The sequence below is a fragment of the Mastigoproctus giganteus genome, chromosome 3, assembly GCF_048544385.1.
Source record: "Mastigoproctus giganteus isolate SK-2022 chromosome 3, ASM4854438v1, whole genome shotgun sequence".
NCBI lineage: Eukaryota > Metazoa > Arthropoda > Arachnida > Uropygi > Thelyphonidae > Mastigoproctus > Mastigoproctus giganteus.
Genome location: NC_143577.1, coordinates 212,985,949 through 213,130,127, shown reverse-complemented (window position 1 = coordinate 213,130,127; position 144,179 = coordinate 212,985,949). Strand labels below are relative to the sequence as shown.

At 37.3% G+C, this 144,179-nt stretch overlaps 1 protein-coding gene across 4 annotated transcripts; it reads left to right on the top strand.

Annotated features, from left to right (window-relative positions):
- Window positions 1–59,177: 59,177 nt before the first annotated feature.
- On the top strand, window positions 59,178–142,417 carry LOC150088667 (embryonic polarity protein dorsal-like). 4 transcript variants are annotated; one of them, XM_090370852.1, is made up of 10 exons: window positions 59,178–59,293; window positions 59,423–59,622; window positions 62,408–62,562; window positions 85,106–85,197; window positions 97,013–97,156; window positions 103,747–103,845; window positions 113,304–113,537; window positions 117,568–117,660; window positions 125,224–125,277; window positions 141,912–142,416. In XM_090370852.1, exons 2-10 carry the CDS (start codon window positions 59,467–59,469, stop codon window positions 142,319–142,321), a joined length of 1,437 nt encoding a protein of 478 aa, XP_090226978.1. In that variant the 5' UTR covers window positions 59,178–59,293; window positions 59,423–59,466; the 3' UTR covers window positions 142,322–142,416. The 4 variants fall into 4 exon arrangements, with proteins under 4 accessions (XP_090226978.1, XP_090226981.1, XP_090226980.1 ...); XM_090370853.1 differs by having other exon boundaries at window positions 59,282–59,314; window positions 141,912–142,417; XM_090370855.1 differs by lacking the exon at window positions 113,304–113,537 and having other exon boundaries at window positions 141,912–142,417.
- The last annotated feature ends 1,762 nt before the right edge of the window (window positions 142,418–144,179 follow it).

The following is a 144,179-nucleotide window of genomic DNA, read 5'->3' as shown; positions in this document are numbered from 1 at the left end:
TGCATTGCTCAGAAAACTTCATATCTGACTGCACAATTACTCATAGGTCTTTTTCATTTTCTACCACCTTAAGTGTAGTACCACAGAGTTGGTACTTTTCTCTGGGGTTACTTCTACCCATATGCAGTACTTTACATTTGTCAAAGTTAAACTTCAGTTGCCACTTCTTAGCCCATCTGCCCAAATTATCTAGATACTGTTGCAGTAGCACACTGCCATTACTGTCATTAACAACCCTGCCAACATTTGTATCATCTGCAAACTTCATTGATAAAAATACAAAACAGAGGGCCCAACACCGAACCCTGTGGGACTCCACTAATAACATTAGTCCACGAAGAGCAGCACCCATTAATTACCACCCTCTGTCTTCTCCCACTCAACTACCCTTTTATCCATTGTAGCAACTTACCCTTAATACCATTCTGCTCCAATTTGTACAATAGTCTTCCATGCGCAACAGTGTCAAAAGCTTTCCTGAAATCCAAATATATGATATCAAAATTATTTTTTGCATCCAGTTCCTTTGTAACCACATCATAATATCTATCAAATTTGTCAGACAAGACTTTCCCTTAACAAACCCGTGCTGTGTCTGAATTATTGCTGCAGTCTTGTCTAGATGATCCTGCAATGCATCTTTAACTAGTGACTCCATTATTTTACCCGGAACAGAAGTTAAACTAACTGGTCTGTAATTACTCGTGTCACCCTTCGATCCCCCTTTGTGAACTGGGGATACATTTGCACATCTCCAATCCGTAGAGACCTCCCCTGAGTCCAAGGATGCTCTCATAATTATGGCTAAGGCTTTGCTTAGTTGCTTTGCTGCCTCCTTTAATATAACTGGATAGATTCCATCCATCCCAGGTGCCTTTCTTATGTTTAACTTCAACAATTTCTCCTCCACTTTGCTCTCAGTTATTACAAAATCATTAAGCACCCTACTAAAATCTGATAACCTTCTGCCATCTTCAAACCTTAATAACTCCTCATGTGTGAATGTAGATGCAAAATACTCATTCAGTTTGTTTGCTATCTGAGCAGGATCAACAGTCAAACCTTCAATATCAAGTGGACCAAAAAATCAGATTCATCCCCTTCCTTTTAGAGTTTATATAAGTAAAGAAATCCTTGCTGTTTTTCTTAGCATCTTTTGCCAAGGATTTCTCGTAATCTGCCTTCACCTGCCTAACCTCCTTTGTGACCTGTTAACAGACTAGCTTATATCTGCCATAGGCTTCTGAGTCGCTTGATAATTTATATGCATGCCATGCATTTTTCTTCTCTGTTATGAGTCTCATTAGTTCATTTGATAACCATTTAGGCCTAAAACTTGAACAATTACTCCCAGGTCTTTTTCATTTTCTACCACTTAAGGTGGTAGAAAATGAAAAAGACCTGGGAGTAATTGTGCAGTCAGATATGAAGTTTTCTGAGCAACGCAGACAGTGAGTAGGAGGGTCGCAGCGGCGTGCTGCGACCTATATATCCTATTCCTGCGACCTATATATCCTATAATTCCTATATATCATTGACAAAACCCCATGACCTGCCCTGGCAGGTCATGGGGTTTTGTCAATGATATATAGGAATTTTGCTAGCAGGGAAAAGGAGGTGATTGTCCCTTTGTATAAGGCAATGGTCAGGCCACGCCTTGAGTACTGCATACAGGTCTCGAGGCCTCATTTTAGGAAGGATGTAGATTTACTTGAGTGTGTACAGAGAAGGGCAACAAGATTGGTGAGGGGAATGAAGGGATCCTCTTACCAAGAGAGGCTTAAGTTCTGCAAATTGCAGTGGCTGGATACTAGGCACCTGCGCGGTGATCTGATTGAGGTGTATAAGGCCTTGAATGGGTTGAGCACGCTAAATTCTGATGGGATCCTTCCACTTGTTCAGATTACGAACCTAAGGGGGCATAAATTCAAATTAAGAAAGGACAGACGTAGAATAGATGTGCGGAAATATGCCTTTAGTCAGCGGGTGGTTAATTGCTGGAACAAACTTCCATCTGTCGTTGTGGAAGCTGATAGGTTGAATAAATTTAAGGAGGAACTGGACAGGCATTTGGAGGGAATGGTGTGATTTTTTTTTTGGGCTGATGCTGCATAAGCCCATGCACTTGCTTTCTTGCATCACATGCCACTACTACTACTACTAATAATAATATTTCTTAATAGGTATGAAACTTTTAGTAGCATCCACGATTAATTCCTTGAATGCTTCCCACTTAGAATTTACTGTTGGTAACATCGTCAGTTGATCCCACTGTACAGAATTTAAAAACTGTCTGAGACCACTCTACTCACCTTTACGGAAGCAAAAACCCTTACATGGGGAGATGTAGATGCCACATTATGTCAAGGAGCTAGGAATATTCTTGACCTATCCAAAAATCATACATGCCCTTCTCACCTTTTCTTACTACTGAATACATAACAAATAGTAAAACTGATTTCAAAAAGGTCTCATTTGCCATCTCAATATTGTCCATTTCCACTTAGTCTGCCAAGTGCCACTTATTTTTTCTCACAGAATCCCAATTATGACTTGATTGAACCACTGCTCATCTCAGTTGTGCTAATTATTTGCTGTCCAATTCCAATGATATTTAGTTCATCAGCAACATCATCTGGGTTATCTAGATTTTCCACACCATTACACAAAGGTCTGATATGTTGGGTTTTTTTTTCTTCTTCTTCTTCTCTGTATTCACACACATGAAAAACTCCTTGTCCCCAATCTTTTCTCCCTTAGACAGTAATTTCTCATAATCTGCCTTTTCCCAAACTCACCTTTTCTGTGATACAAGTACAGATAAACTTGAGCTGTCATAAGCTTCAGTACTTTTCATTGCTCTCTAACTGATTCATTCCATCTTTTTCTGCTCAATTAGATTGACCAGCTCTGTATTCATCCATCACAGCATCATCCTCTTGCTATATTTGCCAAATCATATATTCTGTGACTATTTATCTAAAGGTTTTTCATATTCTAATATATTAACCCTCTCTCTACTATCTGCAAAGTTAATAAAAGCCATGTAGAATCTTAAACTGACAGTCCCCTTTCCCGAAATTAAATCCAATGCTCTTACCTTTAACAACTGCAACCTCTTTCTCTACTTCAAACAAAGAACTGCATAATCATTTCCTGGACTGTAAACCTATGATGTTATCTGGTTTGTAGGTAACAATCAAGTGTGGAATATTCATTATACCCTTTATTTTCTAAAATGCTGATATAAATTATAATCATCTAGTTTATTTAAAATTTTGTTCTCTATGGTATTTCCTTTCCACTTGCTCCAATGAATAAGGGACAGATTGAAATCACTCCTAATAAGACATTCACACATGCTCGTTCATTCCATCTGCCTGGAGAAGCTCCTGTTATACTCTTCACAATCTTCTGATTGGTAGCATACCCCCACTTTCATGGGCACCGGCAGCATGGTGCAAGGTGATGCAAGTGCACCACTTTTGGATGTCAAAGTAATAAACAATTTTTAATATTCTCATTAATTTATTGAAACATTCAAGCAATACAAATTCTACAAAAAAAAAAATATATATATATATTAATTCAAATAATTTATTAAAACAAGAACAAAATTAAAATAACTCTTGCAAAACAGAATTAGACCCAATTAATTTTCATCATTATCTTTAAATAAAAAACCTCGTAAATTTGCAATTGTCATCCGAATAACATAAGTATATGGCAATATTTCTTACAGATTGCATCAGATAAGATTGGCACACGTAGGTGATGATGTAATATTGCATCAGCTGTTACTTTCAGCTATATAAGCATGCTCTGTAAGAATTGCAGTCATTCTTTGCTTGTGTCAGGATGGTGAGTTACGTGCAGTTGATGCCATGAAGGAAGAGTGCTATTGTTGCTTTACTTGAGGAAGGATGTTCTTCCCGTCATATTGCTTATAGAGTTTCTTGTAATCAGTCAACATTGAGTAGATTTCTTTCCAAACTCAAGAATACTTGTCCTGCTGATAGGAAAAAAGGAACCGGATGCAAACGAGTCTCTACGCCAAAACAGGACTGCCTTTTGAAGCATTTATGACAAAAAAAAAAAAAAAAAAAACCCATAAGGCTTCTTCAGCTGAGCTGAAAAGAGAATGGGAAGAACATACAGGAGTGGTAGCAAGCGCAGTAACAGTCAGAAGACGCCTCTTCGAAAATGGACTTGTAGCCCGTTGTCCTCACACAAAATATGAAAAAAAAAAAAAAAAAAAAAGCCCGATTAATTTGGTGTATGGAGCATGTCAAATGGACCTCTGAGCAGTGGAAGTCAGTTATTTTCTCGGATGAGAAGAAATTCAACCTACCAGGGAGATTGGGTGCGAGGGTACACGTGAACAGGCGAAGTTTTTATGGCTCCAGCCAATAGAGAAGAGAAGTTTTTGCTTTTTTATTGACTTAAATTGGCATAAAAATTTATTTTCTAGAGTTGCTTTATATTCCTAGTAGAAATACTTTAGTTTAATTCAGGGCCGCTGCGATGCTATGTGCTGCCAGTAAGCGAAATCAAATTTGCCGCCCAAAAATATTTCAATTGAAAAATTAAGTTAGACATACATAATTATTATTAATTTATTGAAAAAGAAAAGAATTACAACAAATCTCACATATAATATAATGAAATAACAATTTCATTTTGAAATTCTGGAAATAATCTTTAAATTATAATCACAGTAATCGTACTCTATTACAATAATAAAATAAAAGGAAAATTATAATGTTTTACAAATTTGTTTCCTTGCTTTAAGAGACACGAATTTATTCATTATTTCATTTATGTTTATTGTTCCAAATGATCATTTTCTATTGAAATTATTGCCAAATTAGAGAGGCGTTGTTGAGACACTGTCGTCGTAAATAATTTTTGATTAATTTTAATTTTGAAAAACTGCGTTCAACTGAGGCAACTGAAACGGGTAAAGTTAGAAAAATTAGCATTAGTAGTGGCATATGATGCAAAAAAGCAAGCTTATACAGCATCATCCAAAAAAAAAAAAAAAAAAAAAAGGTGGGAAAAAACCCACTTCCCATTCACCTCTCCATCCACTTCAAAGGTTTGTCCAGTTCAGCCTTGAATTTATTTAAGCTATCAACTTCCACAACGACAGATGAAAGTTTGTTCCAGCATTCAACCACTCGCTGGCTACATGAAAATTTCTGCACATCTAATCTACAACTGTCTTTCCTCAATTTGAATCTGAGCAAGAGGAAGAATCCCATCAGCATTCAACTTGCTCAAACCATTTAAAGCCTTATACACCTGAATCAGATCACCTCGCAGGAGTTAGTTTCCAGATACAGTACTGCAATTTTCAGAACTTAAGCCTTTCTTGGTAAGAGCACCCATTTGTTCCCCTCATTTGTATAAATTCTTAATGCTACATTTTGAAAAGTATCTTTAAAATCTTTTTAAAATATATATTGCAACACTTCAAATGGAGTAATATTGTCTTTAATATAAATTTGAAGTAATCTTAAGTTCTTCAAATAATGCTAAACCATCAGTAACAGACTCATTACGATCAGTGTCACTTAATTTAATATATAAATCTTTTCAATGATTTAATTAATCATCTGACCATTTTTAATTCAGAAATATTATAAAATATTTTAAATATTTCTGCATGTTCTTTCATATTTCTAAACCTTTCAGATAACGAGAAAATTGTTGTCCATAATTTGAAAGAAAAAATTAATTTTGAAATTTTGTTGCGGATCCTGAATGGCTTCCTCTCTACTTTCATAATCGAAATGAAGTCTTTTCAATCTTTTCCTTACAGTGCTTGCTTCTGGAAACGAAGCGTCAATGCCAATGGTAGCAGCCATATTATTAGCCGAATCAAGAATTTTTTGAAATGTTACCTCTGTTCTATTTTCTTGAAAATATTCCGTGATTTCCCATTGGTAGGGGTGAAAGGCAACGATGTTCCATGTTTCCCACGCTATTTGATTCATACGGAGAAGCACTGATGAAAGAGTTCTGTAAAAAATACTATCGTTTTTATCCCTTTTGCTCGCTTTTAAGAAGCATTTATTCCTCAAAGTGCCCTATACTTTTTCCGCGGCCTGTATAATTAAAGTAGCGTCACTCCATCGGAATTAGTTGCGGTTCACTTTCGTTTTTGCACGCCCCAGGGGATGCGGTCGTTGAAACTTTATACCTCCGTTGAGTGTCCAATCAATTAGTGACGTCAGGTCCTTCTCCCGATGGCAGGCGGGCGGGTGGGCAGCGAACACGTAATAGCCCCAAGAATGACGAGGGAAGAACGCGACTTTTTTTGGAGAAAGGTGATTAAGCAGAACAAGAGACATGATATCTTACGCAATCGAATCCGATAAACATTGACTGTCATTTCAAAATTCCATACGTAAAAGTGTATCGATTTATGTTCGATGACCGCAGTTGTAAAACAAAAGAAACTGCCCTACACAAATATGAGATTTCCCTTCTATATATAACATATCATTTTTGGTGTCAAATCCCAAAAGTTGACAGTCCCCAAGGGTAATTCTTTGCCCCACATAATTAACCCGTGAAATCAGAACAGGTCATAGGAAACTTAGGAAGGGGGATAGAAAATGCTGACTCTTTGGGTAGATTTTGGAGCATTCAGTGTGGTGAGAAGAGATTTGGAAGTCACTGATTAGATTCAAGAGTTTACGGTGTTTGAAGAGATTTTCTAGAGCCCAGTGTAGTCAGCAGAGCGCCAGATAAAGAAAACCGAGGAAGAGCGCAGATCTTGTCTATTGAGCAGATATCCCCAAAACCATACTTATGGAGCAAAGAGTTGAAGCTAGAAGTGTTGAAGAAGAACGACGATTTGTGGGTAAGTTGACTAGCCTTTTTTAGAACAAACCAAACCCGATTACGCAAAGTTAATCCTACCTCCCCCCTCCTTTAATTTATCCATACCCACTGACCTCTCTTCTCATAGACACATTCTGACAATTGTTTATCTACTTTTAGTAATTAGAATTTAACAGATAATGAGACTTGATGACCTAGTTGTCAAAAATACTAATTATAATTGTCAAGTTGACATATAATCTTATTCTAACAGTAGAACAGTTGTATGGTATGACCTACTCCAGCCATTGTAAATACTCGAGAGAATAATGGTGGAAGTGCCCACACGAAGAACACTGTAAAATTGTAATACTAGTAGCAGCAGCAAGATTATACCTGCTATTCAGTTAGTTTCCAAACAATCAATTGCCAATTATGCTAAAACTTTGACCGGTTCTTTTGTAACTATTTGTATGACTTATATGTGTAATTAACCTTGTTTTGTTAATCATTTTGCCTAGTGACATTTCTCTGCTACACATAACTCACTGAGTAGATCGTTGATTTTGAACCATAGTTAAGCGGCGCTCAAAGATCCAATTACAAAGAAAGGTTTTTGAGTGAAATCACAACGCAATCTTCGATGCTGCTGGTTTGCTCTCAGTGTCAGTCTGAGTGAGTCTTGAGGGCACAAGATTTGTCCTAATCCAAACTACAGGACTATCATATAAAAGTAGGAGGAGAGAAGATAAAGACAATATGATTTGCAGATGACTAGATATTGATTGCTAATAGTAGTAGTGGCATGTGATACAAGTGTATGAGCTTATGCAGCATCAGCCAAAAAAAAATCACACCATTCCCTCCAAATGCCTGTCCAGTTCCTCCTTAAATTTATTCTACCTATCAACTTCCACAATGACAGATGGAAGTTTGTTTCAGAAATTAATCACCCGCTGGCTAAAGGCAAATTTCTGCATAATAATAAAGAATTACAGAGCTCCTTGGACATCTTGAACAGCACAATAAAGAAGTACAATATTAAGATTAACAGCTATAAAACCAAGGTAATGTTAATTTCAAAGTGGCCAGAAAGAATAATCAATATACCATTAGAGGAAATAATATTGGAACAGGTCGACAGATACTTGGGAAGCATAATGACAGAAATTGGGAAAAGCCTGGAAGAAATAAAATCAAGAATTGCAATGGGCAAAGAGGCATTTAGTAAGAGAAAAGAACCATTGAGAATAAATTTCAAGGAGGAATTAAGAGAGAAAATGGTGAAAACGTTAATATGGACTGTTGTACTATATGGCTCCGAGACGTGGACACTGGGAAAGAGGAGATGACGGCTAGAAACTTTCAAGATGTGGGTGTGGAAGAGAATCGGAAGGGTGAAATGTGTGGACAGACAGAGAATGAGATTTTGAGGAAAGTAGAAGAGAGAAAGTTAGTAACAAATTAAGAAGGAGACAAAATAACTTTATATACAGGTATTGAGAGAGAAAGCATGTAGAAGAAAGGGATTGAAGGGTAGATGTGTGGAAAGAGAGAAAGAGAATTAGAATGATGGATTGGATAATAACAGGAAATTATGCAGGAATTAAAAGGATAGCCCAATCACGGCGTCAATGGAGCTCTGAACCTGCCTGAGGGCAAAGAACTTGAAGAAAAATATTTTGTATCTGCAAAATATAATTTTACCCTAGGGGTTCACATCTGGTGAGAATGGGTTTGGCACACCCAGGGTCCTGAGCTGGATATCATCGTTCTTCCCTTTCTTGGTTATTCCCTTCTACTTATGACTCTCTCTCTCTCTCTCTCAGGGTAACTCAAAAATTTTGTCTTTGGCTGGGGTAGCACATAAGCCTCGGTCTTATTTGCACCATACGGCTAACAACAATTATAATAAATATGAAACATCCAGATAAGCAAATTAATGTGTCTGCAATTTCATGTACTGTATTTATTTCAAATGAATTATTTGCCTGCTTTGGTGAATACTGGTAAGCAGTGGCAGATCCAGAAAAAATATTGACAAGAGGAACACCATTTTGTGCACAAAGCATAAAATAATGCACAGAACCAAACAAATATGATACTCAAACAGAATGTCACTGGCAGACACAGGCATACAGCTAAAGTCTGAATTACATTGAAATAAACATTATGCAGGACAAAACTGCGTGACGTCTCGAACTAGAAGGGCGATCACATCAGCATCAGAGTTTCCAGACTGTAGTCAGTTGAAAATAGCCGAGTGACAATGCAGACATAGATAAAATCCTATATTAACAATGAAAAAACAATTTTTTTGTAGCTAAAGAGAATTTAAACGGTTGGTCTATATTCTCCGAAAAACGACAGGAGGTCACGTTCCCTACCCTGAATTCACCATTGCTGGTAAACGATGGAAGTCGCGCTGGTCATCTAATTGGTTTTAACCAATCAGGTTACCCATGCGAGTTCTGGGTACGTGGGATAGGCTTTAAGAGAACACTAAGTTGAATAATGGTAATCCTTTGGTTCTTAATTCGTGCTTAGGAGCAGCACTAATTGACTCAATTGCTTGAAGGCCAGAGGTGTGAACAATGCGTTCCAAGTAAAGTCTCTCATAATCCGTGGTTATATGGAAGTTTTTTTTTTTTTTTTTTTGGTAGTTGTAGGCGCATCGGCTTCTGTGGCCATAATGCACCTCCCAAGGTTTTTGCAGTACTTTGATCCAAGCCCGAGGCGGGATTCGAACCCGCGACCTTTGGGTTGCTAGGCAGGCACTTTACCCACGCGGCTAGCACGGTCGGCTTATATGGAAGTATTCTTCATTTTACTGAAACTATTTTAAATGCAATTACCAAAGGGAATTTTAAAAAATCGCTATTTAGAAAAAAAATTTCTATAAAGAAGTTCGTTAAACAGAGGTCCAACTTGTACATGTCAAAAATATTTTTGGCGCCCCCCTGAACTGCAGCTCGTAAGCAACGCTTACCTTGCCTATCCACTTCCGGCGGCCCTGTTTCAATTTGAACTTAGATAGAGATTTTGTAGGTTATTACTTAGTATCCGTATGGGTATCAAATCCACGTGTTGGACAAGTTTTGCAGCTCCCGCGAATGCCAGTTTTTAATTATATTTAGCCGCTTTATTGTCTTAATTGTTAGATTGAATTATTTTATATAAGTAGCTTATAGACGTAGTCAAGCTCCATGGTTTATTTTGAATTTAGATAGCGCAATTTGGAAAGTAAATAATACCTCAATTTACCGTTCGTATCTTGTCGCCATTGTTATAAGATACAACGTGTGCACCGAACTAGCTAGCATAAGGTTTATCGGAAAACTAGATAGCGAGTATAGTAGTACCAATTAATCAGTAAAATTTATTAATCTTATTAAATTTAATTGTACTTTTTTAATTAAATAAATATAGCGACCTAGTTTTTACAAACGTAGCATCATAAATTAATACATATAAGTTGACAGGGGATAAGAAAGTCATACATCGTAACTCGGAGATAATATTCCATACCGAAATACATATCTATAGTGTTATAACTACATTGTGATATTAGTTTAGGGATATATTTTGTATTGGAATTTTATGGAACTTGAATAGAAATCATGATTCAGACCAGAGCAGCAAAGCAAAAGGCTCAAACTAATGGAAGTGCTGTGGCTCAGGGAAGAACTGAGGGGAGCGGTTGTCCTCTGAATCACAGTCTACTGAAATATACTGCTTACTTGATGTTTGTGGATCAATCAGGAATGGGACATGATATTGCCAAGGGGAATGTCTGTGTGTGTGCGCGATATAAGGAGTGTGAGGAACTCAGCATTGTTATGGACTTATATGCAAGCTTGAAAGACAGGGTGGATGTCCTCGAAGGATTTAAATTGAGGAGCCCATTAAGCTCTCAGCACCCCAAATCAATGCCAGAGCTTGAACATCACACAACGCAGCGGCAACCCGCAAGGCAGAATGCGCTGGTCCCAAAGGAACTAGTTGTTGTAGGTGACTATGTTGTCAGGGAAACAGGAAACATTGTGCAAAAAGTCTAGATGGAACAGGACCAGGATATGTCTGCCAGCGGCAAAGGTTGATGAACTTGTGGGGCAGATATCACCCTTTAAGGGCACAAAGGGTGATATTGTTGTATACGTTGGCACTAGTGATATTAAGAGTAGGAGACTGGCTAAATTACTTAAAAAGTACAAATCAATGCAGAAAAAAAACAGAGAGTTAGGGTTGAATTTGAAAGTGTCTGCAATTCTGGCCAGACACGATAGGAGGCAGTATATAATGAGAGCCTTGTCAATCAATTCGGCTCTGGAGAGATTTTGCAAGGCTCAAGGGGTAGAATTTTTCTCGGCCTGGTCTGTGCTCGTTAACAGGAGAGACTGCTTCTACAGGGATCGGATACGCTTAAATAAAAAGGGTGCAAGAATATTTGCTGATGCTATCGAGGCAGAGTTTGGTGGATCCGAAAACTGCTAGCATGAGGGGGATACACGAATTAATAGATTAACAGTAGCTGCTGACAGTTGTGAAAGTGATTGTTGCACTGCTTCTATTGAAATGCAATAGAACAGCAGCCTAGAAAGAAAGGCAATGGGGATTTCCAGGACTGCTGGGAATCATAGTGAAACAAGCAAATAAATGGAGTGGGTTAGGGTAACTAAGAGTGGAAAGAGGTGCATGTATACTTGCATGTACTCCAATGCTAGAAGTATAGTGAATAAATTCGATGAGCTTGAAGTGCTAGTCAAGACACCAAAGACAGATATTACTGGGACAGCAGAGACGTGCTGTCACACAGACAAAAGCAGTGCAGAACTGGAATTTGGGGAGTACAATGTGTACAGAAAGGATAGACAGGAAGGGAGGGGGGTTATGTTGTTAGTTAAGAAACACATAAAATCTGAGGAAGTGCATCCTATTGGTGTTGGTGGACAATGCAATGTTGAGTCTGTATGGTGTGACATAAGCACTGGGATAGGAAAAATGAGAGTAGCTATGTGTTATAGGCCTAATTAATCTGATGAGTGTACTGAGCAATTGTGCAGAGAAATAAATTGGGCCATTAAATCAGAGTGTCTTATAATTGGGGATTTTAATTTCCCGCATATTGACTGGAATTTGTGGATTGGTCACTCGCACTAGCAAGGCTTTTGTGGATTCATTCGATGATTGTTTTTTACATCAACATGTTCAAGAGGCAACCAGAGGGAGTAATACTATTGATCTGATTATCAGTAGTGATTTTTCATGCATTAAGAATCTGCAGATAAAGGAACCACGAGATGGCAGTGATCACAGTTTGCTGAAGTAGGATTTACTCAAACAAGTAACTACTATCAAGGGTAAAGGGAAGGATTTTTGCTTTCGTAAAGGTGACTACGGTGCCCTGAGACAGTATTTAAATTCTATACGGTGGGACCAACTGATGATGTTACCAACAGCAAATTCAAAATGGGAATCATTCAAAGAAATAATCTTGGAAGCTACTAGGCTTTTCATACCAACAAAGAAATATTGTTCAAGATTTAGGCCTAAATGGATGTCAAATGAACTAATTAGACATGTGATAGAGAATTAAAATGAATGGGATACATGTAAAATAGCAGGTGATACAGAAGCCTATGATAGATATAAGCTGGTCTGTAACCAAGTCACAAAGGAGGTTACGCAGGCGAAAGCAGATTACGAGAAATCTTTGACAAAGGATGCAAAATAAAACAGTAAAGAGTTCTTTACTTATGTAAATTCTACAGGGAAGGGGATTAATCAGATTGGTCCACTTGATATCGATGATTCAACTGTTGATGATTCTGCTGAAGTAGCTAACAAACTAAATGAATATTTTGCATCTACATTCACACATGAGGAGTTATTCAAGGAAGGGAATGCGAAAGGAGTATTAAACTCTGGCAGTAAGTTAGATAATCTTGTAATAACTGAGAGTAAAGTGGAAGAGAAATTGTTGAAGATAAACATAAGAAAGGTACCTGGGATGGATGGCATCTATCCAGTTATATTAATGGAAGTGAGCAAACCCTTAGCCATAATTATGAGAGATTCCTTGGACTCAGGGAAGGTACCCATGGACTGGAGATGTGCAAATGTGATCCCAATCCACAACGGAGGATCAAAGGAAGACACAGATAATTACAGACCTGTTAGTTTAACTTCTGTTTCAGGGAAATTAATGGAAGCACTGGTTAAAGAAGCATTGCGGGATCATCTAGACAAGATTTCAGTTATCTCGTACACCGCATGGGTTTGTTAAGGGGAAGCCTTGTCTGACCAATTTGTATGGATACTATGATGTAGTCGCAAAGGAACTGGATGCAAAGAATAATTTTGATATCATATATTTCGATATGTTGTTTAATAGCACAAGTGCTACTAAGGCCATGTTGTATTTATATTTTTTCGATGTTAGAAAGGCCTTTGATACTGTTGACATGGAAGACTGCTGCGCAAATACGAGCACTATGGCATTGGATGCAAACTGCTGCTATGGATAAAGGGATGGTTGAGTGGGAGAAAACAGAGAGAGGTAATCAATGGATGCTTCTGTTTGTGGACTAATGTTATCGGTGGTCCGTCAGGGTTCAGTGTTGGGTCCATTGTTGTTTTCTGTATTTATAAATGAAATTGATGATGATATATCAGGCTTAACATCCAAGTTTGCAGACGATACGAAGGTTGGCAGGGTTTTTAATGACAGTGCGCCGCTGCAACAGGATCTAGAAAAGTTGAGCAGATGAGCTGAGAGCTGGCAAATGAAGATTAACATTGACAATAGTGAAATTATAGTAACCTTATAATACCGTGATAAATCTGACTAAAAAATGAATAGCAAATGCTTAGAAAACGGTACTCATCTTGTATAAAACTGCAATAAAATTTGTTTGGTAGATGGTGGTTAAATTTAGGTTGGAAGAAGCATTAAAAAGAACTAAGGCGGGGAATGGGGTGAAAATATTTTAAACAGATTTTAAAATGAGCGCAAGGAAGTAGAAATGCAGATCTCCAATCCTTGGTTGTCATAAAGAGGTTAAACAACGTAAATGAAAAAAAGAGAGAAGACCGGTGGTGCCAATAGTCGTTACGAGGGACTTTCGTGAGTAAACCGTCATCAGTTGGCAAATGGAAGAGAAGTGAGCGCGTGTTGTATTTAAAGTTTATCTAAACTCCCATGATGCTCTTTTTGACACGTGGGAACTTTAGCCGCGTGTGGTTCCAAACCGGTGAAAGGTTGAAGGGAAGTGTAGCGTTAATAATGTTGAGATCAGAATGGTGTCGGTACCATTCGATGGTGAGGGCTTCACGTTTCATTTACGTTTTTTAACCGCTTTATGACAACCAAGGATTGGAGATCTGCATTTCTACTTCCTTGCGCTCATTTTAAAATCTGTTTATAATATTTTCACCCCATTCCCCGCCTTAGTTCTTTTTAATGCTTCTTCCAACCTAAATTTAACCACCATCTACCAAAATAATTTTATTGCAGATTTATACAAGGTGAGTACCGTTTTCTAAGCATTTGCTATTCATTTTTTAGTCAGATTAACATTGACAACCGTAAAGTACTACATATGGGAAGCAGTAACCCCAGAGTAACGTATCAACTCTGTGGGACTACACTGACAGTGGTAGAGAATGAAAAGGACCTGGGGATAATTGTGAAGGCAGATATGAAGTTTTCTGAACAGTGCAGACGGTCTCCAAGGCTCATGGTGTCTTGTCAATGATATATACAGGAATTTTTTTAGCAGGGATAAGGAGGTGATTATCCCCTTGCATAAGGCAATGGTCGGGCTACAACTTGAGTACTGTATACAGGTCTGGAGGCCTTATTTTAAGAAGGATGTAGAGCTGTTGGAACGAGTACAGAGAAGGGCAACAAGATTAGTGAATGGAACAATGGGTTGCTCTTACGAAGGAAATCTTACGTTTTGCTAATTACAGTGTCTGGAGACTAGGCACCTGCGAGGTGATCTGATTGAGGTGTATAAATCCTTGAATGGTTTGAGCATGCTCAATGCTAATGGGATTCATCCTCATGCTCAGAATAATCGCCTGAGAGGGCATAAATTCAAATTTAGGAAAGACAGTTGTAGGATAGACGTGCGGGAGTTTGCCTTTAGCCAGCGGGTGGTTGATTGCTGGAACAAACTTCCATCTGTTGTTTTAGAAGTTGATAGCTTAAATAGATTCAAAGCAGAACTTGACAAATATTTGGAGCGAGTGGATTGGTGAAATAGGGTTTTTTTTTTTTTTTTTTTTGGCTGATGCTATATAAGCTTGCTTTTTTGCATCATGTGCCTTTGCTAATGCTAATAATGCTAATGCTACATGGCTCTGATGGGAGACAAACGATTCGCTCTAGACGTGGTGAAGAATACCGTCCAGACTGTATGGTGTCTACAGTGAAATTCCCTACCAGCCAAATGATATGGGGGTGCATTACGTATCGCGGAGTAGGTCACCTGCAATTTATAAAAGGTTCTGTAAATGCCAGTGGATACCTGGCTATATTAGAAAGCAAATTGCTGCCAACCATTAGAGACGATTTCAACCTGCTAAGTGATTGCATCTTTCAGGATGACTCTGCTCCTTGTCATCGGGTGATAAGTGTAAGTAGGCACTTCTGTAGTTACTTTAGCTTCATTTCTGCGTTAGAGGTTCGACAGTAATGTGTTTACATTTGTTACAGGTGAAAAAATGTTTGGAAGAATCGTCTATTAAAACTCTTAGTTGGCCAAGAAACAGCCCGGGTCTGAATCCTATAGAGAACTGTTGGCATCGTGTTGAATTTGCAGTTGCCAGAAAGAAACCAAAGACTCTTCGTGAACTTCAGGAAGCCATAATTTGTGTGTGGAACTATCAGTTGATTATCTTCAGAAATTGGTCTTGTCAGTGCCTCGACGGTGTGCTGTTGTCATCAGAGCCAGAGGCGGTTCAACTAAATATTAGTTTGCATCTGGTGAACTTTTCGTTTTATTTACCATTTAAAATGATAAACCTGAAGCAAATTGAGGGCTTCTGATAACATTTCAGCCATAATTGTCGTGTTTACCAAAACTGTTTTATGAATGTTGCAAATGCTCATTTTGGAATATTTTGCGAGCACCTGTCAAATATAACTTAGCTTTGCCTTAACTATTAATGAATATATTTTGTTTATATTTCTATTTGTGATGCTAATTATTAATCTGATATACAATCGCGAAAAAGAGTAGGAAATGGTGAAATTCCTAGGTGATGCACTTTCTTTGAACACCAGTGCATATACCTTTCTTTTTTTGTACGTTGGATGTTAGTTGTTCTTGTTTGAGTAATAGTAACATTAAATAAGATTTACGGTGTTTTTTTTTTTGTTTGCTTGCGGATATTTCAATATCTTATTAGTTAATTCCTATTGTTAATTGGTATTTAGTTGGTAAAAAAAAAAAAAAAAAAAAAAAAAGAGAGACACCTAGTGTTGGGTTAAAAGAATTTACAACCTAGTAACATTAACGGAACGTTAGAAATTAATTGTTGGTTCTATTGACTTAATAGATAATACATACTTACGTACATTTTGCGAAAAATGTCCGTAAGTATCTATTATCTAGTAAGCAACTTGTTGTGTGATATACCTCATGTGGGTGGGAGGGAATCGTATCAACTATTGAGTTAGAAAAGTGGAGCGTATAGTTAAAAAGTTATTCTTGGATTACTGCGACCTTATGTATAACCTTGCAGTTATTGACATTAAACCTGAGTTGCGACTTTTGAGCCAATATAAATTTTGCATTCCTGTCATCATTATTACCCTAGGCTCACATCTGGTGAGTATGTGCTTGGCACACACAGGATCCTGGGGTAGTTATCGTCATTCTTCTTTTTCTCGGTTATTCCCTTCTACTTTGTCTCTCTCTCTCTCTCTCTCTCTCAAGGTAATTCAGAATTTTTTTTTTTCTTTTGGCTGGTGCAGCATAAGCCTCAGGCTTCCTTGCACCATATGCTAAGAATAATAAAATAATAATATAGTTTGATATAGTTGCATTCATAAAATCGTCATTGCCAATGACGAAATTTCGCACCTTTTTCTTTTTCACTCTGCCCAAATGCTCCCACAGTCTGCACAGTACCTTTTCTGACTGATCACGAAACGTTGGTTCGGCTGTACACATAAATCAGACAAACTTGACTTTAGCATTAGCATTAGTAGAGGCATACGATGCAAGAAAGCAAGCTTATGCAGCATCAGCCAAAAAAAAAAAAAAAAAACCGCTCCCATTTCATCCCTCCGTTCGTTCCAAATAGCTGTCCAGCTCAGCCTTAAATTTATTTAGGCTATCAACTTCCACAACAAAAGATGTAAGTCTCTTCCACCAATCAACTACCCGCTGGCTGAAGGCAAACTTCCACACATCTCTCCAACTGTCTTTCTTCAATTTGAATTTATGCCCTCTCAGGTGATTATTCTGAGCAAGAGGATGAATCCCATCAGAAGTGAGCATGCTCAAACCATTCAAGTCTTTATACACCTCAATCAGACCACCTCGCAGATGCCTAGTCTCCAGACATTGTAATCTGCAAAACTTAAGCATTTCTTCATAAGAGCAACCCTTCCTTCCATTCACTAAACTTGTTGCCCTTTTCTGTACTCGTTCCAGTCCTTCTTAAAATTAGGCCTCCAGACCTGTATACAGTACTTAAGGTGTGGCCTGACCATTGCCTTATACAAGGGGATAATCACCGCCTTGTCCCTGCTAGAAAAATTCCTGTATATTATTGACAAGACACCATGAGCTACTCTTGCAGACTATATACACTCCTCAGAAAACTTCATATCTGCCTGCACAATTACCCCCAGGTCCTTTTCATTCTCTACCACTGTCAGTGTAGTACCACACAGTTGATATGTTACTCTGGGGTTACTGCTTCCCATATGTAGTACTTTACATTTGTCAATGTTAAACTTCATTTGCCACCTCTCAGCCGATCCGCTCAACTTTTCTAGATCCTGTTGCAGCAGCGTACCGTCATTAGTGTCCATAACAACCCTGCCAACCTTTGTATCGTCTGCAAATTTGGACATTAAGCCTGATATACCATTATCTACATCATCTATAAATACAAAAACAACAATAGACCCAACACTGAACCCTGAGGAACTCCACTAATAACATTAGTCCAAAAAGAGCAGTGTCCATTGATTACCACTCTTTGTTCTCTCCCACTCAAACCATCCCTTTATCCATAGCAGCAATCTGCCTCTAATGCCACACTGCTCCAATTTGTGCAGCAGTCTTTCATGTGCAACAGTATTAAAAGCTTTTCTAAGATCCAGATATATGATATCAAAGTTATTCCCCACATCCAGGTCCTTTGTGACCACATCATTCTGTCGAATCAAATTGGTCAGACAAGACTTCCCCTTAACAAAACCATGCTGTGTCCGAGCTATAACTGAAGTCTTGTATAGATGATCCAGCGGTACTTCTTTAACCAGTGCCTCCATTAATTTCCCTGGAACAGATGTTAAACTAACAGGTCTACAGTAGAATTACTTGTGTAGCCCTTTCATCCTCCTTTGTGAATTGGGGTCATATTTGCACATTTCCAGTCCATGGGCATATCCCCTGCGTCCAAGGAAGCTCCAAGGTAATACAGTAGAACGTCAATTAACCGAAGTAATTGGGATCAAGGATGGTTCAGTTAATCAAATAGTTCGGATAATCAAACATACATAAGAATGCCCAGTTTAAACGAAACAAAGTGTAATTAGGCCTACTGTATTTTGAAATATGAAGTATTATGAAAAACAATTAATTTAGGAATTTGAAGAAACAATGTATATTATATATTACATTCATTTTGAACTTACCGAATTGCTTTACATGGTTTCAACTAATTTTTTTTTTTTTTTTTTTTTTTTTTTTTACATAAACAGAAATAAACACAAGTAATTGCATACAAATAAGAATATAATGAATCTTGGGAATTTTTATTTTTTAAAATATGTAATCTTTAATTTTTCTTTGAATCATGTGAGATTGTCTTCTGTCGTTTTTTTTTTTTTTTTTTGTGGCGAGGTATCTCATCCTCTTTAATATCTCCGTAGAACTGCATTCAAACAGTTGCTCACACCATGCCATTGCAGTTTCTAGCCAGTGAAGGCCTCAACGTCAGCGCTCCCTCTTCTTCTTCGTCATCAGAATCACTTTGGTTAAAGTCAGCACGTTCTTCATCCTGGACTAATGCAACAATTTCTAACCAGGATCATCGGCATTGTTGTTTAAACATGTCTCTGCATCATCTTGCCCACACTCGGAAAACCCGGGAATCCCTTGAAATAAAGTTAAAATCTCACCTACGTCTTCATTCATTCTTGCACGTGTGATCGTCTCTTCGGCAGCTCCAAAGTTTATGCCATGCCTTTTCCAGATTTCTCTCCGACAACATGTTCCAGGCATCTGCTAACATGGAGCAGCAATCCTTGAGTTTCTTTGAAAACTCAACCACTCTCTCTCTCTCTCTTCATCTCCCTCTGGTAGCAACAAACCACGCAAGACTTGTTTTTTGTACATCTTTTTTAGTTTTTCTACAACACCTTAATCCATTGGCTGCAGCAGGGCTGTAACATTTGGCGTTAAAAACATGACAATGAAGTTCTCGTCAATTGAATTCGTTTTTTCAAGAGGAAGGTGGGATGGTGCATCATCGATAATAACAAAACTTTACCAGCTTTACCCTAATTTTCTCGATGGCTGTTCACACTCAGAATAAAATCTTGGCTAAACCAATCCAAAAAAAAAAAAAAAAAAAAAAATGTTGGAATTCATTCAAGTATTTTTCTGTCCTTTATATCGTACTAGTAGGCACTTTACACCTTTAAAACATCTTCATCTTGGATTTCCCAATCACCAACAATGGTAAAACATGCTGTCCACTTGCATTTTCACACGCCATAACTGTAAGCACGGGAGTATGGTGGGCGGACAACGGTACAACAGACAATGACGCAACAAGGTCACCGGACACTATCCTGGGTCCACACAATGGTTATAGCCAACATTTGATTTTTAACTCTTGTAATGAAAAATTAAAGACTGTTCCTATGCTGTACTGCATATATCTTCAAATAAATAATCGGAAACGAATGCATTAAGCGGCAGAGTTACAATTCAGCATAACAACCTGTGCGCTAAAAGTAGATATAGTAATTTGTGGGGGGGGGCGATGGTTCGTATAATCGACATTCTACTGTAGTTTTTTTTTTTTTTTTTTTCGCACCACCTTTCAAAATATCCTGCCTGTGGCCATGCCCACTGTTATTTTTACCTTTGCATCCAACTGCTTTGCACCACACAGATTCTGTAGTATTTATCCCAAAAAAGTACTAGTTTGGAATTACCCCTTTCCCCAACAATAGAATCTCTCTATAAAACTAAATCTGTATGCACTTGATTATTCTGTTCTGAGAGTGCAGTATCACTAGATACTTGAGACCTGTTGAATTCTCGCTTATATCTGTCTCTAGGGCAAGCATCCATTTCTTCAGTAACTCAAATTCTTCAAGTAATGCATTGAATTTTAATTTGTGATCGGTGCACTCGTTTTATTTGCATTTTGCGTTTTCAGTTGATCTGTGGTTATCAACTAGATAAACATTTGGTTACATGCCAAATAAGAAATGAACTTGCAACTCACACGAATCCTTGCAGCCGTTTCTCTCTGGGTTACGATAGCCTCGGCTGGAGTATTCAATGCAGACCTTGTAACAACCATTATTAAAGTAAGAATTGATTTAACAGAATATTACAGAATATTACAGTAATTAACCGGTTATCAAAACTTTATCTATTATGAACATTAAAATTAAAAGATAAAGAGGGCATACAATTTAGTGGAATTAAATTTACAATATAGTACGGAAAATAAGTTGACAAAATTACCAAGATTAAATTTATAGTTATGATAAGAAAAGAACTTTATAAGATATCTAGACAAATTAAGGAAAAACAAAAATTTGTCTATTAATCTCAAGTCTTTTGCTGAGTTCGCTGCCTCACATCCACCGAACGACACTCACGAATAGTTATGAAATTTAAGATGCAACTAAGAAAATTAATGCGCTTGCTTTAGCTCTGACTAATTGGTGTTCTATTCATTTTGCTTTAACTTCCGTTTATTTCGCCTAATTTTAGCATCTGCTCAAGCTTCGTGTAGCTCCGTCTTCCCATCCTCCAGGGTATATAAGCACCATCCTTACCACACAGGTGGAAAAGGTACGAGTTTCAATCTCGTCACTGGCTTCGCAAAGAATTTTTATGGGTATTTTTCATAATGTGATTGAGTTAGACTGAAGCGGGGGCGTATGGTTTTTCCCTCCATAAACTCCGGTTTTCAGTCCAGCAAACGAGCAAATCGATCATAGAACATACCCAATATATGGCATAATATGGTGTAAATCACTCCGCTACTTGCCAAGGAGTTTCAATCCCCAACGAGTAGAAAAGGAATGTTCATGTGGGTAAATGGATTGGTAATATTGGCATTAAGCGTTTAGCATTAGATTAACCAAAGGCATTACTATTAAATTGTGCCTTTAGGCGCACACATCATTAGTCAACACATATAGGCTTAATACACCTGGAACTCATCTGATCGCAAATAATACCCATAATATTCTTTAATCTAAAAATTATACTTTTATATACAATGTATGCCGCTAATTGTTGATCACTTCGGGACTCAGCTGAAGTGATACCAATTACCAGTGAAGCAAGAATGCAACTGTTTGAAGATAATAAAGCACTCAGTACTTACATTGGTATTATGTTTATTGCCGAATTGGAAATATGTACAAATGGGGTAAAACGTTTCGTGGTATTTTCGTACCACTTCTTCAATGACAGCTGTCTTTGCAATATCACCATCACAAAAGTTTTAACAAGTGATCTTTTGTGACAGTAATATTGCAAAGACAGCTTTCACTGAAAACATGGTAAGTAGTGTCGAATCCAGGGGGGGGTGAGTTTCACCCCAAGTGGAATAAAATTCCCCCGGCTAAAAATAGTAATTTTTATTTTAATATTCGTTCAAGGACCTCGGACTGTCAAATAAACACAACACAAAAAATCACAGGAAAAAAGTGTGGTACTCGTTAGGTGGTACACAGCGAAAATAAATCACTGGAATTCGAAAGACACGAAATTTTAATAATAATTAAATAGGCAATATTCCTGGCTGCACAAATTGTAATTAAAAGCCACTATTTCAAGTGTCGGCATTTTCATTTTATGGTTCCCTTTATTTACACAGAAGCCATCTCGTGATAGTGTTTCACACAAACAGTCTACTTGCAACTAATTCGGTTTGTATATCGCAAACAAGACCGACTGGATCGCAGGCCATGAATAGGTTCGCCTGAATTGGTACCTCAGTGACAGATGGTATTGTAATTAGAAAATGTCGCGGATTTCAGGGGATGGGCTAAACGATATCTGGGAACAGAGAGGAGTATACTGCAGCTACTATTTAAATCGTCGGCAGTTTCGCTTTATTTGTTTTTTTTACAGCAAGAGTCTGCTTGTGGTTAATTCTTCCTTTGTATACCGCAAACAGGACGGTTTGGTTGCAGCCTATAAACAATACATTTTATAATCTTGTTATTATATATGTATCTGTAGAGTGTGTTTAGTGTCAAACGGCAGCAGGGGATCTCCGCGTGCTATACATTGTGGGTGTGAAACAGAACACTGTCAATGCCAGAGGTTTAAAAGTATATAGATTTTGTGTAGTGTCGTGTACCGTTGTTCATCTGGTCATTTAGCTGCTGGGCCACTAATGGGACCCAACGTTGCCCCACTCCTCCCCGTGGAGGCAGACCAGGTACACCACTATTATAATTATTTACTCTGGCAGATCCTGCCACCTAATTTCCTGATATTTCAGTGGCAAGGACCTAAAAAAAAAAAAACGCTATAGATAGGGGTCAGCCAAAACAAAGGGAGTACTAGTTGGGCGATTTGATGTTATTAAGTTTTTGGTGTAGGGCTCAAGCAATTTGAGGTTGATTCGGACGCTAGTTGCTATGTATCTGTAAAGTGTAAATAAAGTGTATTTAGGGTCAAACGGCACCAGGGGTTTACCCCATCTCCGCGTAGTTTACATTGTGGTGTGATACAGTTCACTGTAAAGGCCAGAGATTTAAAAGTATATGGATCTTGAGGTGTGTGATGTCGTGTACCGTTGTTCTTCTGGCCATTTAGCCGCCAAACCCCTGCTGAGGCCCGACGTTGCCCACACTCCGCCCCGTGGAGGCAGACCAGGTACCCAGTAGTTGTAGTTTACTCTGGCAGGTCCTGCCACCTAGTTTCCTGAGATTTCAGTGGCTAGGACCTAAAAAATAAAAAATTACGTTTGCGTGGGTGGATCGCTAGATTGAAAGATCGAAATGTGAGCGAACTTAATTTGGAACTATTAAATTTTGACCTGTGGGGTATACGCTGGCAAGCAGATAGAGAGGGAGAGGAGACTGAAGACTGGGGGGAGAAAGACAGAAGAAATGGGGTCAATAGAGGAGACGACCCCATTATAAGTCAGTGGGGCATGCCCATGCCCCACCAGGAGGAATTCTGGGTTGGGGAGGAGGCAGCAGGCAGTCCCTCCTGCCTCCTCCCCTACCGCCGAGGGAGGAGGAAAGAAAGTTAGGTCCAGCGGTATGTATCTGTACTGTAATATTGCAAGATTGCATGAAGATACGCTTAGAAAGCCCTAATAAGTTATCGGAAACAGAACCAGCCCAAGGTCTATCAGCGCCCTGTACGAGATTTTTTGGTGTGCCCTCTCCAATTCCTATTTAAGTTTATGCATTATATTTTTACTATTAACTGAAAAATTAACTGAAAGCCATGCCCCGCACGGCCACGGATCCCCTGGGTTAAACGCCAGTGGCCCGGGGCCCATTTCTGCGAGTTGAGTGGCACGTTTGTTCATTCGAATGCGCGATAACTGAAATCCGAACTCTCCGAATTGCTTCAATTGGAGTGTAAGATTGACTTCATATCGCGACTTGAGATTTACAGTCAAACCAGTGAATTTGCGGGTAATTTTGTGCCCTGTGCCGCCACACCGCTCGAACGTCCCTGAAGCTGAAGCCGGCCCTGATGGGAAAAATTAATAATTGAAGTGATTCATACAAATTTGTATGCATATACAAAGAAAAACCAAAGAAGAATAAAATTATTATAATACTTGCATATTTGATTATAATTCGTAAGGTTTTTTTGGAAATTTTAATCGGCGAGTTTCGTATTATTAAATTGTGATTAATGTCAGTAATGTGGTTTTTGCGAACAGCTATTAGTATTTAGATATTAAATAATAAATATTTCTTTTTTTCTCCTATTTTGTTTTCTCATATTCTCTTATTATAATACATAAATATGCAGATTTGTTTGTAAACATATGCATATGGTGAGTATGGTTTGGCACACCTTGGGTCCTGGGCTGGATATCATCATTCTTCTCTTTCTTGGTGATTTTCTACACACACACACACACACACACACACACAGGGTAACTCAGAATTTTTTTTTTTTTTTTTTGGCTGGTGCAGCATAAGCCTCAGGCTTCCTTGCACCATATGGCTAATAATAATAATAATAATAATAATAATAATAATAATAAATATTAAATAATAATAAAATATATACACAAATACTACATGTATTCTCCGAAGTTTACATTCTTCCCCCCTCGGTGCATGTACCCCCGAAGTTTACATTTACGTCAAATAGGGACTTAATAAAATTAATAACATTATCCGTGATTACGATAAGCAGTGAGCACTGTATACATAAAACACACACATATATATACGGGGTGTATCATATGGGACCCACTTCTGGAATGGATTTAGGACTTAAGACAATAAAAAATGTTCATGTAAACATAGGATTTTTCCTTGTTTCCGAGTTACAGCCATTTTTGTGTTAGCAACTGTCTGTTTATGTTCACAGAAAATGCTCAAAATGACCACACTTCGCCTGAACACAAGCCTGCAAATACCTCAGACCTCCTCACCCGCTCAAAAGTTCCAGGTGTCTGTCAGATTTGCTGGCAGCCTTGTTCCACACGTTGGCAGAGCACTTCAATGTTATCAATTAGTGTGGAATAAACAATGGTTCTAGATGGCCTCATAAGTAAAAATTGAGTGGATTCAAGTTCGAGGAGTGTGCAGACCAGGCAATGGGTTCTGCACGACTTATTCATTTATTAGGGAATCGCTCATCCAAAAAAGTTTTTAATGAAACAGCCAAAATGAGTTGGAGCACCGTCGTGCATAAAGGTGGAAACGCACTATTATCACCTTACGTGAGCTCACATGTAAACATGTCAAATGTGTGAGGGTTTCCCAATTAGTTGTATTGGTAGGAGAATATGTAAGCTTACGTACATAGCTTAATTAATATTCTAATATATACATACTAAATAATTGATATTTCTGTTCACTGGCACTTTTTTTTTTTTTATCGGTATTATCGAAAATGCAATAAGATCGAGTGTACTATCCGTTTACAACAGGGATATTCAGGGGATATTCATGTGTTGTTGTGGCGGATCCCAGGGTTTCCCCCATAAGCCGCTATTGTACTTCTTGTGTTGAAGCTTATGCCAAGACCGGCCAATTGTATGCAGTGTGTTGGACGTGTAAGTGTTATGATGTGTTCTGTTGTTATGTTATCGGCCGGTACCTGGCTCTTAGCAGGTAAGAAGCAGTACCACCTGGTCACTACGTCTCACCCCCCATCCCCGCCACGTGGAGGCGGCCAGGATCAATTATCTCCTGCTGGGCAAGCCCAGGGCATAACACCTGAGAGTGCCCGAAAAAGAGAATGAAGTGGAAAAAGAGGAATACAGAGGGAGAAGTTTGGGATCTGGGGAGGTAAATGGATAGAATAGAGGAGAATCAACAGAGGGACTCTCCAATAGTTAGAAGTGAGAAGAAGTTAAGCAAGAATAAAGTAGGGAGAAGTGGACTAACTTCTCTAACCATGGAGACCTATCTCATGGAAAATCCCATCCTAGGAACTAGGATCAGCAAAACATCTTAATTTACAGTTTGCCTAACCCCTTGTAGGCAGAACGTCTTCAGTTGTTGAAGAAATAATTGATCTTCTAACAAAAAACACAGTGAAAGCAAATCCACGAATTCTGAAAAGCTCCACAGAAAGACACTATGTGCAATATGTACAATATCCTCTTCTTCAGGAACACAGCAGAACTATGTACAGATTCGTCCAATGTAATGCCAGGGTAATGCCGTAACCTGGCCCAATAAATAAAATGTTTCAGGGTTAACGCAAAAGTAATATACATGTCCAAATCCTAGATGAGATCACATTTAGGCAGGGTTCAAAATTATGTTTTAAAAAGTTCTTGCCTAAATACAAGCTCTAAGAGAGCCCAAAAAGTCTAAGATAATCATCCAAGATAGTTGATAACAGAGTTACTAGGAAAAGTCTGTAATATGAAAAGTCACAGTGGTCACATGTCACTCACAAAGAAATATTAATTCCAAAAACTATGAAACGCTAAAGGCCAAATAATATCTCGATGAGTAGAGCAAAATTCCTTATACAATAAATACCTATTCTGCTGAAAACAGTTCCACATCAAGAACAAGTCTATTATAAAATCCAGGAAAGTATAGTGTAGCACTTAATGATACTAATCAGTTGCAACTAGAGAATCCAATCAAAAATGAGAGATATCCGTTTACAACAGATTGCACTAACAGGAACACCCAATAAACAGAAACTGCAAATTGTTTTATGGTAGTGACCCCCAGAAATGTGCTCTCCTGCTCACGCCTCACGAAATTTCTGTTCGAACAGAAAAATGTGAGCTGCTGAAAACGTGAGTGGCCTACAATATTACGTGTTATCTTGTTAATTATTATTATTATTATTATTATTATTATTATTATTATTTATCTTTATTATTATTTTTTACCTCCTAGGAGACACCCGGTTACAGCCATTGACTAGGGGATTTAGGTACATATTCTATTAATGCAACAGAAAATAATATTATGTATAATTTTACATTATATGTAACACTTGTTATTAAATTATACATGTAGTACTTATTATCAGAATTATACGATACATGTAATAACTTGTAATCTGCTTAAGACTTACAACTAAATGGGAACTATAGCTCTCACACATTTGGCGCTTGATATGTTTACATGTGAGCTCACGTGAGATGATAATACTGTAGTGTGTTTCCACCTTAAACCACATGCGACAAATGATATCAGATGTAACTTCTTCCAACAACTTATTTAAAAGTTCTTTTTAAAAAATTGCAGTAGAAAGCTCCTATTAATCTCCCAGCTAGAACAATAGGCCAGATTAAATTGTCGCCAATTATTCCTGCCCATACATTCATCCTGAATTGTTGCTGGTGTCTTAATTGAACAATGGGCGTTATGAAAATTGTCTACAACATCCCTAGTAAATCCAGCTTCATCAGTAAACAATACAGCGTATAGGAAATGTTGATCACGAGCGCAGATCTGCAGAAACTAAGTACAAAAAGCTGAAGATGAAATGGATAAAGCTGTTGGTCCCATAAAATTCTCCACAGTCATATGTTCCACGTTATCTGCTGTTGCTATCTTTCGGGTTCTGTTACCATTATTACCTTCGTGATTGTGGATACGTTCTAATCCGTTCTTGGTCTAATCAAGAAGTGTGTGCTACGCACTGCTGCTCCTTCCCACCTGGCTACGGAGGTGCCAAGTTAAAGAGGTGAATCAGGATCACCTAGACAAGACTGCAGTAATAGTTTAAATACAGCATGGGTTTGTTAAAGGAAAGTCATGTCTGGCCAATTTGATTGGATACTACGATGTGGTTAAAAAGTAACTGGATGCAAAAAAATTATTTTGATATAGTAGTAGTAGTAGTAGTGGCACATGATGCAAGAAAGCAAGTGTAGGAGCTTATGCAGCATCAGCCAAAAAAAAAAAAAAAAATCACACCATTCCCTCCAAATGCCTGTCCAGTTCCTCCTTAAATTTATTTAACCTATCAACTTCTACAACGACAGATGGAAGTTTGTTCCAGCAATTAACCACCCGCTGGCTAAAGGCAAATTTCCGCACATCTATTCTACATCTGTCCTTTCTTAATTTGAACTTATGTCCCCGTAGGTTGGTAATCTGAACAAGTGGAAGGATCCCATCAGAATTCAGCGTGCTCAACCCATTCAAGGCCTTATAGACCTCAATCAGATCACCGCGCAGGTGCCTAGTCTCCAGCCACTGCAATTTGCAGAACTTAAGCCTCTCTTGGTAAGAGAATCCCTTCATTCCCCTCACCAATCGTGTTGCTCTTCTCTGTACACGCTCAAGCAAATCTACATCCTTCCTAAAATGAGGCCTCCAGACCTGTACGCAGTACTCAAGGCGTGGCCTGACCATTGCCTTATACAGAGGGACAATCACCTCCTTTTCCCTGCTAGCAAAATTCCTATATATCATTGACAAAACCCCATGACCCGCCCTAGCAGCCTGTCTGCACTGCTCAGAAAACTTCATATCTGACTGCACAATTACTCCCAGGTCTTTTTCATTTTCTACCACCTTAAGTGTAGTACCACACAGTTGGTACGTTTCTCTGGGGTTATTTCTACCCATATGCAGTACTTTGCATTTGTCAAGGTTGAACTTCAGTTGCCACTTCTTAGCCCATCTGCCCAAATTATCTAGATCCTGTTGCAGTAGCACACTGCCATTACTGTCATTAACAACCCTGCCAACCTTTGTGTCATCTGCAAACTTCGACATTAAGCCTGATATACCTTCATCAATATCATTGATAAATACACAAAACAACAGTGGACCCAACACCGAACCCTGTGGGACTCCACTAATAACATTAGTCCACGAAGAGCAGCACCCATTGATTACCACCCTCTGTCTTCTCCCACTTAACCATCCTTTTATCCATTGTAGCAACTTACCCTTAATACCATTCTGCTCCAATTTGTACAGTAGTCTTCCATGCGCAACAGTGTCAAAAGCTTTCCTGAAATCCAAGTATATGATATCAAAATTATTTTTTGCATCCAGTTCCTTTGTGACCACATCATAATAACCAATCAAATTTGTCAGACAAGACTTTCCCTTAACAAACCCATGCTGTGTTTGAGTTATCGCTGCAGTCTTGTCTAGATGATCCTGCAATGCATCTTTAACCAGCGACTCCATTATTTTACCCGGAACAGAAGTTAAACTAACTGGTCTGTAATTACTCGTGTCACCCTTCGATCCACCTTTGTGAATTGGGGACACATTTGCACATCTCCAGTCCGTGGGAACCTCCCCTGAGTCCAAGGATGCTCTCATAATTATGGCTAAGGGTTTGCTTAGTTGCTTTGCTGCCTCCTTTAATATAACTGGATAGATTCCATCCATCCCAGGTGCCTTTCTTATGTTTAACTTCAACAATTTCTCCTCCACTTTGCTCTCAGTTATTACAAAATCATTAAGCACACTGCTACAATTTGATAACCTTCTTCCATTTTCAAATTGTAATAATTCCTCACGTGTGAATGTAGATGCAAAATACTCATTCAGTTTGTTTGCTATCTGAGCAGGATCATCAACAGTCGAACCAGCGATGTCAAGTGGTCCAATCATATTCATCCCCTTCCTTTTAGAGTTTATATAAGTAAAGAAATCCTTGCTGTTTTTCTTAGCATCTTTTGCCAAAGATTTCTCGTAATCCGCCTTCGCCTGCCGAACCTCCTTTGTGACCTGATTACAGACTAGCTTATATCTGCCACAGGCTTCTGCGTCACCTGATAATTTATATGCATCCCATGCATTTTTCTTCTCTGTCACGAGTCTCATTAGTTCATTTGAAATCCAAGTATATCATATACTTGGATTTCAGGAAATTTTTTGATACCGTTGCACATTGAAGGATGCTGTATAAATTGTAGGAGTGTGGCATTAAGGGCAAGTTGCTGCTATGGATAAAGCGATGGTTGAGTGGGAGACGGCAGAGAGTGGTTATCAGTGGACACTGCTCTACGTGGATTAATACTATTAGTGGAGTCCCCCAGGGTTCGGTGCTGTACCCATTGTTGTTTTGTGTATTTATCAATGATATCGATGAAGGTATATCAGGCTTAATGTCCAAGTTTGCAGATGATACAAAGGTTTGGGGGTTGTTAATGACACTATAGACAGTATGCTACTGTAACAGGATCTAGAAAAGTTAAGCAGCTGAAGTTTAACATTGAAAAATGCAAAGTACTGCATATGGGTAGCAGTAATCCAAGAGAAACATACCAACTGTGTGGTACTGCAATCAGGGAGGTGGAGAATGAAAAATACCTGGAGGTATTTATGCAGTCAGATATGAAATTCTCTGAGCAGTGCAAACGGGCTGCCAGAGCACGTCATGGAGTTTTGTCAATAATATATAGGAATTTTCCTAGCAGAGATAAGGAGATGATTGTCCCTTAGTATAAGGCAATGATCAGGCCACACCTTGAGTACTGCGTTCAGGTCTGGAGGTCTCATTTTAGGAAGGATGTAGAGTTGTGAGGAACAAAGGGGTGCGCTTAAGAAGAAAGGCTTAGGTTCTGCAAATTGCCGCATCTGGAGACTAGGAACCTGCGAGATGATCTGATTGAGGTGTGTAAAGTCTTTAATGGTTTGAGCAGGCTCAGGGCTGGCGGGGTATTTGCGCTTGCTCAGATTAAGAACTTGAGGGTGGCACAGATTCAAATTGAGGAAAGACAGTTGTAGAATAGATGTGCGGAAGTCTACCTTTAGCCAGCGGTTAGTTGATTGCTGGAATAGACTTCCATCTATTCCAGCTGTTGTTGTGCAAGTTGATAGCTTAAATAAATTTAAAGCTGAACCAGACAAACGTTTGGAGTGACCGGTGATGGGTGAAATGGGAATTATTATTTTTTTTTTTATGGCTGATGCTGTATAAGCTTCTTGCATCATATGCCTCAACTATTGTTAATGCTAATTCTAAAAGATGACACGAGTAATTACAGACCTGTTAGTTTAACTTCTGTTCCGGGGAAAATAATGGAATCACAGGTTAAAGAAGCATTGCAGGATCATCTAGACAAAACTGCAGTAATAATTCAGACATAGCATGGGTTTGTTAAGGGAAAGTGTTGTCTGACAAATTTGATTGGATGTTGTGGTTACTATGTTGTGGTTACACAGCAAATGGATGCAAAAAAATTATTTTGATTTAATATACAGTACTTGGATTTCAGGAAAGCTTTTGATAGTGTTGCTCATGGAATACTGCTGTACAAATTTGGAGCGGTATGGCATTAACGCAAGTTGCTGCAATGGATGTAGGGATTGGTTGAGTGAAAACGGCAGATAGTGGTAAAAAATTGACACTGGTCTACGTGGACTAATGTTATTAGTGGAGTTCCCCAGGGTTGTGCTCTGCCCATTGTTGTTTTGTATATTTATTATTGACGTTGATTAAGGTATAATCGGCTTAATGTCAAAGTTTGCAGATGATACAAAGGTTTACAGGATTTTTATGATACCACCACCCAGTGGTATCCACTGAAAATAAATAACAGTAGTCTTCTCTACTAGAGAAGCGTTATTTATTTGAAGTAGTGCAATACCAGCTATCTCGTTGTGAAGGCACCCACAATATGAGATTCAATTAAAACGATGCCCTTTACACTACATACGTAGTTAAAATTTATGGGTAAATAATGGTGTATCTACACCGATATTATATAGTTTACAAATATTGATATCAATGAAGAACGTATTGAGCATTATAGCTCTGATTCATACTGTGAAATGCACTACAGTATAGCATATTCAACAAATGCGGTTATATTTATGCAGCAAGCCCACGCCAATGTCTCACTCCGTTGCATTAGCATTAGTAGTGGCATACGATGCAAGAAAGCAAGCTTATACAGCATCAGCCAAAAAAAAAAAAAAAAAAACATCCCATTTCACATATTCATTCCACCCAAAAGTTTGTTTATTTTTTCCTTGAATTTATTTAAACTATCGACTTCCACAACGACGGAAGTTTGTTCCAGAAATCAATTACCAAATTTCCCAACATCGATTCTGCAATCTTCCTTCCTCAAATTGAATTTGTCCCCCCTGATGTGTGTAGGCTGATCAAGAGGAAAATCCACCAGCAATGAGCAGAGCATCTTACAGATGCCTACTCTGCAGACGCTGCAATTTGCAGCACCGAAGTCTTTCTTGGGAAGAGCGCCCTCTTTGTTCCCCTCACCAATCTCGTTGCCTTCTCTACTTGTTCTAGCAGCTCTACATCACTTCCTAAAGTGAGGCCTCCAGACCTCTATGTGGTACTCAAGATGTGGCCTGACCATTGCCTTATACAATGGGATAATCACCCTTATCCCTGCTAGCAAAATTCCTGTTTATCATTAACAAAACCCTATGAACTGTCCTGGCAGCCTGTCTGCACTCTCAGAGAACTTCATATCTGCACAATTATCCCAGGTCTTTTTCATTCTACGGTACCCTGCATGTGGTACAACACAGTTGGTACGTCACTCTGGGATTACTGCTAATATGCAGTACTTTGCATTTGTCAATGTTAAACTTCAGTTGCTACTTCTCAGCTATCTGCCTACCTTTTCAAGATTCTCTTGAAGTAACATACTGCCATTACTGTTATTAACAAATTGTTCAATTCCAGGACGTGCTGCTGGCTCGTTGTGTCGATGCCACGCCGAGTGAACGCGGTTATCACGGCGAAACTCGGTACAGCAGGGCCGAGTTGCGTTTTGGCTAATGAGTGTATATAAATTAGAGTGTACAGTGGTGTACACTATTATTATACTTACTTGGCAAATAGGGTATGCGTTCGTATTATGATAATGATAATTACCATCGGCGTGGCTGTTTTTTTTACACATACGGTATACCTTTTTTTTTTTTTTTTCATAATGAAAAAAAAAAAAAAAGGAAATATATTTTTTAAAGAATTATTATTAGTAGTAGCAGTAGTATTAGCTATAGGGTGCAAGGAAGCCCTTTTGCTGCACCAGCCAAAAAAAAAAATTCCCGAGTTACCCTGAGAGAGACTCAAAAGTAGCCGGGAATCACCAAGAAAGAGAAGAATGATGATATCCAGCTCAGGACCCTGGGTGTGCGAAGCCCATACTCACCAGATGAGAGCCCCTGGGGTTTGGGAATGATACATTTCGAAGATTTTTCACGGCGGTTTGATTTTTATCTCATTTCTAAATTCTAATTATTAAGTTTACTGGAGAAAAAAAGCAAGTATTATTAAATCATTATGTTACTTTTAATGCAAAAAAAAAAAAAAAAAAAAGAAGTCAGAGCTTCCAATCTCTACGAGGAAAGCAACGAGTAGAAAGAGTAGAGTCTGTCAAGCATTGCTATTCGCAACGATCGATCGGAATGGGTGGCACGTTATAAAGACTAACCTAAAATTTTCCTCGTGCAAAACACATACTGAAAATAATATTTACAGAATTTACATGACTCTCTAACAGCATACACTCACCAGTTCCTTCTTAACGACAGCCATGATTTAGACGAAATGCGCCTTCCCTCCACACGTATAATGAAAGCCTTATCTGATAAACTAGAATTTTCTGTAGGTAGATTACATAAAGAATATTTCAAAAGTGACCGATTATTACACTCTGATAATATGCTTGATGGGATGGAGAAAACCCATGCATTTTTCTTCATGCGCTTTCTGTTACTGTGATTTTGGTATTTCACTGTTCCTCTACTTGACTTTAAGACTTCCATAGGCTTCATTCGGGTACTTAGAGAATCATCATCTTCCAAGTCATTGTTTTGCACTGTTAATGATGTCTCCATTTTTGCCTCATAATTTTGTCTCCATTTTGTTTTTCACAAAAGCAGTAAATCGTGCTATGGTCACTTTTGGTGGTTCTATTTATTTAGAAAGATGAGGATAATTCTAAATGAATCACGGTCTGGTTGCCCGTGAAAGCTAATGCACGCACGCACCACTCCGCATGCAACAATTAACGTCAATTTAACTTATAACGGCTAGCCTTTTGCACAAAGTAATAAATATACATTTCATTAACTTCTTTTTTACATTTATTCCTTTCCATACTCATATTTTCATTGCCTAAATTTATTTAGAACAGGTGGAGGTCGCGATCATGGATTAATAAAACTATAGTAATAAATATGCATATTAAGACGAACAAGTTAGTGCAGAGCTTCGTTTTAGTTCGCAGTAAATCACCGAAGTAGGTGAAATAGCATCGTTTTTGTTACATCTCATATTGTGAATGACTTCACAATGAATGAGTTGCCACACCCTGAAATAAGCAATGCTTCGCCAGTAGAGAAGACTAATGTTACTTATTCTCGGCGGATACCACCACCCAGACAGCACCGTTTGTTGGCCCCTCATCGGTGGGCGTGTAGCAAGGTGGCCATATTTTGAAAATTGGTAAGTGAGACAACTTGAAACGAAGTGTCTAGTATAGCATTTTTTCCTTCAAAAAGTAAAAGAAAAATATAAAATTACAATTAAAATGCAATTTTTTATCAATCATAGTATTTATTTCGGTAAAACTACAGATTAGGGTACCTAGTCCAACATGGTGGCTATCAAAACAGTGGGAAAGCAATGATTGACAAGTTGTGACTCCGCCCACTGTCCTCTTAGATTGATATGCCTAGGAGGACATCCCCCCTCCTCCACGTACCGCTGTTTTCAGATCGCGAACTCATTTTCCGATTCAAAAACAGCGGGATGGGGGGATAAACACCCTACCTAAGCTTAGCACCCCCTCGACTACACAAAACAATCAGAAAGAAAACGCCTCCACAACAATCATCCAATCACAGAAATCGACCGTCAATCACAGCACTGAGTGGGAGGTGCCTTCACCTATCAATCACTTCTTTCCTCGCCATTTTGGACGGGGTACCCTAATCGGGATTGCAGCCTTTATTTGTTATATGATTGCTATTAATATGTATTTGTCTTATATAAGCAATAATATTATTTATAACAGTTATTTTAAAAATAGCGAGGAAGACTACTTTTACTTTATATATTTTTCTTTAGATTTCGCTAGTTTTAAAAATTCTTCTCCTTCCGAAGATTTTAAACAGTTTTTAAATTCTGAGCAGGACATGTTATAGTTTTCTTTCACCGTAAGTTCGGCTTCTAAATTTTCTAATAAAAGACGGTTTATCTCTTTCCGCCAAGCAGTTTTCATTAAGCTGAAAACTCTTTCTGATGAAGCATTTGAATGTGGAACGCTTAATATCGAGCTTACAATTTGAGACAAATTATTTGCCTCCGGGAATTTTGAGAAAAATTTCACCCATTTTTTATCAATACGCATTTTCTTCTCTTCATTACTTCAAATTAATACGTTATACATGTAATTTAAAACAACAACAAAAAAAAAAGATTTCTCAATTTTCAATTTTCTCTTGCTTTAGAATTAATTTTTAACACTTCGGTTAGGTTCCAATAAAAATTAATTAAAATATGTAAAATCAATAAATTAACTTTTTTTCCTTCTCTTATCGGGACAAATGATGGTATTATCGGGAAGAGAGACTTGAAGTTTTAAATCGGGACAACTCGGCCGGCCACCCTGGCGTGTAGGTACCCTAGTGATACAATCAGGGACAACCCAGTTATCACTGTGGTAAAACCGTTTCGAAGCCTGTTGGCCTCTCATCGACGGGCCGGTAGTTACCCTGGTGATACCATGAGTGACAACCAAGCGAGAGTGGTTCCAAGCGATTATCTCCAAAAGGAAAAGTGGACACCGTTTCTAAAAAGAAAAAAAAAAAAAAAAATGGTAAAGACTAAAAGGAAGTAAAGAAATTAATTTAATGATCAAGGATTTAGAATTGCCTTCCTTGGTGTAAAAGCAGCTATTGCTTTAAAAAAAAAAAAAAAAAAAACAAAGAAGAAAAAAAAAAAGATTACTTGGCCTGTTCAGCCCAACATGAAAAGAAGTAGAGAAGAAAGTGGGTTCTAAAGCTTCAGTTTCACATTTAATCGGATTATAAGTTGAAAGGTATGAGAGTAATACTAAGAAGTTTACTTCTAAAAGATGATTCGATTATTCCAGTCACTGTAATGAGTCAAATTTTTGAACGTTGGGAGGAACTTGAGTCTACTGCTTTAGAGGTTCACATTGTAAATAAGGTTTCGATGGCAAATTGGACGAACAGGAGGTTGTGTAAGAATGATTTAGATGGCGCGCGTATGTGTGTAGATGAAGTTAAGGAAAATGCTGAAGAGTAAGTGCAGAGACTTCAAGTTACTTTTGTACTGGCTGAATTAGATTAAAAGCAGTGACGTTGATAATGAACTGCTACAGTCAATTCATCCACCTCTTATTTAAGTTAAAGTACGAGAAATTTGTTCAAAGGTCACAAAGACCATGTAGGTAGATTTAAAGGATGTTAGATGCTATGAAATTAAAAAGGATATCAAAATATTTGAGAAGTATATTCACATTAACGAATTTGGATCGGACATGATAAGGAAAAAAACCTAATAATGTAGAAAAAAAAAAAAAAAAAAAAGAGTTCATTAATCAAGCGTAAAACAAGAACCTGGGGGACTCATACCTTAAACAAATTAGGGTACAAAATGTGATGTGCTAGCCATTAATGAAATGGGGGGGAAAAAACCAGTTAACAATTTGCAGGATACTGAACGTGACTTGCAAAATGCTTGGCCGTTCCTTTAAAGGTATCTGAAGAACCTTCAAGGTGTGTGTGTGTGTGTGTGTGTGTGTGTGTGTGTGTGTGTGTGTGTGTGTGCTACTGGAGGAAGAAAATGCTCTCTGACCATACTGGTCCTGGCAAGACGTGTCCTAAATATAGGAAAGAAATAAATGCAAGAGTGGCTCGGTTACTCATACTCGTGTGTATAAGGGAGAGGGAGAATTTATGATGCACACATGTTATCCGAGTAATTATCCATTAACACACCTAACATTTTTTTGGTGGTTTTAGATCTGAAGACATGGATGGACAAACTGACAGCCGTTTCCGGCAAACGGTGTGTGTTGGAGTTCCTGTTCAAATCGGGTGATCAGTCGGTCATATCTATCGATTAAAAACTATGAAGACCAGACAATAGATCGAAGTATTGTCTAAATGTTGCTCCAACGATTTCTTTGAGGTCTGGGGATAGTGTTGCCCACAGACGGTGTGTGCTGGAGTTCCTGTTCAAATCGGGTGTGATCAGTCAGTCATATCTATCGATCGAAAACTGTGAGGACCAGACAATAGATCGAAGTAATGTCCAAAGGTGGCTCCAACGATTTCTTTGAAGACTAGGGATAGTGGTGCCCACAGAATCAGGCTTTATCTCGTAAAGTGAGTTAGAAAGTTTTATTTGGAAATTTGCAGAGTGAGAAATACGAGTACAGTAGTTGTAGATTTTTAGGCTCATTAAGGACTCAGTTCATATCATGCAGTATATGTTATATTTATAAATTGCATGTGGTTCTGTGGTTAGTTTGCTGAACAAAAAACCAGAATTTCCGAGAGAAAACGATGACCTACTAATTCAGCCACTTTGTAAAAAAAGGCTATAAAAATTTCTCTCGTCATTTGCAAGATTCGAACTGTGGTCTTTTCCACCCGGTGTGGTGAGGACGACGATAATACCAACTGTACTACCCACGAGAGCACACGGCTTGTACAAATTAGAATTTCGTGCAAAGCACATAACTTGTGATGATCTTTATGCTGAAACGCGCAGTAATTAACAGTGCATAGCTTGCATAGAATTTAAAAAAAACTTGCGATATTAGGGTTGTGTTAGGGTAGCTAAGAATAGAAACAGGTGCAGGTATACTTGCGTGTACACCAATGCTAGGAGTTTAGTAAATAAATTTGATGAATTTGAGGTATTGCTGAAAACATCGAAGGCAGATATTGTTGGGATATCAGAGACGTGGTGTCACACAGATATAAGGGATGTGGAACTGCAATTTGGGGAGTACAACGTCTACAGAAAGGATAGACAGGATATGAAGGGGGGAGGTGTTATGCTATTAGTTAAGAAACACATAAAAACCAAGGAAGTGAAGCCAGTCGACATCGCTGGACAGTGCAGTGTGGAGTCAGTTTGGTGTGACATAAACATTGGGAGATCAAAATTGAGAGTAGGAGTGTGCTATAGGCCTAATGACTCTGATGAGTATAATAAGGAACTGCGCAGGGAAATAGAGTGGGCCAGTAAATCAGAGTGTCTTATAATGGGAGATTTTAATTTCCCAGATATTGACTGGATTTTGGGCGCTGGTTACTCACACACTAGCAGGGCTTTTGTGGATTTATTGGATGATTGTTTTCTACATCAGCATGTTCGGGAGGCAACTAGAGGGAGTAATACTCTTGATTTGATTATCAGCAGTGATTCTTCATGCATTAAGAATCTGCAGATAAATGAACCACTAGGTGGCAGTGATCACAGTGTGCTGAAGTGGGATTTACTCAAAGAGGTAACTACCATTAGGGGTAAAGGGAAGGGTTATTGCTTCCGTAAAGGCGACTACGATGGACTGAGACAGTATTTAAATTCTGTACAATGGGACCAACTGATGATGTTACCAACAGCAAATTCAAAATGGGAAGCATTCAAAGAACTTATCTTGGAAGCTACTAGGCTTTACATACCAACTAAGAAATATTGTTCAAGGTTTAGGCCAAAATGGATGTCAGATGAACTAATGAGGCATATGGCAGAGAAGAAAAATGCATGGGATACATACAAATTAACACATGACACAGAAGCCTATGATAGATACAAGTTGATATGCAACCAAGTTACAAAGGAGGTTAGGCAGGCGAAGGCAGATTACGAGAAATCCTTGGCAAGGGATGCAAAGAAAAACAGCAAAGAGTTCTTTACTTATGTAAACTCTAGAAGGAAGGGGATGAATCAGATTGGTCCACTTGATATTGATGGGTCAAGTGTTGATGATCCTGCTCAGGTAGCTAACAAACTAAATGAATATTTTGCATCGACATTCACACATGAGGAGTTATTCAGCGAGGAGAATGCCAGAGGTGTATTCAGCTCTAGCAGTAAGCTACAGAATCTTGAAATAACTGGGAGTAAAGTGGAGGAGAAACTGTTGAAGATAAACACACAAGAAAGGCACCCTGGGTGGATGGGATCTATCCAGTTATATTAAAGGAGGCAGCAAAGGAAATAAGCAAACCCTTAGCCATAATTATGAGAGCTTCCTTGGACTCAGGGGAGGTACCCATAGACTTGAAATGTGCAAATGTGACCCCAATTCACAAAGGAGGATCAAAGGCTGACACAAGTAATTATAGACCTGTGAGCTTAACTTCTGTTCCAGGAAAATTAATGGAGGCACTGGTTAAAGAAGCACTGCAGGATCATTTAGACAAAACTTCAGTTATAGCTCAGACACAGCATGGTTTTGTTAAGGGGAAGTCTTGCCTGACCAACTTGATTGGATACTATGATGCAGTCACAAAAGAACTGGATGCAGGGAATAACTTTGATATCATATACTTGGATCTTAGAAAGGCTTTTGATACTGTTGCACATGGAAGACTGCTACACAAATTGGAGCAGTGTGACATTGGAGGCAAATTGCTGCTATGGATAAAGGGGTGGTTGAGGGGGAGAAGACAGAGAGTGGTAATCAATGGACACTGCTCATCGTGGACTGATGTTATTAGTGATTCCCTCAGGGCTCAGTGTTGGGTCCATTATTGTTTTCTGTATTTATAAATGATATTGATGATGGTATATCGGGCTTAATGTCCAAGTTTGCAGACGATACAAAGGTTGGCAGGGTTGTCAAGGACACTACTGACACTATGCTGCTGCAACAGGATCTGGAAAGGTTGAGCAGATGGGCTGAGAGGTGGCAAATGAAGTTTAACATTGACAAATGAAAAGTACTACACATGGGAAACAGCAACCCCAGAGCAACGTATCAACTCTGTGGTACAACACTGACAGTGGTGGAGAATGAAAGGGACTTGGGGGTGGTTGTGCAGGCAGATATGAAGTTCTCCGAGCAGTGCAGACGGGCTGCAAGAGTAGCTCATGGAGTATTGTCAATGATATACAGGAATTTTTCCAGCAGGGATAAGGAGGTGATTATTCCATTGTATAAGGCGATGGTCAGGCCACACCTAGAGTACTGTATACAGGTCTGGAGGCCTCATTTCAAGAAGGATGTAGAGCTGCTGGAACGAGTACAGAGAAGGGCAACAAGATTAGTGAATGGAACAAAGGGGTGCTCTTACGAAGAAAGGCTTAAGTTTTGCAAATTACAGTGTCTGGGACTAGGCACCAGCGAGGTGATCTGATAGAGGTGTATAAAGCCTTGAATGGTTTAAGCATGCTCAATGCTAATGGGATTCTTCCTCTAGCTCAGAAAAATCACCTGAGAGGGCATAAATTCAAATTGAGGAAGGACAGATGTAGGATAGACGTGCGGAAATTTGCCTTTTGCCAGCGGGTGGTTGGTTGGTGGAACAGACTTCCATCCCTTGTGGTGGAGGTTGATAGCCTAAATAAGTTTAAGGCTCAGCTGGACAGGTATTTTGAACGAACAGAGGGGTGAAGTGGAAGTGGTTTTTTTTTTTTTTTTTTTTGGCTGATGCTGCATAAGCTTGCTTTCTTGCATCAAATGCCTCTACTAATGCTAATGCTAATGCTAATGCTAATATGGGTTAACCGAGAACAACCTCATCCACCCATGTGTGTTACTTACATAAATTGCGTGTGTTCTCTGGTCGATTTGCTTGCTTTGCTATACGAAAAAGCCCATAAAAGTTCCTCCTGTCGTTGACAGGATTTGAATCCGGACTTTTTCTATCAGGTTTTGGCAGATCGATGATTATGACCATTGTGCTACATGTGTAGACGAACTGTAGGATCATGGAGTCGGGCACGTGAATATCAGTTTAACTCTGCCTTGGTACACTCTGATGAATACAGTACTCTGTAAAAGGCCAAAAATGTGCAAAATGTTATGTATGACTTGTATGCATTGTTTCTAGCCACTTTGTCACCAGGAAGGCGATCACCTGGAAAGCCTGCACAGTGCCCGTCTACACCATGAAAAGCTGGTCCACAACTACGCATGCACCGTAGAGTGTTGGGACCTAAGTGTCTTATTTGTTTGGGGTTTATTAGGCACATCGGCAGCTGTGGCCATAGTGCGCCATCCTAAGTGTCTCAGTATCGAAGGTAGGGCGACTCCTGGAACATAAATTCAACTCCTCCAAGATCTCTTTTGAAGAATACAATCCCTGTAAATGAGGTCTGTCTACACCATGAAAAGCTGGTCCACAACTACGCATGCACCGGAGAGTGTTGGGACCTAAGTATCTTATTTGTTTGGGGTTTATTAGGCACATCGGCAGCTGTGGCCATAGTGCGCCATCCTAAGTGTCTCAGTATCGAAGGTAGGGCGACTCCTGGAACATAAATTCAACTCCTCCAAGATCTCTTTTGAAGAATACAATCCCTGTGAATGAGGTCCGTCTACACCATGAAAAGCTGGGCCACAACTACGAATGCACCGGAGAGTGTTGGGACCTAAGTGTCTTCTTTGTTTGGGGAGTTATTAGGCGCATCGGCAGCTGTGGCCATAGTGCACCATCCTAAGTGTCTAAGTATCGAAGGTAGGGCGATTCCTGGAACATAAATTCAACTCCTCCAAGATCTCTTTTGAAGAATACAATCACTCTAAATGAGGCCAATGTATGCAAGTGTGGTTCGCGTAATAAGTGTGGGTTTCGTTGTAAGTGATCTTCTGCAGGCCTGTTAGCCACCAGGAAGCAGGGATTACTGGAAACCTGTTTCCCAGCACCTGCCCCTAACACGGTGGAGTTGGACCTTTTTCTACTACTTGTACAACCCTGAACAAAATGGAGCTAGAATCCCATCCCCACTGGAAGAAGTGCTATACCAATGGGTAGGGCTGTAGGATTAACAATGGCAGGCAGGCCCATGCAAATGGGGGTGCATTGGATGTGCCGAACCAGGGCCTCCGACCAAGGGGGCCCAATCTAGGGAGACATCAAAGTCTTAACATAAATAAACGAGGCCTCTTAACCGCTTTGCACCCGGCTCCCCAATTACCTTTGCATGGCCCTGATGTCAAGGATGACATGTAGATATGGGCTCAGTTTGAAAGAAGAACTCAGCGGCAAACGGATCCGCGGCTAAGCTTTGATTGTCCTTTTGGCCAACGGCATTTGTAGCGTATAACTGCGGGGAAAAAAATATGCACAGTGCCCATTTACGTCAAAATTGTTGAGAACTTGAGGCCAAATACAGCTAGCCAGTCTACCTCTGTTAACATTACTTCAGTGCAGCAAGGAGTCATGCAGTAAGACTAGGTCAATTTGAATCCTCAGCACTTGTAATTTTTTTGTGTTCACATGCTGTTGTTTATATGCACTCTCTGCTCTCCGAGAGTATTGTGTAATGTAGTGTAGTGTAGTGTAGTTTTCAACAAGCGCAGTATGCCCAGTTTGTAAATCCCTAGGACAGCTGGGGGCCTAGAATTTGTAGTTCATTTACAAATTCTAGTCCCTCCTGGTCAGTAGCTAAACTACAAATTCTAGACGAAACTACCATGCTGTCAGCTCTGCCACTGCGGGAAAGATCCGAAGAATCAGAATAGCGAATTGGTGTCTTATGGTTGTTAAACAGCACAGGAGATGCAGAATTTACAATTTTACTACGTGCTGTTTCATTTAAAATTACATGAAAATTAAATTTTATACACACATTTCGTGATTGGAGCTTTTCTTCAGTTTTATTAGATATTGATCAACGCCGTTGGAATTAAAACGCTTTATAATCTCAGATATATAACATTCATTTTTGTAGTTATTAATTGTTTTTTTTTTTTTTTTTTTTGGTAGTTGTTGGCGCATAGGCTTCTGTGGCCATAATGCACCTCCCAAAGTTTTTGCAGTACTTTGATCCAGGCCCGAGGCGGGAATCGAACCCGCGACCTTTGGGTTGCCAGGTTTTTTTTTTTTTTCGGTAAAAAATGTTGGTGCATAGGCTTCTGTGGCCATAATGCCACCTCCCAAAGTTTTTGCAGTACTTTGATCCAAGCCCGAGGCGGGAATCGAACCCGTGACCTTTGGGTTGCCAGGTAAGCACTTTACCCATCCGGCTAGCCCAGTCGGCTGTTATTAGTAGTGGCAAATGATGTAAGAAAGCAGGCTTACACAGATTATAAATTAATTTCTTTAATTTATAAATTTAAAAATTTATAAAATAAAATTAAATTTAAAAAAATTTTGACTGATTTTTTAAAATTTATTCAAGCTATCCACTTCCACAACATCAGACAGAAATTTGTTCCAGCAATCAACTACCCGTTGGCTAAAGGCAAACTTACGCACATCTATTCTGCAACCATGCTTCCTCGATTTGAATTTATGCCCCCTCATGTGCACAGTTGGCGCAAGAGGAAAAATCCCATCAGCACTGAGTTTCTCAGTCATATCGCCTCGCAAGTGCCTAATCTCCGTCCAGATGCTGCAATTTACAGAACTGAAGCTTTTATGGCAACAGCAAGCCCTTTGTTTCCCTTACCTGTGCCCTTTTCCAGGAGCTCTACATCCTTCCTCCAGAACTCCAAAACCTTTGGCACCCACTCCCCTAAAGAATTCTTCATGAGTGAATGTAGATGCAAAATACTTATTCAGCTTGTCAGCAATTTGAGCAGGGTCATCAACAGTTGAACCATTGTGATTCATCTTCTTTCTTATAGTGTTTACATAAGAAAAGAAGTCCATGCTATTTTTCTTCGAATCCTTTGCCAAATATTTCTCAATCTGCCTTAGCTTGCCTAACATCCTTTGTGACTTGATTACAGACTAGTTTATATATACCATTGGCTTCTATATCGCCTGATAATTTATGTGCGTCCCACAATACATTTTTTTTTTCTCTGCAACGGGTCTCATCAGTTTATCTAACATCCATCTAGGTCTGAGCTTTGAACAGTCTTTCTTAGTTGGTATGAAATGCCTAATAGTTTCTATGATTAGTTCCTTGAATGCTTCCTAGAATTTGCTGATGGTAACATAATCAGTTGGTCCTACTCTATAGAATTTGAAAACTGTCTGAAGCTACTGTAGTCGCTTTTACGAAAGTAAAAACCTTTCCATTTACCCTTGATGGTAGTTATATCTTTAAGTAAATCCCAAATCAGTACACTGTGATCACTGACACCAAGTGGTTCTTTTATCTCCTTGAATGCTTCCCATTTAGAATTTGCTGGTGGTTTCCAGTTGGCCCCATTGAACACAGTTTAATACTGTCCGAGACCACTGTACGAAACCTTTACGAAAGCAAACACTCTTCCCTTTACTCTTGATGGTAGTTACATCTTTAAGTAAATCCCACATCAATTGATACATATTATATGGATAATGTTTCAGGTTACAAGTATTTTAAGGAAATAATCATAATGAAGTAATGTTTGCTAATTGAACACCTGTTCCTGATATACGCGGGTCTGTGACCCACAACAGCAATGCATTTCAAAGCACAGAGTTATCAGTAATCAATAAGCATTCCAGCATTTTCTGAAGGGGATGATAAAACAGCGTTTCAAGGAACCATTGAGCTGTGATCATCATGCAGCAATGAAACGCACACATATACAATTGTTATTATAAGGGCTATAACCCCTTTATCCCCTGTTTGGGACTGTCATTGTCTGCAATGGACACTAGGTTTCTAAAATAACTTATGTCGCAGTCCTGTGTTCGCAATTGGCATGCGTACTACGCAATATTCTCATGTGTGTGCCCCGATTTTCACAATTTAAAATTTCGTCACCCTATCCTTTCCACAATACCAAAATAATAATAAATAAATAAAATACATGAAAACGATTTTTTATTTAACAAACGCTTTTCAAGACTTTTTTGGTGTAAATGCGCTTGCTAGCGGGGAAATATGTGAAGCCCTTTTTGTGTTTGAGATTCAGGAAATGGCCCTATGCAAACCGTCCCTCATCCTCATGGATTACAAATGGGCATGAAAGGTATCGGAAACGCCGTACGTGCGGATAATTTTTCTAGGTAAAGGGCCGTTTAAAAAATCGCTCAAGCGCCCATCTGTATCTGTAGCTTTCTTTTCTATACGGGCCTAATTTTATTATTATTTTTCCCTCTCTAAATTTTCAAAAGTTTGGAAGTGCGATTACTCATTTCAGAAAGAAAAAAAAAAAAAACAACAAACATTTAAATTAAAAATAAAAAACAGTTTCATGTATGAATTCCAAGACCTGTGGTTAACGCATATAATTAAAGGAATAATGTCTTTCGCTTAGAGATTTCAGAACTTCGCACTAGGCTAACTTCCTTGTTCTTTTAGAGTTGCTTTCGCAGTCTTAGTTTGAGTAACAGGTGGTAGTTCGCTGTAGCTATAGAATAAGCGAACTCGTGAGCGAGTTGTAGATCTTTTTTTTTTTTTCCTCATCCACTTTGACTTAGTGGTGCTATTAGTGATATTCATTCTTAATCCTGTTTGAGTTTGTCAACAAGCTTAACAGCTGTGCATAAATTAACAACAATAATTTGTTGATGTCAGTGGAGAGCGAACAGTTATACATGCCAAGAGTTTGTGTGTAGTTTTTTGGTGACAACTTTTGGTGCCATTATCCAATAAACATGAAAGAGGTATGGTTTAAATCTTGTATAATTTATTTTAAATATCATATCGTAAATGTCTTGTGTCAGTACCTGTCTATTACAAAAGAAACAGTTAAATTTGTAATCTTGAAGAATTTCTAAAAAATACGCCTTGAGATAGATATATTCGTCTGGATCAAAAAGATAGGTGTTAAATTGACAGTGAAAGGTGAGCTGCCTATATATTTCAATATTGTTCCTTCAGTAAAAATAATAGTTTGTTGTTCTGTTCAGTTGTGCTTTGTCGTGTAGGTGGAAATGTCGAAAAATTTAATAATGTTTTAAAATGTCCACCTTTCATCAAGGTCATTAAATGTAATATTAATTTTAACTGTATCTTTCTGAATTACTTTTCTCCGTTTTATTTATAAGCATCATATCAGGAAGAACAGAGAATATTCCTGGAATCGGAAATATAACTTCTTGCGGATTAAAATGTCGTGTTTACCATATGCAGTGGGACGTCGATTATCCGAACCAATCAAGGAAGTAGCCTAGAGCTCCACCCGCATGCGCTGTGCATATATCACTTTATTTTTCATGAACTGGAATAGTTACAGTGAATTAGATTTTATTTACATCTAATGAGATAATTGTAATTGCCTTTGTTTAGTAATATCAGGGGGGCAAGACCCAAATGAGAAGTATTTGCAGTTTATGCTGCTGAAGTAATTGGCAGTATTCATAGCACAACAAATATTTTGTTCTTGTGGATTCAGCATTGTGAACATGGATAACAATGATTGTATTCTATTTTAGTGATTTTTAAAAGTATATAAGCTAGAACTCCTTCTATATACTCTGCCACTTGTACTGTTCATTTCACTATATACCCCAGCCTTGCAGCCTAGGAACTGTAAATGTAGCAGTGCTGAGATAAAATATTTCTGCATCAAAGCAGCTGTCTGGGCAGTGCTGTCATCTGTGTCCTAGGCAGCCATTCAGGAGAGAATCCCCATCCTCACTAACAAACTGTATCATATGAACTTGCACCATTAAATTTCCTAATCCCTATGCCTTTTGTCTGAAGAATGTGCACTGGTTGTTACACTCTTATTCTGGCTATATTATGTAGCGTCCATTGCGTTGTCAAAATCAGTGGCATATCAAGGTATCATCGTAAGGGGGGCATGCCGACCAGGCTTTTGAGTTTTTTTTTTTTTTAGAATGCCGCCTGCATTCTTTTTCTTTAATTAAAATTTTTGTTAAGGGGGGGGGCATATGCCCTCTTTGCCCACCCCTGAATATGCCCCTGGTCAAAATATCTATGAAACATAAATATGTAGGACCATCTCTCACTAACCAAGTTGTTGTCATTAAAAAAATTGAGGAAAGATGTTAATAGTACCAGTTTGACAATCAAATATGAAAGGGAAATAGTTTTTGGACATTAAAGACAAATTAGGCATATTCAGTGCTGACCGAATTGAAATTTCCAGTTAGATTGTATAAATGACACCCTACTGTATATTCAGATCTGTTCCTTTGTTTTTAAATTTCTAATTTATCAAGTGTGCAACAATCTTTTTGGATTGACTTATAAGCTGTAATTGAGGCCTTGTGCAGAACACATTATTTGTTGTCAGAATACTTCAAAGTCTATCTAATACTATCATAGTTGTTGGGAAATTTTTTTTTTTTAATAATTTTTCAATTTTTGTTGAGTTGGGCTTCAAGTAAATAGATTTTGAAACTAAAACAGAAACCCAACCTGTAGAATATGTGCAATTTTTACAGAAAGTTAAATGGATGCATTGTAGGTCTGAGTTGCCTTTATGCTAAACCATAGTAAATGGTAGCCAGGTGGGAAGGAGCAGCAGTGCGTAGCACACGCTTCTTGATTAGAACGGGGTTCGAGCCCGTCACCACCAAATATGGAGGATGCGGGAAGGTCATGGAATGACCATCGCATATCCCGGAACAATATGGCCTTAATTGCTAATGCTCCTAAAAACCAAATAACAAATAACAAACCATAGTAAACTGCAGTAAGATTTATATATGCATTGTTTGCAGAGTACTGTATATGAACAAAAATCTGAATTAGTACAACACAGTTCATTAAATGCTCAGGTTAAAGATTCATGCATAATAATATAACTACCCCAGGGGCTCACATCTGGTGAGTATGAGCTTGGTACACCCAGGGTCCTGAGCTGGATATCATCATTCTTGGTGATTCCCTTCTACTTCTCTCTCTCAGGGTAATTTAGAATTTTTTTTTTTTTTTTTTGGCTGGTGCAGCATAAGCCTCAGGCTTCCTTGTACCATATGGCTAATAATAAGAGATTATTGTGCAATAAACTGTAAACAGTCATGTCCAAGTGAAAAATCAATTGGTTAGTATCTCTCATTACTGGAGAGGCCTTTCTTTTTTTTTCTCCTCCCACTCTCTCATCTGAGTTCAAAGGAGGAGAATTCATTTCCAAACAGGTGGCAAGGATAATTTTTATAATCTGAGGTAAATATATATAATCAAAGAAATAATCTTTGTGTAGAGATTTTAAATCTTTACACTAGAGTAAACAAATTTTTTTTTCTTTCCCTCACAGTTGTCTTTGTAATTTGTTAGTTTTAGCCTCTGATGCTTATTTAATGCAAGGATAAATGAAGTTCTGGAAAAATTTAGAGAAATGCTTTTTCATTCACTTTAAGCTTTTTAATATTAAATATTGATAATTCTTGAAAGAGGTTGTTTATGCATGGGTATGGCACTTCCATCATTTCTATTACCCAGGTAATATGAATGCATCGTTTATTCAATGCATTCATATGATGGAAGTGCCATACTCGTGCATAAACAACCTCTTTCATACTTAGGCGCCTCCGTAGCCAGGTGGGAAGGAGCAGCAGTGCATAGCACACGCTTCTTGATTAGACCGGGGTTCGAGCCCATCACCACCAAATACGGAGGATGCAGAAAGGTCAGGGAATGACCACCGCATATCCCGGAGCAATTTGGCCTTAGTTGCTAATGCTCCTAAAAACCAAATAACAAACAAACAAACAACATCTCTCATACTCTTAGACATATTAAGAAATACTTAGACATAACAAGAAATATTTTTCAATTGATAATTCTTAATATTAATATTGGTTTTAATATTAATATGAATTTTTAGTCCTGTTTAGCCTCTATCAAAACGAACTTAATAGTTTTATATAAATTAACTACTATAATTTTTTGATATTGATATGTTCAGTGAAAACAGCTGTATACGACATGGGGTCTGTTTTGTAGTTTTATGGTGACAACTGGTGCACCTTCATCCAATGAAATTAAACAGAATTAAAATATTGTTTAATTTCTAATACAAAAACACAATTTCAGTAAAACTTCAGTTAAGAGAACATGTGGAGGTAAGAGCTATTCATCTAAATCTGATTCTCCATTAAACTAAAAAGAAGTATGTAACTACATGTGCTTTTTTTTTTGAGTTTTGTGGAGTGAAAATTTATTGAAATTGCTGGAATGCTATCAAAAAGTGCTGTACTATGGAATGAAAAACATCAAATACATATTGTGATACAGCATGTTACTTCAGTAGCCAGTTGTGTAGAGTAGAAGAGCTTGAAATTTTGATATGTTGTTTGGTGGCTATGGAAACTGACTGAAACTTCTTCAATTTGAAGAACTCTCACTGGAGACTTGTACCGACGTGTGATATGCTAAGCACACTGATCAAAGGTCTTGACAAGGAAAATCCTAGCTTTCTTGCCCTCTACAGTGTAAATCTTTAATATTTAAAATCTTAAATCTACTAAACTCTTAAAGTATTATGCCATGTGCATTTAATTATTTTAAATATTATCTTATACACCTTTTGGCATCTCTCATATTGTGCGATTAACTTCTCAACTGGGTCGTCATGTCTGCAATACTAGGGTACCTGCCCACCCACTGATGATAGGCCAATAGCCTTGAAACATGTCTGGGTGGTGGTACTCACTGAGAATAAGTAACAATAGTCTTCTCTATTAGTGAAGCGTTACTTATTTGAGGTAGTGCAGTATCATGGCAACTCGTCGTGAAGGCAGAGCACAATATGAGAAAGAGCAAATGATGCCCACAACAACTACTTTGTAGTTTTTTTAAGAGTGTCTATGGTGTATCTACAACACCGATATTATATAGTGTAAATCTTGTAAAGGATTTCAAGGCACACAAATTGATTTTGTTTAGTTTTTTTCACAATGGTAGGAACAGCATTTAAACAACAAATTATTTAAATAAGAAAAAAGAGAAAGAAAACAAAATGCTTCATTAAATATTTTGGTTCATACTTCTGACCTTTTCTATTTGATTATCTTATACTGTATTGATAAGTGAAAGGAAGGCTAGCTGCCTCATTAACTGTGTATTAAATTGGCTATCGTTAATTAAAATGTTTAAGGTTTAGCCCTAAATGGATGTCAGATGAACTGATGAGACTATTGACAAAAAATAAAAATTTGTGGGTTGAGCCTAAATTAGCAGGGGACACTGAACCCTACTGCAAATACAAAATAGCCCGAAACCAGGTCACTAATGGAGGTTATGCAATATAAGGCAGATTATGAGAAGTTCTTGGCTAAGAATGCAAAGAAAAGTAGCAAAGAATTCTTTGCTTATATTAACACTAGAAGGAAAAGGATGAACAACATTGGTCCACTGGATATGAATGGCATAACTAATGATGATCCCATTCAGATTGCTGACAAATTGAATAAATATTTTGTATCCACATGCATGAAGTTTTTAGCAATGCGAACCAGAAGTACACGAAGTTATAATTGGGAACTAAATATATATATTTTTTTAACTGAGAAGAAAGTGGATGAGAAATTACCAAACTAGAAGTAAAGAAGGCACCTGGGGCTGATGAGATATGTCCAATTATATTAAAAGAAGCAGTAAAAGAGGTAAGCAAACCCTTTGTCATAATTAACAAAGTATTCTTGGATTCAAGGGAGGTGCCTATAGATTGGAGGTGCGCAAATGTGTCTCCTATTTACAAAGTGAGATCAAAGAGTGACGAGCAGTTCTAGACCTATAAACTTGACATGTTTCAAGGAAAATAAAGGTGTCGGTGGTTAAAGAAATATTGCAGGATCACCTTAACAAGTATGGAATTATACAGAAATTTCAGCATGGATTTGTTAAGGGATCCTGTCTAACCACCCTGATTAGCTACTATGATGCAGTAACAAAGGAACTGAATGCAAGGAATAATTTTGACATCATATATTTAGATTTCAGTAAAGCTTTTGACACTGTTCCACACAAAATACCACTGTACAAATTTGAGCAGTATGGCATTAATAGCAAGTTACTGCTATGGTTAAAGGAGGTAATTGAGAGGCAGAATATTGAGGATGGTTATGGGCACTGCTCTTCTTGAACTAATATCATTAGTGGAGGTGGAGTCCTTCAGAGTATGGTGGTGGCCCTTTACTGTTTATAGTATTCATTAATGATATTGACGAAGGTATATCAATCTTATTATGTAAGTTTGCAGATGACACAAAGATTGGCAGGGTAGTTAATTACAGGAAACAAGGCATACTACTGCAGCATGACTGGCAGATAAATCAGGCAGATTGGTTGAGAAGTGGCAATTGAAGTTTAACTTTGGTAAATGCAAGGTAATACATATAGGCAGCACTAATCCCAGAATAACATACCAGTTAAGTGGTACCATACTCCCTTTGGAACAACACATTTCTCTTGTCCACTGTTATTATTAAAACATAATACTAAAGTCTGTAGAAGAGAAGACAAAGAATGAAGAAAAATAAAAGTTCTTCTACAGTTCAAACCTTGAAGGCATTGATATCAAAGTTTGAACATATTGGATGCTTTAGTAATAATAAATGAAAAGACCATTCCTCAGTACAAATTTAGACTGCTGCTGAGATTAACTGAACTATAAATGAATTATTCTCAACTTCTTCCTCTTGAGTGAATGCAGTGCACGAAAGGTTTCCATCCATTTACAAATATCTAATAGTGTCAGTTTTGCCTATCATCCAACTTGAATATGGCCAGGTTATATTGTGTTTTATGGTCTAAAACAAAGCCTACTTTAAACTTTATGGTGTTATTAATACAGGTGTCCCTCATTGAGTGCACCTTCAGTTAGTGCAATTTAACATGCATAGTTTTCAAATATAGGAACTTTGTTTAGTGCAGATATAATTTTCACTTTGTGCAGTTTTCCTGCCAAGGAACTTATTACAAAAAACCCAGTGTTTCATGCATCACTATTTTCCTTCATACACATCATGTCAGATCAAATGTTTATTTTCAACTTTAAGATTAATTTGCACATCACTACAACTACTGTTTCAAAAATAAATTCAATCAAGCTTCGTTGATTTTGAAATTTAAGTTCTAATTTATACTCTGTCACTGTTTACGTACTCATATGACACAGTGGATGGGGGAAGAATAACAGGATATATATATATAGATGTAACAAACTAATCAACGTAAAAATAGAGTAAAAAATAAAATTAGTAAAGCAAGCATCAGAGGTAGCAAAATAGCATAATCCTCTTGTTGTATGAAACAGAAAAAAATAATAGTAATAAAATTTAAGCCAGCAGTATGGCAAACCAATAGAGCGAAAAATAGATTGAAACTAAAGGTAAATGCAAACAGTGGGGAGGGGGGAAAGGTAGCAAGACAAAGTATTGTAGAAGTTATGCTCCAAAGAATTTAGAATAAAAAATCGAATTAGCTGTGCTCCCTGTGGCACCAGGTCCAAATTGCATGAAATATCGCTATTAACAGTCTGAGACCAACTGCGATACAAAATTAAACTAAATCTATTTTTGTTTATTTAGTTTAATTTTGTATCGTAGTTGGTCTCTGACTCTGTTATTAGTGATATTTCATGCAATTTGGACCTGGTGCTGCAGGGGGCACTGCTAAATTTTGTCTAATTTGATTTTTTATTTTAAATTCTTTGGAGCGTAACTTCTACAATACTTTCTGTCTTGCTACCTTTCCCCCCCTCCCCACTGTTTGCATTTAGCTTTAGTTTCAATCTATTTATCGCTCTATTGCTTTACCATACTACTGGCTTAAGTTTTATTATTACTATTATTTTTTCTGTTTTTTTATATATATATATATATATATATATATATATATATATATATATACAGGGTGTCTCAAAAATACATGGCATAACTTTAGGAATGAGTTGATATAAAATATCAACTGAATGAGTTGATATAAAATAAAAATATTTTATATCAACAGAGTTCTGGAAATGCTTGGTTCCCGAGTTATTAACTGGAATGACTTATCTCCCGCAGGTGATTTCCTTCATCACAAGGTACTGACAGAATCTGGTGGTTTTCCATTCCGACCATGTACTCAAATCAGGAGCAAGCGGATATGCACTTTATGTATTGTTTGGCAGACGGCAATGCTCTGGAGGCTCATCATTTGTACCACGAAAGATGTCCAGACAGGAAAATGTTTGAAGGTATCCATCGCTGCCTTTGTGAACATGGGACCTTTATACCTCGTGCTGCCGATAGAGGACAACCAAGGGCTACGACTCCTGAAGTAGAGGGGTAGACCAACTGGCTGGCCTCCATGCTCAACTGATTTAAACCCACTAGATTTCTTCTTGTGGGGCCATTTAAAGTCATTGGTGTATTTGACTCCGGTAGCTGATGTGGAAACTCTCCGCAATCGAATTGTGGCAGGTTGTGAGACAATATGAAACATACCAGGAATTTGGCATCGTCTTCGAGTCCATGAGACATCGATATGAGGCCTGTATTCAGGCAGAAGGTGGACATTTTGAACAATTAATATAAGGTGATGTGAACAGTTAAGTGTCATAGACAGACCTTCAAAACTCGGAAACCAAGAATTTCCGGAACTATGTTGATATAAAATATTTTTATTGCCTATATATGAGGAACTCATTCCTGAAGTTATGCTGTGTATTTTTGAGGTACCCTGTATAATATGTATATAAATGTATGAGTAATGACATTAAAAATAAAATAGATAAATAGGAAAATAAAATAAATATGAAGCAGTCATTAGAGACAGTAAAATACACATCCTCCACATGATATATTACTGAAATTATGTATAAAAATTAATACAAAATGCCAGTAGTATGGCAAAACTGTAGAGCGAACATTTAACATAAACCTAAAAATTAATCGTAATAGGGAGGGAAGAGAAGGGGTAACAAGACACTAGCTGAAAGCCTCCAAATAATATAGAATATAATTGAAATCCAATTCAGATAAATCCATTTTAAAATATAAAAACCAATTGTATAACAATTTAGCGGCACACCCCTCCCCCCCCAGTAAGGTACCAGTTCAGAGAAATGTGAAATATCACTAAAAATAACAAAATAAATTTTTATTTTGTTATTTTGGACCTGGTGCTGCAGGGGGTTGCCACTAAATTGTTATACAATTGATTTTAAATTTCAAAATGGATTTATCTGAATTATATTCTAAATTATTTGGAGGCTTTCAGCTACAGTTTCTTGTTACCCCTTCTCTTCCCTCCCTATTATGATTAATTTTTAGGTTTATGTTAAATTTTTGCTCAACAGTTTTGCCATACTACTGGCATTTTGTATTAATTTTTATATGTAATTTCAGTAATATATATTGTATATTTTGGAGCTGAATATATTAAATTCTAGAAAAAAACTGTTGATAATCAAAATGGCATGTTGCCTTTCCTTATTGTACTTCCACGTTAGTCTTTTATTTTATCACACACACGCTGAAAATTGCTTATTTCATTTCTGCTCTGTAAGCTTTTTAAAATTATTTTTGATTCATATTTTAGAGTAATTTGTTCCTCATTATGTTTTCAAAAAGACTATCATCAACTCCTTGTACCGGTAAGAGAAAACATTAATTTAGAAATGAAAATTGCAGTGCTTAAGTGCCTTATTATGTGAAGAGCGAAAAGCGTGATTATGTGATGTTGCTATTTCAGTGGGTTAGCTGAATCTACTTTACATACTATAAGGAGAAATAAAGGTGATCAGGATGTAATTCTATCATCATTTGCAAAATTGCAGAATTTGCATAGTTTGATTATAGAGGAAAATGGAGGCCTTGTAAATCATTTGGATTGCAAACCAAATAATACAACAAGCCTGTTAAGCACAGTGATAATTCAGAAGAAAGCAAAGAATCTCTTTGAAAATTTGAAAAGTGAATCTACATCTGCTGTTAGTTTCAGTATTAAAAAAAAAAGATTTAATCTGCAACGCAACTTGAAATTAACTGGTGAGGTAGCTAGTGATGATTTTGGTAGAAGAAAAGCATGAAATTTTGCAAGCTATTGTTGAAGAAAGAGGATATTTACCACATCATTCAGTGTATATGAGACTTCTCTTTTTTTGGAAAAGAATGCCCAGAAGAACTTTTATTTCCCATAAGGAAAAATCTGCACCTGAGTTTAAGGCGGCAAGAATAGGTTAACCATTCTTTTAGGAGAAAATGCTGAAGGGGATTTTAATTTAAAGCCTATACAAGTATATCACAAAGAGAATCTAAGGGCTCTTAAAAGAATATTAAAAAAAATTCTCTTTCTATTGTGTGGTGACCAAATCTGAAGGAGTGGATTACTAGGAAGATTTCTGAAGAATAGTTTACTTCTTTCTTCTGTGCTACTGTAGAGAAATATTGCAAAAATAATAATATCATGCACAAAGCATTCTTTGAGCATGATGTTATTATTTTTATTATAATGTATTTTTTTATAATTTATTATTATATTATTGCATGTTCTTCTCAACAATGCTTCTGGACACCCAATGAAATAGAAGTCTAAAAAAATTATAGTTGAATTTCTTCCAAAAAATACAATGGCCTGGATCCAACATAAGGATCAAGGTGTAATCTACACATTTATTACAAAGTTTTTAAAGAAGACATTAGCCAAGATGATTTGCAGAACAGAAGAGGAAATTACATCATGCGTTGCCATTAACAGTATTGGAGAATCTTGTGGTGAAATTAAAGTTCAACACATTGAACTTAGTGTAGCAAAAAAGTATGGCTGGAAGGTGTGTTTGATTTCCAAGGCTTTGATCAACAAACAGCTGTAATAATGGGCATTGTCAAACTTTCTGAAAATATGGGCTTTGATTAGATTGAAGAAGGAGATGTGATAGAGTTGCTAAATTTGTAATTGTAGTTCTGTCAGATGAAGACTTAATTGAATTGAAGAGGATGAGCCACCATAGCCAAGCAGTCAGGCATGAGGTTGCATAACTACGTGTGCTTTGAGCAACCTTCATGCCTGCTAATTACAGTGCTGTTTCTTGTAGTCTGTTTTATGAAACCATCTAACCATGTGGCTGTCCCAAAGTATAAACAAAAAATTTAAATAAAAACTTTTTCAAGTTCAGAATAAGAGGAAGAAAAAGACTGAAGTACAGATCACTCATCAAATTACAACAAAGAAAGTAGGATGTTTATACTTAAATTGATGAGATGCAGTCAGTTATTGAAGAGATAAATCCCATAATGAACCAAATGTTGTGTTTGCAGGGACTTAGATCAATTGGTTGAATATTGCAGGGAAATTTGTAGGAAGAAGCAGAAGTCTAATGCTGTGCATAATACCAGACATATTTTTATCAGCACCAAGTACAAGGATGCTTCGATTAGAACACACTGATGTGATGCACGCATCCATCAAAAACAATAAGGCCTTCTCCATCACAGTAAATAACTCCACGAATTCCTAATAAATCCATTCTGTAATTTTTTTTTTTTTTTTTTTCAAAATTTTATTTTTGTTTTTTAATCTTATTTTATATATTTTTAGTTTTTAATTAAATTTTCTGGCTTGTGAGGTTTTGTATGTATATAGTTATTGCAAAATAATACTTTGACAGTTGAATGAAAAACATTACAGGGACAACTTATTATGACATTATACATAAAAAAAGTTTAAGTCAGGAGCACACCTTATCATTAGTAGATATATTCTTATTGAAAAGTAATTTTCTTTTAGCATAATTTTGTTTAGTTTTCCAATTTTCTGGAATATATCTACCATGCTAAATGAGGGATACCTATGTAACTGTTACATGAGCTGAAGAAAACTTACATGCAGTAACTGACAAACCATTACATGATAAGAAGGATCATATATTAATGGACACTTTTGTTACTTTATTCATGAATTGGCTATGATGTGCAGATATTTTGATTGCAAATGTTTTCATTCTGCACTTGAGGCAGAGGGGCATTGGACCAGGTAACATTTTAGCAGGATGGGATGCTTCTCCTGAAACAAATCTGCCAAAAGTTACTACATTATTTCCACTTTTTGATAGAAGAAACAGTTGTTGAGCTTTTGAAACAATGTGTCTGCCTTACAGGCCAGATTTGAACCCAACTGGTTACTGGTTGTGTTATTTTACTTAAAAGGCTGCAACTATGGACATGACTCAAAAGGTGCTACATGACTAAAGAGGGTGAACCAAATAAAGATAATGATTGTGTCCCAAGATAAACTTTTCTCCCTGTCCAGAATTTCATTATTTAGGTTAGAGCTTTTATTGATTCAGAGGACATTTTGAGCATATTATAGCCACATAAATTGAGGCCCTATGATAAAACTTGATTATATTTCCTTGAATATGGAGTAAATATCTTTACATCACAACTTTAGATATTTTTACATTAAATTACTTTGTAACAGCCCTGTACAATAGGCTAGGCTTGACCATTTAAATAATTATAAACTCTCTCTCTCATTTTTCTTTTTGACTCTGCAAGTAAAAAAAATACAATAAGCATGATCTTCACATTTGGTTGAGATTGTCTTGCTTTTTTTGGTCTTTGAAGATGAGTCTTCCAATTAGAGGAGTGGACTTTTGTTTCCATGTCATAACTATACACCCACAATTTGTGACCAATAATGATAGAAGAAACAAAGCATGGGTCAGCAGTAGCACATTGATGAAGGTCTTGACATGTGAGAAATTAGCACTCTCTGGAATCATCAGTGAGGATGTGTGGCTTTCATTTGGCTGAAACCTGTCACATTCCAAAATCTTGTGTTGAAATTGATTGACTTGTCCCATAAGAAATACTAGTTTTACTAGCTACTACAAATTCTTAAACGTCAATCACCCCTGTTTAGATCATGAACACGAGAGATTGAATCATTGCCTTTTGAAGTTGAAAGGCAACCAGAATGAGGGTTATTTTTGATAAACAAGTGGGCCTCTTTAAACTTTGAATTGCTAAAAAGTCTTGAACAGTACAGAACATCTTCTGTGAAAGCATTTTTTTAAACATGTCATGAGTTTTGTGGTATTCTCCCTAATTTGGAACAAAATGATATAAAATTGCTTGCTTACTCATTTTAAAATGTAACAAAACAGATAACCATTATTTAGATTATTTTCACTTTTTGGTGGAATAAACAGTTGTAGTGCTTTCAGTTTTATTTTATTTAGACTGACTATAGATAAATGAGATTCATGTGTTACTATGTCAATGTTCATGTGTAAGGCGCCTCCATAGCCAGGTGGGAAGGAGCAGCAGTGCGTAGCACACGCTTCTTGATTGGACCAGGGTTCGAGCCCGTCACCACCAAATACGGAGGATGCGGAAAGGTCAGGGAATGACCACCGCATATTCCCGGAGCAATATGGCCTTAGTTGCTAATGCTCCTAAAAACCAAATAACAACAAGGAATGTTCATGTGTATGTATTCATATGTTGCTTGTCATGCGTTAGTGCCATAAATAATTACAAAATTTAGAGTGCTGAAAATTCACATGTGTGAGAGGGATGGTACAAAGTTGGATGCATGGCACACAAATTCTTGTCACAAAGTGGTTGGTCCCTTTTTTTTGGAGCAGATAGTCAGCAGTTCTAGTTATCTGAATATGCTTCAGCTATCTGCTTTGCCACAAATTGAATATCCATAACCAAATGCTATTTTTCAGTAGGTGGTGCTCGTCTACCCTGGAACTTGAGAGATTATTAGAAAATTCCTCGTTAACCCATTTCCAGATAGTGGATTTGACAGGGAGGACCCATTTCTTTGCTCTCCTGCTCCTCAGTTTTAACCTCTGGACTTTTTTATTCTGTAGTTAAGGAACAAGTGTGTTACAGTGCCACAGATGCTGGACTGTGGTTGGTGTGCAACTGAATATTGCTTTGACATCTTTCGGGCCAAACATGCAGCGGACATAGAAACCTGTTAATATCTGTATGAAAACTTTTTTGAGTTCTTTCAATAAAATAAACTTTTTTTTTTTTTTTTTTTTTTTTTTTTACCTAGCATACTTTTTTTATGAGAATTTGTAATGTAGGGAATAATATATACCACTGTATTTTTAGCATAGAAATGCATTGTTAATTCCAGTACATAATCCTGTTTGTTCTTTCATTCATACAGGTGCTTAGGTCATGTGGAAATAAACTGGGCATTCTTTATTGGCTATCTATGTGAAATATCAAGTATAGCTCAATATATATATATATATATATATATATATAAAATCTCCTCAATATACTGCAATCCACTATAAACAAATAAGTAGAAACATTTAATCCACATCTTTAAAGAACTGTTTAGAGTTAAATATGAAGATGGATGGATATTTTGACTTGCTTGGAGATATGAGAGCGGTACGTATTTCATCCAGTAATGTAAGTTATATTAAAATTAACTTTGCCAGTTATGTAACTGGAATATAGTACAATTTTATTAAATTTTTATTAATTTACATTGTAATTTTTTTAACTGTGCATAAATAGGTACATATATAGTCCACTCCTGCATTATTTATGCTACTGTCTACATGGATACCAGGATACAGGAATTGCCTTATGTGAAAATACTAGAACAGCCAGCATCCAGGGGGGTTAGGTTTCGCTATGAATGTGAAGGGCGTTCAGCTGGATGCATTCCAGGAGCCAGCAGCACCCCTAAGCATAAGACATATCCCTCAATACAGGTATAATAAACTGATTAGTTTTCTTTTATACACATCATAGTTGATGTTTATTTAGACACATAATAGTCATACAGAGTATAAGCAAATTTGTTTGATAATGTTATAGATTATAAGATTTATCTTAAAAGGTAAGAATTAAAAGTAAACAAACTGAACAGCGTATGCATGAAATATTCTTTTACATTTAAAATATCTTTTACAAGCTTTATGTGGACAAAATCTATACGTCTTGTAAGCAACCACGCAGGGTTTCTTACAAGTATGATGTTTTTACCTGTGTGTTTTGCTTGTGTTATTTAGGGAACCCTTAGTATTCACAGATTTTATTTACAGTTTCAGCTAATTGTTGTTTTGATATAATAGTATTTGGCAGTTAAGAGTTGAAAGTAGCTGCATGCCACCAATAAAGAATTCAGTTAGTGAATTAGATTTCTGTTAATTAACAAATATTTTTTGATATTTAATTAACATTTTAATTTTCATAAACGACATCGATGAAGGGATAGAGGGCGTGATGTCTAAATTTGCAGATGATGTTAAAATTGGTAGAGTAGTTAATGATCACTGTCAAGCTGAGCTTCTTCAGAGAGACCTAGATAGACTTCAGGAATGGTCAGAAAAATGGCAGCTATGCTTTAATCCAACAAAGTGTAAAGTATTACACCTGGGAAACAGTAATCCCAAAATAACTTATTCACTTGGTGGGGTTCAACTAAACCCAGTACTGGAGGAAAGGGACTTGGGTGTTACGATACGGTCAGACATGAAATTCTCTGAGCATTGTAAACAGGTTGCAAGGAAGGCCCATGGTGTCCTATCGATGATCTATCGAACTTTTGCAAGTAGAGATAGGGACGTGATAACCCCATTATATAAGGCTTTTGTTAGACCACACTTGGAATACTGTGTTCAAGTATGGAGACCGCACCTAAAGAAAGACATTGAGCTTCTTGAAAGGGTGCAAAGACGGGTAACTTGCCTGGTGAGATCGGCAAAAGGGCGTCCTTATGAAGAAACTTCGAATATGTGGGTTGCAGAGTTTGGAAACTAGACACCTTAGAAGAGATTTGATTGAGGTGTTTAAGGCTCTGAGAGGCATTAGTAAAATGAATGAGGACGAAATTTTCAAGATTATAAATGATGCTAGAACTAGGGGACATAAATTCAAGTTAAGGGGGGAAATGTTTAGATTGGACTACAGGAAGTTTTATTTTAGCCAGCAAGTTATAAATTACTGGAATAAGTTGCCTACATGGGTGGTAGAGGCTGACAGTTTGGGGAAATTCAAAGGTCATCTGGATGGTACCTTCGGGTCAGGGAAGCGCATAGGATGATAGGTTTAATTTCCTTTTCTTTTATTAATTATTATTATTTATTTATTTTATTATTTTTTTTTTATCATTGTTTTATTTGTGTTTTTTTTTTTTTTTTTTTTGGCTGGTGCAGCTTAAGCCATAGGCTTTTTGCACCATGTGACCATTACTAATACTAACATTATTAAATGATCATATGATTTTAATAAATACTTTGGAGAAGATGGAGTCTTCCTTTGAGAAGACTGGTCCTTTGTTTCTATTATTGTAGGTGTATAGCCACCCATGCTTTGTCACCAGTAATCATGGAAGAAACAAAGTGGGGTGAGCAGCAGCACATTTAAAATCCTGAACTGTGCGAACTCGCTGCTCTCAGTATCATCTGAGAGGATATGAGGCACAAACTTGGCTGAAATATGTCACTTTTTTCTGAACCTTGTGCTAAAACTGATTGACATGTTCCATTAAAAAAACCAATTTCACATATTTTAAATGTTGATCACTCTGTTCAGATCAGACATAAGCGATTGAATCATTAGTTTCTGAAGTTGAAGTGGCCAGAGCAAAGAACATCTTTAACAGATAAGCAGCCCTCTTTAAACTTGTGAACTGCTGAAAAGTGTTCAAACAATATATAGCATCTTCTCTGAAAGGTGTTTTAACATTTTATTGGTTTCTTTTGCTCTTTCCCCTAATTTTGATGCAAATTTTGCTGCTCTATAAAATCACTCATTGTAAAAGTGATAAAACATAAAACATCTATTCAATGTGTGCAAATTCATGCTTCCTACATATAAACAGATGATTCATGCACTACTATGCTTAGATGAGTGAACATGTTATGATAAGTTGTTATGATATGATAATGTGTTATGATGAGTGAACTGAACATGTTATGATAAGTTGTAACTTGCCACGGCACCACAGTTTCAAGATAAAGTCAGTTCCCAAATTTTTTGATCACGGCTCATTATGTACCAGTTGGGTGGTACCACAATCATGGTTTCAAACAATGAAAAAGACGGCTGTAATTATATGCTCTGACATGAAATTCTTTGAACAGTGCAAACAGGAAGTTAGGACAGCTCGTGAAGTGCTATCAATGATATAGAAGAATTTTGCAAGCTGAGACAAAGGCATGATTATTCCATTGTATAAGACAATGATTAAGCTATATCTTTAGTACTGTATTTGAAAGCCTCATATACGGGGAATGAGCTGTAATAAGTTAGCTGTTTTATTAGTATCCTTGTTACCAAGGCAGGGCCTCCTTATAAGCCATATCCCCATAACCTGGTTAGACAAACTGGTCTAAACATGAATATCGAAATTAAAAAAAATGTGTATATGGTGAACTTAATTAAATTTAATTTACAATGTTCTTAATATTAAGGTGAGAAAAAAGTATTTAAATTTAAATATTTTTATATGGAGTGAGCTGTTTGTACAGAAGGACATTTTTATTTCTTTAGATTGTAAACTGTAATAAGTCAGCTGTTGTATTAGTATCCTGTGTTACGAAGGCAGGGCCTCCTTATAAACCACATCCCCATAACCTAGTTGGCAAGCAGTCTTGCAAAAATGGAGTATGCACTGTTGTAGTTGATGGTCCAGATATGAAGTGCAGGTAATTTCGAAACCTTTATTTTTGTTTCTTTTTTAGTTGTGTTCATAAGTGTGTATATACATTTAATAAATACTAGAGAAATATCAAAAAAAAAATAAATAAAAATAAATAGATATCAACATCAGAAAGTACCTCTAAAGCCATGTTTTCCATTTAACACTTTGAAGGCCCAGTATAATAATAGCTTTACAAATATAAAACATGCAAATAGAATGTGTTTAAATGAAAGTGATAAAAACCAGATTTAAACCAGTTGGATGTATATAATGATGAACCTGCAGACAAAGGACATGAAAACACATTATATGTACTGGAAATTTCACGCTAAACAAAGGAAATGGCAACAGCCTAATGGATATAGGACAATGTGTATTAAAAGAATTATGGATTAAAAGAAAAATTAAAAGAAATGATTATTGAATTTAAAATTTTTTTTATTTAAAATTATTAAAAATCTCAAAAAAAAAAAAAAAAAAAAGCAAAGGCTAGCAGCAGTCAACTTTAGCACTAAAATTAATTATATACTGAAAGGCTCTGTCCCATACATTGGACAGTGGCACAAACAGCTTAACAGATTCTTTAAAGATACCGAATTTAAAATTTTGGCCAGACAAATACAGAAATTACATGCTGTACTGAACAATCGCTTAGTCCTTTCCTCTTTCGCTACACAAATAAATGACCTGGTATACAACATTCCTTGCAGTGATTGTGACTTGTCTTATGAGGGTTCGACTCAATGCACGCTGGATTTGAGAGTAAAGCAGCATGCATTCTCAGTCCATGCTTCTCGTTTAGCAGCGTCAGAATTGGCCTTTCACACTGTTAATGAAAACCATACATTTTTATTCAATGAGGCCAAAATACTAAGTGTCCAACGTAATTTTACTAGACTGTTAATTGCAGAAATTGTCGAAATTAAATTACATGAGAATTCTATTAACCTTTTGCTGTCCATATCTAATCTCTGATTCGTGGTCTTTTATGTGCTTGCATGAAGACAAATAATCATGATCTTTTACGCACATGCATCCAAGACAAATCTCTCTATTTAAGATTCAAGCTCACACACATTCAGATTTATTTCCATTCCTGTGATCAAGACATACAGGTCAAAAAGCCCTGTCAGCTGCAGGAAGGAAAGTCTTTTTTTCAAAATTTACGTTAAACTTGTTTTAATTGTTTTTTAATTAATCTAATTACTATAATCATTTTGCATTAATTTATATTCATTTTAATTGCTGAAGAGTGTCATAATGAAGTGTTCTACATATCATATTGAGATAAATTCCTCTTATTCTTCTACAGATATTGAAATACAATGTAGAACATATTGAGCATCATAGTTCACTTTTATACTTATCATACTGAAAGGCTGAAAATCAAGGAAAATAATTAAATTAATGATAAAAAGCCATATCTTGCAAATAGCTATATCTGAAATGTTAACATAGGACCACTACATGGCACATAGGGCACACAGATTTAATTCCAGACAACCAAAGTCAACTTTCACAACTGTAATGAAACATGCATTTTTACAGCTGTACTTACATTGGATTTTCTCTCTACCATCCTCGGTTGATTACCAGTTCATGTAAGTACCCTGAAATAAACTTATATGGCTGTAATTTGCAAGAGCTATTCATTCTAAGTTACAAGGTTGACCAAATTAATGATAGCGTTAAAAGAAGAGCTATTCATTCTAAGTAACAATGTTGGCCAAATTAATGATAGTGCTAAAAGAGAGAAATGTCATCTTTTTTTTTTTTTTTTCCCCCGCATGGATTATAAATATTAAACAGAAAATAATATCTTAAAATATAGATTTTGTTTTTTAACTAGTTATGTACAATTGTATTTAAAACAAAATGATTGTTTTAACATACAGTTTGATACATCATATGCAAGAAATTCATTGAATTTCTCAGTATAGTTGTTATATTTTTCATATTGACTACGTTAACATGTTAATAATCTATTCACAAACATAAAACCCTAATGAAACTAAAATATCCTTAACGTTTTAAGTGAGAATCGCAAAAATTCTGTACAGTAATAACCCTTTTTTGGTCCAATTTCACAGCCACTGTGACCATCAACATTTCCAGTATGAAATTTGTTTTCCTACTGCGCTGGTGCAGTTATTGTTACTACTATCTATTTATATTTCATTTAAATAATTTGAAAAATTAATTGATGTTTATATTCAATTGTTAACATCAGGTGGCTTTTTTTTTCTTCAGTTAAAAAATTTCATTGTATCTTATACTTTGCATTAGAGTGAAGTATTTAGACATTCTGCCAGCATCTCATAAAAGCAATTTCTGTTGAAGAAATTGAGAAATAGAACTGATTCACAATTTGAATTAATTTTGTCAGATAGCAATGATAATGTTATTTTCAATCCAAATAAGGTTATTTTCAAACAATGTTATTTTCAATCCAAACAACTAGCAGGAATGAAGAAATTGATGACAACTTGTAAGTTGTCATCAATCTTAGAGTGATAACTTTAAGATCATACATGAGATTGGAAACTAAGCAAGGTAAACAACGTTTCATTTCAATTTTTTCCCTTTACTGTTTCTGTCTGCAGATTTCTGTTGGATAAAGCAAGTAATCCAAAACCAAACTTGAAGAATTTTTTTTAAATGTTTTTTTACCAATTGTTTATTTAAAGAAATTGTAAAAGAAACTTTTTCAGATAAAGTAGTTATTGACTGTTCCATGTGGTTTGACTGTTTCAGTTTACTAAATGAACTAAAGATGTTTTTTGGTGTTATCAACATGGGGCTAAATGAAATAAAGGGATATTAGTCTGAAGAATGGACACAAAGAATTCTGTTTTTCAAGAATGTATTTAGCACTAAGAGATTTCTGTAGATATTTTGAATGTTGTATCTCTGCCTACCAACAAAATAGCAAACAAAAGGAATTCCAAGTAGAGAATTTAAAGTAAAAAATTTGTCAATTATTTGGGTGGAAAGTTTTACGAATATTTTTTTCCAGAAGAAATATTGCATTAGATGAAAATAGTGTTGGCTTAAAGTTTCATTCAAATGTTATAACCCTCAAAAATAAGCATTGGGCCCTTCATGTATTTGTTTTAGCCGACTGAAACTGGTTATGTGTCAGCTATCATGCCCTATTTTGGAAAGCTTACAGCTTAATAAGACCAGACTTAATTTTCACCTGCAGATCATGCTTCATCTCCTCCAAAAACTGCTTCACAGTATGAGAGGCATTTGAAAAGTTCATGGTCTGAGTATGAATGATTTATTTGAGGAGTCTCATAACATGTGACTTTTCAACATTTTGACACTTTCAACACGGGAGTGAACATACTTTTGCCATTGATGCTGCAATGCATTGATTCCAGCTGCAAAGAAAGTTTTTTTTTCTCTTGGACCTCCAGGAATGTATCCACTGCAGCAATGATATCACTGTTCAGTGGGGAAATGGATGCCATCCAGGTATTTTTTCAAATTAGGAAATAGGTGAAAGTCTGGTGGTGCTAGATCTGGTGAATATGGGAATGGTCCAAGATTTCAAAGCCACACTCATGCAGTGCAGCCATGGTAGTGACAGACTTGTGAGCAAGTGTGTTCGCCTGGTGGAACAAGACTCCTTTGCTCAATTTTCCTTGGCATTTGTCTTTTATATTTTTGTGCAATTGCCTCACAAAGTCTGTAATATGCTCCTGTAACTGGTTGGCCTTTCTGAAGGTAATCCACTAGCAATGCTCCATCAGCATCTTGAAAAACCGATGCCATTATCTTGCCAGCAGAAGGAATTGACTTGGCTTTCTTTGGAGGGGAGAAGAGCTGGGTTATCACTGTTTGGACTACTCTGTTGTCTCTTCATGTCTCATCCATGGTTACAAACATTGCACGGAAATTTGTTGGATCTGCTTGAAAACAATGCAAAAGTTCACTTGACAACTCTTGTGCATTTTTGACCTGTGAACAATTTTGAGACCCATGTGCTGGCAACTTTTTCATAGTGAAACCCTCTGTTATGCGGTACACATGTTCAGATGAGATGGCCAAGATGCTGGTAATGTACTGAACTGTCACCTGTCATCATTCATCACCAGATCATGCAAACTGGCAACAACTTCTGGAGTGGTGGATGTTCCAGGTTTTCCTTTTCTTGTTTAAATTCTGCTGCCCACTTGTTAACCATGGAATAGGAAGGGACATCCTTCCCCAATGTTGTAACTATATCCTCATTAATTGCATTTGGCAATAGTCCCTTTTTTCCCAAATATTGGATGATGGTGTGGTGACTGATTTTGTCCATCTTTCCTCATTCACACAACTTTGTTGACCACAGGAACTTCTAATTAAAAAATATACTTTATTGAAACTGCACCCAACTTGGTTGGTTACTATTTGAAGTGTTATATATTAAGTACAGAAATTTTTGAACTGTACCCTTCCATACTCAGTCCACTAGCTTTTCAAACCCACCTTATATACATTTCTTGAGGGTAGTGGATTTTATATATTCTCTGACTTTACACTAGTATTCAATTGGCAGAAATTCACAAAGTAAGTATTCATCTTGCAATTGTTATGGGAAACAGGAAGGGATTATCACCAGAGATAAAGAGCACAAAGAAAATTGAAAAACACAAAATGAGTGGTTTTTGAAGAGAAAGTTCAACTGCTGGCATGGAATGACAGAACTATACTTTTGATTTCTATAATACCAAAAAGGAAGTAACAAGAGGAAAAGTAAAAGGAGGAAAAAAGCTTTTCAAATTGAAAAACTATTCACTATTTTCAAATTCACAAGACATGGATGTGGTAGATAGAGCTGACTTACCGTACTAGTTATTCATTCAGTCAAAAATCAGTGGAAGAATTTGAGGAAAGGTGGAGGAAGTTGATTTTCTGGCTATTAGAGGTCTCAACTCTGAATGGCTTCATCATAATGAAAGTGACAGATCCATCTTAAAAGAACCTGCATTACAAACACTTTCAAATGAAGTTGCTTGTTCAGCTAGTTGGAGTGTCCAAAATAAGAACATTTCTTCTAGAAAAAGGCTGTTAAGTTTAGATACAGAAGGTAGATTGAATGGCTATCCTCATTTTTTGATGAAAGTAAAATTGAAATAAGAAGAAAGACTACATTATGTAGTGACAGAAGCATTAAAGAAGGGAGAAAAGGTTTGGTTTTGCATAGCATGCTTCAGAAAACCAAGATTGAACCCTGTTGAATATTTCAAGAAAGACCACACACTAAAATCATATAAATAACATTTAAATTGTCTCAACAGTTTTTAAAATGTTTTACCATGCTGTTTTATGTGTTAGTTCGTATAAACCCAGAACTAAATAATTTTTGAACATTACATTGTGAGTAGTCTCTCTCTTTTTTATTTTTTTAAAATTTTTTTTAAGAACTGGACTTCATTGGGAAGACAGTGTAAATAATGCCAGGCTGCAAAGAATTAATGAAAGTATATGACTAAAAATTTTGATCTATTAGTACTGATGTGTATTTTATCCTGTTAGGAAATACTTGAAATCTGTATAATTCAAAATTAACATATTTTTGTCTCCCTTGACCTTCAAATTAACTAATTTGACTATATATATATATATATATTGTGTGTGTGTGTGTGTGTGCGTGCGTGCGTGCGTGCGCGTCAATCAATCATATTATTATCCTTTCTCACACAACTGACCAAAACACACACAACAAACATTATTACTGATATTTAGCATTCGAAATGCAGTGATTCCCTGACTATTATTGGCCTCGTGGTCCTCTGTCGAGATGGGGCATAATGGTCAGTCTATTTTATTTTATTAATTTTCAGTTCATTTGGTCATGCAATGTTGTTAGTTTATGTTTCCACCTTAGTGAGATTTCACATAATTTGGAAAAGGGTGCTTACTAGGGGGCACCGCTAAATTTATTTTAATTGACTTAATTTCTAAATTATTTTAGGAACGTTGCTTCAACACTACCCTTTTCTTCTTTACCCCCCTCCTTATATTTTTCTGTTATTGTTATTTTATTTGGTTCAGTTCATTTTCACTCTACTGGCAATATTCTGTTTTAATTTAGCTTATTATAAGCAACATGTAGTGGATTGTGCTTTTCTGCTGCCACTGATGTTAGCTTTTCTATAATTTTTTCTTATTTATTTTAATATATATTTCAATAATTTTTATTTCTCTATTTAATTTTTGGATTAATTTGATCATATTTAAATGGGGGTAGCGTGACGATGTGCTAACGCTGCATTCGTACCACCATCTATAGCCTAATTTGTTTCTATATATTTTCATTTCAACTATTGTTTTGTCAGTGTTGTGGTTTGGCCATGCGAGTACTAGGCGTTCTGTTTTGTTTTTCGCTGCATAAGGACTACCGCTATGCAAGTCTATTGCATCGGCAGTTTGATCTTAGTATCATTCCGTCGTTGCATGGATTTGTTTAGCGTTCAAAATGCAGTGATTCCCTGACTATTATTGGCCTTGTGGTCCTCTGTCGAGATGGGGCATAATGGTCAGTCTATTTTATTTTATTAATTTTCAGTTTATTTGGTCATGTAATGTTGTTAGTTTACGTTTCCATCTTAGTGAGATTTCACATAATTCGGAAAAGAGTGCTTACTAGGGGTTGCCGCTAAATTTCTTTTAATTGGCTTAATTTCTAAATTATTTTAGGAACGTTGCTTCAACACTACCCTTTTCTTCTTTACTCCCCCTTATATTTTTCTGTTATTGTTATTTTATTTGGTTCAGTTCATTTTCACTCTACTGGTTTGCCATGCTACTGGCAATATCCTATTTTAATTTAGCTTACTTTGTATAACTATACAAATAAATTAGAATGAGAGTTAAAAATAAAATAATGCCAGCAGTATGGCAAGACAAGAGCAAAAATAGTCTAAATTAAACTTAAGAATCCAACCAAACAGGCAGGGAAGAGAGGGGTAACAAGAGTAAAAATATTGCAGCAGAAAATCTCTAAGATAATTTAGAACATCTAATTATAAGAATAATAATTCATTCAATTTTGAAAGCCAATTAAAATAGAAATTTAACGGTGCCCCCTCTGAGTTTAATTTCGACTATTTTTGCTCTTGTCTTGCCATACTGCTGGCATTATTTTATTTTTAATTTTCATTCTAATTTATTTGTATGGTTATATTTCAAGCATCATGTAGAGGAATATGCTTTTTGCTGCCTCTGATGTTTGCTGTACCTTTTTTATTTTATTTTTATCATGAAAGATTCAGTTTCCAACTATTTTAAACTTTATTCAAATTATATATATATTTCAATAAAGTTTATATATATATATTAAATGTAATTTAAAGTCAATACTATAAAAGAATGTATCTTGTCCATACTGTAAAAGAATGTGCTAATTTTATTCTTTTTACTTTCTGGCACATTTTTTCTACTGTTATGGACAAATATAGAAATGCAGTTCCTGATACATGGTCAGGTGTAGTCCCCTGATGAATTACCTGACCATGTATCGATATTTACTTCAGCTGACATCAGACTTTGCATTTTTACCATCCCTGTATTCGACTTAAAACTAAATTTGCCCACCCATATCTGATGACAGTTCTATCACCTTTTATTATATTTTACTTTATTTTGTTTAACCATTTGGTATTAATAATTTTACTTTACAGTTCCTTTTCCTCGAAATTGGCTTTGCAATTCATCCCATAATTTTCTTAATTCATCATAACTTTTAGGATATTAACATTCTTTTGCCTTTTTCAAATCTACAATACTTCTTTTTTCTACTATCCTTACCCTTCTAGTCCTTGGCACTTTGTGTAAATTTTAACTCCATCTATGCAAACTTTATCAGACTTATCTATTTTTACATGCTTATATATATATGTGTGTATGTAATATTGATAAAAATAATCAAGTTACTGAATGACAAAGTAAGCAAGCAAAGTATTAAATCAAAATTATTAAACTGTGTTATGGATCTGGGGTACTACTAGTTACAGTAGAGAAACCTGGCAACCATAATGAAATATAGACAAATGTTTATATTCAGTGTATAGGGAAGGGATGCTGACCTGTCAATTGTAATTATCATGGAAAAATTGAGAAGGCCTATAAGGTGAAGGAGATAACCTGAAATAAATTGATTAACATAAAAATAATATATTTATTTCATATCCAAGTTCCACAAAAGCCCTACAGCATTTAGGTTTATTACATCCTGAAAATACAATTACACTCATCAACCCGGCAAAACTTTAGAAAGGTTATTACTTAAACCTATAATGGACATCCTTCCTAATAGTAGAATAATTAATAACAACATTCCAGTTATTAATGCTCTGAATACTGAAAATATTTCTCATGTGCAAAATTTTGACTTCAATAGTAAAAAGCATAGTTATTCACCAGCATAGACCTAACCAACTTAAAATCGGTCCTGAATGAAATTTATAATAAATACAAACATATTATTGGTTGTAATTCAGTTTTTTGGAGCAATCTCAATCTCTGTCTCTCCAATAACTACATTTTTGATGGAAAATCTGTATACTTGCAAACCAAAGGTGTACCACCATGGGTAGCCTTGCTAGCTGTATATTAGCTAACCTATATCTATACTGGTCTGAGACCTCTCCAACCTCAGATATAAAACTTTATAGATATATTGATGACTTATTGGTATTCAACTACCCTACATTTATACAGGACTTTGCTGGTATTTACCCTTCAGAACTTGCTCTGGAGAAAACAAATAATAATGATTTTTCAGCCAATTACTTAGACTTGGATATTAATATTAACAGCCCTCATACTACAATCAATATATACAATAAAAGAGATGCTTTTAACTTTAATGTAGTCAGTTTTACCCGCTGGCACTCTAACATTTGCTGACCGGGCTAGCCAGTTGGGTAAAGTGCTTGCCTGGCAACCCAAAGGTCATGGGTTCGAATCCCGCCTTGTGCTTAGATCAGAGTAAAATGCAAAAACTTTGGGAGGTGCATTATGGCCACAGAAGCCGATGCGTCAACTAACAAAAAAAAAAAAAAAAAAAAAACCTCTAACATTTCTAAAAAAGTACATGCTAATATAATACTCTCCTAATGCATCAGAATGATTTAATCCGTTGCGGAACCTGTGGAATGTTTTCCAAGGTTGACCTGGTGACTAATCATAGCTCACCTGGGGATTCTTTTCTTTGTGATCGATGTAAGGAGTACATCGACCTTAAATTACAATTTGGTGCACTGATGGAACAATTTGAGTCCCTGAAAAAACAGGTGCTTGCCCTCGAGAATAATGCATCAGGGACTCAAGACTCCAGCAATCTACCAAGTGAAGCACACCCGATTTGGGCCTCAAAACAGAAAAACCAAGTGCAAACTACTCTGGTTAAAAAGGACATTGTTTTATTAGGAGACTCCATTGTCAGGGAAACGGAATATTTTTTGTAATAAGGATAGGTGGAGTAGAACCAGGGTATGTCTGCCGGGAGCAACTATTAATGATGTCACCAACAGATTGTCAGATTTTAAGGAGAGTAAAGAGAATATTATTATTCATATGGGGACTAATAACATTAAACGTACACAATCTGACGATTTGTTGGAAAAATACAGGACCATGCTGAGGAAATGCCGCGAGCTAGGCCACAATGTCTGTGTCTGCAATTCTGCCCAGACACGATAGAATGGATTATATGTTAAAAGCCTTGTGGATTAACTCAAGACTTGGACTCTGCAAGGCTTTAGGGGGGGAAATTTCTATCAGCTTGGCCCACACTTGTAGGTAAAAGGAATTTGTTTTGTATAGACGGGATACACTTAAACAAAGGTGGTGCAAAAGTTTTTGCTAGTATTATTGAGGATACCTTAAAGGTTCAGGGAAACTGCTAGTTAGGGGGGGAGATGTGGGTAATACTGACATGCGTTTATCTGATAATATTGGTCAAAGTAACTCTTGCACATACCTCAAGAGTTCTTATCTGTTACCCCAGCTGGACGTATTATCTAGATGTTCTGGGGGCAGAAACATTTCAAGTGAGCGGGTAGCTAATGCCAGGGAAGACTTAAAAAACTTCAAGGGTTGTGTTAGGGTTGTTAAATATACAAGAACAGTAAGCCTTAATTGTTGATATAGTAATGTTAGAAGTGTCGTCAATAAAATGAGCGAATTCGAACTGCTGGTTAAAACAAGTAATGTATTTAGGAAGGATAGGGTAGATAGAAGGGGTGGTGAGGTAATGTTTCTTATCAGAAGCAGCCTGAGTGCGACGATATCTTTCCCGGATTCAGACGTTTCACATGCTAGTATAGAATCTGTATGGTGTGAGATAGTTGGAAACAAAGGTATAATGCGAGTAGAAGTAATCTACAGACCAGGTGATTGTGAAGATTATGACGAAAGCCTCTACATGCAAATGGAATGGGCAAGTAAGAGTCAATGTCTTATTATGGGGGATTTCAATTTGCCTCTAATTGATTGGAGTAAATGGGAAGGAAACTTGACATGGGGAACAAAATTTTTAAATCAACTAGATGACTGTTATTTGTATCAACATGTCAGGGAAAGTACTAGAGAAAAGAATATCCTAGACCTCATCACCCATGAATCAGATGACATAACAGGGCTGACAGTAGAGGAACCAGTAGCAGGAAGTGCTCACGGAGTTCTATGGTGGATGATGATGAGAGAGGTAGCAGCAGTAAAAGGCAAAGGAATGGGTTTTAATTTCAGAAAAGGAAATTGATGCCTTAAGGTACTACATGCCTCTATCAACTGGGTAGATATTGCACAGAGAATGAATACATTTGAACTATGGTATGCTTTTAAAACATTAATCACAGATGCCTTGAATGCATATTTACCATTAAAAAAATACTCCACGAGGAGGGTTCCAAGTTGGATGAATAGTGAAGTTGCCACATTACTTGAGCAGTAAAAGGTGGCATGGAAAGGTTACAGAACAATAAAAAGTATTGAAGCCTATAACAGCTACAAGATGATCTGTAATAGAGCCACAGAAAAGGTTCAACAGGCAAAGGCAGTTTATGAGAAATCACTAGCAAACAGAGCAAAGAGGGGGATAAGGAATTCTTCACATATATAAATGCCAAGAAGAGCAGGACAAACCAGATCGGACCTTTACTAAAGGAAAGGGGGTAGTAATAAATACACCAGCTACCGTTGCAGATGAACTCAACAGTTATTTTGCATTGATATTTACAAATGAAAAACCTTTTGTGGCAATGGGAAATTGTGGGAGCGAAGTTGAAAAATATGTAATTAATGATATTGAAATTTCGCAAGATTATTTAAGGCGCCTCCGTAGCCAGGTGGGAAGGAGCAGCAGTGTGTAGCACACGCTTCTTGATTTAGACCGGGGTTCGAGCCCATCACCACCAAATACGGAGGGTGCGGAAAGGTCAGGGAATGACCACCGCATATCCCCTGAGCAATATGGCCTTAGTTGCTAATGCTCCTAAAAACCAAATAACAAACAAACAAGCAAGATTATTTAATGAAAAACGTTCGAGCCTACAGGCCAGTAAGGCTCCTGGGGTTGATGGAATATACCCTATAATCTTAAGGGAGGTGGCAAGTGAGTGCATTGAACCATTGAGGCTAATTATGCGAGCATCACTAGACTCTGGGGAGATTCCCTTGGATTGGAAAAGTGCCAATGTATCTCCCATACATAAGGGTGGCTCTAAGAGTGAAGTGAGAAATTATCGACCTGTCAGTCTGACTTCAGTGGTAGGGAAAATCATGGAGGCAATGATCAAGGGTGGAATTCAGGATCGTTTGGATCGAATTGAAATTCTCAAGGATACTCAGCATGGTTTTGTAAAGGGAAAATCGTGTTTAACAAATCTGGTTCTCTATTTTGAAAGGATAACTCATGAGCTGGATTTAGGGAATAATTTCAACATCGTTTATTTAGATTTCAGCAAAGCTTTTGACTCAGTCCCACATGAATGGTTGCTTTATAAGCTGGAACAGGTTGGAATCACTGGGAAAATCCTTAGATGGATAGCAGGATGGCTTCAGGGCAGGAGGCAGAGGGTTATGATAAATGGCTATTCCTGAGATTGGATTTATGTAAGAAGTGGGGTTCCCCAAGGATCAGTATTAGGACCACTGTTGTTTTTAATTTACATAAACGACATCGATGAAGGGATAGAGGGCGTGATGTTTAAATTTGCAGATGATGTTAAAATTTGTAGAGTAGTTAATGATCACTGTCAAGCTGAGCTTTTTCAGAGACCTGGATAGGCTTCAGGAATGGTCAGAAAAATGGCAGCTTTGCTTTAATCCAACAAAGTGTAAAGTATTACACCTGGGAAACAGTAATCCCAAAATAACTTATTCACTTGGTGGAGTTCAACTAAACCCAATACTGGAGGAAAGGGACTTGGGTGTTACCATATGGTCAGACATCAAATTCTCTGAGCATTGTAAACAGGTTGCAAGGAAGGTCCATGGTGTCCTATTGATGATCTATTGAACTTTTGCAAGAGATAGGGACATGATAATCCCATTATATAATGCTTTTGTTAGACCATACTTGGAATACTGTGTTCAAGTATGGAGACCTTCACCTAAAGACCGCACCTAAAGAAAGACATCGAGCTTCTTGAAAGGGTGCAAAGACTGGTAACTCGCCTGGTGAGATCGGCAAAAGAGCGTCCTTATGAAGAAAGACTTCGAATATGTGGGTTGCAGAGTTTGGAAACTAGACACCTTAGAGGAGATTTTATTGAGGTGTTTAAGGCTCTGAGAGGCATTAGTAAAATGAATGAGGACAAAATTTTCAAGATTATAAATGATGCTAGAACTAGGGGACATAAATTCAAGTTACGGGGGGAAATGTTTAGATTGGACTGCAGGAAGTTTTATTTTAGCTAGCGAGTTATAAATTACTGGAATAAGTTGCCTACATGGGTGGTAGAGGCTGACAGTTTGGGGAAATTCAAATGTCATCTGGATAGTACTTTCATGTCAGGGAAGCGCATAGGATGATAGGTTTAATTTCCTTTTCTTTTATTAATTATTATTATTTTAAAATTTTTTTTTTTTTTTTTTTTTCTTTTTATCATTGTTTTATTCAGGGTTTTTTATTTATTTTATTTTTTTGGCTGGTGCAGCATAAGCCATAGGCTTTCTTGCACCATGTGGCCATTACTAATACTAATTGTGGCAATATGCAATAGTGACAGTCTCTTTGCTGACAACATTAAACAACTCCATGATAAATTTCTATGCAATAATTTTCCTACAGCATTCCTCTACCATCATTTCAAAAAAGCAGTAAATATTATAAATTTCAAAAACCTATAAACTACAACTTTGATATAAACAACATGTTTACTGTTTGGTTACATATTACTTTCAGACCTGTACATAATTTTGCTGCCTCTGATGCTTGCTTTACCAATTTTATTTCTTACTCTTTATTTTTGCCCGTTTTTACCTATTTTTATGTCAATTAGTTTGTTACCTCTATACATTGGGATTAGATTCCTGTGGGGACAGGCGCAAATGGAATCCTTTATATAATGGAGTCAATCGGAAATCACAGGGCACATGGAAATAGTTCCGGGCACCAAAAATTTTATCCACCAATTTGCATCAATTGTTTTATTTTATTAGCATTCTTCATAGTTGTAGTAATATTTGATGGAGGCATATTCATAGCTCTATGTACATTAGGGTGGCTTTCACCAGATTCCATCCTCCAAATATTGCACTAGAATTCAGTGAACTTCTTTTACCAGACATGGTGTCTCTTTATTCTATTAAATTAAAAACTTTATAACATGATTGGCAAAAAAATTGCATGCGGCTATCACTATTATTATTATTTAATTTATTAATAGCACAATTAATAAAAAATGTTACCATAATAAATTTCCAAAACATGTAAATAGTATAAACAACAACCAACTGAATGATTTACTGCATGGACCTTTACCACCTGCATCCACAAGTGGCTACTTTGAGGGCGGGTATCTTTCTCATTTCTGATACGGATGTGCTAATTGCTGATTGGCTCAGATTGTCCTAAATCACGTGAACAGTGCATGATACATAGCACAGTATGATGCCATTAAATTTTGTCTGACGATTTTAAACTTTCAATTTAGAAAAAAATTGCCAAAACAAATAAATAAATTAATTAAAATAAAAATGCCGTTATGGTTAGTTATCTGCGCTGTTGCGAATCAGCTCAAATCAGACCAGCGCAAAACAAGGGCTACCTGTATACATATGCAGGATTTTTCAAAAGTGATGGTCAATAATTTAATGGTGAACTGTACAGACTACAGTATGCAAAAAAAAGCCTAGTAAACATGGGTCCTTAAGTGAATTGTTTTCGAGATATTGCACATTTCTAGTTGGGATCCACCACTGACAAGGTGAATCAAACAAGACTGACCTGTTTGTTTAGGTTAGGTTAAGTTTAGGTTATGCTCATTCTCTCCTTTTCCCCCTTTCTCAATGCTCTGAGACATAGCAGGCATACTAGTACTTGTCAAAGGATAGTCAACATGGAAAGAGGTTACAGCAATGAAGAGTATGCGGACATGCACTTCATGTATGGTAAAGCCAACAGCAGTGCACTCGAGACTGCACATTTGTACCAAGAAGCAGTTTCCTACTGAAGGAAGCCCAACAGGCACACATTCATCAGGGTACATCAATGCCTTAGAGAACATGGGCACTTTGCACATGGAAAGTGGAAAAGAATATTTTATTTTTTTTATTTTTATTAAAACTAAAGGTGGCACCGAGAACATAAGTTCAAATCTGCCTAACGACTCTCAACTGAGTATCTTACATCTTTCATAAAATATATAAATTAATTTAAAAAAAAAACGCATAAAATTTACACTAGCAACTCGTACATAACATCAAAAACAGACTTAAACTCTTTAAGTGTTGTCCAGATCTTCTTGGTGAAACGAATCTTATTGTCCAATTTTATCTTCAGACTTGATTGATTTGGGGCAGAACTGGGTTCGCCCCCATTATAAAAGCCTCTTCCTTTGAGCAAAAACTTCTTTTACAAAGGCTTGGAGTGCTGCAAGATTACTTGCTGTTTGGATTAGCTGTTCCACTGCAGTTGAGGAGAATCCCTGGATGTTATTCCTCAGCTTTTCTCTGGATTCATTATACATAGCACAGTCGAAGAGTATGTGGAACCAGTTCTCCTTTGCTCCACAGGAACAAAGCTCTGACTCTGAAAGTCTATATTGAAACAATTTCTCATTCAGGGCACCATGTCCTGTGACTAGATAGGAGGTTTCCATCGTGAGAGTAAACCATTTCGTAACGGATTTTGCCATTGCAAAGGTAACATCCGGTATGAAGTTTTTCATGACTAGTTCCTTGTTGGATGTATCCCATCACGTCTGCCATATATGAACTAGCTCATTATAGCAGCGCAACTTCTCTCTTTTCACGTCCGTGTGTAAATTAAGTTCGATGCTTAGAATTGCTACAGGAATCCTCCTCCGTATTCTGTAGCATAATCCCCTATAAACTACAAAGAGGTCGTGGAAGAACCCTCTTCAATGACTTGTGTTGCTGCTGTGGAGACAGTTCTGCAGATCTGGTGGGTGGCCAGGAGAAGTCCCCGTTGGACAGAGTTCAGCTTCTCTTTAATTTTACACTTAATTGCCCGGTGAAACCATGCCCCTGCAGCGAACGCGACTATGGGGAGGAACACTGCCTTGTAGTAAAGGAATATTGTGCTCTTGGAGAGCCCCCAGTCACTCCTGGAGATCCTGACCATTGAGGCTGAGAAGTTCCTTACTTTTATGTTGAGATTCTGAAGGTGAGGGAGGAAAGTAAGTCTATGGTCAGTGATGACCCCTAGGACTCGGGTTTGGGTCACAAAGGTAACTGCATGCCTTGAATTTTAACTTGGGGAGGCCTTCAAAGGTCGAGTTTGGCTCCAAAGATCATCATATTGGTTTTTGTTGGATTGATTCGGAGCTTATTGGTTTGAGTCCAGTCGGAAAGGTCATCAAGAACGTGGTTTGCAGTGGTCTCAAGGGCTCGCTGAGAAGATGATGGTGAGATCGTCTGCGAATGCAATGATCTTGGTACTATCGAAGCTGTGGCGAAGCCAGTCCTGAAGAACCAGGTTCCAGATTAGGGGGCCCAATACGGAGCTCTGTGGGCATCCCCTGTAAATTGGTCTTGCCTGTACTGTAACAGTTCTGTCGGTGAAGTAGTTCCTGATTAACCAGTAGAGTTGTGGTGGGTAATCAGCAGAGCGCAGCTTCTCAAGAGCGCTCTCCCACCATACCCAGTCAAAAGCCCCCTCAGAGTCTATAAAGACGGCCAGTTCATACTTGGCCTTGGAGGTTTCCAGATGGAGTATTATTTCTGAGAGTGCATCCTCACAGGAGCAACCTTGTGTGAAACCATATTGCAAAGGAGAGATAAGTCCTTTGTCTTGAAATATGCTTACAATTTTTATCGCTGAGTCGTTCCAGAATTTTACCAAGGTTGGCTAAGAGAGCAATGGGGCGGAGTGCCCAAGGTTCTGTTGGTGGTTTGTTAGGCTTCGGAATGAGTCGGAGAAGAGCAACTTTCCAGGGCTCAGGGAAGAGAGATTCTCTAAGGCAGCGGTTAAAAAGGAGAAGTAGGTGCTCTGGTTTCAGTTTGAACACCCTTTGTATGAATGCATACTCAATAAGGTCAATGCCAGGGCATTTATTCAGGTTGATTCTGTTCATTGCTGTCTCCAGTTCTTGGGATGTAAAAGGTTCATCAGGTGAGATTGATGTGTAGAGTGAATTTCTTCTTCTGATATCTGCTTGTTCAGGTTGGTCTTCCATTGGATCGTCTGTGGGGAAAAGTTCATCAATTATGGCACTGATCGAATTGTGCCAGGTTATGTTTTCCTGTTTGCGAAGCTGTACCGAGCCAAAGACATCTGGGGGTGTATGTCTTCCCCCTGGATATTTTATAAAGGAGTCCCCATGGGTTAGAATTTCCTGAGTCCTTGACAAAGTCCATCCAGGTTTGTCTTTTCCTGTTGGCAACTGCTTTGGTAAAGGTGTTCTTTTTAGTGAGGTAGATGGCATGCAGTTGTTCAATGTCTTGGGGTGGCCAATTTCTGTGATGCTGGTACTCCTTACTCGCTCTGTGTGCTTCTTTCCTTAGTACAGTTAGCTCGGTGCTCCACCAGGCACAAGTTTGAGATTTTATGGTCTTTTTCTTCGCCGAGCGATATGCAGCTAATTGGAGTGAGCTCTGGTACAGGTCCGTCAGGTCAGCTGCACTCTTATCGGATAGCGAGGGTAGGTCTGGAAAATCTCTCTGTATGGAAGAGTCAAAGGCTGCCCAATCAACGGCCTTAGTCGAGAACCTGACAAACCCGGTGGGACAATATGAGGTGCTCAGTTAGGTGCATGCATGCATGCATGCTGATGTGGAAACGTATCACTCTGATCGCTTAGCATCCAATCTGGAATGATGGTCCATCCATAAATCAGGTTTCTTAGGTCATTAGTGGTGGCTGTGATTTCGATGTTGGATTTCCCTGTAGCACTGTAATAGGTGGTGTATTGACTTTGTTTGTTGTGAATGGTTAGGTTTCAAATGGAGATCAGATCCTCAAGCAGAAGACCTCTGGAGTCCGGAACTGGCGACTGCCAGAGGGTGGATTAGGCATTTACATCTGAGGTGATGATAACCGCATTGGACCCTAAGGAGTCCAGTGCGAGATCTAGGTAGTTGAGTGATGCCTCAATGTCATGGGATGGTGGGCAGTATAAAGAGATGAGATAAAATGAAAGTGAGGCATATGTTACCTGAATACAGGTGTTAGAAAGAATAGAACAAAATCCAGGAATTTCGACAAGGAGGGTTGCTCTACAAGCGTGTGTACTGACTGAGTCATAGCAGTGTGTGGTGAATTTTACATTGCCAATTACTGTACCCCTACCATATCCAGCGTGTACAAGGTCTCAGCAATACAGACTATCCTCCCAAAGTGCTCCCATAGTCAGTGGCAGATCTTAACAGAAAATGTGCATTATCTCAAAAACGGTTCATTTGTGGCCCGATATTCACTGGGACTTTTTTGCTTATTTTATTTTGTACTTTTCACCTTTAAATTATTGACCATCATTTTTGAAACACCCTGTATATACATACACATATATACATACAGTTGGACCTCTCTTTAATGAACTTCCATATAGCGAACCTTTTTGATTTCCCCTTGGTCATTACATTGAAAATAGTTTCCATATAACGAACTGATTTCGAGAGACCTGGGTATGCATTGTTCACACTTCTGGCCCTTAGGAAATAAAGCTGATGCTGTAGAAAGCACAAATTAAGAGCTAAAACATTTTACAATTTAGTGGTGCCCTAAAACCCTGCAGGAGACAACTGGCCAACCGTGGCACTGGATAGAAAAAGATAGAAGGTTTTGGGAGAGGCCTTTGTCCAGCAGTGGGCCAACAATGGCTAAAAATAAATAAAACCTATACTCTACTCTACCGAGAAGTCGCACAAGTCAACTACTATCCATGTGTGCACAGCCATTTGTAAAGATTAAGGCATATTCCTGGTGTGAAGATTGGCTCTGGTTAACCTGTTTTCAACCATAAGCATCCTATTAGAGAATTAGGAGAGAATGATTTTCTTTTATCCTGGAAATTCATCTGTTGTTTTGAAGAAATGAGCCATCCACACTTTCACTAAATTTTTACAAATTTTTTTACATGTAGGTACAAGTGGTCCCTAAATCAGTTTTGTTTTAGCTGCTGTGCAAGCAACTTTACAGTGTCTAAGAGGAAATTCTTGAGTGTAGTGTAGTGTGAAAAAGTGGAGGTGCTTAATAGTGTAGATTGAGGCATTAAAAAAAAAAAAGAAAAGAAAAGAAATTGCATTAAAATTTGGTATTCCTGCCAGTAGTGTATTAACCATTCTGAAAAGCTGTGTTTAGATTTTCAAACTTTTTGAGGAAACAGGACCCAGTCAGAAGTGTGAAATTATGCATTTGTAAAGATGTAGATAAAGCAGTTTTTAAGTGGATGAAGTTGATTTGAGACCAAAACATGCCGATATCATGGCCATTAATAAAAGAAAAGGCTATGAAGTACGCATCTTTTCTGGGGCACAAAACATTCCAAGCCAGTTCTGGTTGGCTGGACAAATTTAAAGAGCATCATGGCTTACTCGAAAAAGTTATTTCTGATGAAAGTGAAGTTGCAATCGAAGAAGCCTATACCCATTGGAAAGAAACAGTTTTGAAAAAAAATTATGGAGGACTAAGAGTCCAAAGACATATTCAACGTTGATGAAACATGGCTATTTTTTAAATGTTTGCCAAACAAGACACTGACTTTTAAAGGTGATAAATATTTAGATGGTTTAAATAGTAAGGAGAGAATTACACTCTTGGTTGCAAATATGGCTGGTAATGAAAAACTGAAGCTTTTGGTAATAGGCAAAAGTAAACAACCTTGACGTTTCAAAGGAGTAAAGTCATTAGAGTTGGACTAAAGCTACAACAAAAAACCGTGGATGACAAGTGAAATTTTTGAACAGTGGATTTTAAATTTTAATAGAAAGATGACAAAAGAAAACAGAAAAATCACGTTGATTGTTGACAACTGCCTTGCCTACAGTTACTCGCTAATTCTGAAACTTACAACTGTGAAGCTTGTTTTCTTCCCTCCGAATACCTCTTCTAAACTGCAGCCAATGAATGGGCCAAGGATTTGAAAATGCACTACTGAAGGTGCATACTGAAAAAAAAATTATACCTAGAATATAAACCAATCAGCGTATAGATTGTTATAGATTTGTGAATGTGCATATTAGAGTTTGCGAAAGTGTGAAGCCAAGATGTGATGGAAACAATGAATAAGAATACTGCGTTTGCAAAACAATGTTTTGCAAAAGCAGTTTTTGCTAAAACACTAATTAACAGAAACTAAAAGGATGAACTACTGCAAAACATTGAGTAATCTTGAGAAGAATTCTAAGCAAGGTTTGATCAATGGAGAACCTGTTCTTGATGAATTTCTAGGAGTTGATAATGATGTCATAGTAGCTGAATATCTGAGTGACTCCCAACATTTTGGAACGTATTTAAAGAGCTAGTGACAATATCAATGAGTTGGATGAAAATAATGGCAATATTAAACCTTCCAAACAAGAAATGTTAGCAGCATTTGCAACTTTGTGTCGAGGCCTTCAGTGGGAAGAAAATGTAACAGAAAATATATTTGAGTGTTTAAACAAATGTGAATGTTTTTATGAATGGTGTACAGTAGAATCCAGTGTACAACAAAAAATAACCAAATATTTTACAACATAATTCTTAAGTGTATTAATACATTGTGCCCATCATGTAAGTAGTAATTTCTTAATATGTATGTATTAATAAATTGTTTTAAAATGTTACAAAATTTATTCATTCCCACTTATTTCCCATCTTTTACTAAATTTCTGAATATACAGTATTTTTCATTGTTGAAAAGGTCATATTTCTTTATAAAGAAATTTCTGTTTAATGAATTTTTTCAGGTGAATGATCGATTTCATTATATAGCGGTCGGTTGGTCGGTGTGTGTGTGTGTGTGTGTGTGTGTGTATATATATATATATATATATATATAAAAAGGGAAAACCAATGTAATCAAAAAAAAAAACTTAAAACTAACTATAAACTTAGAAACCACTGGCTGTAGTTCCAAAACTGAAATATGACAAATTTCAAATGGTAAAACTGTATGTTAAAATATTGTGGGAATCTGTAGTAATGGGAATTGACACGTGAAAAGAAAAAAGTAAAAACTGCAGTTAAAATAATTTATAACATTAGTAATGCCTGATAAGGCTATAAAAATGCCTAAATAAAGAAATTTATCAAACTATAGTGATACATGGGTCATAAAATATTGATGTAAATATTGATGTCATAAAATATTGATGTATTTCACTTGCTAGACCAAGGTCTAGCAAGTGAAATATCACAATGGTGATCCAACAATGCAAAATGAAAAAAAACAGGATTGTCAGAAATGAATTTGTTCTTCTCAGAAAGCTGCCAAATCCATAACTGATGAACATTTATTTCAAAAGAAAGACAAACAAATATGTATGTAACTTGTTTGCAGCTTTCATACTGCTAAAATACTACAGACACTATATGAAACCAAACCAAGAATTTGCCAAAACAATGGGAATAAAAAAAGTGCAAATTTTAAATGAAACATAATATATAGGTAGCAGAAGGGTACTAAGCATGATACAAGCAAAGAAAAACAATATGAACTTAAAAAAATAATTCTGTAAGGCACTGGCTACCATATATTTTATATTTTTTCTATATGGTTTGCTTTTCATGTATTTATAATCTTCTCTCTAATTTGGTTTCATAAATATTTGTGCGGTAGTATTCAACTTAGCTGCTTTACCAGCTAATTTGAATACTACTATATATAATTTTATAATAATTATATAATATATGTGTGTGTGTATATATATAATTCTATATGACCATTGGCTATGATTACCTCATAGCCAAATGGCCATGTAGAATTATTTTTTCAATTTTTAGTTCATACTGTTTTACCTTGCTTGTGTTGAGTTTTAGCATCCTTCTGTCTATATATTCTTCATTTAAAGTTTATGCACTCTTCATTCTTATATTGTAGTGAGTTCCTGATTTGGTTTCATATACGATGTCTTTCCTTTCTGTAGTATTTTAGCAAGTATAAAAGCTGCAACCATTCAAAAAAGTTACATACCTGTCTGGTGTTTTTTTTTTTTTTTTGAAATACTGCTTGTCAGTTATGGATTTGGCAGCTTTCTGAAGAGAAGTGATTCATTTCTCAGTCCTTTTTTTTTTTTTTCCATTTTTTGCCATAGGATCATCACTAATATTTCATTTATTAGACTTTGGCCTGCATCAATACTTTGTGATCCCTGTATCATTGTAGCTGGCTAAATTTCTTTATTTTGGTAGGTACTTACTTTTATAGCTTATTAATCTTCTAAATTATTTTATCCATGATATTTATTACTTTTTGTCTTTGCCCATGTCAGCCCCCAATATTGTGGATTCTAGTGCATTTTAACTTATAATATTATTGTTTACAATTTTGATATTTTAGTTTCAGAACTATAACTAATCTCTTCAGTAGTTTAAGTCTACTTTTAGGTTTTACTTGATATATTAGTAGGATCTATCTGTTTCATTCAAAATATGTGAAGTAACATATAAGTCAACTGGGCTAGCCAGGTGGGTAAAGTGCCTGCCTGGCAACCAAAAGGTTGTGGGTTCGAATCCCACGCAAATTTTAAATCTTGGATCAGAGTAAAATGCAAAAACTTTGGGAGGTGCATTATGGCCATAGAAACTGATGTGCCAACAACTAACAAAAAAAAAGAAAAAAAAAAGTAACATATAAACTGTAACTGAACTAAATTAGTTTATTTTATATGGTAGTTTTTAAAAATTTTATATTTATATTAAATGGATTTTGTTTCTGCAGCTTTTCTAACCTTGGAATTCAGTGTGTTAAAAGAAGGGATATTGAAGAATCTTTACAGCAAAGAGAAGCTCTAAGAATAGATCCTTTTAGTAGTAAGTATAATATTAATAATATCGTAATTTGATACACATGATTAATGCAATATTAATGACTTATTGCAAAGCAGTTTTACACTGAGCTACATAACTTACTTCATACACAAAAGTGTTCTTTATATAAGGTTTATATGCAGTGACAGTCCCAGATATGGGCTAAAGGAGTACATAGCCCCCAATCAAAATAATGTGGATTTGTTCACTGCTACATGATGATTAAAGCTTAATGGTTTTCTGAACACTAGTTTAGACCCTTCTCCCTCCCTCTTTAATTGCTTTAGCCCCTTTAGAAAATCCTGGGATTGCCAATGCTTATGTAGTTGTTTCATTGATTTTGTTGTTATCAGAATATGTTGTATTATGTTCTTTTATAAATTGACTCCTGCTGTTTTTTTTCCTCCCTACAAGATCTTACCTTTATCTTAGAAACTCTGAAACATCACAATTTGTAAAGAATTATTATTGGTACATTTATCTCTGCCAGGAATACTACCACATTAAGGAAGATTTTCTTGCCTTTCTCCAATCTTTGCTTACCTTAAGAACATCTCTCTAAAAGTAGGCTCCAAGATTCTGAGCTGTTTGTGCAAGTGTTCTTCAAGGAGGAATGTTGTCTGCTGTCCTCTTTACTGCTGTGCTCTACCCTGTTGTCACCTCTGTTCCTGATATTGTCTGCTATGCAGATGACATAAAGCTCTTCACAGCTATTAAAGTTGGAGATGATCCACAAGTCCTAATTCACCACTTGAATGCTACCCTCTGTGAATTTTCCCAACATTGTCTTGCTTTGGTCTTAGCTTAAACCCTAATAAATCAGCAGTAATGACCTTTTTCTCAAGAAAAGCCCTACTTACCTACCTACCTTCAACTAGCAATACTAGGAGTATCTGTTCCACAGGAATGGATACTCCTAGTATCACTGGTTGACAGTAGGTATGTTAGTCAATTTTTTTTCTCACACTGACTTGGGAATCATCTTCAGTCCCAACTCTACCTTTTATGATCACATGACTCGTCTACATATAAAAATGTCCACAGTGAGATGGCAAGCAAAACAGCACTTCATGTCTTCAATCCTAAGACCACAGTTAAATATATCAAGAATTATCCACCCAGCAATCCTATCTAGTGGAAATTTGGACATCTGCTGCTCCCCCAACAACTATTAACATAATGTTCACAGATGAATACTGGTTTGAAGTAGATTGCTTACAAAAATCATTCAGAACTTTGCACATCATAACTTATGAGAGCTCTTGATTATCAGAGTTTAAATATCAAAATTGATAATGCAGAGCCAATCACAACCATTAAAATCTTCATTGTTGATCTGAATCCTTCTAATGCTTAGAAAACCACTAAGTGGAGGATACGTCCACTCAGTGGTTTCTCAAGCATCATCCCAGGCTCTTTGGTCAAAACCTACCCTCAGAGCTAGCAAACAACACCTTTAGTTCTTGAGAAGATTTCTCCCAACACAAATGCTACATGCAGTCCAAGCTTTGACTGCAACTTTTATAGATTTGCTAGCAATAAAATCTATAGGAAAGAGAGATATGCTCATAGCCTGCATTCAGGTGACTTGAAATGATCCATGGCACAGCCATTTCCCACCTCCCCTTATAAATCAGGCCTTGATCTGTCTATATTTGACCCAGTATATTGGTAAACCTGTCTGCCATATGGTGTATAATGCTAAATCCACCATTATTATATCCCTTCAATGCCGGATATTTTGATGTATGCCCTGGGTTTTAATTTTCCACATTTAATTTTAATTCACTTTCACATTTATTTTACCTTGATTATTTCCTTTTTCTTATTATTTCAACAATATACTCTGTAAAACAACTAGCCTACAGCTAGGTGTTTTACAGATGGGCTATTGCAATAAGATTCTTTGCAATAAATATCTTATATATTAATTTATGGTTCTATCAATCATAGATGATTAACTTTCTGTTCAGTGACTGACCTATTGAATTTGTTAACCATTCTTAACCATTAAAATTGAAACAGTTAAACTATGATACAGTAGTTTTGATTGCAAACTTGTGTTAGTTCTGATTATTAATTCATTCTTCTTCTGGTTATTAATTCATTCTTCTTCTGGTTATTAATTTTTTTTCTTCTTACAAAGGAATCAAATAGTGTCACCCCCCCCCCATTTTCCATGTCTTTATTTTCAACCCATATCTCCTGAGTTTATTGCATAATTTTCTGTGTAGCAGTTTTACTCTCCCCTCCACTTCCAAACTGAATACAGGATGCTTCAGACCTGCCTACCAAACTTTGTGGCTGTACTGGGATATCAGTAATAAAGTAATAATCTTTGTGAAATAATAGTCTTCTGAGTTAAACCTTCTTGATATTTTGGTAATCAGATTAAGGACGACTCAATTTTTCATATGTAGTAAACTTTCTTTATAAACAGTACTATCCACTTTTTAGTGCTCTTTTCGTGTGGTCGAATGATCAATCCTTTAAAGCATAAGCTTCCATTTATAATGCTTTCTCACATATAGTGCTCTTTAGTACCAGTTCCTTTGAAAGTGCTCTAACAGAAGTTTACTGTATCATAATTATTTAATTAATATGAAATTTTTTAGCATTAAAATTTCACATCACCTACTTTAAATGTTCAAATTCAGCCTAGGTGTGTGTGTGTGACTCACGCTGACAAACAAGTGATTCCTGTAAGTAATGCAGCAAAGCATATCTTGAATATGCTAAAGTAATTCTGGCCCTCACTTTTGCCACCTTACTCGTTTATTCCAGTTGTTTTAAGTGACCCTGAAAATAAAAATCTTGAGTTCTTAAAAATCTTAATGTTTAGGTGAACCTGGAAATAAAATCTTAGTAAAAACCCAATGCTTGCCTACCCAATGCCTACCTTGCAAAACAATAATTACAACAAAAGATATTGTAAATGTTGGGCAGAGCTCTTTCTGTACATAGCTCTATATAGCTTTCATAGATTGAGGCTTTTGCCCTTGACCTGACTATGTCTACTTCACTTATTACACTCTCTTGCATCTCACATATTGTGGGGGTATCTCATCACTGGGATGCTTAGGTTTTCATGATGCCTTCCTGCCCACCAACGAGACCCCAGTCAGAGTCAACCTGGATCTGGCATAAAAAGAAGTATACTTCTCCATTGGAACAGTGCGTTTTATTTAGAGTATTACAATATGAAGGCAACTCGTGGTGAAGTGCCTCACAATATGTACAATATGTGATCAATGCAGTAAGTAACAAACTTAGTTTGCTCATAGAAAGATGTATGTGTCGACACAGCAATGATATCAGAACACCAAATATTGGTAATCGAAATCAGAATTTTATTTAAAACTGAATGCATCCACAGCAAAATTGAATGCGGCCACATTTTTTTTTTTTTTTTTTTTTTAGATTAGTTACATCCTTTTGACATTTCTCTGGTTCTTCAACAGTGATTTTCATAAGGACCTTTGCAAATGAAAACTGGACTAAGTTTTCATTTGCAGTTTCTAGGCTATTCAGAAGATTTCACCTCCTCTCTAGATCAGCCAACTGCCCAGATCTTAATTCCATTGAGTGTTTGTAAAATAAGATTAAATGGACTGTATGATAAGCAGGATCACTACCAGGTACTATGGTACAGTTGTACAATGATCTGTAGGCAGAATAGTGGGTCATATCTCCAAATTTGTTTTGTGGTCTTGTAACATCTACACTGCAGCACATTGAAGCTGTTATCCACATTCACAGAGACCCAATACATTATTAGGTAATGGTCATTTTGTTGGCCACCGAGTAAATATGAGCTTTCCTTAGCAAGACAGATATCCCTCAAAGGAGAATTCCTAATAATTTCTATCCTTTCCATTTTGATTTTTTTTATATTTTCAATTTTCATTTCTTTTATATCATTTACTACTCATGTATTATTCATTTTGAGTGCAGTTTAAATATATGCTAACTAGTATTTTGCTCATTCAACCTTGTTATTTGTCTTTTATTTTAATTTTTTCTTTCCTCTACCAGGTTTGGGGTAATATTAATTTGAGGGTGTTCTTTCAAATTATGCTGTGGGAATCAGAAATAAAATGTCAGTTTCAAAGTTGTGTATCTTAAATTGTAGTTCATTACTACAAGATTTCAGCAGGATATACAGCCACTCCCCGACTTACATGTGGGTTGTGTTCCGCAGAACTACATAAGTCGGAATTTTACGTAAGTTGGAATTTCCCTAAATGCTTATGCAGCACTCACAAATTTGATTGAAGCAAAAAAGAAACGTTCAACGAACATGTAAATAGAATTATTTATTCAATTTTTTTTATCTCATGACAAAAGTGTAAAAAATTTCAAAATTATAAAATTACAAAAAGAGAGAGGAAACAGGAATAACATCATCAAGTTTTATCTTTCGAGCATCATTGCCAGAATTAACTCTCCAGCTGATAAGCACGCTGCTGCAGAAGATGAGGGCTGTGGAGATTTAGAAGGAGTTTTTTCCAACACATCACAAAATTTACAAACCATTGCGATGCTGGAACCTATTAAATCACCCGTTGCTTGCCATGAACTGGGGTTTGCCATACTTATCCTTAATATCTTCATAAATACTTCTTGCTTTTGCTTGAATGGCCATTGGACTCAGGGGCACTAGCTTCTGAATCTGATTTTCCATCCATATTATTAATAGCTTTTCCATCTTTGATATAGCATCTGAACACTGTTTTGTGATCACTGTTGATCTTAAATGCGTTGTTGTTCTTTTATATGCACACTGTCCCTTAAAATAGTATTCACTGTTGAAGCAGCGAGAGGCGCCTCCATAGCCAGGTGGGAAGGAGCAGCAATGTGTAGCATATGCTTCTTGATTAGACCGGGGTTCGAGCCCGTCACCACCAAATACGGAGGATGCGGAAAGGTCAGGTAATAACCACCACATATCCCGGAGCAATATGGCCTTAGTTGCTAATGCTCCTAAAAACCAAAAAATAACAAATAACAAATGAAGCAGCGAGACCTAATTCCTGTGCAATAGATGACAAACTTTGTCTTGCTTCGTATTTCTTAATCATTTTCATCTTCATTTCTAAATCAATTTTGTTTCGTTTCCTAGCACTGCCAGCACTTGCACTTTCCGTTGGTCCCTTTCCCTTCACCATTGTAATAAGTAAATAGGAATGAAGAGAAGGTTCTGAAAATTTATTTATGTTTCTTATATGATTGAAGATTTCAGTGAAGGGGAACACATTTCACCTTAATAACCCCTCGACGTGGGCACCTGTACGTGGTGAGGGGACCTCCCAGTGACGCTGCTGGACTCCCAGACTAGCATCACTGGGATCCAACGCCCACAGCCCAGGTTCCAGGCTTACATCAATGGAATCCGGCGTGTTTGCCGTGCGCTGCGACCCGTGGAAATTCGGAAAGGGGGATCCTGGTGGTTGAGGGGCCCAGCTTCAATACACCACTTTGGCCCCTGCTTCGACAAGACGGGTGGTCCTGGAAGGCCCGGCTAGGATCAATCGGCTAGTAGGCTCGCCTGCGAGGGTCAACCGTGTCAATGCCACGCCCCTACCCTCATGGTCCGAGGGACAGGATTCAGGCTGGCGGCGGTGCGGGTATAGTGTCTGGGTAGCCCTGGCGTCCCACTCCCGAGCGCATTTATTGCATGCCGGGTAGTGGGCGTCCCTTTGGGCTCCGTGGTGGGTGGGGAGCCCGGGCACTGAACAATTAAAAAAACTCCATGAATCCTGATAAACGTATTCCTTCAGGGGCCCCAACCCGGTCCCTATCTGAAAATAACGACGGAGAGGCAGATAGCATTATTGCTACAAAGAGGCAGCGAACCGAACTACCATCAGGGCCTGTCCCAAGGTTCTTAATAATGCATTCCACCAATGAAACACCGATTGGTAAAATGTCGCCCTTTTTTATACAAAAAGGGTTGGATGGGTTAGTAGGTACACCCAAGTCAGTTAAGAGGCTCCGTTCTGGGGACCTCTTGATTGAAACAAAAAATGACGGGCAGTCTGAACATCTACTCCGAGTAACATCAATCGGAGGTATACCCATAACAGTGACACCACACAGAACACTAAATTCATCGAGAGGTGTCATTTCGGAGTAGGACCTTCTCGACGTCACCGAGGAGGAAATCTGCTCCGAATTACAACCACAGGGAGTTACTGCCGTCAAGAGAATCACTGCGCGAAGGGATGGGAAAATTGTTAAAACTAGGAGTGTTATCCTGACTTTTAACTCTCCCAAACCTCCTGATGAGATTAAAGCTGGATACATCAACTGTCCAGTACGTCCATACATTCCAAACCCTTTACGGTGTTTTAAATGTCAGAAGTATGGACATTCTCAAATGGCCTGCCGTGGAGTCCTTGCATGCGCCCGGTGCGGTGCAAAGGACCACGAAACAACAGCATATTCAGCCACTAAACCCACCTGCATTAACTGTGAGGGAGAACATCCGGCCTATTCAAGGGCATGCCAGAGGTGGAAAGAAGAAAAAGAGATTCAACGGCTGAAGGCAGAGCTAAACATATCGTACCAGGAGGCAAGAAAAGCAGTGAAACCTCTTAACATCAAAAAACCTACCTACGCCCAGAAGGTAGCAGGGAGATGTTCGATTGGGACTCAGACGGACATGTCTGTCCCTCCAAAAGAATCATTTACTCCCATTGCACGTTATCTTTTAAGCTCCCAAAAACCTGCACAAAAGGACCAGTCAGCTGCCACTCCTATATCGATACCTCCTAATGCTCCACAAGTAACAAAAGCAAAAGAAAAGAATAAGAAAGGGGAAGTAACACCTAGTACCCAGGAAAACATGGATGTCGAGCAGAAGGAGGTACATGATGAGTCAGTTTTGGAACTCTTCACTGAGGAAGAAATGGACACAGGACAGCGTCCGTACTTCCCCAGGAAAGATAAATCCAAGACTGACAAAATTAAGCCCTCAGCACCTCGGAAGCCGCCTGATGGACCCACCAAGTCCAAATAATGGCTAAATTCCTACAGTGGAATTGTCGTGGATTCCGGCAAAATACTGACGACATCAAGGCACTCCTGCAAAAGCACAAACCAGTTTGCTTTTGCATACAGGAGACTTATTTAAAGGCAAATGATGACCCCACCATGCATAACATTACCATCATTCGTAAGGATAGGATTGTGGATGGTTCTGCCCACGGAGGAGTCGCAATCCTCGTCGGCAACCAGATCCCATTTCAGGCTTTGCAGCTTACAACTAGCATTGAAGCTGTAGCAATTCGCCTTACAGTGGGGTCCTTATTAACTGTCTGCTCTGTTTATTTGCCACCTGGGATTGACATCCCCCAGAAAGACCTTGATGATCTTATCATGCAATTGCCTTCCCCTTGTTTAATTCTTGGGGATTTCAATGGACATAACACTCTGTGGGGTAGTGCTGACATCAATGGAAGGGGACGAGTCATAGAGCATATGCTCACTGACAATGATCTCTCCCTCCTAAATGTGGGAACAAACACCTTCTTCCACATGCCTACCCGTACATTCTCTGCCATTGATCTTTCTATCTGCTCCCCTTCTCTCCTTCCTTCACTTACTTGGGAAGTAGAAGAAAATCCATATGGAAGTGATCACTTCCCCGTGATAACAACCCTAACTAGTGGTAGACCCTGCCTGCCATTTAGTTTACCGCGGTGGAAGATTGATCAGGCTGACTGGAATGCCTTTCAATATCTGGCAAACTTTGACATCACTACAGTCAGTCAGGAGCCAATCAATGAGGCAGTCATGTATGTCACAGAAACGATTGTCCAAGCAGCTGCAATTGCAATCCCAAAATCATCCAGCCGGTTCCCACTATTCCCCAAACCTTGGTGGTATTCAGAATGCACGGCAGCAAAAAAAGCACAAAACAAAGCGTGGGGGATATTCCGCCGATATCCCACCACTGAAAATTTAATATCATTCAAACGTGCATGTGCAAAAGCACGTTATGTACGACGTCAGAGTCAAAGGAAATCTTGGATTCGTTTTACATCTTCCATAACTCAGGCTGCTAGCTCAAAAGTAGTCTGGGATAAGATCCGGAAAATGAAGGGAAAATATCCACCATGCCCTTCAGTGATCCTCGAACACAACGGATGTCCAATTGCAGATCGAACTGCAGTTGCAAACAGTCTAGGGGAAACATTTGCAAAAATCTCTGCGATAACATCTTTTCCCACGGAGTTTTTGGCCCTGAAAAAGAAAATTGAGAAAAACCCACCGAACTTCTCTTCAAAAGGGCTTGAATCGTATAACAAGCCCTTTTTACATGAAGAGTTAAATGCAGCACTTGCCCTCACGCATGCAAGTGCTGTAGGGCCCGATGACATCCACTACGAAATGTTAAAACACCTTTCACCACAATCTAAGGATCACCTTTTAATTCTGTTTAACAGAATTTTTATTCAGAAACAATTTCCGGATTCCTGGCAAAGGGCTATCGTCCTTGCTTTTCCAAAACCAGGAAAAGATCCTAGCAATCCAAGTAACTATCGTCCTATTGCTCTGACAAGCTGTTTGTGCAAAGTCCTGGAAAGAATGGTTAATGCACGCCTCGTATGGTATTTAGAAACAAATGGTTTGCTTTCCAGGACACAGTGCGGCTTCCGAAGAAATAGATCCACTCTCGATCATTTAATCCGATTGGAAACGTCCATTCGTGATGCTTTTATTAAATCCGAGCATTTGGTAGCAGTTTTCTTTGATATTGAAAAAGCGTACGACACAGCCTGGCGATTTGGAATTTTAAAAGACCTCTATAACTTTGGTCTTAGAGGTAACCTTCCTGTTTTTATTAAAAACTTTCTTTCGAATCGCCAATTTCAAGTCCGTTTAGGATCCACCCTCTCTCGAGTTTTCTCTCAGGAAGAGGGAGTCCCACAAGGATCCGTTCTAAGTGTTACGCTTTTCGCAATTAAAATAAACTCTATCACAGAACAACTTCCTCCCACTGTAAACAATGCCCTCTATGTAGACGACTTTGCTATATTTTGCAATTCATGCAATATGAGGGTCATTGAAAGGCAACTGCAGAAAACCATTGATCGTCTCACAGCTTGGTCTTTAGCTAATGGGTTCAGATTTTCATCACAGAAGACCGTTTGTGTACACTTCTGTCGCAAACGTAATCCTCATCCTGACCCAGAATTAAGGCTTGGGCAAAATAACATCCCAGTTGTAGCAGAATTCAAATTCCTTGGACTTATTTTCGACAAAAAGCTGACATTTTTACAACACATTCGTCAGCTGAGGACAAGATGTGTCAAAGGGCTTAACATCCTTTGTGCCCTTTCGTCAACCTCGTGGGGCGCAGATCGTTCTACCCTTCTTCGCCTTTACCGAGCACTCCTCCGTTCCAAACTCGACTATGGGTCTCAGGTTTATGGTTCTGCTAGAGATAGTGCACTTCGGTGGTTAGATCCAATCCACCATCAAGCCATCCGGACAGCCACTGGAGCATTTCGCACATCTCCTGTCCAAAGCCTTTACGTTGAAGCAAATGAACCATCTCTGTGTCTTCGTCGTATGCAGTTGTCGTTACAGTACGCCTTCAAATTAAAATCCCTGCCCGATCATCCCACGTGGCCATCCGTTTTTGAGCCGCGCTGGGAAAACCTCTACAACACGCGTCGGACAGCCAACAAACCTTTTGGTATTCGAATTCAAGGGCTGTTGAATGAACTAGGCTTGACGGTAGACAACGTTGCCCAGTCACCAAGGCAATTCCTTCCACCCTGGCATGCCTGTTTTCCAACTTGTGACTTCTCCCTTAAGATCTGGGAGAAGGCTACTACACCGCCATCTGTCTACCAGCAACTCTTTGCATCACATAGACAGCAGTATTCTGACTTTGTGCCTGTCTATACAGATGGCTCAAAGTTAGAATGTTATGTGGGATCTGCTGTTGTGTTCCCTCACAAAACATTGTCTTATAAGATCCCACATGAAAGTAGCATTTATACTGCGGAGTTGCGTGCTATAGAAACAGCCCTAGATCACATTAAAAATCACGACTACCAGAGGTATATGATCTATTGCGATTCATTAAGCGTGTTACAGGCTCTAGTATCGGTGGGGTATAACCCTCATCCGATCCTGTCCAGGATCCGGCATATTCTATTTTCTCTTGTAGAATTGGAGTTTGATATTCGCTTTTGCTGGATCCCAAGCCACATTGGGATTCGGGGAAATGAACTAGCTGATACCGCTGCCAAATCAGCCATTTCCCTGGATAGTCATTGCCTGTTAGTCCCCTATACAGACTACAGGCAAATAATACGCTCTAGATTATATTCCCAATGGCAAGATTCTTGGCACGGACAGACCACAAATAAACTACGTCATATTAAGCCTGTAATTACGCAATGGCTGTCCAGTTTACGCAGGGTCCGAAGAGAGGAAGTTGTTCTTGCTCGGCTCCGCATAGGTCATAGTCATCTAACCCATTCCTACTTGCTGAGGGCGGATGACCCACCTATGTGCGAGATGTGTAATGTCATTTTAACCATCAGTCATATTTTAATAGAATGTCCTACTTTTATTGAAGCACGGTGCTTGTGTTTTACCGCTTTTAATAATTTGACTGAGCCATTTACACTCAGTCAGTTAATAGGCGACAGAGACAACATGTCTGACGTTTTTAACTTTTTACATTCTATTAATTTCTATACAAAGATATAAGTTTTATGCTTTTAATTACTACCTCTTTTACCTAAAAACTAATTGCCCGACGTGGTAGCCTTGGCTACCAAAATTTTTAGTAGTATTTTAAATGTGACTTGGCGCATTATGGTCTTAGCTGCCGATGCGCCATAAAAAATCAAATCACCTTAATAACGTAAAGACCCACACAATTCCAGTTATCGGGATTATTGCAAATGCAATAAGATAGTTTTACTACCCATTTAAAATTAGATTCAATAAACCAGAAAGTGCAAATTGTTTTTATTGTTTTATGGTAGTGACCTCCAGATATGTGTTTTAACACAAAGGCATTCAAAATTTATTCTTATAATGGAACATATGATAACAATGAAAGTGTAGTGCAATTCCCATTATAAAAATGATCTTTTAGAGAGATATATAGTGAAAATTTCCAACTTCCGAGGTCTTGGAACAAATTACAAAAAAAAAACAAAAAAAAACAGTGTTCTTGGGTTCACATTATATTTTTACGATACCTCCATTTATTCCTATGGAATGCAAAATACGTTTCCGTGATTTTTTTTAAAGTTTGCACTGAGTATTATGTAAGCCAGGGAGTGGCTGTATACAGTAATTAAAATCAAATAAATTTTTTTATGCCGTACTGCATTTGATTTCAACTATATGCAGTAAAACAGTTGAAATCAAATAATTCATAAGGATCCCCCATGAATAAACAAAGTAAGGTGCATAAATTTTATTCCGTTAAGTAAATATTTTCTGTCTGAAATATATTTCATGTAGAATTGATTTCTGAGTAAATGCAGTTTGAATGGCATGTTAAATGAAACTTATGTTGAGGAGCCCCAGGGACTCGCATCTCGTGAGTCTGGGCTTGGCATACCCAGGGTTCTGAGCTGGATATCATCATTCTCTTTTTTGGTGATTCCTTCCTACTTCTCTCTCTCTCACTCAGGGTACTCAAATTTTTTTTGGTTGGTGCAGCATAAGCTGCAGGTTTCCTTGCACCATATGGCTAATAATAATAATAACATTAGTCTTATTGTAAAATTTTATATCAAACACATGGTGAAATTTTTACTTGTTCTTTTCTTTATAGCGGGATTTCTTCATCGTTCACATCCTAACAAGATAGATCTAAATGTTGTTCGCTTGTGCTTCCAGGTATTTATTGAAGGACATGAGAAAGGGAGGTATACTGTACCTTTGGTGCCAGTAGTAAGTCAGCCAATATATGATAAAAGTAAGGAAAGAAAAGTGCTTTATAAAGATATATCAAAAATGTTTTATGTTTTTCTGTTATTACTGTGTTATATATTTATGACTGCAGTAAAATTGTTTATTTAATCTTTATATTTAATATAAAATTTAATTTTATATTAAATATATTTTATTAAAAATAAAATTAAGATTAAATATAAATTTTTTTTATATTTAATCTTTTTATTAATGATTTCCTTCAGCCCTATTTCTCTGTCTGCACCTTTGACCTTAGCTATTTTTTCACTTAGCAAATCTTAAAACTGTGTTACCTGATTTTTTTTTTTTCAAAAAGAAAAAAAAAAAAAAAAAAAAAGGAACTACTACTATAATGTCTTGTTTGATTAAACCTCATCACTTCTGTATAAGAGGTATCTCCCCTTTATGGAAGGGGTATAAACTGTCATTATTACATTTGTCAGTCATGAGAATGGTTGCCTCAGTAATAGGGTGGACACGACACTCTATCACTGAGGCAACCATTCTCCACTGCTTCTGTTGACCAAAGTATTATAGCACGTGATATGCAACAACTCCAACCAGGCACGGTGTCAGTAATGGCGGGACCGATCAACAACCATGACATCGCGGCATGGGTCAATGTTGTCGGGTTGACCAGAAGTGGTCAGCAATGGCCAAGTGTTCCACGCCCGCTAACCGGATGGCTCTTTTGTGTTCTGAGATACGTTTGCTGAGCCTTCTGCCAGTTTCTCTGACGTAGCAACCAGTGCAGTCACAGCAAGAAATGTGGTAGACTAGTCCACTTTGTAGTAAGGTGGGAACCGGTGTTTTCACTCTAGAGATGAGGGATCAATTTCCTGCCAGGGAGCTGTAAGCACTTTATCCCATGAGATTTCAGGACCCTAGAAACCTGCTGTGATAGGTTCGGGAAACATGGGATAAAGGCACTTGCGGCAGAGTCAAGAGGGTTGGTAGACACTTCTGTCTACCAACCCTCTTGATCCTCTGATCAAAGCCTTGGAATGATGGGAGTCGAAAGTAAACATCCTCATCAACAACTGGTTTAAGAATCCGCACATAGTTGCCTCCGTGCCGCTGGCTGCCAGATTCTGCAATTCTACGGGCTACCAAAGGTCCACAAAGAAGGTGTACCGTTAAGACCCATTGTCTCCTGTTGTGGCCCACCGAGTTGAGTTGCTGAAGCTTGTCTCGGGGCTCCTTTCTCTCCTAGTAGGCAAGACCTGCCAACGCTGTTTCCAACAGTGGTGAATTTATAGAATGGATTCAAGCCCTATTCATCTCAGAAGACAAATCATGGCATCATTTGATGTAGTGTCCTTTTTTTCTTCCATCCCAGTCAAAGTCAAGCTTGCCATCACATGTGCCAAGAAACTCTTGGATAGCGACCAGATCCTTGGCAACAGGACCAAACTAACATCGGAAGATATTTCCACCACCTTCAGACTGTGCTTAACTGGTGGCACAATTATGTTCAACAACTCCATTTACCAACAGGTGCATGGCACAGCCAGGGATTCCCCAGTTAGTTCAGTCACGGCAAACATTGCAATGGAAGAAGTGGACAGTCGTGCATTTACAAGTATGCCAGATTCCATTACCTTTTGGTGTCGCTGTGTGGATGATGTGTTTGTAGTTATCCCCAGAGATTCGGGCGACCGACTCTTAGACCACCTCAACTTTCTATTGCCTTTCATAAAATTCACCATCGAACTAGAGTCGGACAATACCCTACCATACTTAGACACCCTTGTCCAACATGAGGGCACACACTTGAAGGCAACAATCTATCGAAAGCCAATGTGTGCTGGCCAATTTACCAACTACTGGTCACACACACACACACACACACACACACGCAGCCATCTTCTTGGCAGTGGACCTTGTTAACTCGCACCTGGCCCCACTCTAGTTCTACAGATGAGAGGCGCATCGAGATTTCTAGGGTCAAGGCAGATCTTGCAAGGTGTGGCTATCCCACTAGTACCCAAGACAGGTGTGACCTACAGGCACATGACCAAATAGTGACCAACAGGAACATTCAAGGTAATGACTCCGCCGTGAGCACCTTTATCCCATACTATCTGAACCTATCACAGCAGGTTTCTAGGATCCTGAAATCTCATGGGATAAAGTGCGTACAGCTCCCTGGCAGGAAATTGATCCCTTATCTCTAGAGTGAAAACACCGGTTCCCACCTTACTACAAAGTGGACTAGTCTACCGCATTTATTGCTGTGACTGCACTAGTTGCTACGTCGGAGAAACTGGCAGAAGGCTCAGCAAATATATCTCAGAAAATGAAAGAGCCATCCGCTTAGCGGACATGGAACACTTGGCCATTGCTGACCACTTCTGGTCAACCCGACACAACATTGACCCATGACGCAATGTCATGGTTGTTGATCAGTCCCGCCATTACTGACGTCGTGCCTGGTTGGAGTTGTTGCATATCACGTGCTATAATACTTCGTTCGACAGAAGCAGTGGGTGTCATGTCCACCCTATTACCGAGGCAACCATTCTCATGACTGACAAATGTTGGCAACGTTCACGTATGTCACAACCACAGGCTTCAACTTCAAACAGTTAGTTGTTACATCACGCAGTTTACTGTGCATGACTGGCACTACATGCTCTTAAGTTCTATGTTCTTAAACTCTCAGTTCAACTGAAGCTTATCATAATAACTGAAAGCTTTTTGTACTGTATGTATTTAACATATTCTGTTTTACCATTTAACATTAAACCTGTCATTTATTTTATTTTACTTTCCGTTTCACTCTGTACTACATAATAGATTATACAGAATGACTACAGAGCGCACAGGCCTCTTTACCTACTACAGTAAACCCCCGCTATTCGCGGTATCTGTATTCGCGGTTTCGCGTATTCGCGGTTGCTGATTTAATATAAAATGAAACCTAAAAAAATGTGAATTTTAAAGCGCCGTGAACATTTTCCGCCATAAAAACACATGGGCGTGGCTTAAATTATCTTCACCGGTCAAAACAGCGCTCGGTGGGTGGGTGGGGGGAGAGGGGTCACAAAATCGGAAGCGTGGATGTTTCTCGCTAATCCTTGTATAATATGTGTTATGCTCTTGTCATGGAAGGTTTTGTCGTTTGCTTTTAATTTATATGCTTATAAATTGAATAAATTTATCATTTTATAAATTTATATGCTACAAAAGTGATAAATCTACCGTTTTGTGGTGTAAAACAGACTTTTTCGAGTGTGTTAATGGAAAAAAGTGACTTTATTGTGGACAAGTTCTTTCTAACCCATACAAAATATGGCTATGAATAACAAGGGAAATGTGAAAAGATCAAAGAAGGTGATGACAGCGAATAAAATTGAGTTATTAGATAAAATTTCTAATGGTGAAAGTGTCTCCTCAGTGGCAAAACATTATAAAATCAATGAGTCAATGATACGATCAATCAAAAAATCGGAAGAAAAAATCCGACGTAGTGTCTGTGAAAACGTGCTAATTGCTTCAAAAATTTGCTCTGTAACTCGTGAAGTTAAATTAGAGAAAATGGAAAAAGCTTTAAATCTGTGGATAGAAGACCGAACTCAAAATAAAATTCCATTAAGTTCACTTATCATTCGTGAAAAGGCAAAACTCCTTTATCAACACTTTAGCGAAACTGGTGATAGCACTGGCGGGATAAGTTTTTTTAGCTAGCAAAGGCGTTGGTTTGAAAGATTTCTTTGAAATTTCTAATAAATATTACATTTAATATTAAATTGTTTCTTATTTTCATTTCGATGCCATATGCTTGCATTTCACTATGTACTGTCTATGTACATAGTCATATTATGAAGGTACATATAATACATACATAGACAAAATTTTAGACTAGTTTTTCTTATATATTTCATACTTTGGAACGGAACCCTTTTGTTACTATGGGAGCCATAACTCGGTATTCGCGGCATTTCTCAGGAACGTAACCCCCGCGAATAGCAGGGGTTTACTGTATATACATTCAGAAACACCTTCAGCACATCCACCTCCTAAGCCGTAGCTTATATGTGGATAATGCTACTTCAGTATTATTCTATTGCCATAATTAAAACATTATTATTTTATAAACATCAACTATTAAAAATACAAAACTCAATTCAACTTAAAGAGAGCACTATACCTCTTAGCCATAACTAAGAAGAATATAGTATTGGCTACCTCAGTCCCACTTATCCTAATGAACTATGTTACCGTCCCCAGCCACGGGGAGGCGAGTACTACTATCTAGCCGTAATCTTGCTCTCCTTTTAAAATTCAAACTCACAAATTTATTAAAACTTCCATAAAAGCTTCTATCCATGAACATGATCCATAGATTTTCTTTGCTCAAGTCCTCCCAAGCAGATCTCCAACTTATTCCTGAGATCAAGATAACAATTACAGTGCAACATGATATGTACACTGGTTTCTTGCTGTCCACAGGAACATAAATCACTTACTGCAAGCCCCAACTCGTGCAACCTTCTTGCTAATCCGTGTCCTGTGATTAAAAATGTAGCACAGAGGCCAAACTGCTGCCAAGGATTTTTTTGTACGTTCAGTATGTCTACTCGTGACAGATACATATGGGTAACTCGGCCTTTCTCACTCGAATCCCATCTTTGTTGCCATACAGCCAATAACTTGCCTTTTATCCTAATCTTTTCATCCTTCACATCAGACCTTCACATATATCCTTGGCAAACGGATATTTAACATTGGCAAATGCAAGGTACTGCATATGGGTAGTAGTAATCTCAGATTAACTTACCAACTGGGTGGTACCAACAAAAAAAGACCTGTAATTACACAGTGAGATGTGAAATCTTTTGAGCAGTGCAGACAGGCTGCTAAAACAGCTCATAGGGTTTGTCAATCACATACAGGAATTTTGCCAGACAGGTGATTCTGTTGTATAAAGGCACTGGTTATGCAATCTTGAGTGCCATGATGTAGAGATCCAGAAGCCTATTTTAAGCAGGATGTGTACCTGTTATAATGGGTGCAGAGAAAAATAACAAGATTAGTCAGGGGCACAAAACAGGTGCTCTCAAGAAAAATTTCAGTTCTGAAAGTGCACAACTGAAGTATTTCTTGAAATTAGGCACCTGCAAGAGACCTTTCTCAAAACTAGGCACTTACAAGGAGAACCTGATTGACATGTTTAAAACTTTGAGAGGATTGGGCAAGCTAAATGCTTATGATATCCTTACTCTTGTGAGATAATACGTATAAGGGGGCATAAATTTAAATTGAGAAAAGTTGTTGCAGGACAGACGTGTGAAAAGTTGCTTTTGTCCAGAGTAATTGATTGATGGAACAAACTTCCATCTGGTGTTGTGGAAGTGGGTAATTTGAATAAATTTATGGAAGGATTAGACAAATTATTAGAGGGGTTGGAAGGTGATGTCAGTTTTTTTTTTTTTTTGCTGCATAAGGTTGTTTCATGCATTATTTGTTACTATTAATACTTAATACTAAATATTATCTAATGCTGCAGCTCTTTTTGTTTTTGTGTCTAAAATCAAACTCTGCAATCATTGTGTGACCATTCCTGCCAATAAAAAAACAAATTCATGGCTGACAAATTAAGTCAGTGGTTCAAAATGCTACCATACATGATGAATTGGCTTTTAGATTTCTTTATATATTCAACTTTTATTCCAAAATGTGGAGCTGTCAATTTGAGCCATTGATCGAAATTTGGAACATAGTGTCTATTTTTATTGTCCACAGAGTTTCAAATAATGCTCTAAGTTAATTTATATAATAAACTCTATAGTCACAATTTCAAGAGCGTGTACACGTGCCAGAATCAGTGACCAGTTAGAATGTGTAATATATTAATCCAATACTGAAATGCATTTTATATAAAAATATCTTGCAAGCCAAGAGCTTAACTTTGCTGTTCATGGATTGGCAGTTTGAAGACATCTTCCTCCATATTAATCGACTGAAGTGGTGTATTAAAATTTTTAATACACCATTTAAGTTGATTAATATGGATTAATCAGTTGATTAAAATTTTAATAAATTAAAAATTTATTAAAATTTTTAATCATCAAAATACATATAAATATTTTGAAGCAATCGATTTTTTTTGTAGGACCATCTAAAATTCCTTCATGTCCCACCTATGGCTTAATGATTTAAAAACACTGATATAAGGTATATCCACTTCATAGTTTAGATTGCCACTTCCTTTAGTCACTGAAATGGCTTCTGTTGGGGATGATAATTGAAGAGAATGATATATATTGGCAGGGATGGCCTGGATGTTGTTGCTTAATTATTTTAATTTATGCAGAAAAATATTCTTAAGCTTGAATTCTACATATACTATTATATCCATGTGTCAGTAATGAAATGACAAAAAATTGAAGCTCTACTTTCTGGACACACTTTTAAAACTGAGACTGTTATTCTTTAGCTGTTTGGGCATCTTAAAATAATTTCTTATTAAAAAAACTTAAAAAACTTGTTATAATTCTCTTTTTATTACTAAACTTGAAGATTTTTTAAATATCATAGTTTTTTTTTAAGTTACTTAACGAAATAATTTTTATTTTATATTTTCTTTAGAGACTGTATCTGATCTAGCTATTGTGAAATTAAGTCATTATTCATCTCCCGTATCTGGTGGCATGGAAATAATATTACTGTGTGATCAGGTATCCAAAGGTAATAATTAAAGCATCATTTGCATGCTTTACAGTGAGGTATTTTTCATATTAAAATTTGTAACATTAAAAGAATTGCTGGTATCTTCATCTTCAATAGCTAGAGCCTAAACTTAATAGTCCATGGAACTCAGAATAGTTTCAAGTCATAAATAAGTAATTATAATATTTACATACTTATCCTCATTAAGATTAATAACTATATTTAAATTAGTAATAATCACTAAAATGTTAATATATTTTTAGTCATTACAAATCATGATAAAATTACCAGGATATAAAGCCTAGTAACTAAAGATTTTATAGTTGGTATAAGAATAAAAAGCTCTGAAAAGGTTATTAAAACCTGCAAAGAGGCTCTTTTAAGGTACCAAGTTCTCACTAGATCAGATAACACAGGTCGGAATCAAGTTCCTCCCCGAAATAATTTTGACTCGTAGGAAATATGTTCAAAAAATCAGACAAGTGATTAAAAAGTTCTCGTTACCCTCGGTTTTTAAATATTGTAGGTTAATGACTGAAAACCAAGACCTGTAGTTGATTTAATCATCTTTTCTATTTTATCAATTTTTTTTCCTCTAGAACATTCAGGAGATTTCTAGAAAATTTGAGAACTTTTTACAACATTCAAGAATATTCTAGAACAGTGCTTCTCAACTTTTATCATTCATGGTCCACTTCAAGCATTCTTTACTTACCATGGACCACCGGGTAGGGTTTTTTTTTTTGCATCTATGAAAAAACTAGTATTGGAATGATGTCACAAAAATCCTGTTTTTAGCCACTTATCCACGTTGTTCAGTATACTATACTGAGTATAGGGCTGATATTAAATTCCTAAAATAAATAATTCCAATCTCAAACAAAATATCACTTATTAATTAAATGTAATTAAAAATATACTAAAAAAACTCACCCAACGTATATAATCAAAATAATTACTACAAATTTTAAGTTATTCTCACACACTAGTTTTGTGAAAATGTAAAAAATACTTTACGAATACACAAGAACAAATCCAATACATATTACATGCTCATAAGCTGGCGATCGGCCATGACAGATGAAAGCTTGTGGCCTCACCAACTGTCTGCCGGAAACAGTCTTATATTGTAAGCTACATTGTAAGCCTTACATTCCAATCAGGAGGTATCCCTTACATTGTAAGGGATACTGCTTGATTTGCAACAACAGAATAAACAGTTGATTGCCAATTTTAATTTTATTTGTGATTATATTTTATACTTGCAATAAAATTTAACTTCCATGGACCACCTACAACCAACTCGTGGACCACTAGTGGTCCACAGACCACAGGCTGAGAAACACTGTTCTAGAATATTGTTGCATGTGGAAGAAAGGACATGATGTTTCTGGAAGGTTCTAGAGCTTTCAATGGAGTTGTCTAGAAACATTGTGAGCCTTCTAGAAACGTCTATACAGGTATATATACAAGTGTGTTCTGCACCAAGCAAGCATTTTCATATTTCAAAAAGTGTATGTGTTTCAGAGATCGAGTGGCGGACAAATTAAACAAGTGTTTTAGTGAATTAGTGTTTGTAAACAAGTGTTGTGTGCTGCATTAGTGTAAATCATGAATTGTGTTTAAATTAGAAAATAAATCTACAATTTTTTAATTGTGTATATATGTGTGCATACCTCAATCATACATGAAATATGTTATGTTCTTACTGAAATAAGCCTGATAGCTTTTACTGCATTTGTGGAATAGTATTTAAAATCGAAGCAGAAGCCACTGTCAAAATTTGAGAGAAGCCTATTAATTCTATTTTGGATGTAAGGTTGGAGATCAAGATAAAGTATAGACTCCAAAGATTTCCTGTAGCTCATGTTCAAGGACGTTAACAGGCTGGCTTAGAGGTAGTCATAAATCGATGCCTTTTGCTGTTCTGTTGATATGGCAGGAACCTCAAGACCACATAAAGGATCGTTATTTTTGCATAACCAATATTTATGTTTTTTCTTTGTAATCCAAGCATAAAGTAGAGTATCCCAACATACCTTCTGCTCTAAGACCAGTTCCTCACGATGATACAATGCCAGTGCCAAAGACACCAGAAACTTACAGCTAATTTTGACTCTGATTCAGTATCGGAAAAGGAATCTCCAGAAGATGCAGAACCCAGAACTAGTACAGATCCAGACTTTTCGACTCAATAATGCAAAGTTGCATCTAATCAAAACTCAGGCAGAATTGAATGATTCGGACCTCTCCAAAACCAAGGCTCATTTAATAGGATCACTGCTTCAGCAGTGGAATCTTCTTGAAAAGGGGGTGTCAAGATATCTTTTTATAGGAAGAGGCAATCTAACACAGTGACCTATTACTCCATGGATGGTGCTTTGGTTTATTGTAACAGTGTCCAGGAATTAATGAAAGAGTTGCATCTGAAGCACATCCCAGAGCAGTGGAGGCTTTTCATTGATTCATCCAAGGTCAGTTTGAAAGCAGTTTTACTCCATAATAGAAATAAGTATCCACTATACCATTGGCCCATGCAGTTCACATGAAGGAAATTTACGACAACCTACATGTTCTTTTGCAAAAAATATGCTATGAAGAATACAATTGGAATATCTGTACCGATCTGAAAGTGGTAGCTTTGATGACTGGGTTGCAAGGAGGATACACTAAATATTGCTGCTTTTTATGCAAGTGGGACAGCCAAGCAAAGGATTGCCACTACAGGGTAAAAATATGGCTAGATGGTTCAGAAACTACACCAGACCAGAAAAATGTAGCACTTCCTCCTTTGGTGGATAAATCAAAAATCTATTTACCTCCATTGTGCATCAAGCTAGGTTTGATAAAAAAAAATATTTGTGAAAGCAATGAAGCTAGGTTTGATAAAAATATTTGTGAAAGCAATGAAGCTAGGTTTGATAAAAAAAATATTTGTGAAAGCAATGGACAGAAAAGAGAAGGATTTTCTTGTTTGAGGCAAAATTTTTCTCGAATCAGTGAAGCCAAGATAAAAGAGGGAATTTTTGTGGGTCCTCAAATCAAAGTGTTATTCCAAGACTAGAAATTCACTAAAAAATTAAATGCTACAGAAATAAGAGCCTGGTAGGCATTCGAAAACATCTGCCAGAACTTTTTAGGCAATGAGAAATCACAAAATTCCGTTGAAATTGTGGATGAGCTAATTTTAGCACACAGAGTTGGGATGCAGCATTTCATTAAAGCTTCATTTCCTACATTCCCTGAAAACTTGGCAGCAGTCTCTGATGAACACAGTGAAAGATTTCACCAAGATATTTCTGAAATGGAAAAAAAGATACCAGGGAAAATGGAGTCCAAATATGTTGACAGACTACTGTTGGAATCTCATATGGGAGACACCAGTGGACAATTATAAAAGGCAAAAAATGACAAAATAAGTGTTTTGTTATCAGATAAACATTTTTGTAAATAGAATAAGGTTAGTAGCCCCATTGTTCAATATTTAGCACTGTATGTAACATTTTCTTAAAATATATCAAATCTTTTTTTACTAGAAACTTAGATTTTGACTTTATTCTCCTCTCCCTTAAAATTGGTGGGTGTTACAGCAATATGGTTGCCATATTTGAATTCTGCAACGTCGAATCTATAAGAATCACCCTGAATTTTAACAGGGAGCGAAAAAAATGGATTGTTTTGCCAACTAGTGTAATCAGACATTCCAAGCTCAATTTTTTTTCCGGTCTATTAAAAAAAAAAATCCTTCCAGAGTATAAATGTATTGTAAATGTAGATATTTACATACATTTATACTCTTCCTATAAAAGTAAATATTTACATTTATAGGAAGTTAAGCAATACATTTTAACAGTTTGTCAAGATAGTTTTGAAGCAATGTACTCTGGTTACTATCGTTAACCATTCTCCATGTATTACAGGCAAACTTGGACACCAAATGTTTTTATAACTTCATCACTATTTGATGAATTTCAGAAACAGAGGGACCAAGTGCTGAACTTTGTGATATCCCACTCATGACTCTAGTCCATTCAGGGTGATAGCCATTTCTAACCATATTTTGTTGTTTGTTATTTGGTTTTTAGGAACATTAGCAACTAAGGCCATATTGCTCCGGGATATGCGGTGGTCATTCCCTGACATTTCCGCATCCTCCGTATTTGGTGGTGACGGGCTCGAACCCCGGTCTAATCAAGAAGCATGTGCTACGCACTGTTGCTCCTTCCCACCTGGCTACGGAGGTGCCTCCATATTTTGTCTTGTACCAGTTAACCATTGAAACTCCTTTTATCCATTCAAGTAACTTCTCACTAATAACACATTGCTCTAGTTTATACAAAAAGCTAGACTAAAGTCTACTTTGTATCATACAAACTTTTTTGGCTCAAAAACCCCTTTTTGATTTTTGATTCCTGACTTTACCAGTAGGTCCCTTTTTGGTTTTTGTTTTATTGTTCTCAATAATAAAGCATTGCAATTGGCAAACAAAAATATTTCTAACCTGCTATCAAAATCTGCCCTTTTACATTCAAAATATGCAGATTTAAAAAATAAAATTAAATCTGCCTGTCTGTCTGTAACCAGCCCACTTGTTATACAGTTACTTATATTTTATCTACCAGAAATGCTAAAGGGAGGAAGAGAAGTCTCTAGCAACTTACTTCTCAGAATTAGTGTGATGGGTAAATTTGCATCTTCTTTTTTATATTGTTATATACAGTGCTTTTTTTGTAAAAAAAAAAAAAATAGGTGCCGGTACTCATTCTTTGCTATCAGAAAAAATTCCGTGCTGGCATGGGTGACACGGCTCGCACGGATGACATGCAGTGGGTGTCAGCCATGTCAGCTGCTTCCATCTGTTAAGGAGATCACGTGACACTGGGCAGAGTCAGCACCCGTCAATCATGGCTGTATCGCTAGCAGTGGGAACGCTGTATCCGATACTGAATCTCGACCATTAATTTTATTAACACACAGTTTATTAAGCATAAATTTATTATACAAGTATATAAAAAATAAGTCAAAGGTGAGTCTTATTTAATAAATAAAAAATAATAAGTAAAATGTAAAAATACGGTAAGTACCAAGTAAAAAAAATTTCATAATGAAGTTTTGGTCAAATTCAGAAATGGGTACCCCTTCCAGACTGCTAGCGATACAGCCGTAATTGACGGGTGCTGACTCCGCCCATTGTCATGTGATCTCCTTAATAGATGGAAGCAGCTGGCATGGCTGAAATCCACTGCATGCCAGCCGTGTCACCCGTGCTGGCACGCTGTAAAAAAGGTGCTGGTATGCCGTACCGTTGCATACCATCACAAAAAAAGCCCTGGTTATATATATATATATAGCATAGTGTATATGTAATGTTTAAAGTTTATAATGATAGCGACCAATATTTAATCATGTACGTATCAGAATACCACTTTATTGAATTTATCGACCTATATATATATATTAGCATAATGAAGTAGTTAAAAAATAAATCAAAAATTATACAAAATATAAGAAGAAAATAAATATAAAGCTATCATTAGAGGCAGCAAAATGCACGTATGGTTAACGTATGGTAGCTGGTTAAGCTTACATTGTTGGTGGTGTGGCTCTGTGCTGGAGTGCAAGTCTGTCTGTTCTATATTTTTATTTTTCGATGCATAAGGACCACCGCTATTCAAATCTGCAGTGGCAGTTCGATTGGGGGATCGGGTGGCGTCTGATCCTTTGATCAGTTTGCCTTTGCGATGATTTGTCTAGCGATTGAAATGCAGTGATTCCCTGACCATTATTGGCCTTGTGGTCCTCTGTTGATATGGGGCATAATGGTCAGTCTATTTTTGTTATTTTGGTTTTATTTTATTTTAGTCTCTATTTGTGATATTTCACGTAATTTGGAACTGGCACCTTACGAGGGGGGGTGCCACTAAATTCTTATGTAATTGGCTCTAAATTTTATTATTTTGAATTGAATTTTTTAAATTTATTTGGAGATTTTCTGCTACAATTTTTAGTCTTACCTTTTCTTTTCCTTCCCTGTTGATTAATTATTATGTTTAATTTATTATTTTTCACTCAACAGTTTTGCCATGCAACTGGCATTAATTTTGATTTAATATCAGTTATATATATATATATATATTTTTATTATTATTTTATTTTATTCATTTTTATGAAAACCCCAAACAAGAGATGCATTAGAACCTATAGTACTTAGTACTGTGCATGAGTTGAAGGTTGAGAAGTTGAAAGAAGATATTTGTTGACATTACACTTGAACGTCTGTAGATTGTAATTTTTAGGAAATATGTATGAAGAAAGGTTATTCCAGAAAATGGAAGTTAAATGAATAAATGAGGAAGAAGAAAAGTTGGTTCTGTGAGTTTGAAGTTGGACAGTAAAAGGATGTTGAGTGGTTGTGGCATGTGTTTGGACTGCTTTAGAAGAGAGAGCAGGAATTATAGCAGTCAATTCAGAGGAACAGTCTCTGTGGAAGTGTCTATAGAAAAGGCATGCAGAAGAAACAATGTCTATGAGACAGAGAGTAGAGAGACTGTTAGAGATGGCTCATTAATTAACTGCCCCTTTTTTGAATGGAATCTAGAAGCCTGAGAGAGGTTTTGGGGGCACCACCCCAGATGTGGGCGCAATATAGCCGAAGTTGCTCTTGCGCCATTAAACCCTAAACAACAACAACAACCCCAGATGTGGTAACAATATTCCATGGTAGGGCAGATTTGCAATTTGTACAGAGTGAACAGCTGCTTGGAAGAAAAGTAATGCCGTGAGCGAAAGAGAATACCCAGTTTCTTAGATGCAGAGAAAGCAATATTTGTGATGTGCTTATGCCAAGAGAGATTAGAAGTCAGGGTAATCCCCAATAGAGATATATGATCTTGCTTAGAAATTGGAGTGTCATTGAAAATAAGCATAGGAGCAGAAGAATCCTTTTTGCAAAATATAAGACAGGACTGAGTCTTTTAGAAGGATTGAAATCAACTAAATTATCATTGCTCCACTGGAGAATTACCTGTAGGTCAGCCTTTAAGGAATTGGTAGTGGATATTTGAGAAGTAGAAGCTGTTTGTGCAGGGCAAGATTTCTCAAACTGGAAGATGGAATGCAATTTGATGGAGATTTGGGAACAAGCCAATCACAATATTCATTATTCTTTTGAACAGCCTGAGCACATTTATTGGAAAACCAAGGTTTGGATAAAGGACTAGATTTTAAGGTGGAGTGTGGAATAAAGGATTCCATCCCTACAAGAATAATTTCACTGACACAATCTGAGCAAACTTTGACATCAGAAGTTTGAAACAGCAATCCAACCAAGGAAAAGAAGAAAAGAAATGTCGCAGATCATCACATTTTGCATTCTTGTAATGCCAAACAACATGAAGTTGAGAATGGCCACGAGAGAAGGCTCCATTGGAGAAGAGACCATCACCAAATTGAGATCTGAGGTGCCTAGGGGACCACTCACCTTGACTGTGTACTTAGAAGGGTTGTTTGTGAGAAAAAGATCAAGTGTTGGCTACGTGGTTAGAATCGTTTGGTATTCTGGTAGGTAAATAAACAATCTGTGTGAAAGTGATTAGTAATTGCAAAAGCCTCGACATCTCAACCAGCTGGATCTGTGTGATTAGAAAATGGAAGCCAGCTGGAGTTGTGAACATTAAAATCACCAAGGAAAATTACCTCACTGTTAGGAAAATTTAGACTGGAGAAAGTCAAATTTCAAAGAGAGGAAGTCAAAGAGTTCTAAGTAATCAGTGGAGTTGGGAGAACGATAGAGACAACAGATGAATTTGCCTGAATGTGGTAGAGAGATTTTAAGCCAGAGAAGATTGAAAAGAGGAGATTCCAAATTACTAATTCTCTGACAGGGAATATCAGAACAGACATATGCACAAGTACCACCTTTGAAGCGAAAGGAATCATACAGTGAATAATTTGGACGACTGAGATGAGCAGTGATTAAATCATTCTGTCAGAAAAAGTACATGAGGGTTTGGCAGACTGTAAGTGGAAATGGACATCGTCGAGACTAGAACCAACACCACGTATATTTGTGAAATGGATGAGGACGTGTTTGGGAGGCTTAGGTCTTTTTGCAGATAAGTTTTTTTCTGTTGATTTGACAATTCATGATGTATTCAGTAGTAAGAAAAGATGGGGAGGGGGGACATGCTGTGTATGAAGTAATGAAATTTTTGGATATGGCACACACACATGGTAAGAATATACCCAGTTCCTTGACGCAACATGGCCTCAACAATGCCCCCTCTGCATACACGCTACTCGGGTGCCCTCCAGCCACTATCTGGTCGAGTAGAGGCAGCAAGATTATACACTAGCTGATCTGAAAGCCTCCTGGAGTGTTACCAATGGTTTGGTCCAGTGGACTATCTAGTGGCTAGCCTGTGAACACCATTTTTATAGCTTAGCTATATCCTCGAAACATAAGGAAGGTTAGATCTTACCACGATGTCTATCATAGCGCTTCAAATGACATCAATCATACTGTATGTTGCAAGAGATGGGGGAGTTGCTGGAGCTTTGCTCTAGAGACTAAACACGGGTTCCACCATTTCAAGCCTCCAATAAGTAAAAAGTGGTGGTATTGCACTGGTTGATGAGAATCATCTACTACATAATAATATAGCTAATTGATGGCACACAGATGAGCAGAGTCCACCTTCTGACTGACCACCTGGAATCTGCAGACCACAATTTGCATGCCACTGGGCTAGATTCTCAGAATTGGTCTTTGCATTCAGTGCTTTTGTAATATTATAGTAGCTTCATCGAAACTGTTTTGATGTGATTTTCCCTTTTAATAGATTGCTGCTGTATTTTCAGTATAATTATATGCACATAGATGTCTTTGTGGAAACTAGAGTAACTTTAAATTCATTGTTTTAACAGTATTCACTCTTATCTTCAGCATGGAATATTATTTGAGGATGTCTGTAATCATTTCAAAAATTTATGATTGTAACCTTCAGTGTTTCTCTACTATTGATTCAAATTTAAGGCCATCAGATAACTAGAAACACACAACACTTAGTCAAATTAACAGTAGTTTTATAAATTATGTATATAATGAGTGACTTCGTAGGAGTTACAGTTGTATATATTATATTTTTATTTAAGATGTAGTATGTCTTAAATTTATTGAAATAAATATTCATAGAAATGTTCCAAATCAATATACATAAAGTTTTTTGACTTTCTCAATCACCAGAAATTATAGGCAGTTGACCAACCTTAGTTTAAGCTTTTTGATTACAGTCTAGAGAAATTAATTTATTTTATAATATGAAATAGTGAAATTTCTCAGGATTTTCTTTTAGGTATCTACTATGTTTTTGTAGTATAGTGGTATGAGCTATATAGAAAATTTTATGTAATATCAAAAATGTTGGGACAAAATTTAATAAAAGTTTCTGCAAAGGTTTTTTGCTGTTCTTTTCCAGATAACATTGAAGTGTGGTTCTATGAAGAAAAAGACAATCAGATAATCTGGGAAGCTGCAGGACAGTTATCTCCAAATTGTGGTGTCCACAAAAAGGCTGCTATTAGTTTCTTCACTCCACAGTATTCAACTCTTAATGTTGAAAGACCTGTAGATGTTTATGTTCAACTGCGTCGCCCTTCTGATGGTGCTGTTGGCGAAGCAAAGCACTTCATTTTACTACCCTTAAAGAGAGGTAAACATATCCTTCAATATTTATGATATCACAGAGTTAAAAGAAACTCCTTTATTGATACGAAATGTGTACATATTGTCATAAATCAAAATAGGACTCACTGTTGAGCATTTTCAGAGTTTTTAAACCAAGTTTGAAAGAAAAGTCATGAGAACAACAACAAAAAAAGCTGGTATTCATATATGACAAGTTTGTAATAGATAATCTAGCTCAGCTGAGTAGTCAATGAAAACTACAATAACATTTCTACAAAGTAACAGGATGATTTGTTTCATACATTAGAAGTGAGGGAGAAAAATACACTGAAAGTCTGAAAACACTGATTGTTTTTAGTTCTAGGTAGATGTGACAAAGTGCCTAGAATTGCAACCTGGTAATTAAATGGTTTGAGCTATGGCCATAAGGTTTCATGAGGCATTGACATCAACCTTGGTGCATCCGCATGCCAAGTGGGCACTGGCTCGGCCACTTCACTTGTGTATCACAGCTGATTGATTGCAGGATGTCGCAGTTTGAACAGCATGCTCTAATATCAAGTTTTTCTTTAAACTTAGGAAAAGTGCTACAGAGACACTGTAAGCTTTACAGAAAGTTTATGGATATTGATACCTTGAAGAAAACAGCAGTTTACAAGTGGTTTAATCAGTTTAAAAATGGTCAGGAAACAGTGGAAAATGAATCTCGCAGTGGACACTCTTCACTGTCATAAAACAACGAAAATGTCACAAAAATGAAGGAACTCAAGTGATAGGCAAATGACTTGTTGAGATTGATCACTAAGTTAGACTGTCTTGTAGGCTCAGTACACACAATTCTGATGCAAGATTTATGGATGCATTGCGCATATGCAAAGTTTATTTCACACTTGTTGGATGATCAAATGGACTGCAGGAAAGTCATTACAGGTGATTTGTTAGAAAAATATATGCAAGATCCAAGCTTCCTAAGGAAAGTGGTTACTGGCGATGAGAGTTGGGTATTTGCCTATGACCCCAAGACTGAGATAAAATTGTTCAAATTGCACACCAAAATGTCCCCGTGGCCCAAAAAGTCTCGTGCAACAAATTCCAATGTTGTGCTGATTGTTTTTTTTTTTTTTTTCAATGATGAGGGCATAGTGCACTATGAATTTGTGACTAGGGGGAGAAGCATTACTGCTGCTTACTACATTGAGGTTTTACTTGTTTGTGTGAGAATGTGAGGTTGAGATGACCTCAGAGGAAGGGTGGCTGGTTCCTGTACCATAACAATGCACCCAGTCATGTGATGGCATTCTTGGCTGTAACAAAAAAATCAGTCATGCAGCAGCCCTTTCTATCCCCCTCAAACCTTCACCATCTGACTTCTGGTGTTTCCCTACACTGAAAATGGGGCTTCGGGGTCATCATTTCACTACAGTGGATGACATTAAAGAAAACACTGAAGCAGCCCTACACATACTAAAAAAAACACTATTTGTTTTGGAAACCTGATGTAAGAGAAACCCCAAAGATATATTTTGTAACCGCACCACTAAAATCTATGACACTGAAAGCATATGTAGAAAGCATGTACACTACCCACCAAAAAAGTATCATGGCACTCCTATTTTTGTCATCTACTGGGCTTTCCTGTATAAACAAATGACTTAGATTGGTGTATAATGAAGGCTTACAACCCACACAAGTTGGTCATTCTCTTCATGGTACATAGAGCCGAGCAGACTGAATTTGAGCAAGATATTACTGTCAGATGTCACATTGCTGGTTTGTTGATTTGTAAATTTGTTAGAGATAATTTCCATACCTTGAGAATGTATTTTATTTGATCTGCATAAATGCAAACCATTCTCAAACAGCCTACACCATCTAACATAAATATTGTGAAATGGAAGCATGATGGACGACCATTCAGCAACACAGAGGAAGACCGTGGAAGCTCACTCCACATGAACAAAGAGCACTCAAAAGGGTAGTAACACAGTCTCATCAGATACCCCTGCAAAATATCAACCAGAAGTTTAAGACCATAGTGGAATATAAAGTGTTTAGGGCTGAAGCCTCAAGCTATGGAAAAGTCTAGACTATGTATAAGCATAGTGCAAAAGCATCAATAATACATAGCCAAATTTGAATTAACAGAATGTTAGCAAAACGGCATCGTTTTAAGTTATATCTCATATTGTGAATACCTTCACAACGAGTTGCCATGATATTGCACTACTTCGAATAAGTAACGTTTCACCTGAGGAGAAGACTAATGTTACTTATTCTCAGATGGATACCACCACCCAGGCGGCACCGTTTCGGGGCTATTTGGCCCTTCTTCAGTGGGTGGGTAGGTACCCGAGTGATACATTGATGGCAAAACAGTTATGAAGTATAACTCCACAATATGAGAGATGCCTGATGGTGTATGATGTGTTTAGACTATAAAGCGTTTAGGGCTGAAGCCTCAAGCTATGGAAAAGTCTAGATTATGTATAAGTATAGTGCAAAAGCATCAATAATACGTAGCCAAATCTGAATTAACAGAATGTTAGCAAAACAGCATTTTAAGTTATAGTGTTTTAACGGCATCGTTTTAAGTTATGTTTAGTCTAAACACATCATACACCATCAGGCATCTCTCATATTGTGGAGTTATACTTCATAACTGTTTTGCCATCATTGCATCACTCGGGTACCTACCTACCCACCGAAGAAGGACCAAATAGCCGCGAAACGATGCCGTCTGGGTGGTAGTATCTATCTGAGAATAAGTAACATTAGTCTTCTCCTCAGGTGAAGCGTTGCTTATTCAAAGTAGTGCAATATCATGGTAACTCGTGAAGGTATTCACAATATGAGATATAACTTAAAACGATGCTGTTTTGCTAACATTCTGTTAATTCAGATTTGGCTATGTATTATTGATGCTTTTGCACTATACTTATACATAGACCACAGTGGAATTATAACCTCCCTATCATAACTGCTAAATCCCTTTCTGTGTAAGTTAATGACACCAGCAAAACAAGGATACTTAGTTTGTCTGCTGAATCTGGGAGTGTTAGCCGTTATTATAAAGGCTTAAAATATGTGATCCTGGTTAAAATCCATTGTTAGGGTTCCAGCTCTTGATTGGAAATCGGCAGTTATGGTTGTTTGGTAATTCAGAATCCTGGTGGAATTGATTGACTGGTTTTGTTACTTAATATCATGACATTTTGTTACCTAATACTTGGCAATAAAAAGCATTTTTGAATTTAATTTAAAAAACTTTAAATATTTTTAGATTTATAAAAATTAAAATTAAAAAATAATAAATTTTTAAAAATAAATTAATTTTTAAAATTTCTCTGAGTGCTATGCTTCATTCAGTGCTATTGCTTTTGGTATATACAATCATAGTGCATCACATTCTCAGTCTTAGATTATTTTTGAAAAATGCAAATGTGCTCACTTTAGAAGTTTGTGATGTACAATTTGAATAATTGTAGCTACAGCTTGCAAGAAACGCAAGACATCATATATGGGTATCATTACAAATGAATTGTCCAATAGTATTATAATGAGCGTTTGACTTACATTAGGAAACTTGCTGCTTCGGAAAGATACAGCAGTTCCACGGTCACATTTACCTAATTGTATTAATTATTGTTAATTTGATTAATTTGATTAATTGCATTAATACAACCATAGCAATGACATTTTATAAAAATTTAATTATAAAGCTTAAGAGAGTGAATGCTCCCCAAAATGAGAGATGCCTGTAATTGCCACAATCTAATGGATTCATGAAGCAACATTACCTCATGACTCCATTGAAACACCAATGTGATCTAAACTTGAAATAAAAGAAATTCACCAATGTAGTATATAGAATTTATTTATTACTAAATGAGTCTAACAATCATACATTTTTCAGATGTTTCCTCAAAGATTCACTTCATCAGTTATTCCTAGGCAGAATGTTAATCAAAAGCTTTTTCTTTCTTATATTAAACTAAATATTGTAATAAAATACAATTTAAAATATCTAGGCTTGAAGAATTTTGTGTTTTTTATAGATCCAGATGGATTACTGAGGAAACGTAAAAAATATGAGAATAGTTTTATGCATGAACATTTCTTTGATTTGATAGCTCCTCTAAATGAAAGGAGTAAGTATATTTATGTGTTTTAAGCATTTTATTATTTTAATATACAACAGAGCACCAATTATCCATGGCAACTGAAGCCTGGATAATTGAAGAACATGGTTAATTCAAATTATGCATATGTATTCACATTGCAAAATATATAAGAAAACTAAACATTTTTTCAAAAAGTTTTTTTTTTTTTACCTGATTTATTTTTCTTATGTAATCTGAAACATGGTGTGTGTGTGTGTGTGTGTGTGTGTGTGTGTGTGTGTGTGTGTGTGTGTGTGTGTGTGTGTGTGTGTGTGTGTGTGTGTCATTCATACTTATTTCATGTTAATTTCATTTATTGTGAGTGTGGTCTCCTTGGGTGGTGTATTTGCAGTATTGTTAGAGGAGGTTGTCAGTATTCAGATTTGTTTTTTGTAATTTAATTCTATGATTAATTTATTTAAATTGTTAAAATAACTTGGTACATGGGCAGAAAATTTTTCACCTTGGGTATGTGACCTTAATTGCTGTATTAGTATGTGGTATAATAGTGTTCTTTTCTAATAAGCAAGCCTAATACAGCTGGAAATTAAAATAATGCCAATCACATAAAACTTTTGTGGCATTCCCATGGAGAAGGTTTCCATCTCTGAAAGCCATGCTGGATTCTAACTTAATAAGAAAGACAAAAAGAAATAGTTATGTCTTCAAGACTATTACATAGTAGAAAAGAACACTATTATACCAACATACTAATACAACAATTGGTATGTAATATTTTGAAAACAAAGCACAAATTTGTACAAAAAGAAACTGCTCTGGATGGCTCAGTTGACCAAAAACTTCATGCAAACTTTTAGAATAAAATTAAAGCATATGTAAAAAAAAAGGCAGCTTGTTTGCCCTGTATGCACAAAAGATGTTTTATTTTATGTGAAAACATCCTTGGCTTGGATTAGGTTAAAGAGTTTTAGGAATGAAAAAAATCCGAACGTGTTTTAACATTTTAAAGCATTTTTTCTTTCGACAGTTTCATGAATTTGAAGTTGAAGTACATGTTCAATAGGTAATTTACTTACAATTGGTATGTGATAGCTAAAATATGATATGTACACTTCAGATTGTAGAGTGTAAATGTCTTTGAAACACAGCATCAATTATAGTTCCATGATTAGGAGTTGATACAGATCTAGAAGTATTTAACATTAGTCCAAATTTATTTTCTAAGAAATTAGCCAAAGGTTTGGATTGAGTATCTGCAAAATTAATGTTGAAATCTCCACTAACTATCATTGGTATTCGGTCGCACTTTTTGTGAGAAAATTGTAGCAGTGCAGCTCCTTCAGTCGTGTAAGGAATAAAATGAAATGGATGAATTCAATGATGTATTCAATCTTTTGGTTAGGTGAAATGTAAATGACTACCGACAATATTGTTTGACCATCAGAAAGAAGGTATTCAGCTGCACAAATGTCTCCAACAGGTCTTAACACTCATGGATTTTCCAACAGTTTGTTGATAAATCACTTCCATATGAGAAGTAACAACATGAGTATGATTTTTCTCTCTTATGATTAACTGCCACACTGCCAGCTTGTTGATCTTCATTAGGTTTGCTTACTTTGTTATTTAGCCACATTTCAGAAAGTAGAAGTAAATTGGATGGTTGGGTGACTGCATCAGTGAGATCGTCACTGTGAGCATGTAAACTTTGACAGTTTAATGTTATTATGGAAAGATCTTTTCATTTACTGATGAACTCGTATAAAGTATCTTGCATGGTAAGTAGAGGATTACTCAACAACCTGGTCATTTCAGCTTGAAGTGCAAGAGTGGATGTAGCATTTCTCAATCCATGATAAAATTTCTTTTTTCAATTTGCAGCACAACCAGTATTAGTGGAAAATGATTGTTTAGCTGAGATCGTTTTGTTGTTATTCAACAAATCACTTGTACTTCTTCTTGCGATCAGTAAACAAAATAATTTTTTAGTGAAAAAATTATTTTGTTTACCAATTTCGACTTGCTTAGTTCTAGCAAGTCAGACCACAGCAGGTGATCCTGGGCATTTCAACCAAAGACATTTAATAGAATTGGTCTCTTCATCATATTCAATACATGCCAATTTTCCATAAAGCTCCATTAGCCAGACCATCGGACACATCAGTATTAGTGGTTATCAAGTATGGTTTGCTAATAAGCAAAGGTTACTTTTAAATGCATCTTTCCCGACATATTTAAAATCAACTCTTAAAACAAACCTCACGTTCTTAGTCTCATTATTTGCATGGCCATATAAAGAAGATAAGGCATCACTCCACATCGATGTGAACTACGAAGTTCATTCGATGCCATCATAAACTGTGTAACTTTTAAATTATCTGTAAACTCTCGATACTGACCAAGGTAAATTCTAGGAAAGGACAATTCTTCGGCATTTTCGTCAAAAAGTAAACTTTGTGGAACATTTTGTTCACCAGGAGCTATTCATAAATATTTGTCATCGCTCCACAAAAGAGTTTGTTGTTGAGCGACTAAACTTTCTTCAATAGGATAGCTTCACTTATTTCATGTAGGAGCGTCATCGTGTTCCATGTTTTCTTCGAAGAATGCTTTGTCAATCTCGATATCATACAGACGATACAAAGGAGTTGTAAGTAGATACTTTAACCAAACCCTTACATCTCGTTTACAATCCAAGTGCATTAAATAACTCTATTTGTGTATTTTTTGTACATTTGATATGAACGTTAAAGCAATAATTGTCATATATTCTCCGAGGCAAATAATTGACCATCGAAATAACATTTAAACAGGAACATTTATAATTTGGCCCAAAATTCCGTATTGGCCGAAACCATGTCTTAAGTCTTCTAATTTGCATGAATGATATATGAGGAGAAATGAGGTGCTCAGTTACTAAATCTGATTGAGGCAGATGAGGTGGAATAGCATGATAAACGAAACTGTTGCTCTTCGAAAATGTTGGAATGGAATCATTTTTGAGAGATGCTCAACAAGTATTACAAGCTTTCATAGTTATGTCTGCAGTTGGAAATTCTAAAAGTAACAGGTAACTTCCTGGAGTGCACAATTTTACATCATTTTCATACCATAATCGATCGCACAAACAGCTCCAAATGTATTTTTCAGAAATTGTTCAAATTCTTCATAGGAGTTATGGTCATGTTTGACGTTCTTGTAAATGATTTCATGCTCGATTGCTGTCGAAATCCGTGGAGGATCTTCAACAGGCGATTGAACTAAAGTATGATTTTGTTTCTTTTTGGATGATGCAATCAAAGCTGATTTTTGCAGTATGCTCTCAGGAATCAATTGAAAATCCTCAGGTAATTCATTTGAACTCAAATCTTCTGGATCGAAATCTTCAGGAAGTTCTTGAATATAATTTCGTGATGTCGACAGTCCAGCTTCTTAATGAGAAGTCAATGTTGATGTTGATCAACATTGACTTCGATCAAAGAAAGCTGATGTTGATCAAAATCCTGAGAAGCAGATTTTTAATTCTGCAATTTTTTCGTTCTCTATGTTTTTGAACTCATTCTTTTGTCGACATGGGAGGTTACTTCGGTGGCTTTGAAGCTTTTATTCTTGCATACTTTTCTCAATTTTGCTCATTTTTAGCCATCTTTGAAATACTCTTATAGGTTGTTAACTGAAATTTGATTTGGTATTTTGCCAATTCAGTAGTTAGCGAAATCCATTTGTAGACTAGTATGACATCATTACCAAAAACTACTGCAAGAAGTGATTGTTGTTTGTTCAAGCGATTGTTTTATTGTTGCATTTTTGAATCAAAACCATTTAAATTTTTAAATGGTTTAATCGAAACTTACTTATTTACTTACACTACTTAGAAGGTTGATGTTGATCAAAATCTTAAGGAGCTGATTTTATTAAAGTCAGCATTTTTTTTTTTTTTTTTTTTTTGTTCTCTGTTTTTGAACTCATTCCTTTTCAACACAAGAGGCTTCTTTGGTGGCTTTGAAGCTTTTGTTCTTGCATAATATTACTACCCGTTGCTTACTCTACTGAATCACCATTAATGATTGAGTTAATGTCATTTAAGAAGTGATGTCATTTCTGTATCTTAGTATGAACTTACTCTACCGAATCAATGTTAGTGAATGAGTTAGCATCGTTAATGCCATTTAGGAAGTGACGTCATTTACATAATTTAAAATCTAACAGCCGCCTAATAGTGAGTGACATCAATTGCATCATTTCCGTAAGAAAATTTCATTACCAATCGGTTTAACTCCCGTGCCGCCATAGATGTTTTCACATCAAAAATGGATAAAATTCTTGTAATGGATGATACCAGCTGTATTACGCCAGACACACTCACACACAGCAAAATTTGCTGGTGAAGTGGGAGATTAAATACATGCAGCCCAAGTTCACAGGATTATATATAACCAATGCTATTATTGTTTGGTATATTGCTGTCATATTGCTGTCATAAAGCATTTTTATTCACATGTCAACATTATCCAAAATGTGAAGAAGAAATGTGTGATGCAAAATCAGCAACAAGCAAAGTGATAATCTCTGGAGTTTATTGTCAGTTCTGAGTTTATGTGAAATCAATTTGTTCAGTTTGTACACTTTACTTCTGGTCAATGCAAATGAATGGTTTCATCTCTTACATTGAGTGTTTCTCCAAGCACCTGACATGTTTGGCTTGAATCTGACTCAGTTAACCATCGATGGTAGTTGGTCATCCCTCACAGGATGCGTCATCAAACTCATCACCATTTGTTTTTTTGAACCATTTTTGGGTTGTGCATTGCTCAGTATATCTTCTCCAAATGATTGGAGCACCATGCCGAATTCCATGTACACACACTATGTATGTGTATATGCAATATCAGTAAATGTGCTGATTCTGAAAATCACCATAAAAAGTCTATCACGTCTACATCAAAAGATGTACCAACGTTTAATGTTAAAATAAAGGGATATATACATATAATTCACATTTGTTAATACAAGTGTAAAAAAATATTATACATTCTCTATAACTCATTTAACTTCTGAAAAAATATCATAAATCATAGCAAAATAGTTATATTTATTATTATTATTTTATTATTAGCATTATGGTGCAAGGAAGCCTGAGGCTTATGCTGCACCAGGGGGGAAAAAAATCTGAATTACCCTGAGAGAGAGAGAGAGAAAGAGAGAGAGAGAGAGAGAGAGAGAAAGAGAGAGAGAGAGAGAGAGAGAGAGAGAGAGAAGTAGAAGGGAATCACCAAGAAAGAGAAGAATGGTGATATCCAGCTTAGGACCCTGGGTGTGCCAAGCCCATACTCAGATGATACATATATAGATGTATGTATATCACATCTATGTACTCATAGATAGATGTGAGCCCCTAGGGTTCTAAATATAATCAGCATATCTGTAATTGTCCGAAAAAATGTTTGGTACTAAGGGTTTTCTCTTGTATTCCTGCTTACTATCCCTCACAAGGAACCAGCAGTAATCCCCCATCATTACGGGATCCCAGCGACCTTGTTACCATTTTTCCATTGTGGAAATATCCTGATGAAACCGCTCCCCTTGTTCATCACTTGTGTCTCCCATATTTTGAGATGGGAATGAAGAAAATGAATTTAACGACATTCGACAGCCCATGTTTTTGTAGCACTCGAGTAAATTAAACACCAACATTTCATAGTTTTCTTCTTTCCTATTACAAAAAAAACCATGTACTACCACCTTAAATGATTGCCAAGCTACCAATTCAATCTCCTTTAACTGGGTTTCAAACACAGTCTTTCGGCACCTCCGTAGCCAGGTGGGCAGGAGCAATAGTGTATAGCACACGCTTCTTGATTAGACTGGGGTTCAAGCCCGTGACCACCAAATATGGAGAATGCAGAAAGGTCAGGGAATGACCACCGCATATCCCCGGAGCAATATGGCCTTAGTTGGTAATGCTCCTAAAAAACCAAATAACAACAACATGGTCTTTCAGGAGTTTCCTAATTTGGGGTCCTACAAAAATTCCTTCCTTAAGTTTGTCATATGTTAAATTAGGAAATGCACTTCTCAAGTATGCAAATTCGTTACTTTCTTTATCTAGTCCCTTCACGAAATTTTTCATCAATCCAAGTTTGATGTGCAGGGGTGGAAGAACCTTATGGAATATATTACATTGTCCTAGTATGAACTTGTTCCGCTTGTCCCAGTGTTGCACAACATAATGTTCTTCTGTCACACAGCTGTCCCACAAACACAAAAAACAACATTGCGTAACCCCCCCCTGCAAATCAACAAGTAAACCAATAACCTTAAGATCACTGCATATGTTTCAACCATAATCCTAGTATTTTATAGCATGCAGAACTTTAGACATGCTTTCATGACTTTCTTTAAGTCCAGCTGAATGAAGCATTAGTAGAGGCATATGATGCAAGAAAGCAAGCTTATGTAGCATCAGGCAGTACACAGCATCACCAATACACATCAGCAATACACACAATAAGCATACACATGATGCTGCTTATGCAGCATCATGTGTATGCTTATTCGTTGTAGTACTATATGAATTTCTGAAAATGTAAATTCAGTTTTGACTACTACAATATAAAAACAACACAAATTCAATTTTTATCATAACACAGTACACAGATTTAGAGAACATGTCACAATCAGTTAATACTTGGTAAACCTTGGCACAGCCCACAAAATTTCTCACCAAAAACGCTCTCTTCAAATTGTAAATTGTTGCATCAGAATTTGAACCTAAGAACCAATAGGTAGAAGTCTGATTATGTTTATCACAAGAAAACCGAGGCCAGAATTGATTGCTAAAATTAAGAACTTATATATGTTAAAATAAATCAATATGTCATACGTTACTGGCTAGATTATGCGAAATTGACATGTTTTGGTAAAATGTAATGCCCTCTATATTTAATAACTGTGACATGATGTGAAACTATCAAGATGATTTTCAAAATCTACACATAAAAATTGGTTAAAAACAGCATTTAAGTTCTTGGAGGTAAAAATTGTGTTGGCTAGTGTAATTGGAACAGTAATTTTTTGCCACTTTTCATTATTTTAATGTCCATGACATTAAAATAAGGAAAAGTGACAAAAAATTGCTAGAATCAACTTACAGTATTACTTGTACATTTCAAAATGTATCAGTGGTTAATTACTATCTTACAATGATGGCCTCCATATAATTTTGTCAAAATACTAATCTTGGAAAACCCCACAGACTTTTTTTTTTTGGTCACCTGAAATGAAACAAAAAGAATATAAAACATAATACCTATTTAAACTTGAGTCCACCACAACAGAAGCAAGAATGTGATCAGTAGAATAGCGCGCAAGACTACAATACCTTCCAAGCTTAACCAAAAAAAAAAAGGGATGGGAAAGCCACACGGAATGAAGTAAATCATCATCTCTTTACAACAACAAATGGTACAAAGCGGTTCAATTTAAACGTAATTGTGTACACAACTTGACAATATAACTGAAATATATAAGGCATTAAATTTATAGAGAATTTTAATTAAGAATTAAAACTTTTTAATTAATTTTTTTTAGGGGAAACTGAAAATAAATCATCGAGAGTTATGAAACAAGCGACTAGGATAAGAAGTAAGAATGCTTGTTTGTTTATAGTATAAATGTTTTATTTATGATATTGAACATCAACTTTGTTTGCTCTTTCTCTTATCTTCATTAGGTGTATCTCACAATCTTTATTCTTAATTCAGACTACCTACTTCAAAAACAATGCAAAGTTTATTCAAACAATTAGTTACTCTGTAATTGAAAGCAAATTTTCGCACATCTATCCTGAAACCATACTTTTCTTTGTCCCCCCCCTTCCGTGTGTGTGTGTGTGTCTCATCCACAAAAGAGTAAGAATGCCATCAGCATTTAATTACCCAACCTTTTGCCGTAAAAACTTCAAATCAGTTCTCACAAATGCTATACCATACAAGCCTGATATACCATCATCAATATCATGAATAAATACAGAAAACAACAATGGATCCAACACTGAACCCTGGGGGACTCCACTAATAACATTAGTCATTTTGCCTCCAATGGCACACTGCTTCAATTTGTTCAGAAGTCTTCCATGCGCAACAATATCAAAAGCCTTTCTAAGATCCAAATATATGATATCAAAATTATTCTTTGCATACTACATCATAGTATCCAGTCAAATTGGTCAGACAAGACTTCCCCTTAACAAACCCATGCTGTGTCTGAACTATAACTGCAGTCTTGTCTAGATGATCCTGCAGTGCTTTAACCAGAGACTGCATTATTTTCCCCAGAACAAAAGTTAAACTAACAGGTCTGTAATTACTGGTGTCAACCTTTTATCCCCCTTTGTGAATTGGATATATATTTGCACATCTCCAGTACTTGGGGACCTCTCCTGAGTCCAAGGACGCTCTCATAATTATGGCTAAGGATTTGCTTACTTCTTTTGCTGCCTCTTTAATATGACTGGATAGACCCCATTCCACCCCAGGTGACTTTATTATGTTTAACTTCAATTTCTCCTCCACTTTGCTCTGTTATTACAAAATTGTTTAATTCCCTATTAGAGTTTGATAAGTTTCTGGCCTTCACTTTCCTACAGAATTCTTCATGTGTGAATGTAAGCGCAAAATATTCATTCAGTTTGTCAGCTACCTGAGCAGAACCATCAACAATCAACAAGTGGACTAATCTGATTCATCCCCTTCCTTCTAGAATTTACATAAGTAAAGAAGTTTTTACTGTTTTTTTTTGCCAAAGATTTCTTGTGATCTGCCTTTGCTTGCCTAACCTTTTTTGTAACTTGATTAGAGACTATCTTATATCTACCATAGGCATCTGTATCTCCTGATAATTTGTGTCCCATGCATTTTTCTTCTCTGCCACAAGTCTCGTTAGTTCATCTGACATCTGTTTAGGCCTAAACCTTGAACAGTATTTCTTAGTTGGTATGAAAAGCCTTGCAGCTTCCCATTTAGAATTTGCTGTTGATAACGTCAGTTGGTCCCACTGTATAGAATTTAAAAACTGTCTGAGACCACTGTAGTTGCCTTTAAGGAAGCAAAAACCCTTCCCTTTACCCCTGATGACAGTTACATCTTTGAGTAAATCCCATATCAGTACACTGTGATCACTGCCACCTAGTGATTCCTTTATCTGCAGATTCTTAATGCATGAATAATCATTGTTGATAATCAGCTCAAGAGTCTTACTCCCCCTAGTTGCCTCTCGAACATGCTGCTGTAGAAAACAATCATCCAATAAATCAACAAAAGTCTTGCTAGTGTGTGTGTGTGTGTGTGTGTGACACACCAACAAGTTTCAGTCTATATCTGGGAAGCTAAAACCCCCCATTATAAGACAATCTGATTTACTGGCCCACTCGATTTTTCTGTATAGTTGTTCATTGTACTGATCAGTCAATTAGGCCTATAACGCACTCATACTCTCAATTTTGCTTTCCCAGTACTTATGTCATGCCAAACTGACTCAACACTGCACATCCAGTGCAGTGTTGAGTCAGTTTGGCATGACCCGTGTCAACTGGATGCTCTTCCTTACATTTTACGTGACCCCTCCTCTCTTTCTATTATTTCTGTACACATTGTACTCCCCAAATTCCAATTCTGCATTCCTTGTCTCTCTGTGACACCACGTCTTTGATATCCCAACAATATCTGCCTTTGATGTATTCACCAGCACCTCAAATTCATCAAATTTATTTACTATACTCCTAGTATTGGTATATATGCACCTATTCTTACTCTTAGTTACCCTAACACAGCCCAGGTATTTACTTGTTCCATGATGACTCTCAGGAGTCCTTGAAATCCCCAGTACTTCGCTTTCCAGGCTGCTGCTCATTCCAATAGAAGCAGTGCAAGGATCACTTTCACCTTTGCCTGTGGCTACTGTTAATCTATTAGTCTGAATTCCCCAAGCTAGCAGATTTCCAACCCACCTAACACTGCCTCGAGCATCGGCAAATATTTTGCACCCTTTCTATTTAAGTGTATCCCATCCCTGTAGAAATCTCTCCTGTTAACAAGCACAGACCATGCTGAGAAAAATTCTACTCCATGAGTCTTGCACAATCTTTCCAGGGCCGAATTGATTGAGAAGGCTCTCATCATATTGAGAAGGCCTCCTATTGTGTCTGGGTGGATTTGCAGATACTTTCAAATATAATCCTAACTTGCAACTTTTTTCAGCATTGACCTGTACTTGTTAAGTAAGTCCACAGATCTCCTACTCTTAATGTCATTAGTGCCAACGTGTACAACAGTATCACCCTTTGTGCCCTTAAAAGATATCTGCTCTACGTCATGAACTTGTGCTCCTGGCAGACATACCCCAGTCCTATTCCACATATCCTTTTTGCACAATATATTTCCCATCTCCCTGACAATAGTCACCAACAATAACTAACTCCTGTGGGACCATCGCATTCTACCCTGTTGGTTGCTGCTGTGTTGCCTGATGCACAAGAGTGAGCTCTGGCATTGAGTTGGGCAGCTGAGAGTTTGATGGGGCCCCTTCATTTTAATTTCTTTGAGGGCATCTACCCTACTCTTCAAACTATCATAGACACCCATCAGAATGCCACGTTGGCACCTCATTTCTTGACACTCTGCACCTAGCACACACACAAAGACATCCTCCTTGGCTAGATCATGGCCTGTTCCAGAAAGGGCCGCAAACATTTCACAATGTTTGCGGCGCTTTCGCAAAACATTGCACATTTTTTTAGGCTGTGATGCATTGGGAATTGCCCGCTTCCATTCTCCCCAGAGCCACAGCACTCCCACTACTTTGTGGCACAGAGTGAGGGAAAAAATACTTCTGTGAGTACTAATTTTAAAGTTCTCCAAATTTCAGTTGTCTATATAAGTTGGTTATGTTTGTGTGAGCAAAATGTCCTTATGCACCTGTTGAAAGTAGGATATAAGTCAGAGTGAACGTACACTATGTATAATTACAATAAGTAATAGAAGTACATTGGGAGTAATCCTCAGACATGTAGACAAGCATCTACTGATTTTAACTTGTTGGCAGAAAGGCTCATATCAGTTCAATGTGGGACACACTCTTGATAAAGTTTGTGATTGTTCCCACCAGGTCAAGGCTACAAGGATTGTCTCGGTAGACTGCACGTTTCATTCCACCCCTACAGTTAAAAATCAGAGGAGTAAGGTCAGGTGATCACCAAACACATCACACAAAGTTCAAAATATTTTATTATTTTCTGCGGGCTCTAGGGTTTCCCCTATCCGCCTCTGAAGAGTAACTGTACATTATGTACAATTTGTGGGTTAGCAAAACATCTTGATCCACCAACTTCACAGGAATAATTACAAACAATAAGTCTCTTGCCTGAGACCAATATAGTATAGCCGCACATCTGACCATACAGTATATCAGTAACACTTGCAACTCAGTTATTAGAATTTGTTGAAGGCACCAATTTCTACATTAACCTTCACAACTTATACAACTATACAGATAGTTAGAACCTACCAGTTCGGTTACAATGAGGTCAGACATATATCTTACAATTTATAGAATTTAAGATTTACAATTTATGCACCTTATTAGAGGCCAAAGTCCCAGGACACCGCCCACCTAACAGTGAACCTGGCACATTGACTAATTTATACTAAACACTAATATTGCCGTCCGGCAATAAATACAAATAAATTTCCTCATCAGAGGTCCTGTAACAATGCGATTAATATCAAGGCAATATATACAGTGGTAGTACACTTATTACATAATTATTCTCAGTTGGCAAGTCCTTTCCTTCTGCGGAAAGCCTTGTCAGCAAAGTTAGCCAGTGCCTGAAAATTTTCCTTACATTCTAAAAAGTTGAAGTTTCAAATACATATATATATATACACAGTTATGCCCAGTTAATTTATTAAAGTACAAATAAAATAAAATATAAGTACAAAATTCAGTAGCTTTCGGAACACGTGTCCCTTTTATCAACTGACAAATTTGAATACATTACAAGCAAAGTGTGGCACGTTACTCATGCGTCATTGTTGTAGCACGGACGTGTGCTGCCTTACGCCAGTGATCATCCATCAATAAAACGGTTGTCTCTAGGATGGGATGTATACGCATGCCTTTCTGGCGATTTAATGCCTTAGGGTTGTTTATTATGTTTAGTGACTCTAGCCATAGGCGGTGGCGAAAGTGTCGCGTGTGGTCCACTATCTCAAAGTCGCGCTTGGGGTCAAGATCGTGGTTGGTAGCCCAAAAATGTTCTGCGAGCACGGACTGGTCAGTTTCGGCAAGCCGGATTGCTCTGTCGTGTTCCGTAAGGCGATCCTGGAGACGTCTCGATGTCTCACCTACGTAGCAACTGTTACAGGCCCTACAGGTGATACGGTACACTACATTGCTGCGTAAGACAGGTGTGACAGGGGTCTTCACACTGGAGACAAGTGAATGTAGGCTCTTACCGGGTAATTGCACACATTTGATGTTGTAACTTCTCAGGATCTTCGAGATACGTCCTGACACTCCTGGATAGTACGGAATGTAGGCAGACGATATGCCGACTTGCTTCGGAGGTCTTGGGTTGGAAGTAAGTTCTTCTGCCTGTAACAAGCATCTGTTAAGTACATGGGATGGATAACCGCATCTGGTTAGGTCCGCCTTCACACGGGAGATCTCGTTACGTCTAATTGTGTCGGTGCTGGAATGGCTTCAGGCCCTGGAGAATAGGGTGCGGGCAGTGCTATTGAGATGGCTTGGAGCGTGGCCGGACCCGTAGTTGGTGAATTGACCGCACCACATGGGTTTGCGGTATACTGAGGTCTCTAGACTTGGGCCTACGCGATGCACTAGCACGTCCAGAAACGGGAGCGAACCGTCCACCTCTGATTCTACGGTAAACTTGATGAAATTGGATAGAGAGTTGAGGTGTTCTAGTAGTACCGTTTCAGAACCACGTGGTATTATGGTAAAAATATCGTCGACGTATCTACACCACGTTGTAATAGGTGTAGGTGGGTTCTGGTGTATCTGCTCCTCCAGATCTTCCATGGCGATGTTAGCTACTATGGAACTGACAGGGGCACCCATAGCAGTGCCATGTACTTGTTTGTAGAGTGAGTCTTCAAAGGTGAAGATGCTGCTAGAGAGGCATAGGTTGAGAGCGGTACAGATGTCATCAGTGGATAGTGACGTCCTGGATTGGAGGCTTAAGTCGCTCTCAAGGAGCCTTCTGGCGCAGTGCACGGCCTGTTGGACGGGAATCGAGGTGAATAAAGAAACCACGTCAAATGATGCCATGACAGAGTTGTCAGGGATTGAAATGTCCTTAATGATGTTAATAAATTCACTGCTGTTTTTAACGGTGTGAGATGTATTACCTATAAGAGGCGAGAGGAGGCTCGCGATGTGTTTGGACAGTTCATACGTTGGGGCACTGCAGCAAGACACTATAGGTCTGAGAGGAATACCCGGTTTATGGATCTTTGGTAATCCATAGAATTGCGGTAGTTGGCAGCCAGTAGCACGTTGAAGATGGTGAGTCGCGGTCGGGATCTTCTTATCTTTAAGCCATGCGTGGACAAGTTTATTAACATTTGCTTCCAGACGTTTCAAGACTTTAACGGGAGGATCAGGTAGAGGTTCATATACGTTAGGATCGAGTAATAGGGCCAAGGCTTTCTCTCGGTAGGCTGATCGGTCCAGCACAACAGTCCGGCGCCCTTTATCCGCAGGAAGTACAACGATGGAGTTGTCTTTTCTTATAGATGACAGGGCGGCACGCTGGCGGTGGTTGAGGTTTGAGTACGTTTTTCGAGTGTTGCGGAGGACTGCAGCAGTCTTGAGTCGGATCTCGTTGGCAGTTTCTTCGGGAAGGTTGGTAATACTGGCTTCTATACCCATAGCGAGCTGTGTGATGGGAGGTTTCGATGGTATAACGGCAAATTTCATACCGTTTGATAAAACACTCAGCTGCTCGTTGGACAGTTGTTTGTTACTTAGATTCAAGACGAAAGAAGTCGTGTCGCCTGAACGAGTGTTCGCCTTTAAGGAGTTGGCTTCTATGCTTAAGTTTATGAACTTGCGCTGCTGGCGTAAACGGTAGGTATCCGAGGTCTGACTAGCCCGATGGCAGATGGTATGTATAAGGTTTGTAAATACGATAGGCGAGACCTTACCTTGCAGATGTTGTAACAGTCTGGACTTGTTACTTTTTTGGGCTACCAACCACGATCTTGACCCCAAGCGCGACTTTGAGATAGTGGACCGCGCGCGACACTTTCGCCACCGCCTATGGCTAGAGTCACTAAACATAATAAACAACCCTAAGGCATTAAATCGCCAGAAAGGCATGCGTATACATCCCATCCTAGAGACAACCGTTTTATTGATGGATGATCACTGGCGTAAGGCAGCACACGTCCGTGCTACAACAATGACGCATGAGTAACATGCCACACTTTGCTTGTAATGTATTCAAATTTGTCAGTTGATAAAAGGACACGTGCTCCGAAAGCTACTGAATTTTGTACTTATATTTTATTTTATTTGTACTTTAATAAATTAACTGGGCATAACTGTGTATATATATATATGTATTTGAAACTATGGACCCCAGTACTCCAGGCCCATTTGTCACTAAAGTTGAAGTTATTTACATCATAAACTTCTGTCAATGTCTGAAGTTCAAATCAAATGTCTACATAATATCGACATTCTAAGATTGTATGTTGGACTGTCTCCTCTGAGCCACATTTACAAATAGGAGACGCAGCCAAATGCAGAGTAAATAACTGAGTTTAGGCTGCCATGCCCGGATAGAAGGAAAGTTAGGTGAAGGCCTGGGTTAAACCAGGGCCAATGTTTTTTGTTAAATTCAGCAACTTGAAGTATAAAAAGGATAGTAATTCTTCCAGTGTTGGCATTAGTCCATTCGTTTTGCCATTCCTGGAGGAACTGGTTTCTTAATCTAGCGTTTTCTTCTTTCACTGGCATGTCCAGGTTAACAGAAAACTGGTTGAACTGTGCTGCAATATCCTTCCTTCTACAATACTGAAAGTAATTGTACAGTACTTCATATTTAATTGGCAGTTTGCCTTTGATTACCTGTAGTGCCGACATTGAAATCATGTGATACACTCTTGAAGTTGCAATCAGGAAGAAGTTCTGGGCTTGAGTCAAAAAAAAAAAATTTTTTTCAGCCATGACTATGCGTATACTGGGGCCTCAAGCACCCGCAGCATAACAGACAATAGGAATAAATATGCATTTGTAGTACAGCTTGAGAGTGGAGGATTTCAGACCCCAAAGAACCTTTGGTAATTCTGATTATTTTGCCTGTCAGAGCCTTGATTTTGCTTAATACATATTTAGCATGGGTAATGAATTGAAGTTTGTTATCTAACATAATTCCTAGGTATTTGTATGAGTTAACTAATTTTATTGATTGTTCTTTAATCTTAATACTTGGAGGTCTATTTTGGGTCTAATTTTCCTTTGAGAAGAATTTTTGTTTTGGGAACAGAAATAGTTAATTTATGTGTACTACACCACTCATTTAGGTCTGATAGGACTTCATTAGCATGGATTTAAAGTTGTCTGGAGTTTCCAGAAATAATCATAATTAAATTGTCTGTGTACGCGATCTTAGTAGTGCAGTTATGTTCGGTTGCCAGCCACCCATCAAGGACCACGTTCCAGCATACTGGTCCGAGAACCGATCCCTCAGGGCAACCATGAGTCACAGGTCTTGCAACAGAGCAGGATCCACTGGAGACCACAAGTGAATGATTCTGGAAATAATCCGTGATGAGACAATAAATAGGCACAGAGACCCCAGCCTCTCAGAACCTCTCCAGGACACTTTGCCACCAAAGTGTCAAAGGCCCCTTTGAAGTCTACAAGGAGGCCAAGGACATACTTTTCATTGGAGGCTGAAACGTTATTAATAACTAGGTTAATGGCATCCACTGTAGACATCCCAGCTGTGAAGCCAAACTGATATCTGTAGTTTAGGTTTCTTTCTTTATAGTGCTTTTGGAATCTTGCTACAATCAGCTTCTCTAGTATTTTTCCGAAGGCCGGAAGTAAAGCGATTGGGTGGTATGAATTTGCCTGATTTGCTGGGATTCTTAATGAGTAATTTAAGATTTTCTTTTTTCCAAGGAGAGGGGAAGGATCCATATTGTAGGCAGGCATTAAAGAGGTTCATCATCAGTTGGGGGCAGGTACTCCAGATCCTTTTAACAATGGTAACTTCTTATAGGTCCAGTCCAGGGCATTTGCCATCACGCAAAGTCGCAACAGCAAGACCTACCTCGTCCCTGTCAAAATCATCTTCGTGGCTTTGGCCTACGTAGGAAAGATGTTCTAAACGAATGGACTTTCTGGTACAGTTTCATCCTGCATAATCAATTCATCCAAAATTGTTTCCATATTCTCAGCCCGTTTCGGAGTTATCAGATCTAAGTACAGAGGAGAATATTTCCCCCGGATGAATTTTGTCTAGTGTCAGCTTGTAGATTAAGCCCCAGGGCTCCTGGTCCATAGTTTGTTTAACTAAGCATTCCCAAGTGGAGCGTTTTTCTTTGTAAATATTGTTGAAATATGTCCTCTCATTTTTGTATATTTCATTCAAGCGGTTTATCTCATCTTCAGGTCTACCATCTCTCATAGTTCTCTGAATATCTCGTCTTGCGCTCTTTGTATGATTCCTTAGAGTAGAAAGGTTCTGGGACCACCACGGAACCAAATTTTTTCTTCTCTGTTTCTTCTTAATCGTCTCGTCGCATATTTCAGTGATGATTGCCATCAATTCTTTTAGATGTTAGTCCAAAGTAAGATCTGTCAGTTTTTCATCCTTAAATTTTTCCTTAAGTAGTTTCTCAAAAGGATTCCAATTGATTTGTCAAGTTTTGTATCTGGGGAAGTCATGAGTGACTCTCAAAGCTGCTGCGTTTTCATTAGATATTATGTCAAAGGTTATTACATTTTGGTCGCTTACCGACTAAGAGGAGTGAACAGTCCAGTTTTCTATGCATCTCCCGAATGTTGCATTCGACAGAGTGACATCTATGTAAGACTGACCATAAGGGGATAAGTAAGTGGGCAGATGCCCAGCGGAGTTCCAGAGAATCAATTCGTTAGTTATTATGAATTCCTCCAGTAATTCACCTTTATTATTCATCATGGGTCTGTTCCACATGGTGGAAGAAGCATTTGTGTCGGTCATAACTATCTTTTTGCCTGATAACCTAATTAAAGCTGTCTCAAGGAAGTTTAGATAAGGCTCAATTTGTTGAGAATGCTGTGAGCACTGCATGTAGATTGAGATGAAGAATATTTGTCCAAAACTACCTTCCAAGCATGCACATGCCGCATGCTCGGAGCAGAGACCATTTACCCTTGTGATCGTGATCTGCTTGTCCGCTATAACAAGAGCTGCCCTTGCCACAGCATTTGCACCCTGTCCTGTAACAGTAATACATTAGATTGAACCACCCTACAGCTGTTTGGTAATCCTTTAACTTTGCTTTGTAGGAGTATAATTCCTGAAGCCCTAATATGTCAATTTTATGATCCGTAATTATTTTAGAGATATCACTCATTGCAGGTGCAGAACGCTGGCAGTTTAATTGTAATATTTTTAATCTCTCACCATGCTGTACATTTTTTATCTTACTGAATGTAATTTGTGCGAGATTTGGTGACCTCCTGAGCTCGCAAGAACTCAGGACACTTCGTCACGATATGAGTGATCTGATTTCCTCTTTTATTTTGCAGTTTGGGCATGTAACGGGTGATTCAGGAGTGGGACACGATTGCGACTGATGACCTTGCAGTTCACAATGCCCACATGTGTAGTCCTGCCGTCTACAATATCTAGCCGAATGCCCATAAGCCAAACATTTAAAACAACATGAAGCGATAATAAAATCCTTCACGTTGTGAACCGACCAGCCAAGGTAGACGCAAGTGTCATCTTTTAATATGATTCGCCTGATATAGGCAGGAACTTCAATTATCCAGTGTTTGTTGTTTTTATTTTTAGCATTAATCTTAAACCTCACCTTAACCCCCTTTTTGAAATCTTCCTCACTAACATTGTGCTCACCCAAGCTTTTGACATACAGATCCTCCAAGAATTCTTGGTCTGACCCATCTTTTTGTATGTCATAGAGTATCATAGTCGAGTTTAGTTTTCGGGGAAAGTCTGCAATTAATTTGTGCTCCTTTAATTTAGTAATGTTTTCATCAGTTGCAGTTTCAATTGCAATGCCTTTTTCTCTTAACTTTTGTGATAGATTTTATTTTAATATGTTTAAGTTCAGATTTAAAATTCATTGCAATCACCTGTTTAACTTCTTCACTCGTTTTTAATTCACACTTTTCACTAGCTTTAATCAATACTACATGCTTTGATTGAGTTCCCGAGGGAATCATTCAGCAGTAGTCTTTATGCCTGCACTTGCTGCAGCCACCTTAGCATAAGTGGCCACAGGGGTGGACGTAGGCAAAACTCGTAAATCTAAATTTGTTTTTAACCTCTCATTATCAACGGTGAGATCAATCACCAATCGTTCCATATTTTATCAGCTTCCACCACCATCGGGGGGGGGTAACAGTAGATCCTGACTTAAAAATATCTAGAAAATTATTTTTCAGAGCACTTAATTAATCTAAATTAAGCATACAGTTTGAATGCTCCGGATTGTTTACCGACTAGGAATCAGCTGCACATTCAGGTGATCCCAGTTGGGGTAATTCCTTCCCTAGCATATCTATAAATTTGTCTAAAGGTTCTTTCAACCCAGTATTTAGAAAGTCTGGAGCTAACGTTAGATCTCCAGCCATTTCCGATAGAGAATAATCATCAGACATCATTACACTGGTTGACAGTTTTCCTGTTACAAACTAAATCACACCTGGAAGAAACACCTGACTTTAACTTAGTCCAGTTAGCCGTAAGAGTTTTCGTTTACACTAGGAGCAGTCCACAAGGAGAATTAGGATTAAGCTATTTCTGGCTCTGCTGTACAGCAGTCACCATCTTTGTCCTTGCAATCAGTCTAGCAGGGTAAGATCAGTTAGAGTATGGCTACTTGACCCACAATGCATTTGCTTGGTATGTTAATCCGGATATGGTTCGTTTTACAGTAGGAATGTACTACAGTTGTCTTTCCCATACTGTTTCAAGTTCCTTATTTATGTGAAGGCAGTGGAGAAGCTTTAGGCAAAGATTAACCTGCAGGGGTCACTTCCATGCCTTCTCCTTGCGAGGCTCACAATCTTGACGACCTGTTCGGTTATTTGGTTTTTAGGAGCATTAGCAACTAAGGCCATATTGCTCTGGGGATATGCAATGGCCATTCCCCGACCTTTTCCTTGACAACTTACCTTGAGCAGTCTGACTATGTGAATAGTCTTTTATTAACAGAATTTTTGAAAACAATTATTAAAGGTTTTACATGTTGTACCTATCCTAGAGGATGGAGATTAACACTGTATGAAGTGTACATTGCATCCTCACGATAGGCAAACTTTCAACACCGTTGGCGACCTAGATCCGACCAAAAAAACTATGTTGAACACAGAGCACAGCAAAATGCAACCGCACTGACCGACTCACCCGGTGATACCCAGGCACACCTAGGAATTAGCTCCAGGCAACGTTGTCCTCAATTAAACGTGCGACAAAGGAGCGGGAATCATATAACTCTATAAGCTGCTAGTTTTCTCAAAGGATATGAAACCAGTTACTTGTCTTCATGATATCGAGCATCATACACCAACCTTTTAATCATGCGTTGATATCTCCTGAATGGCTTATGAATCTGCCAACCAAATGCTGTTGTTTCGAAGTTGACATACCTCGATAAATGAGACTGTTTCATTGCTGAAAAAGGTGATATTTAGAATTTCTTCCCCATTAGGTGTAAGGAAGTCTCAGAACCATCAGCAATATTGCATGCACTTCATGTGGTCATGTTCCTGCACTGATGTTATCTTATACAGATGCACCTTCAGGTGTGGTTGTTTTTTTTGGTTTTCTTTTAAGTGCTTTCCTTGTCGAGCCATGAGATACCTGCTTGCTGTAACAATTTTCAGATCTCTCATTATGTGATCAGGAATGTTCAGTACTTTGTCCTCTGAACTGATGGCCTGCCAGACCTTGGCACTTCTGCAACTGATCCAGTTTCTTATACTTGTTAAACAACTGTTGCACTGGGTTGTGACCATGGGGAAAATCCTTAGATGTATAGTAGGATGGCTTCAGGGCAGGAGGCAGAGGGTTGTGATAAATGGTTATTCCTCAGATTGGGTTGATGTAAGAAGTGGGGTTCCCCAAGGATCAGTATTAGGACCACTATTGTTTTTGATTTTCATAAATGACATTAATCAAGCAAAGTGTACAGTATTACACCTGGAGAACAGTAACCCCAAAATAACTTATACACTTGGTGGAGCTGAACTAAGCCAGTATTGGAGGAAAGGGACTTGGGTGTTACGATATGGTCAGACATGAAGTTCTCCGAGCATTGTAGACAGGTTGCAAGACCCATGGTGTCCTATCAATGACTTATCGAACATTTGCCAGTAGAGATAAGGAGGTCATAATCCTATTATATAAGGCTATTGTTAGACCACACACTTGTAATACAGTCTTCAAGTATGGAGACCACACATAAAGAAATACATTGAGCTTCTTGAAAGGGTCCAAAGACAGGTAACTCGCCTGGTGAGTTCGGCAAAAGGGCTTCCATATGAGGAAAAACATTGAATATGTGGATTGCAGAGACTCGATTGGGATGTTTAAGGCTCTGAGAGGCACGAGATCTTTGAATGAGGATGAAATTTTCATGGTTATAAATGATTCTAGAACTAGGGGCCATAAATTCAAGTTACGGGGGGGGGGAGATGTTTAGACTGGATTACAGGAAGTTTTATTTTAGTCAGCGAATTATAAAATACTGGAATAAGTTAGCCATGGGTGGTAGAGGCTGATAGTTTGGGGAAATTCAAAGGTCAGCTGAATAGTTACATTTAGGATGTCTATTTCCTTTTCTTTTATTATTTATTTATTTTTTAAAATTTTATTCTTTTTTTGGCTGGTGCAGCGTAAGCCATAGGTTTCCTTGCACCATGTGGCCATTGCTAATGCTAAATACTATATGAATTTTGAGATACATTTCCAACAAATTTCTGTTTAACTTTGGTATAGTCACTTCCACTGTGAAACACATTCCACCAAAAACTATTGGTCTCAGTTAACAATGTCATTTCATAACATTTGCACATATTCCAAGCAACTCACTTCCAGCATGACTGCTTGAAGTATAGGTGAATTATACATGAGACTTCTCTACTTCCAGGAGGGTGTAAATACAGATGACCAGGGACTTCTCGCTTACCTTGTATAACAATTTATGTATGTAGTTGCTAAAGTAATAAGAAAATGTTGAAACTGGTTTGTGATCAACTCTAAAGCAAAAAAGGCAGTAGTACAAAGGCTATATCTGTAACTTTTTTCCTTAAAAAAATTATCAAAGGAATGTTTTTGTAGGTGATAATTTTTTTTTTTTTTTTTCCCAATAAGGATGGACATTCTTATTGGGAAAAAGCATCCTGAGTGCCTAGGATGTTTGTTATATAAGTAGCAATTTCCACAGCTTATAATTCAGTACTAAATCTTTGTTGAAAAATTGACACAAATGGGATATGTTGTAAGAATGTTAATACTGATCATTCTTACTGCTGCCTGTGGTATTACTATGTTTTCAGAATGCTTGTTTAAAAAAATTAGCAATATTAAAAAATGCAATAGAGTTCTTAACATTTTAACAGACCAGTTAGTTTAACTTCTGTTCCGGGTAAAATAATGGAGTCACTGGTTAAAGATGCATTCAACGATCATCTAGACAAGACTGCAGCAATAATTCAGACACAGCATGGGTTTGTTAAGGGAAAGTCTTGTCTGACAAATTTGATAGGATATTATGATGTGGTTACAAAGGAACTGGATGCAAAAAATAATTTTGATATCATATATTTGAATTTCAGGAAAGCTTTTGACACTGTTGCACATGGAAGACTATTGTACAAATTGGAGCAGAATGGTATTAAGGGTAAGTTGCTACAATGGATAAAAGGATGGTTAAGTGGGAGAAGACAGAGGGTGGTAATCAATGGGTGCTGCTCTTTGTGGACTAATGTTATTAGTGGAGTCTCACAGGGTTCGGTGTTGGGTCCACTGTTGTTTTGTATATTTATCAATGATATTGATGAAGGTATATCAGGCTTAGTGTCGAAGTTTGCAGATGATACAAAGGTTGGCAGGGTTGTTAATGACAGTAATGGCAGTGTGCTACTGCAACAGGATCTAGATAATTTGGGCAGATGGGCTAAGAAGTGGCAACTGAAGTTTAACCTTGACAAATGCAAAATACTGCATATGGGTAGAAGTAACCCCTGAGAAACGTACCAACTGTGTGGTACTACACTTAAGGTGGTAGAAAATGAAAAAGACCTGGAAGTAATTGTGCAGTCAGATATGAAGTTTTCTGAGCAATGCAGACAGGCTGCCAGGGCAGGTCATCTGGTTTTGTCAATGATATATAGGAATTTTGCTAGCAGGGAGAAGGAGGTGATTGTCCCCCTGTATAAGGCAATGGTCAGGCCGCGCCTTGAGTACTGCGTACAGATCTGGAGGTTCATTTTAGGAAGAATGTAGATTTGCTTGAGTGTGTACAGAGAAGGGCAACAAGATTGGTGAGCGGAATGAAGGGATCCTCTTACCAAGAGAAGCTTAAAGTTCTGCAAATTGCAGTGGCTGGAGACTAGGCACCTGCACGGTGATCTGATTGAGGTGTATAAGGCCTTGAATGGGTTGGGCATGCTGAATTCTGATGGGATCCTTCCACTTGTTCAAATTACGGATCTAAGGTGGCATAAATTTAAATTAAGAAAAGACATGTAGAATAGATGTGTGGAAATTTGCCTTTAGCCAGCAGGTGTTTAATTGCTGGAACAAACTTCCATCTGTTGTTGTGGAAGTTTGATAGGTTAAATAAATTTAAGGAGGAACTGGACAGGAATTTGGAGGAAATGGTGTTTTTTTTTTTTTTTTTGGCTGCATAAGCTCATACACTTGCTTTCTTGCATCACATGCCATTACTACTACTATTTGGATTATTACACATTTGTGAATACCAGGGCTCTTGGATCAGTGAACAATTACATGATGTGAGAGAGAAATGGCTGTTAGAAAAGAAGGTATCATTAGAGGAAGTTTATATGCTGCCTTTGTGAAGTGTTATCTAAGATTGCTTGTCAGCTGGGGCTTTGTGTGATTCTTAATATTTTAGGAACTAATGCTGGGATTACAACTTTTTCTTTCTTGAAATTAGAATTCTCTGAGTTGTCATCAACATATGTGCATGTTTAGCTTATTTCACTGCCTCAGATGGAGGAAACAGGCTTTGTCACTGATTGTTGAAATTAATCATTCAATGACAAACTCATTTTCTTTATGAAGAACCGTTTTTCTTATTCAATAATAAGCATCCAGAGTGCCAAAAAAAATAACCTGCCTATTTAACAAGAATATGAATATTCGTTACAGGATTTACTGTATGTAATTTTTGCATGCTAAGATTTGTTTATATGTTATCATATAATACATTATTAGCATGCAAATGGCTTATCTACATCTTCATATACATATCTACATCTTCTGGAGGTCATTTCAAATAACTCATTCTTTTATGTATAAATTGCCTTAATTTTTCTAGGACTTGCTACCACCTCTTGTTATCTGTGATTCCAACTACTAATAGTTGTGTTTTTAATAGATGGAAGCACAAAAGTAAATTTGAGTCAAATAAGGACATCACACCTGTTAGCCATTGTTCAATTTTGTCTTACAAAATCTGAAATTCTCTGGAATTTAGATCCAAAGTTAATAAATCAGATTAAGCAATACATAAATAGATGTAGAAGATATTACTACTACTACAAAAAAAAAAAAAAAAAAATGTATATACAAAGTTTTCATTTGTACAAAATTTGAAAACATGATAAAGAAAATTCAATCCACAGCTCCTATCACTATAGGGTACCAACACACACATCTGAGAAATTTGCTTGTTAATGGTAAGAAATATCATTAGTGTAATTTATACTAAAAAAAAAATGCACAGCAATTTTAAACCTGTGTCTTCTTCCCTTTTCAGACAATCAAGTCCTGCCACACAGAACCTGCATTACTTCTACTTGTAAAGTTCCTAAGATGACTTCTAATAGTTTAACAGACTCATCATCACCAGTGGTATCAAAGGATATAAATGCTAGTACATTACCAGGAAGTGCCTTATCATTTGTTTCTGAAAGTGGAAAAAATTATCTGCATAATGATATCAACCTTTCTTTATTATTGAATTCTCCATCTTGCTGGCAGAAAGAAGATAATGCAGCAATAGATGAAACAACAGAAAAACTGGATAGCCTTGATTTAGGATTTGATCCTGCAGAGTTGGGGGTAATGTGTGATGTAATGTCAGCTAGCCTGTTTGACAGCAGTGGAAGTGGTTTTGATGTAAGCCAAATATTAGAGAAAAGTGAAAGAACAAGCATGCCCTTATGAGATTACTTTTATTTTTCCCCATTCTACATGTAAATAGTAAGCACAATCTTTCTTTCTATGCAGAAAAGTTCTGTAGTTATATTTATCTACTAACTTTTTCAGATTTGAGCAGACTAGAAATAAGGCACTATAGAATGTTATAATAGCATTGTGTAGCAGAATCTTTAATAACTGCTACACGTTTGCAATCAGTTTTTTATTTAAAAAAAAAAAAAATGTATCCAAAGGAATTGAGGACTCTTGCTGTAATCGAAAAAGTTATATATAAAAAGCCATCCTGCAACGATGCACCTTCATCCATAGGAAAAGATTTCTAGTTCTGTTTTAATTCTTTACATCCTTGCATCAAACCAAACAGAACTAGATGCAAATTTTGTAAAGTATATGAAGTGTTGGCTGTATTAAGGTAAAAATTTATATACATAGTTGATTTCTGTGTAAGTGTTTAAGCTGTCAAGGTATTATGATATAGGAATTGGACAATCTTTCACATGCAGGTAATATGATATTAAATTGTTTGAATGAACACTACTCTGCATGATTTTGGAAAAAATTTATTGAGCTGCAGCAGTTGCTCCTTAAATTATAACAGGCTGAATACAAAACTAACTAACTATAATGTTCTTCAAAGATACAGGATAATTAGATAAAGAGTATTCTTCTTTGCTGTGTGCCATTTTCTAATGGAGGTTGGTGATCACCACAACAAATGTCACTGGTAGCTCGGAACAGCTGCTTGGTGTTCAGTTTCGTCCAATTCTTGATGTTATCCAGCCATGATATGTGTTTTCTCCCAGGCTTTCTTCTTCCTTCCATTCTCTCCTCAGTAATTAGCTGTGGAATTGCATATTTGTTGTTCTGTATCAGGTGTCCAAGAAACGCTATTTTTCTTTTCATCCTTCAGTAATTCATGGGTTTTTCCAGTTTTCGGTAGGACACTCATTGATCACTCTTGCTGCCCATGGTATCTTTAACATTCTTCTGTACATCCACATTTCAAATGCTTCTAGTATTTTGGAGGTGTGTCCCTGTCTCGGCACCATACAACAAAACTAACCAAACATAACATATCACCATCTGGATTTTAAAGTGGAGATCTAGGTTCCCATTGCACAATGCAGATCTCATTTTAAGAAGATACTGTCTGGCTATTTCACTCCTTGCTTTTATTTCTATATCCAACAGCCTAGATATTTGATTTTGTCAACTCTCCCGAGGCCCATTCTTTCCTTCCTTTTGCAAATTACAGAGTCTGGAGACTAGGCACCGGCGAGGTGATCTGATAGAGGTGTATAAGGCTTTGAATGGTTTGAGCATGCTCAATGCCAATGGGATTCTTCATCTTGCTCAGAATAATCACCTCAGAGGGCATAAATTCAAATTGAGGAAGGATGGATGTCGGATAGATGTGCGGAAATTTGCCTTTGGCCAGTGGGTGGTTGGTTGGTGGAACCGACTTCCATCACTTGTTGTTGAAGTTGATAGCCTAAACAAATTTAAAGCTCAACTGGACAGGTATTTCGAACGAACGGAGGGGTGAAATGGGAGTGGTGTGTGTGTTTTTTTTTTTTTTGGCTGATGCTGAATAAGCTTGCTTTCTTGCATCATATGCCTCTACTAATGCCAATGCTATCAGCCCTCTGTTTAATGTGAGGGGAGGTGTTGGCATTGCCCCATTAAGAACTATGAGCTTAGTCTTGTTGACATTAACATTAATCCCGAGGCCCATTCTTTCTTTCCTCACTCACACGATTGAAGAGTATCTGTAAGTCCTGCATGGTAGTTGTACAAAGTACAGTGTCATTGGCATAGTGAAGGTTGTTAATCACTCTACCATTGACATATTCCTTCATTTCTT

Excerpts from the sequence above, each read along its gene's own strand:
- LOC150088667 (XM_090370853.1), top strand. The coding sequence starts at position 59,467 with ATGGATACCAGGATACAGGAATTGCCTTATGTGAAAATACTAGAACAG. Across the intron at positions 59,623-62,407 it reads AGACATATCCCTCAATACAG|ATTGTAAACTGTAATAAGTC; the intron begins GTATAATAAACT and ends TTATTTCTTTAG. Across the intron at positions 85,198-97,012 it reads AAGAATAGATCCTTTTAGTA|CGGGATTTCTTCATCGTTCA; the intron begins GTAAGTATAATA and ends TTTTCTTTATAG.